The 143,579-nt window shown below is 48.2% G+C and overlaps 2 protein-coding genes across 8 annotated transcripts in view; both read right to left on the reverse strand.

The window, feature by feature from the left end:
• Positions 1–4,279: 4,279 nt before the first annotated feature.
• KCNQ4 (potassium voltage-gated channel subfamily Q member 4) lies at positions 4,280–107,710 on the reverse strand. Of its 5 annotated transcripts, XM_077337472.1 has the most exons (16): positions 107,008–107,710; positions 37,572–37,662; positions 33,498–33,624; positions 31,093–31,268; positions 29,981–30,106; positions 28,904–29,014; positions 28,635–28,730; positions 25,977–26,065; positions 21,809–21,964; positions 20,834–20,878; positions 17,623–17,679; positions 11,405–11,625; positions 10,720–10,822; positions 9,563–9,694; positions 7,925–8,060; positions 4,280–7,373 (listed from the first exon to the last, which is right to left on the reverse strand). In XM_077337472.1, the coding sequence occupies exons 1-16, from the start codon at positions 107,322–107,324 to the stop codon at positions 7,155–7,157; spliced, it is 2,202 nt and encodes a 733-aa protein (XP_077193587.1). In that variant the 5' UTR covers positions 107,325–107,710; the 3' UTR covers positions 4,280–7,154. The 5 variants fall into 5 exon arrangements, with proteins under 5 accessions (XP_077193587.1, XP_077193590.1, XP_077193588.1 ...); XM_077337475.1 differs by lacking the exon at positions 21,809–21,964; XM_077337473.1 differs by lacking the exon at positions 17,623–17,679.
• A 34,678-nt stretch (positions 107,711–142,388) lies between these two features.
• The window catches only part of NFYC (nuclear transcription factor Y subunit gamma), a 61,819-nt gene continuing 60,628 nt past the window's right edge, over positions 142,389–143,579 (reverse strand). For all 3 annotated transcript variants that reach the window (XM_077337478.1, XM_077337477.1, XM_077337480.1), the window contains exons 9-10: positions 143,546–143,579; positions 142,389–143,337 (exon numbers count right to left, since the gene is read on the reverse strand). The exon at positions 143,546–143,579 is cut by the window's right edge and continues 26 nt beyond it. In XM_077337478.1, the coding sequence (XP_077193593.1) occupies positions 143,218–143,337; positions 143,546–143,579 (154 nt within the window). In that variant the 3' untranslated portion in view covers positions 142,389–143,217. The remainder of the gene's footprint in view (positions 143,338–143,545) is intronic.

Here is a 143,579-nt window from a genome sequence, read left to right on the forward strand (position 1 = left end):
TAAAGCCTTGTGGGGGGCATTGGGTGACATGCAGTCCCTCAGATATGCTGGGCCCAGACCGTGTATTTTAAAAACTCATTTCTGCAAGACCAAAAACACATAGCCACAGAAGAGTCTGCCGGCTGCATCAATGCAAGATTCACTGTCTTAGCCTCACCTTCTCCCAATCACCCCTCACCTTCTCCCAATCACCACCTCTGCTAGGATTGTACCTTACATAGAAAATCAAGCTGGTCGTTTCTCATCTCCCACGTTTCGTTACATAAGTCTATAATGGTTGCTGGAAAGCAGATTTGGAAGGGGATCACCAAGAGAGGAGAGGAGCAGTTTCACCTGCCCTTCTTGGGGCATTTTTCTAGGCAAATCCCCCCTCCCCCAGCTGATATTTGTCCCACTGAGAAAATATGCAAGTATCCCCATGGTTCCTCGATATTTTCCCAATGGGACAAATCAGAGCAAATGGCTGCTTTTTACTGGGTGCCATGGCAAGAAGAACCCTCACCACGTGGTCAAGAAAATCCAGTGGCACCTTTGAGACCAACAAAGATTTATTCAAGGAGTGAGCATTCGAATGCAAGGCGCTACTGGACTCTGATTTTATTGCGCTACTTCAGACCAACACGGCTACTCACTTGAACACATGCTCAAGGTACTTCTATGCCAGACCAAGCTAGGACCCCTCCTCTGTAAAATGGTTTGCCTTTACTGAATCCTGATCCCAGATGTTACACATTGCTTGGTCCTAAGCAAAACCTTTTCCAATGCAAGAGTGAAACACCAGCATAGCATAGAGCTGAGCATCTTTTCCGAGGACGGGAGAGATCTGGATACAAATCCTTACCTGGCTGTCAGATAACAGTTCCTTTCTGCCTGAGCTACATTTCATATCTCCTGTTCTGGCCATGGGAGGGATGGAACCACGGGGGTCCTCTGCTGGTCAAGCAGATCATCCCCAACTGAACTGTGGCCCCTCCCCAGGGAACCCTTGAAGGGCTGCTGTGAGGACAAACATATCATGCTGAGATCCTTGGCAGAAGAGAGGCCAACTAATAAAATAAGACCTCTAGTTTCATTTAAACCTCTATGGACTCCGGGGAATGATAGAGGACAGGAAGGCCTGGAGGATCATTGTCCATGGGGTCATGATGGGTTGGACACAACTTCGCACCTAACAACAACAACAAAAGTTTCATTTAGAGGGGTGGACTGTGATCAAATGTCAGGGGACACCAGTCCTTCTCTCCAGTGTGAATCAGCATCTTCCCACCCCAGTTCATGATCCAACCTTCGGGTTTATAGGATGTCATGAAACATTCTAAAGCTCAGGTTGAAAACATGGGGAACTGGTTTCTCCTGTGGTTTAAAGTCCAAAGGTTCTCTCCCCATCTCTTTTCTCACGGGTAAAAAACACACGCGCGCACACCCTGCATCTTGTTAGAATTCTGCTTCAATCCTCTCTATCCAGTTTCTCTCTGAAACCCAACAAGCATTTTCCTCCTTCTCTCTTGAGGAGTCAGTATCTAATCCATTTCATTTTGAGCAAAGAGAAAGTCCAAGAGAGGAGGGGCAAGAAGGGAAGTGCTGCAAAATGTCAGAAATGCCCTCTGTCCAGAGGCAGGCACTGTCTTCCCTTCCGACACTATTCAGAGCAAAGGGTGAACTTTAAAAAGGTGCGTTGGTTTCTTTTCAAAGATAAATGAAAAAGAAACCCCCTTCTTTACAAACAAAAAAAGAATCAATAATTAAATCGAAAAGAATAATTTTTTTTTGGGGGGGGAGTAGTTGAAGTTGGAAAAGGACATGAGGGTAATGGGTCAATCTTCAGACTGTGCCCTGCTCCAATCAGCTTTGTGTGAATTAAAGAGAAGTGGAAATAATTGCTGAAGTGCTTTAGCTAGCCTGAGTCTATAGCACCACTTGGTGGAGAATGACAGAGAAACACAAAGGAAAGGCACCTAAATCCAGCTCCCACTTTGACAGCTCCACCATGGGGGCAAATAATACCACCTCCCAGGTTTCAGCTCAAGAAAATGGCACCAGGAGGTTGGTGGGTGGGCGGGTGGCAGGTTTTCCTCGGGTGGGTTCCCCCCTCCCTGAAATCCCAAGCCAAATCAGGCCTCAGAATTGCTTTAAGAAGCAGTTTCCCACCTCAGTTGTGCAGCATCTATGAAGCAGAGTCCAGTCTGGCCTTTCCAGACTGCACTTAAGTCATACCTAGTTTGTGCCCCCCAAGGCTGGATACAGATGTATCCAGATGTGCCCCCACGGTATGCTTTTCACCTTTTCCTGCTCCTGAGTGAAAAACAGGAAGATGGTTCTTGAGGAAGGTGTGCTGGGATTTCCTCCGTGATTTGACAGCCACGCAAGGCAGGGCGATGATTCACGTGGAAGCCATCCTGCAGCAAAGCATGTGTGATATCGGCCAAAGAGAACGGCTTCCGGCTGCTCGGCTGCATTGGAACTGACCCCATAGCTTTGATGTTCTCCAGGATCCCACCGGGTTTGCATAGCCTCTGGCCCAGAGTGCTTCTTAGAAAATCAACTACGCCACTAAGGGACTATTAAAACAATAAATTCCAGTGTGTTCTTTTATCTGATTCAGATGAAATCAAATTTTAGAAATTGTTTCGGTAGTTGCCCCTGCAGGAACACTAATGGTTGATCCAAGTGTGACTTTGCCCCCATGCTGAGGGCCTCAGGCCTTTTTCTGGCTCCCCTTGGCTTGATTCAGATTCTAGTTCCTTCTGCTTTTGTGGTTTGCAGTTTGAAGTTATTACTTGTTTGGGCCTGGTGGTCATGGGGTGAGCCCAAGAGCCTCAGGCCTGTTTTGTTGTTGTTTTCTTTGGTTTTATTCTGAGCTGGACAGCAGTCCTGTTGAGCTGGCATTTGCCACAGTTGCAACGGGCTCTGCTGCTGGACGCTAATAGGTTGGCACTGGGTTGTGCTGCTGGGCGCTAATAGGTTGGCACTGCTTCTGCTGTCTTTGGAGAAATCCCTGCTTCCCAGTTCCCACTTCAGAGATTCTCAGATCTTAGTCCTGTCGGATTCTGGCACTGCCACAATGACACTGGTTCTGCTGCTGGACTTGCAAAAATGCCCCCACCCATCCTTCACTCTACTGCAGAGAATCTCTGAGACAGTCTGCTGGGCTGGTATTGCCTTGATGTTTTCTCCCCATTGGAGACAATGATGGGGCAGCTTCTTTGGGTGCCCACAGCATTGGACCCCCTGGTTCTGCCATTTTGAAACTGGGGGGTTCTTTTGAGAAGAGGCTCCAGCAGCTATGCTGCAAATTTGGCATGTCTACCTCTCCCCGAATATACCCCAGGATTGATTTGCCAATGACTTTAATAGTCCTTATAGGGTTTAATGTACAGAAGAAATTTGGGATTCTCAAATATTACCAAAAATAAATACCATACCCATATTGGGAATATGAGGAAATACTGGTATTTTTCAGGTCCACTATACCCAAATTAAAAAAAACCTGGATTTCCGGGGCATGAGTTTTTGACAGTGAAAGCTCCCTCCGTCAGAGTATCTCAGCTCTTTTGCCTGATTGCTAGGGAATTAAACCAGCTTGGAATGTTCCGCGTGCAAAGCAGACGCTCTGCCACTGAGTCACAGCCTCACCAAGACCATTTACGCACTGGGAACTTCACTGCCCCAGCTCCTGTGCAACGGCAAAAATTGGGGGTAGATGAGGAGCACCAGGCCAAATGCTCCCCCATGTGGGTGCAGGTAGAGGTGGGGCAACCTGCCACAACTAAAACTTCAAGCTGCAGCCTGGCATGAAACCTCCAGTGCATAAACGGTCCAAGGGGGGCACTGCCACCAGTTAACAGCAGCAGCTTCCAATCTGGAGAGCCAAGTATGATTCCCTGCTCCTCCATCTTCAGCCAGCCGGGTGACCTTGGGCTAGTCAGAGTCTTGATCATGCTGTTCTCACACAGTTCTGTCACAGCTCTCAGCCCCACCTACCTCACAGGGTGTCTGTGGTGGGGAAAGGAAGGGAAGATGATGGTAAATCGCTCTGAGACTCCGTTGAGCAGTGAAAAGCAGGGTATGAAAAACAAACCTTCTTAGATCCAAAGCCAGGCCTTAGAGTAGATGCCAGTCCCCTTCGGTGCCACTGATGGAACTGAACTATTCCCCTGCCCACCTTGGGGAGAGAGGTGGTGGTGGCCAAAGCCGCAGCCCTGCCTTGGACCTTTACCCCACGGCGTACCCAGTCAGTTTCTCCAGCGAGAAGAGAAGTAACGAGGCAGGCAGGCAGCGGTCTACTGAAAACTTTAATGAAACCAATAAGTTAATAAGTTAGATCAAGTGAGGTAACTATTCATTGTCTCAGAACAAGGTTTGTTTGGAAATCCGCCAGAGTCCACCTCGTTTTGCTTGGCTGGTCAAAGCCATCTCCTGCCCCCTCCTCCCCCACACTCCCACCCCCCGTCCTGTGGAGATGTGACTGGGATGGAAGACGGGGTGTGCTCTCCAAAGACTCCGTGTTCAGTGCATTGTGGTGGTGGTGGGGAGAGTCGTGTGTGCAGGGAAAGTTCGGGGACTGCTGTAGCCATTTTCTTCAAGACACATGCATGAGCATGCACAGGGAGGGGTGCGCGCTGGGGCGAGAGCAGCTGGTGACATGCACCCTACGGAAGTGTGGGATGGAAGCAGGGTCCTTTCCCCCGAATCTGACTTGGGGTCCTTTCTTTGAGAGTAATCCCACCACCTCGATGTGTGCAGAGCTAGCTGCAAGAGGCTAGCGAGGGGAGCCCTCCCTGTTTTCCTCGAGAAGCAGTGGGGGTGAACGATTTGAGGGGGGGACACAGTGGGGGAGGAAAGGGTCCCGTTTGTTTCAAAACAAATGGCTATCCAATAGATGTGCAAGAAAAAGAACATAGGGGGCAGGCAGCTCGGTGGAGTCTGGCAAAGGGGGGGGGAGAAAAAAAATCTTTTGAGGTTGTAGGTTATTTTTAAAAAATCACATAAAGGAAATCAAAAGCCAGCAAGGATGGCAAACCCCCAAAACAGTGTCTTGCGGTTTCCCAATTCCTGCTACTGGGGGTGATGGAAAGGGGAAGGGACTGTGGCATTCTCACTGGGGAACATCGGGAGGCAGCAACAGAGCCACCAGGCCTATGGCTGGCACACGGTGACCAGAATGGATGGCAGAACTTCAGAGCATGGAATCCCTTGCCAGCCCCAGGTTACGCCACCTGTTCACCGGCTGTGCACCTTGAAGGTGCTACAGCTATGCCCAGGAGCTGCTGTGGCTGCCTCTTAGCTCCCTCCAGCACAGATACCACATTCCCTTCTGTGGCGCTCAGCAGCAGGACCCAGAATCCACTCTGGAGATCCACTGCCCATCCTCCAACCCCTGGCTCAAAGGACCCCACAGCTGAGATACAGGAGTAGGCCCTGAGCATGTTTCACTGGGGATCACAATGCACCTGTTTCCAACACGCTTGGTGCCCTTCGAACATGTTGGGTATGCCCTTAAAAAAAAAAGGAAAAGAAACCTTCAGATGACAGCCTGATGTGTGAACTCAAAAGCCTTTCCCGGGAAAGCACTCGAGGTCAAGTCTGCAGCAGAGACCCCTCCAATGGAGGATGAGAAACAGTGACAGGGGAATGGTTGAGGATGGATGCCGGGTCTCGGGAGGCAGAATCAGGAGGAGAAGAGCCGTGTTATGAAACAAGTTCCCCAAAGAGAAGGGCGGAAGGGCAGCAGGAAGCCCGCTAACAAAGAAGGGGGATCACGCAAGTGGTTGGAGGAGAGGGGAAATCTAAAAGCCAGGCAAGAGAGCACCCTAAAAGGTCACAATCAAGGCACCCACAACAGAACCAGACTCCACCTTACACTCCAGTGCTGATGGAAATAAGGCAGGCGCCACTGCTTGGCCTGGCTCTCCCCCTGCCCCAAGGCGAGACGTAGCACCCTGTTTGGATGGATGGCCATTTTTCTACTCCCAGCCAGAGGGAACTTGCTCCCCCGAACAAGCTTAGAGTGCCACGGAGACCCCCAAGGCCAAAAGGCGTTCCTGGTCCGTTGCTAGAATGGAAGGATTGGTTGCTTCGGGTTGCATATTCAAGTTTGTTGCATATCAATGTTGCCCCTGCCCTGCCCTGAAAAGCACATCCATTGTGCAGGAGGCTCTGCTGTGCTTACAATATATGGGCCAAAGAGCCATGCCCTCTACCTGGGAAGAGATTACTGAGGAGTTGCAAAGGTGCTTAAAGGTTGCAGGGAGTAGGGTCAGGCATTGCCAGTTATTTTCTGCTAGACACAAAGACGAAGAGACCACATTGAGTCCCAGTTGCAATGTCCCTGGAGAGAGAAAAAAAAGGGTTATCTAAGCTTTTGCATAGCTGTTAATAAAGAGTCTCCAACCTGGTTTCCTAGAAGGTAGAAATCCAAAGTCATGTGGTTAAGCAGGTGTCATCTGGTTAAAGCTGTCATATGTGGCTAGGCAGGTAGGACCACCTGTATCAATTGCTTGGAGAGAGAGTCATTGCTCACACTTTGGGGTCAAGACACCCCATAAACTCTGGGAGCTCTTTGATGAACTTCTAAAAAGCTCGACGCTTCCACCCTACCTGGAGATGCATGCCAAGTACAGGGATCAATGCTCATGGAAGGCTGAAGGGGAGCAAAAGGACTCCCCTTTGCAATTTGTTTCGGGCTAGCATGGCTTTTTCTCTGTAGAAAGTACTGCCCTCAAGGTCAGAGTATAGTTAGCATAATACTCCCTCCCGCCCAAAAAACCCAGTTTCTTGGCTGCAGCTGATGGGGGCCACCTTGAAGGATTCGATTTAAAAGCCATGACACCGCAATGACTCCACTGGAGGCAACATCCAGGCCATTCTTTGGGATGTCCAGTGCTTGTGGCTTCACCCACAACTGGAAGACTTCAAGTAAAACTGAGGCAATCATTGAGGCGTTGGGAGAAGTATCTTCATTCGAGTCCCACCATCACGGCGAGGATGAAAGAGGACTGGGTGTGCCAGAGGACATCACCTGTTATGAGGGGTCATCAGAGGTCTGCCTCCCTTTCTTTACTGTCCTGGAAGCAGACAGGTGCCCTTCTCTCTGCCTCCACCTCCACGCTATGGTGGGCGTGTGACTACTCAGTGCCCAGACCGGGTGCTGCACCTTAGTCCATATTGGCACTAGCAGACCGGGAGATGTTCAGGGTCTGAGCAGAGACGGAGATGTCCTCGTGGTCCACGGGGCTGTGGTAGTCAGATGTTATGTCGGGATCACCGGCAGGGATTGCCACGGACGCCAGGCTGAAGGAGTTTATGGAGCCTTTCCGCAAGCACTGTGAGTAAACGCCAAGTAGTAAATCCAGTTTATGCTCAATAGACTGCACCTGCGGGAAAAGAGAGCCCAGGATGGTCATCTGCCTCCTCCTCTCATATCTATACAGTGCATTGCTGTGTTGTTTGACAGCAGAAGAGCCAGATTCAAGTCCAATTGCACCTCTGCAAACCTTGTTGATGTCTGAGGGTAAGCTTTTGAGAGTTACAACTCCCTTTGTCAGATGCTCGAAAATCTTGTTGAACTCGAACCTTGCTCTTCTGTCGTCTCTCTTCCACTAGGGTGTGAAGAACATTGTGTTTTGTTTCGTCTGGGATTCCCTCAACAATCCATCCCTTCCTGCACTACATTTTGATCACTGTCTTGTGTGCTTTTATAGCATTTCGCTTTGGGTTTTAAATGGTTTCATCAAAGTATGTTGGGAGAAAGTTTTAACTTAGCTGCCTCGGAGGCCCAAATTGCCCACAAAGATGGCATAAAGGTTTTGTGAGTCAATAAATCGCCCCTGCGCCTACACTAAAACGTGGGGGTGGGGCAGAAGGAACCCGGATCCACTGTGGGGCAGAATACAAGTCCAGGCGGTGCAGCCCCCAATCAGCCTACCTGCTTCTCCACTTTGACGACCCGGCCCATCATGCTGAGCTCGTCCACCAGTTCGACCTCCAGGGATGCCTTCTCCCCTTTCTCGCGCGTCTTCTTGTCAATTGCAATGGCGCCCCGCCCCACGATTTGGTCCACACTACCAAGTAGGGAAAGAAAAACCAGACAGACAGACAACACAATCATGCAGGGGACTAAGTGCTGGGGAAGTTCACACGGCAGAAGGGATTCCTTTTGGGCAGCCCTGCGGGGCACCAAGAGCTTTCTGGAAATACCTATGGAGGCCTTGACCCCACAGGGGCTTCAGTCAAGGTCTCATTATATCAGCAGATGTGTGCAAGAACTGTGCCCGAACTGATTCCAGTGCTTGTAGATCAACTCCCAAGAAAATCAGGAGTAACTCAAGCATGCAGAAAATCCCCAAGCGTGTGCCCTTCAGAGGGAAGACACCAGCAGCAACGCAGTAGGCCCTACAGCAGGGGCTCTCAGCCCCACTGAGCCTACAGGCAACTTTTGAGTTCTGACACAAGGTGGTGGGAGCAGCCCCAGAATGGCTGCTGCAAGAGGTGAAGCCAACCACAAAATGGCAGGCAGGGAGGGCATGCATAATTTTGACTGTAATTCTTCAGTATCTCAGACAGAAGCTGTTTACAAGGATTTTTTTTTAAATGAACATACTTGTCGAGACAATATTTTTAGAGGAAATACTAATCTAGCAGTATCTGGCTGATCTCCAATGGCCAGTCAGAAGCTGAGAATGAAGTCCCACCTGACCCAACTCACTCTAAAAATACTTGGCAGGCCCCGTGTTGGAGACTCCTGGCCTATTGAGCTGGCAGAGGGATACAGAGAGAGTAACTTGTCCAAAATTGATTCAAGTGGGAAGCTGTGTTGGCCTGAAGTTTGCATGCACATGAAAGCTCATACCTTGAATAAAGCTTAGTTGGTCTTAAAGGTGCCACTGGACTCTAAATTTGTCCAAGATTGTACATAAAACCCATGGAAAGAGAAAACAGAGTTGCACTTACCTGCAACTGTTGTTCATCAATATCTTCTTTGCAGACAGACATTAGGACTGCGCTCCTGCAGGTTGGCTACAGGCCATTTTCTTTCTAGTGCAAAAGCTCCAAAGAGGAGGTGACCTGACCTTTTTCAGAGCTGACACGTGTGGGATTCTTGCCCCATGTGTAGCATGCTCCATCATCAGGTGCTCCCTTCCCTCAGTTCCTGTGAAGCCTCCATGAGCCCCCTTCCATGGCACAATAGGCCTTGTGAGAGCTTACAGCTGAGCAGAGGGGAGGGAATGTGTGCCTGCACAGAAGATGCTGATGAACATCATTACAGGTAGGTTCAACTCTGCTTTCATCTTCTCTAGTTTTTGAGCTAGAAAGAAAATGTTCTGAGGCCAGCCTACACAAGCACAGTCTCAATATGGGGCTGCACAAGATGACAGAAGATGAGCGGGGTGATTCTGGATCTCTCTGGTCCAGAGCCAAAGAAACACACTGCTGCTCCACAGTGGTAACTGTCCCCAGTACTGACACTGCAGATAGTGCTACGTACCTCACTTTGGGGACAAAACTGGCTCTCCCCTAAGGAGTCAAAAGAGAAGTGCTGGGAGGCACCAGGAGCTTGGCTCACCGTGTCTGGAGACTTTTGATCCTGCCAAGCATGTCCAAGTGGCCAGCAGAGTACTGCTCAATAACATCCTTGACATCGTAGGGTCGCAGTGTCTCCTTGAACTTCCTTTTGGCCACCAAGAACTTGAGGATCCTGCAAAAAAGAGACACACAAGGTGATGCTTCAGAGGCCAGAAAGCCTGGTGGAGATAATTTATCCCCCCCCCCACGTTATTAAAACTACTTCTCCAGCTTACAATACCGAGTGATGGATACAAACCTTATTGATTAAAAATATATATATTTAAAATAACACACAAAACAGACTCCAACCTCATGCAAATAACAACACATGGTTTCACAATATTCCTTATGGTCTATTTCCCTTAGAGACAAATTTAATCAGATATCCTCGCTAGAAACCATCATTTTAAATACGTTCTCCATTTTAAAAATACAAGGATTTCATACTTCTTCCAGTATCCCTATATTTCTATTGCTGCAATAAAATTAGTAAATAAGTCTCTTAGACGCTATTAAACCAAATATTTAAATCACGAGACTTATTTTCTTTCTAACAACTAGCAAAATTTGTCCTTGCAACTGTTATCATATGAAGAACTAGAGTGAGTTGATCTTTAAGGATTTCAGTTAAGCAATTCAGCAAAGCCATTTCTGGTTTTACAGATTGTCTCTATTTCCAAACTTGATATCGTTTTGATCACATTGCTTGAATATGTAAAGCCTCTAGTAGGTATGGTCAAAATCTGCTTTCTCTGTAGTGCAGAACCAACACCTGCTTTTCTCCCTAAAGGAAATAACTTAAAATGTGATGTTGATTCAGACCATTGAGTCTACTATTTCAACTGGTGATGGTTCTTAAACGGCTCAGACCAGGGGATATTTCTATTGACACTTAGAATCCTTGACACTTAAAGGATTCTAACTGGAGAACTGGAACCAAGGACTCTTCCCCCATGGAGCCATGACTACCACCTTTATGGGCTGAAGCTCACATGGTGTCCTTAAAAGCCAGCTCACAGGCAGCTATTTCAAGATGAGGAGCTAAGACCACACAGGTAACGCCACAAAATGGGGTGAATTCTTCTAAGTCAGGCAAAAATGGAGCCAGACCTGACAGCACTGGCTCCTTGGCACACAGTCACCCTTTGGGCTCACCTGACAGCCCTGATCAGGGTCTTCACAGCAGGCATAATGTCCTCAAAGGTCAAGTCACTCTGGTAGCCTTTCTCCTCACAGCTATCCTCTGCGGGGCCGTCGACTGTGGGCAGAAAGAGAGAAGATGAGAGTTTATACAGCTCCACTGCTTGCTGAGTTTTAGGCATGCCTCTCTGCCTGGTCCCAACCCCAACCAGTACACTCTTCCTGTTTATTTTTCTCCCATGGATCCCAGGATTTCTGTCAAGTGGTGTCGAGTCGTAACCAACCCCAGCAAGGGGCTTTCAAGGCAAGTGATAAGGACAGGTGGTTCGCTGTTGCCTTCTTCTGCAAAGATGTCTAGCAAAGATTTGACCAGATCAGGCTATGCCATGCTGCTTTCCCTCCCCAACATGGAAAATAATCACATTCATGCCCAATTCACCATGCTAGTAGTTCAATTAACATTCTTAGTGACTTCTAAGGCCGCTTTGAGGGCTGCAAATGGTTGGATAAAGTACCCGTTTTCTACTGCTCTACATTATGACCTATTCCAAACACAACATACTTCCAATGCAAACTGCATGCCTGATTGAGAATGGCACATTAAGAATGATCCTTTGCCGCCTCTTAGAAGATCCCAACCCCTGCCCCCTCCCGCTGCCAAAAACCCTCCACCTCAATTCCCTGGCTGACTCCAACTTACTCTCCACTGGGGTCCGGGGCTTCAGCCTCAATGATGCCCGGAACCTCGTCCTGTCATTGAAGCTCCAGCTCTTCTGCACCTTGGTGGGGCCCACAGCCTCATGGACGTTCTCGGTGCTGGGAGAACGGCGAAGGGGTGGGGCCAGATGCTGCTGCTTCCCCCGGCTGCCCTGCCTCTGGGAATTGTTCAGGCGGATGCGGTCCTTGATGCCCATTTTATTGCTGTGAAGGGTGTGGAAGTAGGGAGGGGAAAGGGTGCAAGTTAATGGTGGCAGGAAGCTCTTATGCTGGGGGTGAACAGGATCGCTCAAAGGGGGTGCCAGAGAGTCCACTTCATATTTATAGGACTCTGATCCATTACCAGTTCCAATGCAAGACTGAAGCTAGGTTGGCTGAGGGTACCCCAGCTGATCATGAGTCTTGCAACTCCAGGCATCCAGGTCGGTTAGGGAGAAAATCCCAGTGTTCCCCCATCCTACAATAGCCTCATCCCAGGATGCTAAAATGTAACTTCACAAGGTTCTGAAACTAGGATTTGAAGAAGTCTACAACTGTAGGAAGTCTACAATTGCAGAGAGTCTATAATTGTATGCTGTGGCCAGTTACACTCCCTGGGTCGTGTTTTCTTGGAAGCCATTCCCTGTGTAGAACAACTAACCATACAAGACCTTATCCGATGAAGAACATGAAACAGGGTGTCATTCCAGAAACTCTGCCCCCTGCTTTCTTACAAAATCTAACCAGGATAAAAGAAGAGACCTTTCCATGAGTTATCCTGTATGAACTTTATTTCATGTGTATTGCGTAACCAGGAGAGCCAATGACAGAAGGCTTGTCTGGTGGCCAGACAAGAGGTGGTTTGGAGGTGGCTTGCTGCTGCCTGCCACTGTGTCACGGCCCTAGTGTTCCTTGGAGGTCTCCCATCCAAACGCTAACTGAGGCTGACCCTGCTTAGGTTTCAACATCTGACGAGACTGGGCATACTTGGCCTATCCAGGTCACAACGTTGTTGTGAGCTGCCTTGAGAGCAACTCACAATCTCAGCTTTTGTCTACAGATAATTTTAAAAGCAAGGTTCTAGCCCCTGAGATGGCAATGACATTTGGAAAAAGTAATAAAGCAGCCTCCAGTCTCAGAAAATAAAAGCCAAGGGGATGGGTTCTGGTGAAGATTAACCTGGCCCTTCTGCTACGACAAACAGAAGAAATAATGCAAAACAGACCACATGCATATTCACAGATATGTGGCAAAATCCAGCTGCTGCCAAGTTGGGAGTAATCTACGTGCAGAATTTTGATACATACAAACACACAACGCCCTGACCACGATGAACCTGGTCCATGTTTTCTGATAACGGATGAATGAAATACAAGGGGAGGGGGGAATGGAAAAAATTAAGTCATGCCGAAAAACCTCAGGTGAGAGTCAGGCCCCCTAGCAGTCCTGATATACTTACGTTAAAAGGCTGCAAACAAAAGACACCAAAACAAAACGTTAGAACAAGCAACAGACAGAGACACTGAAAAACAAGACACCGCTGGACCAAGGATGCCTGGAAAGGAGATGTTTGGATGCTCTGGAAGTTCTGAAGGAGTCCGTGCATGGGAGTCAACTAAAATAAGAGATCCTTACTTAGTTGTCCGATGTTCTGGCTTTGGGGGCAAGAACATCTCCCCTGGGATGTTATGGAGACTGGCAACCCAAGCAAGGCCAAAGGTGGAAGGAAGAGGACGAGAACCTTTACTGCAGGCAACCCTTCTGCCCATCAGAGGTTCTGTACTTCTCTTGAAGCGTCTTTAGGAAAGCCGTCAAAGGGGCAGATTCTGTTAGAGGTGGAATGCTGAACACCTTAGAATGTGGAGTATGGTTTGGGTTACACCACTGGAGGCCAGAACGAGCAACAAAATCTTAAACCCGGGATTCCCAGCCAGGGTTCCAGGGAGCCTGGGGTTACGCAAGAGCTCCCCAGGAATTCCGGGGCCTTTCCCAGAAGTCCAGATGGCCTCTGACATCACTAGACGTCACTGGAGCCCAGCTCCCCTGTTGCTCTGCAGGCCTCTTCTCTTTCTTCACAATGGAAACAGTAAATGATCGATCGATCGGCTGGCTCCCCACATCTTACTTCCGTGCTCACTTCTCTGAATTGGCATGTCACCACTCCCAGGGTTCCTCCGAGTCTGAAAAATATTACCACTTGCAGTGTGGCAACTCATTCTTTCACTTATTTGCACCCTGCCATTTGACGTCATGAGACAGTCTCAAGCTGTCTGTTCATCCCAACAGCACCGTGATGGTAATGACTGGACCAGGCTTGCTCAACCAGGGCTTTGTGAAACCCTGGGGTTTCTTGACGGCCCTGGAAGGGTTTCCCAAATGCGTGGGAGTTAATTAATGTGTAAATATATATTTTAAATTTTGTTAAACATGTATTGAGTGAGATGACCGTATGTGGTCATGCCGACCCACCCCACTCCCTCCCAAAATGGCCATTGATGGGCCTGGAGGGGGTGGGAAGGGGAAGGGCCCTTCCCAACCATATTCTGCATGACCATGCCACTTCTGGGCCTTCTTGATGCCTGAAGAATATTCCAGGGGTTTCTCAATGGTAAAAAGGTCAGGAAAGGCTGGACAAGGTTATATTTTTCAGGAAATGGGGCTGTTTTATTCCTAGAAGGAACAAGCCCCCCTGCCTTGAATTATTTTGCAGATTCCATCAGTCACAGCTCCCACAGATGTAGAGGTTATATCAGTAGCTCCTTACTGGGTTGTTTCAACTCCAAAGTGTGGGGTAGAGTCAGGAGCCCCTCCTCCTCTGCCATGACAGTTCCAAACTGAAAAGAGCCCCCTCTTCTCTTTGAAAGGGAATTCCCTGCAGCTCCTGTGGGTTTGCAGGCAAGATGGGCTGGACTGGGGGAACCTAGGCCCAGCTTGCCAACAAATCTAACTTACAGTTCTGAGAGCACAGGGTGAAAACTGGTGATCCATTACATTCCCCTCCCCCACAAGGATCCAGGCTTGAAGGAACCACTTGCTGTGAGCAATCCAGACCCCGCTGAAGGCCCTGCTGACAGATGTTTGGAGGCCAGTCTGGGGCGGCCTACACTAGGGGAGCACCACATCCCAGCACTTGGTCAACCCAGGAGACCCAAGCCCAACAGGCAGCCATTTCAGCTTACGAGCTCCAAACAGACAAATGTGAAGGCAGAGAATCTGGCTCCCATGAAAAATCAGCTTTCGCCATTTTTGCAAAGATCAAGGCAAGTTTCTAGCCCTCGGGTGGTAGCTCTCTCTGGGAATGGACTCTGCAGCTTCTAAAGCGAATGTTTGACATTATTCAGACAGGTTCAGCAAGGGAATAGAAATCTGCTGCCAGAAGCTCCGAGAGGCAACCATCTTGTGTGGACCTCTTGGGTGAAGCTGGGCTGTGGAGACGCAATGCTTCAGGGTCTGCAATCTACTATAACCTAACAGACCTAAAGGCCCTGCATGACATACTCAAAATCAAAAACGGTTTTTACAAAAACTCGCTCTATGCGGGCCTGCCCTTGACTTTAATCCGGAAGTTACAGCTGGTACAAAATGCAGCTGCCAGGGTCCTCACTAGGACACCTTGGAGGGCACATATTCAGGCCGTGCTTCGCCATATGCACTGATTACCAGTATGCTTCTGGATCAAGTTCAAGGTATTGGGTCTTAATCTTTATGGCCATATGCGGCCTGGGTCCTATTTATCTGCGGGACTGCTTATCTGTTTATGCCCGCCACAAGGCTCTTCGTTCTGTGGGTATGAACCTACTGGTTGTCCCAGGCCCCCAGGACATCCACCTGGCCTCGACTAGGTCCAGGGCCTTTTCAGTCCTGGCCCCAACCTGGTAGAATGAGCTCCCGGAAGAGCTGAGGGCCCTGTCGGAATTGTCAGCTTTCTGCAGGGCCTGCAAGACGGAGCTCTTCAACCAGGCGTTTGGTTGAGCCCAGGGTAGACCCCCGGAGTTTCCATCTGCACCCCTGGAGCAATGCCCCTTGTGGATCTAGGGGTATTTTGTTCCTTTGCCTAAATCCATAGAAGAGAAGTTGTGAAGTGGTGGGACAATGATCACCAGGATCACAGGGCCATCCACTGACCCAAATAGCTTCTGCACCGAGCAGCAGCCTGCAGGTTAAGGAAATGGGAGATCTGGGTTGACAGGTTCACTTTGATCCACTGTCTCTATCTGTGACAGGAAGCTGCAGTGGTTGGGCCTCTGCGGCTGACATCTGTGCAATTCTGTGCTGCACATTTTTTGTGGACCAAGAATAGCCTCTCTCTCCAGCAAATGGTTATCATTTGTTTTGTAAGTGCATCAGAAAGAAGAAAGTACTATGGATGGGTGAATTGGTTCGGGGAAGCTGAAAAATATCTGAATCAATGCTGATTCGGTTACTTTTTGGACCTATCCAAGCCGCATTGCCAAGGCCTGTACTGTAAACCAGCTGAATCAGTAGTATCTGAATCGGGATTTGGCGATTCAGCCACAATTCAGCCAGTTCAAAGGAAGGATTGGGATGCGGGGGAGAGAAATCGCCAATAACCTTCCAAGCCCTGGACAGAGTTTGCAAACTACAGCCTTAATGGAAGTTCTGGGCACAAGGGTTTGCAGACCTGTTTCTTGGGTTGCCCTGATGGGTCTTCAAGCTCCTTGTCTGCCCCTGCTCCTCCCCCCCCCCCATGCATCTTGGCTGCTGCAAATAACTTCAGGGCCAGGCCTTGTGCAACATTTTCAGCATGCCAGAGTTTGCATGCGCCAACTGGGTTTGCCTGAGCATCAGAAACTTCTAATTCCACAGATTTTTCATGGCTGGGGCCATGAAATTGCTCTTGCATGGGATTCTTTGGAGGGCTTCCACATCACAAGGGTCTTACAGGGTGTTGGAGGTGTGCCATGTTAACCTGCAGGTAATGGATGTGGGTAATGAGCCTCTTGTGGCGCAGAGTGGTAAGGCAGCCGTCTGAAAGCTTTGCCCATGAGGCTGGGGGTTCAATCCCAGCAGCCGGCTCAAGGTTGACTCAGCCTTCCATCCTTCCGAGGTCGGTAAAATGAGTACCCAGCTTGCTGGGGGGTAAACGGTAATGACTGGGGAAGGCACTGGCAAACCACCCCGTATTGAGTCTGCCATGAAAACGCTAGAGGGCGTCACCCCAAGGGTCAGACATGACTCGGTGCTTGCACAGGGGATACCTTTACCTTTACCTTTAATGGATGTGGGAGGCAAATCAGGAAGGGGGGGAAAAACCCAGCCATGACGGCAGGAAGTCGGTTGGGATTTCCAGTCCTGTGGAAAGTGTCTCCATCTCCATGCTGATGTGACCACTTTCCCAGGGGGAATCACAAGGCGACTACTGGCCCTAAGAGTTATCCCAGACCCAGGTTGTCACTTAATGCCCACAGGCAGGAAGTTCTCCAGCACAGCTTTATGAGAATCAGAATGTGTTGAGAAAATCCAATCGTGTTCTTGTTTAAATTTAAATACTCCAATTTAGAGCTGTTTTTTCAAAAGAAAAAAAAAAGAAAAAAGGGAAAACCCCAAGCAGATACCACAAAACTTCATGGGGCTGAGAGAGCTCTGACAGAACTGTGACTGGCCCAAGATCACCTAGCTGGCTGCGGGTGGAAGAGCAGGGAATCAAACCCGTCTCTCCAGATTAGAGGCCACTGCTCTTAACCACGACACCACGCTAGCTCTCAATATAATATATATTTGATAATATTTGACCTGCTGATTATTTTTTTACTGTTGATATTTAGCCTTACATAAACTCAATAACTAGTGGTGGGATTGGGATATGTGCCTAGAAGAGTAAAGTAATGTGAAAAAGAAAGGGGCAGAAGGATTTTCTTTTTAAAAAATAGTTTGAGAAACACAGCTTGAAGTCTTCCATACTTATGGCTCCAACACGGGTCCCCGCGCTGACAGACAAATTGACTTAATAACTCTCCCCATAAAGCTCTATTGGAGATGAACCATCTGGTTAGAGGAGAACAAACTTATCTCGCCACCAATATGGACACTGTGGCAAGGTGAGTGCGGGGGTCCCATGCATGTCTCTGCCACGCATTTGGGCAGCATGCCCCCCTCCCCCCAGGTTTCGAAGGGGGAAAAAAGTAGGGCAACAATACAGTGAGAATAAACCAATTCCGTGCCAAAACATCTCCTAGGTAGCAGATCCAAAGCCTTTGGTACCTCTGTTTCCAGCCGGTGTGAATCCGAAAGAAATTCCGCTTACTACTAAAGATCTGGCTACAGAGATGGAAACAAACGAACAAAAACAGAAGGGGGAAATAGGAAGAAAAAAGAAGGGAAAAGTTAGTAAGGGGTAAGGAGGTGGGAATGTTCCAAGGATGGAGAAAGCCGTGCCGAGGCTGCCACCGTGTGCAGAAGAGGAGGACTCCCACGTCAGACCCGCACCTGAGCAGCACAAACTATCAGAGCAAGATGGACCTGTTTTAAAACATCAAACATGTCTTCAAGGTGGACCTGCACGCCATGAATGGTCGCACTGAACACGCTGTTGGTCTAGTTTCTCTCACCGCATGATCAAGGAATGCTTACAGGCACTTCCCCAGAATGTCTGCCAGAATACAGCCATGCAGGGAGACTCCCAGAATAACTGAGGGCCCCAGACCCCACACCCAAGTGAACAGTACAGCACACTCTATTCTGCTCTACACTCAAGCAGACACATATGGGCAAGCCCAGGCAGCCACCGATAAACGTAGTGTAGCCAGTGGGGTGCAGTAATGAATAGTTGTTGTTGTTAGGTGCGAAGTCGTGTCCGACCCATCGCGACCCCATGGACAATGATCCTCCAGGCCTTCCTGTTCTCTGCCATTCCCCGGAGTCTATTTAAGTTTAAGTTTGCACCGACTGCTTCAGGGACTCCATCCAGCCACCTCATTCTCTGTCGTCCTCTTCTTCTTTTTGCCCTCAATCGCTCCCAGCATTAGGCTCTTTTCCAGGGAGTCCCCTCTTTCTCATGAGGGGCAAAACTGAAGAGTATTGGACCAATATCTGGGAGACCTGGGTTCAAATCCCTAATCATACCTGGGCAACTCACTGGGTGAACTTCAGCCAGTAGCACTCACTCGTTCTAGCCTACGAGTTTAGGGTTGTTGTGAAAGTAAAATGGAGGAGAATGTTGTAAATTGCTTTGGGTCCCCCTTGGAGAGAAAGGCTGGGTATAAACGAAATGGGTATAAATGAACTGAGCAAATAATATAAACACGGTTAAAGCATTGGACAGCAATGAGGGAAAAGGAAGGCGGTAGGCCACGACCCCACCACCATCCCCGAAAGGGCCTGCTAACAGTGCTGTTCATGTGCCGGCATGGAGTAGTGGTTAGAGCAGGGGTGGCCAAACTGCAGCATTCCAGATGTCCATTCCCATAAGCCCACCCACACCCATTAATGCCCATTGTATTCCTGAATGTAACGGGCTTTGTCCCTAATCTTTAACCGCTCCTGCGGAGCGGATTAAATAAAAGGGTAAGGGCTGTTGGGGAGGAGTTAGGGCGGGCCCTGTCCGGGATAAAAACTCGGAGGGCCCAATCAGGAGAGGCGAAGGGGCTCCTGATTGGGCCCTCCGAGTGTCCATCCAGGGCTGAGCTGCCAATGGGGAGCAGCGCTTCGCCAGCATAAGGCCGAGGGAGCCTGCTGGGTGGCGGCGGGGGGGGGGGGAGGCAGCAGCCTTCTCCCGGTTCCAGGAACAGCCTCGCCGCATCACAGACGCAGCGGGGCTGCTCCTGCGCCCCGAACACAGACCACGGCCACTGCTGGGTGGGTGGACAGACGCCCCAGGTTGCTCCCCGCTGCCCGCCCCATCCCAGCCCCCAGGAAGCCTTCACCCTGCGGAGGCTTCCCAAAGAACTCTTGCCTAGCGCCCATTTTATTATTCTGTAAAATGGGCTTTATTTCTAGTACTCAATAATAATGGAAAATAGATCCCAAAAATAAATCACTCCATCCAAACATTCAGAATGGCTGTGACGTGTTCCTGGTACAGAGAAACTGAGGTGATACCAAAGCTACAAACCCCCATCTTGCCAGACATTTAGACTTGTGTAGACTAGGGATAGAGCTTTTCCTGTCTTGTAAATCAAAAGACCTCAACTAAAACACTGACTGCTAAATGATAGGGGGGGGGGAGAGAAGCTCCCTGATGAATTATAGTTTTCACCCCTGCCTTCTCGCTCTCTCATCTTTCAAGGCCTTAAGAAAAACCCAGAACAAAACAAACAAACAAATAAAAAACCCACAAAAAAACCCTAAGCAACGAAGGAGGAAGGAGTGTCATTGGGACAATCACTCTGAGGATCATGGAACTCCTGAAAGTTTTAAAACATATTTTTAAGCCTTAAGAAACATTCTTTGCAAAGGGAATCTGTTTACATTTTAAAACATGGATCCTTTTGAATAGAAATTCTCAAACTCTTTTTGACAACAGCCCTTTTTTTTTTTTTTTTTTTGAGCTCTCCTCAGGTCCCAGGGCTCCCTACAGTGGCCTGGCTGCTTGCACAATGAGCTGGGCTAAAAAAGGCCTAAGCTAAGAGTGAGCTAGCTATATGCAACATACCTTGTCTTATATATACACAGGACAGATTTCTAGCACATTCAACCATGTGCGTTCATTTTGTCCTTGAATACTTTAATTCGCAAACACACAAATGAACAGATTGCATGATTTTTTTTTCCTTTTCCTTGGCAAAGGTCAAACTTTCTATCTATTAATGATGTCATATGTGACAAAAAAGGCTATTGCACTGGTTCAATTACCACGGTCCCCAATAAACCCTTCATTTCATTTATTTAGTTTGTATACCGCCTTCCTGTGCAGGCTCAGGGTGGTATACATCAGTGGTAATAACAATCATAGACATCATTAGCATTAAACCATTAAAAACCATTAAAGCCCGTCTCCCATCAAAATTCCATTCAGCCATATCATCAGTGCAGTCGTGAATCGTTACACAGAATCATAACTGATGCTTTCAGTGGAGGTTTTCCATTGGGGGAGCAGCTGGATGTTGTTATAGCACTGGCCCCGGCCAGAAACCTGGTGGAAGAGCTCCATTTTGCAGGCCCTGCGGAACTACGCCAGCTTGTGGCCCCCTTCAAACATGCCAGGGCCCCCCACTGAGAATGGCTGCTTTTGAGTACACAAAGTAGATTTAGCTGGTTCTTGGGTGAGGCCATTGCCTTTCTTCATGCTCCCCTCCCCAACCGCCCCCAAATACAAGCTTCCCTTGGTTTGAGCACTTTCCCCACAGTCTTGTTTATACCTTTGCTGGAAAACCTACCGTCTTGGGGGTAGGAGTGTTTCTCCCTCTCTCTCTCTTTTTTTTGGGGGGGTGAAAGCAGATAATAGCAGAAACGGCAGCGTTAAGAGAAAGGTTACCTTAGGCGCAAACACTTGTGGGGCGGAGCTTCCTCTTCTTTCCAGCTTCCAGGAATGAATAAGGAAATGGTGATGGAAGGTGGAGACAGGAGGAGGAAGGGAGGGGGCAAAGAGGAGGAAAGAGAAAACAGAGGATGAAATGACTGGCGGAGCCTGCAAAGGAGACTTGATGGGAACAACTGGACAGAGGTAGCCATGCGGGCCATCTCACCAAAAAGGTCCTGTCAGTCCCACCTGCCCTGCCGAGTCTGCCAGGTATCTGACCTCCCAGAACAGATTGGACTCCTGTTTGTTACGATGGCATAGTGACACGCAACTGATCTGGCCCACACCAAAGTTGGAGCTTTGCAGTCCGGCTCAGCGCTCCGCTTCATCGGCCCAGAATGTCAAATCCTTCCTCTTTGTCAGGGATTTCAAGGTCTATACACCACTCCTTCCTGCTGGTGCCACTAAAGTCCCTTGTCTGTGATCTGACTGCTGCTTGTCTAGATCGCACAAGGAACACGTGATCGATTCAGAACAGAATTAGACACAAAGTGATTGGGGGGAAGAGAAAAAGTGGAAGCACCTCGTATTTTGGACACGCTTCGCAACCACAGAAAGGTAGAGAGCGACGTCAGCATCAAATAGCCTGTGTGCTACTGCTACCTCATGAGAGCTAGAAACTTGCCATGGAAGCATTGGTGTTGGGGACCCTGAAGACAGAGCTAGAAAACCAGTTTCCATTCTCAGTGCCAAACCTACACCTGGCGCACTGGTGGACAGGAACCACTCCCAGAGAGACCAAATCCCAAAGGTGCTTGCCGAAAAAGTCAATGACAACCACTAGAGGGGAGCAGAGGGCTGTGAGAGCAAACCACACCACACCACACTTAAAGGGACAGCAGGACGAGAGACAGAGAGAGGCAACACGGCAAAGAGAGAGGAAGCACACACCAAGGACACGACAATGTCAAGAGGCGGCTTCAACCCTACCTTTCCCCCGGGCAAAAAGGAGGATTGGCGGTTTTCGGGCCAGAGGTGAAGGAGTGATACGGCGGTGGAGCTCCGTCGGGGAATTTCCTCGCCTCGGAGTTCCTGAGCCCTCCGTTGCGAGCTCGGTGCATGTGCTCAAACATAAGAACCAGTTCTCTACGGGGTGGGTTCAAATAAAAACACGGAGAAATTAAAACTTTCAAAAAAGGGGTGGGAGGGGGAAAATGAAAGCAGAAACTCAAAACAACATAACAAGGGGGGAAAGGGACACACACAATACTTTGACATTCTGGCCAATAGGATTTCGAGAACTGGGACCATTGGGATATGGTGTTCCAGATGTTGGGAAACAGGTTAATCCAGGGATCCACAATGTATTTGAGTCTATGGGCCTCTTTGGAATTCTGATACAGGGTGGTGGGTGTGGCCACAAAATGGCTTCCGGAGGAGGAGGAGCCACATAAACAGAGAAAGCCAAAGTGCGGGGGAGAAGAGGAAACAAATGCTGTGGGGGCAGCTGCCACTGAAACAGTGTTACTTTAATTTGCATAGCCGATCTTCACTGGCAAGTCAGAAGCCCTGCTGGGCAAGAGCCCCACCCACTTTCTAAGAACACTCGGTGAGCACCAAGAAGTGTGCTGGTGGGTCCCTTGGCACCCCACTGGGGGCCCCTGAGTTAAGTCTATGGTGTGACTTGAGGGTTACCATCTACTCGGTTCTGAGTGCCAATGAAAAGACAGGGAGGTCAACCATTCCAATGGAGAGCTGACTGGTCCTAAATCTGCAACAATGAGAACCAGAGAAGCACAATTTCAGACCAGTTTCTCCTACTGCAATCTAGGAGCAACTTGCTTGAAATTCTCCCATGTTTGTTCAGAAACCAATCATAATAATAATAATAATTTTATATCCCACCCTTCCCTGGTTGGCTCAGAGCGGGTAACACTGGATTTGAAACAAGAATTTATGTAATTAATAAATTTAAATGTAAGGTGTAAATTGGAGGCATGATGCTGAAATCAACTGCAGATCAGGCTGCATAAAATCATCAGAAGACAATTCTGCTATGCTGCTATGTTCAGGCTCCGTCCAGCACAGCTAGACAGGAGGGGGGCTAGTGTGGTGTGTGGCAAATATAGTGTAGTGGTTAGAGCCAGTGGAGAGGATCCAGGTTTGAATCTTGTCCCAGAATGGATGACATTGGGTCATTGGCCTAATCTACCTTCCAGGGCTGTGGTAAGGATAAAACAGAGGCAAGGAGAAGGATGGAAGCTGCTTTGGGTAGCCACTGGGGAGAAAACTGGGGTACAAATGAAGTAAAACAAACAAAAATAAATACTGTAAGATCAGACAGTTTACATGTACGGAAAATGCACCAGTGGGGGATAGGCACATCTGTAACTATGTGCAAATTGGGTAACAGCTGAGGATCTTATTGAAAATGACACTACAGCTTTTTAAATAATGTGTAAACTAGGCTTAGCTCCAAGGATTATACAGCAAGTCCATAACAGTAAGGGACTTCCACTAGCATGGACTGTATAAGGGGTAAAAAGACCCTCCCCTACAGTGCTGAAAGCAGCCCCCAGCTCTACAGGAAATGAATCAATGAGGGCAAATGGCCCAGTTCTTCCTAGGTACTCCCCATTTTTGGCACAGCACCAGGTCTGAGGGGTCTGGGAAGCATCATGCCAGCTCAGCATCATAAGTCATCTAAGGACGTATACATGTTGCCTTAATCGTCCTTGAGTCTGCCTCAGTCCCTCACCTAGATGGGCACTGAAAATTCCATGCTTGTAACTTAACTGACCAGTTGGCAGGGGCCTGATTCAGGTCAGGACAATGGCTTAAGCCTCCTCCCCTCCCTCCCCATACGTCCTTCTTGAACCTGAAATGGCTCTGGGGAGATGCAATTTGCTTCACTGGACATTGTTCACAGGACAATTAGCAAATCCCTAGATCCTTTCCAGGTTGGTAAAATGGTGTCAGAGATAGGGAAGAGCTATTAGGCTCAGATAAGCCAAAACATACCTGAATTAATGCTAATTTTACTTTTTGACCTATCAGAGATGAACCACCCATTGCCTGCATTTAAGTGGTCCGAATCAGAGGTAGCCGAATTGTGACCTGATTATTTGACCATGAGGCAGCCGTTTAAATACACACACACTGTCTCAGGCACCACCTGAGGTGGTGGAGGAGACAGCGTGGCATGCTGAACAGCTGAAAATAAAAGCCATGCTCCCCTTGGCCCCCTTCCCTGGGTGAAATTACTTGTGTCTGTCTGTTCAACAGGACTAGGTTAGATCCTAGGGCAGGGGTAGTCAAACTGCAGCCCTCCAGATGTCCAGGGACTACAATTCCCAGGAGCCCCCTGCCAGCATTTGCTGAGCCTTCCTGGAAATGCCTACAGTTCTTCCAGTATTAAAATCCCTTTGAACCACCACTGCAGCATCCAGGCAAGAGGGGAACCCTAATTCTGTCCCCTTTGAAGCAATGTACGATTCAGCGCTACAGCCAGTGCATTGCAAACAGAAGTCCCAGATACACCCAGCTGCTCAGAGGGAGTGATACACAGATCATGAGCAGCCACGTGCATTCCTCTCGCACATCTGGCGTGAGAAGGCTTTGAGTGGCTCCCCCCGCTCCAGTCTCCACTGTCCACTGCAGCTTCCACCAATTGCTTGGACGGACATTTGCATTTCTGATCGGGGCGGGGTGGAGAGGAGATGCAATGGGGGACATAGATGGAATGACGATGTGTTATGGCAGCGTGGAAGGTCGAGGAGTCGGCACACAGAGACAGCCAATGTTCCTGATGGGCCAGACGAAATTGTGGGACAAACCCTCCTGCCCACAACCTCCCTGAATTTTCCTGGCCTGACGAGTAGGCCCACTTCAGCAGGCACAAAACTTTGTACTCTTGAGAACCCCACCATCATCACACTGTGTTCCTGAGGATACCCCTTTCCCTTCCTCTCAGACACAGGAATGGCTGCCATTCATTTGCTCTAGGGGGAAATTAAATACTTCTCTTTAGGGGGTGGTGTCAGTGTTGGGACTGGGAGAAGAAAGGGAAGGGGAAGTGCTCCTGTAGAATCACTGAGGTGGGGAAGCAGAGCAGCCAGGCAGGGCCTTTGGATTGACGTGCTAAAATAAACCTTTAAACAAAAACAAATATGAGGGGAGGGGGGCTCTCGGACTCCCTTTCCATCACAATGGCCTGCATCTGACTGGCAAGCATCTTCCCAAAAGAGAATGGTAATGAATGACCCTGTGTGGTGATATTTCCCTGTCCGAAGCCTATCACCTGGGCTCATTAGCATGAGCACCCCCACATTTCTCACCTCTTGAAGATCTACTGGATATCTAATGCTAACAGAAAAGTCAGCATCAAAGGACAGCCCCCACCCTACTGTCTTGATCCTAGCCCTGTGCGCAAGCTACAGCAAATACAAAACAGCATGATGTCTCATTGCTATGTGCACTACGTAATTCCCATGTTGCACTGAACAGCGTGGAGACCTGTGAAACAAGCCTCGCATTTATCCCAGCGCTGGTTCTCAGTTTCATCCATAAAGTGAGCATGTGTGGGCTCTTCCTTACAAGCCACTGGATGTGCACACGGTGCGTTGCGTGTAATATGCAAACAGGGCCGGTGTTCTCCAGAGATGGGTGGGAAGGAAGAAGTTATTCCTTAGATCAAACTTGTTGGGAACGGAGCACTGTCCCAGCATAAAGGAACCAGGACCCTCAAAAACAGACTTAGTCCAAGTGCTGCTGGGAACGTGGGCTTGTCTGGGCAAAAAGAAATCGGTCTCCTAGTGTGGCTTAGTGGTGAAGATGCCGGGCTGAGAATAAGGAGACACTGGCACAAACCCACACCTGGCAGGGAAGCAAACTGGATGAGTTTGGGCCAGCCATTTTAATCAGCCTCACAGGGTTGTTGTGAGGACAATGTGGTGGAAAGAAGAATGATGGGGAGCTTTCTAAAGGGAGGGCAGGGGGAAACGGCAGTCGTTCTTCTGGCCTTAGCAGCTGCCCTTCCCACAATGAGCAGTTCATTGTCTAGAACTCTGCCGCCCTGCTGCCAGCAATCCAAAGTTCTGCAGGGATGGCAGGAGCCATGGACACTCTCCCCTGGCCCACCGCACGACTTCGCTCCTACCTGAACGATGGGAGGATACTGTCATAATAGCACCAGGTGGCCGTCAGGTAGGCCCGGCTGATATCCGTCGAGTAAAGGCGCCACGCAGCCTGCGAGGTTGACATGGGGGGAGAGGAAGAGAAGAACAAGGGAGGGAAGAATTGTCTTTAGATGATCTTTTCCCTACAAGTTTGATCCTGTGTCCCCTAGACCAGTGGTCCCCAACCTTTTTTAGGCTGGGGACCGGCAGGGCATCAGGCCGCGCCCGCAGGGACCGCGCCCGCGCGGGCCACGCCCACGCTTCGGGCCGCGCCTGCGGGCCGCGCCCGGCCGCGCCCGCCTGCCGCACCCGCGGGCCGCGCCCGGCCGCGCCCGCCTGCCGCACCCGCGGGCCGCGCCCGGCCGCGCCCGCCGGCCGCACCCGCGAGCCGCGCCCGGCCGCGCCCACCGGCCGCACCCGCGAGCCGCGCCCGGCCGCGCCCGCAGATCGGGCCGCACCCGCGGGCCGCGCCCGCGGATCGGGCCGAGCCGGCGCGGCCTGCACGGGCGCGGCCCGGCCCTGTTTCCCTCTCCCCGCCTCCCGCAGTAAGTAGCTTCCCGGGCCGCAAGCTTGCGGCCTGGGAAGTTTTTTACTGCGGGGGGGGGGGGGCGGGGAGAGGGAGCCGCGGCCCGGCGCCATGGCCTTTGCGGCCCGGCACCGGGCCGCGGCCCGCAGGTTGGGGACCACTGCCCTAGACCAGTGGTCCCCAACCTTTTTATCACCGGGGACCACTCAACGCCGGGGACCACTCACCGGGGACCGCCTTTTACTGAGGCCCGGGGGAGGGGGTTGGTTACTCCTCTACTCTCAACCACTGTCCTAGCGCTCTCTGATCGCTATGGTAATGTTTAAACATCCCTTCAAAATAAGATACAGACATGCCACAACAATGAAGTGTGTTGTAAAGGGCTGGGGGGGGGTGAAGTAAAGGGCTGGGGGGGGGGAGAGAAGGCGTCCTTCGGGGCCCACCTCCAATTAGTCGAAGGACCACATGTGGTCCGCAGCCCACAGGTTGGGGATGGCTACCCTAGACCTTGCTCTGAAGCATTCCCAAGACCCAGTACCGATGAGGGAGGAATCTATTTCTGTCTGCGGACGTTCAAGAACACAGGGTTGAATGCATCCCCCGTGAAAGAAAACCCCTCTGCATGGACACATGACTTCTGCCAGGGAGAAGGGTAGTCTTGGGGAGGGGCTGTGGGGCTCACGGGCCTGGTTCCACCTGAACAGAATTATCTGAGAAAACGAACAAAGTGAACAAGGGAATCTTGGGAGCCTTTGTAATTATGCAGCCCGGCTTTTATGTATCCCATTAATTCCCACCCCCCCTCCCTGGTTCCTTTCCAAAGAGTTGTCAACCTCCTAACCCTGCCACTTTGGAGCTGATCCTCCCAAATCTATTCCGGCGTGGGCAAAGAAAGCCGTGGGGGGAAGCAATTATAGGGAGGAGAAAGAATAGGATGGCCATTCCCCTCACCACTTGGCTGCCTCCAAGAACAAGACCTGACAAATTTGGTGGGAGTTATCAGATGGGGAGGGCATAACAGTTACGCCGAGGGCAAAGCTGAGTCCCCGCGATTGCTTTGTGTGCGGAAACGAGGGCGCAGGCCCCTTTTGTTCCCCCTGCTGTCCATTCCCGGCCTTTCTGCTGAGGAGATGAAAGCCAACTGGGAGCTGCTTTCAGTCGCGGGAAAACGGGTGAGCTGCCAGGAGAAGATAGTGGGGTGAGGCGGGGGCCTGAGAGGTTCCTTTTGTCATGGAAGTCCTCTGAAATGGAGAGATAACGAGGGAGTCCAAGGTTCACTTTAGGACGACAACAGGAGAGAGCCAAATCGAGACACAATATGCCAGGGTCTCCCTTCCTAAACCGTGGGCCTTTGCTGTCTCTGTGCTGGCGGGCTACCTCCCAAGATGAGACCAACAAAAAAAAGCCAACACAGCTGATGCGTGCAGGAGTTTTCGGGGAGGGGAAGGGGGCCAAAAAGGAGGCCATGATTGGGGATGAGTTGTGGAGACAGTGGTTGGTCAGCACGCCCCCCCTCCCCCCAAGTGTGATGCTACAAAACTGTACAAAGCTACCGACCACCCCAGGTTGTCTGGTACTGCTGACCACTAACTCCTTGCAGGAAGGGAGAGGGAAACATCCCGCACCGGACAATCAACAGAGCAGGCAGGGAAAAGCCACACCTACTGAATCTCAACCTGCTTCATGACTCCACCAAAGCTACCTCTTATAACGACAGGAGCCTCCTTTGAAAATCTTGATCATTTAAGGCTATGTGGGGATGAAAATAAACTGACTCCTCAGATACAGCAATGCGGAGGGAGGGCAGACGTACGGAAGAACCATGCTCAGACCGATTCCAGTGCTTATGGATTGATTGCCAAGAAAACCAGGAGTAATTTGAGCATGTGGGAAAGCACCTAGATTCAGAGAAGGGCAAAGTGCTACGCAAGCATTGGATTTCCCACCCCCAGACCCCACCAAATTGATTCAGCCGCCCAGCAAATTTCAGCAAATTCTTACCGGACATGTCTTTGCAACCAAAGGGACTAGAAGCCCGGCTCGTCAGGGAAATTAAACCCTGTCTGCTTAAGGCCAGGGCTTTGTAGCCAGTTGTCTCTCCTGCCCAACCTACCTGGATCAAGTTGGCCGCTGGAGTCCGTCTCTTCTCGAAATGCTTCTGCCGGTGTTGCTCTTGGACTTTGAGAGCAAACCCTGAGCCCAGAATCCCCTGTGAGGCAAACAGAAATTGACCACACCTCTCGGTGACACCCCCACCCCAGATCCTGGTGCCCTAAAAATCTAGGGGAGGGGAGGCACAGTCAGGTAACCATTTGAGGGATTTCGCCAGTTACCTGGCATCCCTGGATGCACCCCCCCCACACACACACAGACGTTACTTACAGCAGGCAGCGCAAAGAAGGAAATGCCCAGCAATGCAAAGCAGGCTGCCAGCACCCGGCCCAGCCACGTGTGGGGGGTCTTGTCTCCGTAGCCGATAGTTGTGAGTGTGATCTGCAAGAACAGAGGAGAGAGGCCATCGGCTTTGCATCTTTCCATGGACTGTTCCCACTAGCGGCTTTTAGGATGCCTGCTGACCCTGGATGGACAGGGACTTCTAATTTGGCCAGGCGGCCGACGCAACCTTAAAGATTAATGAGATTTCATTGCAGCCTGAGAGTCGGAACTCTGCCCTGGATGGCCCAGGCTAGGCTGATCTCATCAGAGCTTGAAAAGCAGCCACCAAGGAAGTCTGTGGTTGCTACACAAGAGGTAGGCCAACCTGTTGATCTCTTGCTTGGAAAACGCCATGGAGTTCCTGTAAATAGGCTATGATTTGATGGGGCTTTCCTCTAATGCATGAGTCAGAGCTCACGTCCCTCAGATCATAGAAATGTACATTCATCAGGTTGGTCTAAATACTCAATTTATGGTGACCCCAAATGCCCTCCATGTGTAAAACAGAGGAGCGGACACCAGAATGGACAGATCTCTCTCCCAAATAGCTGACAGGCTCACTAGTTTGCTCCTGCACTCCTGCTTCCTTCCACTACCTCAAAATCCAACCCATTCCTGCTGCGCACCATTCTAGTCAAAAGGTGCTGTAGCTCAGTGGTAGAGCAGCTGCTTGGCTTGCACAAGGTCGCAGGTTCAATACCCGGCATTTCCAGTTAAGAGACGTGACAATGGATGATGTGAAAGACCTCCTGCCTGAGATCTTGGAGAGCCACTGTCAGTGACCAAAGGTCTGACACTGTATAAGGCAGTTTCATGAGTTCACACACTGCCTCTGCAGCTGGCGACTTTTGCCTGAACTTAACAATACCCCATCCTGACAACCGATCCGGCACTTCACTTGCTGAGAGAACCATTCCACCCCTACCTGTGTCACACACATGCCAATTTCCATTTTTTTTCCTGCCCCACAAGATGCCAAGACCTCCAAGACAAACGAGGGCAGAACCAAAGGAGTGAACTTACCGTCCCCCACCACAGAGAGTCTGCATAGGTAGCAAAATCAGTGTTAGAATCTTTCTCCGCCAGGTAGACAAGAAAAGAAGCAAATATCAGGACCAGGAATCCGATGTACCAGGCTGTAATCAGCTCCTACCAGCGACAGAGGCCAGAAAAGGAAACGTCAGTGTCAAAGCCTCACAAAGGATCCGGACTGGCACAGTGGTTTCCAAGGTAAAGACTTACCACAGCCACTTGGCAAAGACTCAACTGAGAGTCTTTTACGTTTTGGACTAGCAAATGTAGTGTGGCCGAGGATTTCATGCCATTAGTTGCATTAAACCTTTCCATTCAGTAGGAACAAAAACACCAGGAAAACTGACCCCTGGCCCCAAGCGTGTCCCCTGGGATGAGAGTTGGTGTGGAGACCCAGGTTCGAATCAACACTCTGCCCTAGAAGCTTGCAGAGTGATCTTGGGCCAATCACATGCTCTCATCCTAACCTACCTCACAAAGTTGTTGTGAGGTTTAATATTTATGTCCTTATTTACAAAATTTATACCCCACCTTTCTGCCGTAAGAAGGGCTACCAAGGGGACTAACAAATTAAGCCATTGCACACTTCTTTCGGATTCCCAGCCGGGGAGAAAAGTGGGGTACAAATGAAAAAAAATCGAATGAGAAGAAACTTCTGGCACAAGAAACCAGATACTGTTCAAGGTGCCACAAGGTTCTTGGTTGTATGAGTCATGGCTACCTAAAAGATAGATGTGTCAAAAGCTGGGGGGGGGGGGAGGGTGTGCAGCCAGTATTTTAGCTTGTTCAGCATTCAAGCTTCAGACTGCATCAGGATATCTGTCTTGCAAATGCCAATTCTGTGTCTTTCAGCAAAGAATTCCTGAACAAAAATAGCCTGGGTAACTCTCCAGATCTTTCCCCAGGCTCTGCACCTTGGTTTTCCACCTCCCCAAACACAGTCCTCTTCTTATTTTGTAGTTTGTGTTTTTCTTTTTTCTTATTGAGGTTGTATTTAGAAATGTTAAATAAAAGTTTTACAACTAAAGCACAGCCCTTTGCTTTTGGGGAGGCCTCTCTCAGAATCCCCTGCAATCCACCTGGCTCCTCAGCTGCTCACTCACCTTGCTGTGAGCGTAGACCACCGAGCCCAGAAGCTTCCAGGTGCCGCCGCGGCGGTCCATGCGGACCATGCGCAAGATCTGCAAGAAGCGCATGCTGCGCAGGGCCGAGGTAGCAAAGATGTTTCCCTGGGTGCCGGCAGCGATGACTGCCAGCGAAGCGATAAAGACGATGAAATCTGAAACAGAGGAGGAAACAGTGACTCCAGGATGCGCTGCTTCTCCCTGCGTTCAGCAAAGGGACAAACATCTCAAGGAGAGCCACCGAATTGGGGCTAAAGTCACCGACAAAGGGACAGTCCACTGCAATGCTTTGGGGCAGGAGCACAGAGCTGTCATCTGGGAAGAAGAATGCAAAACAACAAGGTAGAGGGGTTTTCCTGGCCCCAAAAATATATCTTCTGCTCTCTTTTATTTCTTAATTTGTTAATGTTCACCCTGATGGAGGGTTCTAGCGAGCTCAAAGGGCTGCAAAACACTTTTCGTCAGTTCTTTGGTTCTGATATCCCTGACCTGGTTGGCCCAGGCTAGCTCCTTGCCGGATCTCAGAAGCTAAGCAGGGTCAGCCCTGGTTAGTATTTAGATGGGAGACCACTTGCTACGCAGAGGAAGGCAATGGGAAACCACCTCTCTGTGTTTTCTTCTTATTCCCTATGGAGGCTGAAGCTGCACCCTGAAGGCATTTTCCACCACTCAACATGGATTTCATTTTTCATTTTGGATTCTGTATGGACAAAGTCACCCTGCACATGACAAACTGTAACATGGAGATTGGCCATCCATCCCAAGTCCTCCTTTCCCCAGTTTGCATCCCACAAAATCTCTCCTCTTCAAGACAGACACTTTGCAAGGGGCTTCTAAAACCCTGGCTCCTGAAGTGTGAACATCCACGGAAGCTTTGCCGGGTGCTCCTGCTTGCACATGCCCGCACATGCATGCGCGCATGCCCGCTCACCCTTACACCAAAGCCATGAACTGACTGGCTGAGCAACCGAGGTCCAACAACAGCCTGCCTGGTAAATTGGCTCTTGCATTTCTCACTAGTCATGATTAAGGGTCAGCACAGCTGCTCGCTTGTATTTTGGCTGACAAGTAAATTGGTGGGGCAGGGCTAATGGCGCACTGCCCGTTCAAACCTGGCCAAGTTCAAGACATGCCGCGCGGTTAAAAATTGGTTGCTGACCGTTGACATTGTCTCCATGACATTTCTAAGCCCCGTCTCTCCAAAGAAAGGTCTCGAGGCAAATTAGGATTCCCGGCTTTTCTCTAAGGAGTTTGGCAGTCAGCAAATTACATTTGGCCCACGGGAACAGTTCACCCAGCCCACAAGCTGCTCCACTTTCATACTGTGCATCAGCAAATTGGTTGCAGAGCTGATGAGTAGGCCAAGTTGTCTGCCTCATGGGGCCAAGTGCTCTACAGTCGGTGCGATACACAGCCGTCTCCAGGTCTCGGTCCATTTTGAGGGCCCTGGAGCTGGATACAGGCACTTCCCATTTCCAGAACTTGCCAATGCAGGAAACAGGACAAGCCCATGTCCACCTTGGACCCCTCAAAAGTACGTGGAGACCCAGAGGTGCTCCTCAGATCAAAGAGGTGCCCACCCCAGTGTAAGCTACTGAAAGCAGATAAAGGCCTTGGTTTGGTTTGGGAACATGTGACTGGTACAATATTTGCAGCACAGCAAAATCACAGAGGCATGTCCATGTGATAAAATCTCCCCCCCCTCCCCCATCCTTCTTTAGCTGCCCGAAATAAGAGTCTTTAACTAGGCACCGGATTTAAGAAACTGGGTCTCAATTCCCAGTCTGAGGTAACGCCACCAAAATATATCCATCTGTTGCCTTTTGTGCTGTAGGCCTGAGAGGAGGCAGACAGACAGAATACTTTTATTGGCATAATAATAGTAAAAAACAGAAGATAAAATGATATAGCCAAAATAGTACAATTAAGTGAAATGAAAAATCTCTCAATAACATATAAATATTACAAGACGGCCATCTTGTGATGTGCGGTCTGCAGTGGGCTCACAGAGGTTTGTTTTTAGCCGGTACAGGGTTCAGGTATGAACAATTCACCCTTTGTACTGTTAACAATACCTTGGCTACTTCTCCGGGTCACTTTCACCTAGTATTTTGTGCATTGTGTCCTTGTCTAGGCCTGAGAGGAATCAGACCAGCCAACTGGATATCTAAACTTCTTGGACCTTCAAAAGGATTCTACAATTGTTTCTGGCTTTTGTCATTCTCAAGCTGTTTAGGTTGCTGGGCCTTCAACCAAAACTGGCTCCTGTCTCTTTGTAGAGGCATCCCAAAGAAGACAGTTTTGCTGTTGTGTCCCTGGCTCTGTCTCACCACACCACCTTTTCCCACACCTGCTTTAGAGGAAAGTGGCCCTTTCTGTCGTACCTATGACACAGAAGGGTTTCCGGGCAAATCGTAAGCGTCCCTGCCATCCCCGGTAGCGGCAGCAGCAGCCCGCCGACCAGACCCGGATGATGTACTCCATTCCGAAAACCACAATCATGACGAATTCCTGCAGGCAAGGAGGATAGAGAGAAATCAGGCACTGTATTTTGAGCCAAACCCTCATCGAAGCATCAAATGGACGGGGGTCAAAGGAAGCCACAAAATCTTTGGCCTTTTTTCTTCCCTCTCTTGAGTTTCTGGGGTGAAGGGAGGGGACCACTCAGTGCAGTTGATTTACAGAAGGTTCAAGTGGGATGGCCATGAGAAAGTCAGAGTGCTTTTGTGGTTACAGTATTGAACTAGGATCTGGATTCGAATCCTCATTCCGCTTTGGAAGTTGGCTGGGTGACCCTGGGTCAGTCGTTCACTGTCATCCCAACCTACCTCACAGGGTCGTTGCTGGGAGGATGAGAGCAGAGGAGAGGAGAACAATGGCAGCCGTGCCCTGAGTCCCCAGTGCGGTATAAATTAAACAAATGAATACATATTCATACAATGAATGCCAAAAAGTACATTATTTACTGCCACGATTGGGCAGGTGGCTGCTAATAAAGGGGTGGTTCAAATTCAAGTACGAGGTGCCATCTGTTCATGACAGCTCAACAGAACCTCCATGTTCAGATAAAGGATACCCCAGACAGACGAGGACTGGTACTTTTGTAATCATCTTGCAGGTTTCCTGGAGACAGCCGCTGGTCACTTTTAGAAAGAGTGCCAGATCAGACAGACCTTTTGTCTGATCCAGTAAGCCAATTCTTTCTTATGCTTTCCTCAAATGATGCTACCAAGTTACAACTTGAGTCATGAGCGGAGAGACTTCTGTTCTTCTCCTTCCAAGGTCCCGGCAGTGCAATGACCAGGCCACCTAGACAAACCCCTGTGGACCCCTAAAGCAGAGCTCAGAAAGGGCAGGGGTGGTAATGGGACCTGTTTTCTAAATATAAATGTCCTCATTTCCAAACATTGATCTCTTTCCAACCAAAGGCCAGACCTCAGAGAGCAAAGAGGTCTCTTTGGACGAAGAGGCTGCTTTTTGTTGCTACTTTGAATTGACTTTTTAACAGACACAGGAGGAAGGGGGGCTGTTCATGAACCAGCGAGAGAGCTGTGACCCCATTGATCAGGACTGGCCATTTCGGACACCGCCCACGTCTTTTCAAACTGTGCCCCTGAGTTTGAGCCACCGGGTTGCATAGCTGGCCCCCGAGCACACAATGGAGTGTATCCTGGTAAACAAAAGTTTCCTCAGTTCTGGTAAAAACTGGAAGTGACATAGCAGTTTCTCCAGAATTTACAAAAACTCTACTAAAGCAGCCAAAGACGTCACTTCCACATCAGGCCCTGCCCCCAATTTCTCCCAACGGTTGCCTGGCAACCTTAGCCCAAGGTCAGGACTGAATCCAGAGAGTCAGCGGGCCAAGAGGCTGGGAAGATGGAGAAAGACCGCGTACATAACACAAGAAAGTCCACGTATTAACTTCAAATCATGAAGTAGGCCTTCAGCTGTGTGCTGGTCCCATGTCAAAAGTAGGATAAACAGATCTGAGACGCCCCCACGCCCCTAGTCCTTTTATAACTCACCACTGCATTGCCTCAGGTTCAGGGCAGGAAGCCCTTGGTTTTCTCGGTTTCTATTTCAGAAATCTGTTTCGGTACCTTAGTTTAGGACTCCTGAAGGAGGGGGGAGCCATGGCTGCAGCTCGACGACCTCTGCCAAAGTTTGATGGGAAAGTCAACGGAAACCCCGGCGGCCCCATCCTGAGACTCCATCCGAAACTGCCCCCGTGGGTCCCTCCTGCACCCTCCGAGCAGGAGTCAACGAGGGTGTACTTTGCCGCTGCGTCAGCTTTGTCCTGCCTTGCCACCTTCCCCCCCCCCCTCCGGTATTTTTTTTCTCACACAAACAAGCCCTTATTTTTGCTTACTCGAGGGAAAGTCACACGGCCCTTCTTAATTTAGTCTCCATCTCCGTCGGAAGAAATCTGGAGTCAGCCTTTTTCTGACAGTCTGAGGGGGGGGGAGTAGCTTTTTCTAAAGTTTTCCTTTCCCCTGGTTTCAGGCTCTCCCCTGCCCCACATGCCTTTTCCCTCTCTGTCATTCACAGTCTTTTTAAAAACACAAACAAGTTAATGACCAAGGTGGAGAAGCACCAGATAGCAGATTAACAAGTCGTAGAGCAGAACACTTGTTGGGTCTGACCAATGGCCCAGGACAAGCAGACCTGCTCACACGTTAGTGAACATAAATGCATCCAGGAGGTGTGCATGTACAGCAGCCTGTACGAAAACAGCTAACACACATTCACTTTACAAATGAAACCAGGGATCAGTACCTGGATATACATGGGGCTTAAACTACACGTTCAGCTGGATGTGCAGTGTACATAACATGAGAATGGCTCCACACAGAGATGAAGAAAAGTTGGTTCTTATATGTCGCTTTCTCTCTACCCGAAGGAGTCTCAAAGCAGCTTACAGTCGCCTTCCCTTTCCTCTCCCCACAGCAGACACCCTGTGAGGGAGAAGAGGCTGAGAGAGCTCTGATATTACTTCTTGGTCAGAACAGCTTTATCAGAGCTGTGGCGAGCCCAAGGTCACCCAACTGGTTGCATGTGGGGGGAGTGTGGAATTAAACCCAGCTCGCCAGATTAGAAGTCTGCACTCCTAAGCACAACACCAAGAAATATCAACACTCATTGTAACTTGTGGACAAGGCAGTGATAGCCTGGCTCTGGGTGCTTCTTCCCTACATTTAACTATTCTGGGATATGCGCTCCCTCTACATCTGGAGAGGCTGCTCCACCGCTAGTATTTTTTTGGCTTGTCGGTTTTCTCCTTTGAGCAGCTTGCAAATGACAGATTCTATTGAATCTGCTGGACATATTATTTTCTGCAGGAGGAGGGGGATTCTGATGATGAAAACAACATGAAAGAAAAAGAATAAGGCCAAACCAAGCAGCTGTGATTAAAACTTTTTAAAGAATGATTTTATAACTTCAGCTCCTCCATGTAGAGGAATGCTATCAGGATCCTTCATGTCAGGTGCAGGGTCAGGGCCAGGCAGTAGAATGACCCCTTTGGATCCACTGCAGAAGGTCCCAAGTTCTATCCACAGCATCTTTAGCAGAGACCCAGGAGAGCTGCTGCTAGTCAGAGTAGACAATACCAAGCTTGACAGATCTACACCATAAGGCAATATGAGGCAGCTTTTCACGTCCATGGGCAAGAACTGTAGCTCAGTGGCAGACCACTAGCTTTGCCTGCAGAAGGTCCCAGGGACAATCCCTGGCATCTCCAGTTTAGAAAAACATCAGGTTGGAGGTGGTGCAACAAGACCTCAGCCTGAGGCCCAGAGTGCTGCTGCCATTTAGCGGAGACAAGACCAACCCTGATAGACCAACAGTCTGAGTCTGTGTGATAGCTAGGAAGGGACTTGGTGGCAGGGCACATAGTCTGCATGTGTGAGGTCCAAGGTTCAATCCTTGGCATCTCCACCCAAGATCCTGGAGTGGGCTGCCAGTCATGTCTGTAGAAGGTAACCTCATGAGTTCAAGTCCCAAAGTGTGTTGGGTTGGTCCAGAGAACAACTGAAAAGCTGTATAGACACTTTTAGGATTCTGCTGAGACATTACCATGCCAGAAAAATCTGGCTACCTTGGCAGAAAGAGAGGGCAGGTTGAGTGAACAACTCATCTCAAGAGTTCTCTAGGTGAGCCACAAGCTAGCCATCCACAGGCAGGTGTGCCCTTACCTGTCCCCTCATTTGCTGAGGAGAAGGGCAGGGAGCTCCCAGGAGAAAAATGGCTCCCTCTCCTGCCCATCCCCAAACCCTCCCCCAAAATATGCACTTTGCCTCCTAGCGGGAGAAAAGTTTGCTAATTCACCAGAGAGGGGAGGGAGGCAGCGGGAGGGGAGTGGGTGGGAAGACTCACAGGAGGAAAGGACGGACTGGGGAAAGGGGCAGACAGCAGAGAGCCAGATGGATGAGAAGGAAGCCAAGGAGGCCCCCCCTTACCAGGATGAAGAGACATTGGTTGGCAAATTTTTGATGTTCTGGGATGGTTGAAAACACAGACAGGACCAGACAACTGAAGACCAGCAGAAATCTGGAACAACAAAGGGAAGGGAACATCGGGTTAGCAAATGCAGGCACCCTCAACGTCTGCCCTCAAACCAGAACCGCTGGGATGCATTCCTTCCTCCATTTGGCACCCCACTTCCTGTTTCCATTAAATCCAGGTGTGATGCAATCCTTGTTTTGTGCCGGATGTTTTTTATTTTGTGTGGCATTCTCATAGTGATCCCTCCTTCTGCCCTAGGTTTTAATCACCCGTTTTACATGTGTGTATGTTACTGTATTGTACTTATAGTTCAACTTTGTATTAAATGTGGTGTGTTTGTTTGGATCTTCATGGTTGTCTTTATTATGTATTCCTTTAATCGATTAGCTGCCTCGGTGACCCTGCTGAAGGCAGAGAGGTGGGGTGTAGATTTTTGCAAATAAATACACAATACATAAAGCAGGGTTGTATTGTTCAGCTTCCGAATTTCCGCCATTAAATTAAATCCGGTCTCAATTAAAGTGGATGGTAGGATTTTCTTCTCTGAAAAACCTTCGTCAAGAGGGGCCAGATGCTTTCTGTGATTTCCTCATGCTCAAAACATGAGGTAGACAGATACATTTTGAATTGTCCTGACGGTAGGCGCTGTGGTGCCCATCCTAAAATAGATCTCTAGAAGGCTGGCTTGTTTTGTGCACATGGAAGGTCAGATCCAGCAGTTTTCCCACTTTAGTAAAAATAAAGAGGAACGTCAGAAAGACATCTTGGTGGACTGTGCTCTCTCTCTCAATTAGCATGGGTGTCATGAGGATGATTTTCTGCCCGAGGCACCAAAATATTTCGGTTGGCCCTGCCAAAGAGCATATAGAATCTATACCTTGATGGAGCTGTAACATACCCGGCTCAGCTGCAGAAGGCATGTTATGGCTGTAGATGGCGGCAGAAAGCCAGGAAAACCTCCCAGCGTCATCAATTCATCACTGGAGGTGCGAAAAACTTCTACGCAAAACTTCGGAAGTATTTGTTCTTCATGCCCTAGGATGCCAATCCACTCCCCAGTTCCCGAAACAAGCTCAGCATGAAGCTAAAGCTGCAGCATCTCAGCAGAATGCTCCTTCTTCTGCATGATCCCCAGGTCAACAACTCCCCACAAGTGAATGCATATCTAGAATCCTAGAGCTGAACGAGGCTATTCAGGCCATCTATTCCACCCCCTGCTCAATGCAAGATCAGACTCAAGCATCCATGAGAAGTATCTATCCAGCCACTGCTAAAAGACCACCAGTGGGGGGGGGGCTTGCCACCTCTTTAGGCAGCTTATTTAGTCCACTGCTGAACTACTCTGACTGTGAATAATTTTTTCCTGATATCTAACCATTCTACACGTAGTTTAAAACCATTAATGTGAGTCCTATCCTCTGCTGCCAACAGCTGCCAACATCCTCCCTGCCCTCCTCCAAGGGACAACCTTTCAGATACTTAAAGACAGCAATCATGTCCCCTCTCCACCTCCTCTTCTCCAGGCTGAACTTTCCCAAGCCACACATCCTTCCCACATAGGGCATGGTCCCTAGGTCGCATATCATCCTCGTCGCTCTCCTCTGTACCCTCTCAATTTTATCCACATCCTTTTTGAAGTTCTGGCTGATCCCTTTAAAGCTAGGTTTCTCCTTGTGGGTAGCTTTTCTACTCACAGAAGTCCATTGTCAATTGTCTGGATTTCTTGTTTTTAAGTCCACCAAGATGGGGGAGAAAACCCAGAACCCTGCCACGAGTTACTGCCCCTCTACACCGATCAGGTAAACCACACTGGAACATTTGTTTTCTTCCACGGAATAGAGATCTCTCGCTCTTTGAAGCCCTGTGGAACGATGAATGATGAAAATCTGCCAGTGAACATCTTTGCCAGGTGAACAAATGGTTTTTGACAGCTGGGATCACCCACGAGCAGAACCTTAAAACTCTTTACCAAGCATGAGTGACGTGGTGAACAGCTCTGCAGCTAAACCACAGCTGTGCCGGTGGAGCTTCATTTCCTTCCACCCTGCAGCGGCTGTTGTATGTGCACGGCAGATGAAATGAATTCCTCCCAGGGCCTGCATGACCAGGGACAGGTAATTAAATGACATCCCTGTTGTTTTGCCATGAGGCCACGAGTTAACTTATGATGACACTCTTTGGTTTTCCAGGCAAGGTATGAACAAAGGTGGTTTGCTACTGCTTGCTCTTCCTAGCAACCCTTTTCTACCTGGCTGGTTTCCCATCCGAGCACTACCCAAGGCTGACCCCTCTTATCTTCCAAGAAGTGACATGATCAGGTTAGCCTGGGCCACCCGGGTCAAGGCGGGGGAAGATAACGATTCTCAGGCAGGGGAAGACTATGAGTCTCACGGGGTATGCAAAAACGTATATCTGCAAAAGGGCACCAATCCAATAGACCAATCATTAACATCAATAATACAGATTTGACCTCATTCTTGTCATGGCTCAGAATGCCAAGCAGGGTCAGCCCTGGTTATTATTTGGACTCTGTAAGGCTTTTGAGACAAGAGGCATTCAGAGGTGCTTTGCCGTTTTCTGCCTCTGTGTCGTGATCCTGGTATTCCCTGGTGGTCTCCCATCCAAACAATAACCGGGGCTGACCCAGCTGAGCCTCCGAAGCATAGCAAAATCTGTAGCCAATTGCTCAAATAGTGAGTAAACCAATCAGTCCATTCAACTCTTTTTTAAAAGTCGCTTACGTTCATCGAAGAAGGTGGTGGTGGTTTAAAGTGCCAACAAGTCACAACTGATTTCTGGCGACTCCGTAGGGCAGGGGTGGGCAAAGTGTGGCCCTCCAGATGTCCATGGACTACAATTCCTAAGAGCCCCTGCCATCTGGAGGGCCACAGTTTGCCCACCCCGGCCATAGGGGTTTTGAGACAAAGGATGTTCAGAGGTCTCTTGGCCATTGCTTGCATGTTCACTCTATACCTCTTGGATGCTTTGGTTATAACGCTCCTTTTCTATTAGTGGCTCCTTTAAATAACAATAAGAGTTTTAGTCACCATTTCCCTTTTGGATCTTCATGGGAGACACTGAGGCGGAGGCTGCTTGCTATTTAGCAAAATGTCTCTTTTGTGATCCATTAAGGATCTTTGTGGCTTGAGACACACGACAGAGTTTGTGAAGGATTCCCTTTTTATAAGGTTGGATAGAAGTAAGTATAGCTATTTCCCTCTATTACGCAGTTTGATTGATTTACAGCTTTACTTTGCATGCCAAACCTTTTTGTTTTTTCTCTACCTTACGGACTTTGCCTAAGTGCCTGCTTGCTGCACAGCCAGCCAGCGAAGCCTTGGTTTGTTCTTCTCCATAATTACAATCAACTTTGCATTTAAATAAAGGCCTAATTCAGGTATATGTTAATTAACAACAAATTATAAATTGCGATTACACGATTTTTCTAATACTATGGTGGTGGTCCATGTTGTCTTTGACTGGGTTTTGTTTTTTTCTTGTAGTTTTGTTTTTTCTTGTAGTTGTTTGCTCCTCTATATATTCTGATGATGAAGGAGCTGATGCAAAACAGGCTGAGCTCCTGGGTCCTGTGGGGAGTTATATACATGCATTGTGATTGATTGTGAGGGAGACATTATGTAACATTGTACTCTTGCGACTTTTTGAGATATTGTGTGTCAGAGAGATCATGAATTATTCTACAAATTTTTCCTGACTTTTCATAACATCATACAGTCCTTTGATAATATATAGGCTACTAAAGGCCAAGCCCGTTGCATTCAGGAATACAACGGGTGCTAGATTAGGGGGGTAGAGTGGAAGAACTCTGTGGACAGCCTTCCCTTCCCCCCCAGGATCTGGAACAGCTGCAGGCAACTGTTAGGGAACTCACTGCTCTCATGCAGTAGGGATCTGCAGCCTCCGAGCCTCAGAAGAAAGTGGAAGGAGGAGGGGTGGTCAGGAGTGGGGGATGGAAGGCAGGTGGCTGGCTGCTGGATAGACAGGCAAGCTGGTTGGAGGAGGAGGCACTCAGAGGTGGGGACAGCCTCCCTGAGTGAGTGTTGAGCGCTGAGTGGCACTTAAGACATGAGACACGCTCCTCCTCCAAGGCCTTACCAGAAATATTGAGTGGAATAGATACTATATTTAAGAATAGTTTTGTGGTGTTTGTATATCGTTATTAAAAACTATTTGCATACTTTTCCAATTTGTATCATTTTATGAATTTGAGGTGCTGTGTGGCATGTGTATTATCCTTGCCTCGGCCTCCAGCAGACAGCAATGACAGCTCTGAGGCTCTATGGGAACCAGTGAGTGGAATACCTGCAGTGTTTGAAAACACAGAAAGGAACTGGCCGAACAGGTTTCGGCTGCTCACAAAAAGCTGAACTGGCTGAAAAAATGGTGCCTCTCCGCTTGTGGCAGCGGGCACTCATCACCAGAGGGAATCAGCTTCTAGGAAATACCATTAGACAGAAAGAAAGCCCTCATCTGGCATTAAGACCCACACTATCTATAAGACATTGCTCCATTTTATGTTTAAACCACAAAAGATTGAAAGGTGCCATAGCTGAATTCTGTATCTAAGCAAAGAATTTTGTGCTGGCAGACTCCTTCAAAAACAAACGAACGAACCAAGTTTCTAGCCCTCATGGCTGCAGAGGTGGGACCGGGAACCTCCGCCCAGTAAAAGAGGAAGGACTGAACAGTGAGCAGGCTGGGTAGTATTTTTTGAGAACATAGCAAGGTTAACCCTGGCTGCCACCACAGCGAACAAAAGCACAACAAATTACGCAAATGCTGACTACTTCACTTAACGCGAGAGTACAGAGCACAACCTTCCTCAGCACAGAACAAGAACCATTTCGCATCTGCAGCCCTGATAGTCAAGTGTATATCGAGTCAGTATCCTTGTAAAGAGTCTGTACAGGGCTTCAGAGACTGTCCACCATCACGTACAAGAAAAATGAAATACAAGCCAAACAATTAAGCTTGGGCAGCAGAATTTGGCACCCTGAAAACCACAGCTTGCATATCCACCCACCCCAGTCCAAATCTCTAGCGGTGGAGGAACCCCTGAAATATTTTTCAGGCTTCGAGGAGCTCAGAAGTGGTGACAGGCCCCTTCAGAGAAGTGGGAGCAGGAAGAGAGATGCAAGATTCGGCCAGTCAATCGTCTATCATGTACGATTTCCATTGGGGAGAAAGAGAGGAGGCCTGTAGAGCGACTGGGGAAGTGGGCTCCGGTGATGTCTACTGAAGTCAGTGGCCATCCAAACCTCTAGGGAAGCCCCAGTAACTCCAAGGGAGTAAAGCCTGGTTGAGAATCCCTGCTCTAGCCCTTAGAGCTGCACATCCCAGCTTGCAAAGCCTATAGGCATCTCTCAAACCAGAGGGCAGCGAAGGAGAATACCCAATGGTCCCAGAACAGCACTTCAGCAGGGCAACGGCATGGCATTCCCTTCCCCTGGCACAGCAGCAGCAGCAGAAAAAGAAAACAATGCAAGCTAAGGAAACACATGCATATTCACATAATTAAAACTCTTATTTATTAGGAAGAGGCTTTTCCCCTCCTTCCTCGCAAAGATTCAGTGTGCGGTGGTGGTGGTGGTGGTGGTGGTGGGAGCAAAGATTGCATCAATGTAAATGGAGAAAAGAAGTTAAGCCCAACTTGGGGAAATCAAACTATTATATCATCGCTTTAGACCCTGCTATGCCATGCAACTGTACCCAGTTTGTTTTTATTGAAACATTTATCGCCTCCCTTTTCTCGTGGTTCAAAGTGGTTTAAAAATTACAATTAAAAACAGCACACCTCACGTCTTTCTCTATTTCTTCGCCTTAAAAGATGCCTGCCATTTAAGCCCCTTGCAAACAGGCTGGCCTGAAGATCTCCAGAGGGGAGAGCTTAAACTCTTCAGGGAGCACAATCCACACGTTAGGAGCCACCATGAAAAAGGCCCTGTCTCTGGTCTATGCCAGAGGGGCCCCCTGCCTTCTTCTGGGGCTTTGCAGGCCAAGGGGAAACCTAAGGGACCAATCGCCAACCCTATCCATGGCCTGCCTTCAACACGCTTTCCCTCTCGCCCAGAGAGCAGCCAGGGAAAATGCTGATGGCAAACAAGCAAAAAGGGAGTGAGAAGACAATGTTACAAGGGCTTTGCAGAATGATCGGAGTCGGGCCAGAATTCTAAATATTTAATTGCTAAAGAGAGAGAGCGGAGCTTTGTACCTGTTCTCTGGAGAACAGCGCAAGAGAGCACTCGCCCTGTGGGCTAGGTGTTCCGAGTTCCATTATTGCACTAATGACAGAGATGGCCCAAGACACTGCCAGAAGGGCTGCGGAAGGGGAAGGAGCAGGAGGCGGCTCATATACGGGGAGGTTGGGCTATATCGCTGGCTCTCCAGCTGAGCCACCCGAGCCGCACCGCAAGGTGTGTGCTGAGGGCCCACCAAAAAGGAGGAGCACAGCAGGAGAACGGCATCTCCACCTGAGCAGGCACCTCTATCTGGGTTCAAGCCAAGCCCCTGTGACCAGAACAGGTTCCAGATTTCAGTGGGACGTGGGCAAAATGTTCAAGGCCCCCCTCCTCCCCTCCTCTGCCCACCCCCAGGACCTCTGCTCAAACCTCCCTTCCTGCCTCCACCCACGTATTCCCCCCTCCCTCTGAGCCCTCCCCCTGCCCTCTCACAACCTCATCCTCAGAGTCACCTGCATGCCCTTCCCCAGATTGGCACTGGGTGGTTGGTGTAGTTGGGAGTACCGCTGCTGCCCCTACACAACCTTGCACAAGAGTCTAGGTGGGGTGGGGTTCAATACACCCCCCAAGAAAGCACTACGAAAGGTTGGTAGGGGGGTTCCCAAGTTGTGCAGCGTACAGTAATCCCAGGAATGCAAGAGCCCGCTAATTCCAGGGCCAGGAACCTGGTTTCAATGGCAAGCCTCATCCCTAAATAGACCAGGTTTGGAGTCTATTTGGGAGGTGGAGCAGAACACCCAAGCCTGACAGCAGCATTAATACCTTTTGATGAGGACCAACTGAATTGTCACAAGATAGTCAGCAAGTGTTCAAGTTCCTAGAACTGCGATATAATCATCATACATTTAGTACAGCACAAAAGAGATAACAGGGAGGGGGGGGAGAGGAGGAGAATGTTTTAGGGCACGAGGGAAAACTCGCAAGTCTGCAGTTTGTAGCAGTTTAAAAATGGGAGTCCAGAAGGTATTGCAGACTTAATTAGACCGTACAGTGCCCACGTTGGTTTCAAGATGCCTCAGAGGCTATAGGGACAGCCAAGGCAAGCAAAAATAATGACGACTTATCAGCCCAGCATTTCTGCCTCCCTCCAAGGCATGGGTGGGGGGCCTTTATGCTTTTCCTTTCCCCCATTTTATCCTCACAACAGCCCCGTACGGTAGATCAGGCATTTAGAGGTTACCCGGGAAGTTTCCACGGCCGAGTGGGGTATTTGCACCAAGGTCTCCTAGTCCACCAGGCTGACTTTGACACCCCAGCAGCCAACACCCAAGGGCTTTTCTCCCTTTGCAAACCTGAAAAAATATAAGTGTTAGGAAGGTAAGAAGAGCCCTGCTGGATCAGACCAGTGGTTCATCTAGTCCCACACAGTGGCCAACCAGTTCCTGTGGACGGCCAACAACAGGGCACAGAGAATGAGGCCTTCCCCTGATGTTGCCTCCTGGCTCTGGGATCCAGAGGGGGAGTGCCCCTGGATGTGGAGGCTCCCCTAAGTCACCGTGGCAAGCAGCCCGATAGCTCCATGAATTTCACTGATTAAAGCGATTTATTCCTGTGGCCATATCAGTACATTTATTTCTCCAGCTTTTATACCGCCCTTCTCAAACAAGTCGCCTCTGGCAGAGAATTTTAATCACTCTCGATGTAAAGAAGGACTTCCTTTTGTCCATCCTGAGATTACTGCCTGTCAACATTGTTAGATACCCTCAAGTTCTAGACTTTTGGGAGAAGGAGGGGAAAAATCTCTTTGAAAACTGTCTGCACCCCAAGCATAATTTCAAAAACCCTTATTGTGCCCCCGCCCCAGCTGTCTCTTTTCTAAACCGAAAAGTGCTATTCTCTAAGACAGTGGTCCCCAACCTTTTTATCACTGGGGACCGGCCAACGCTTGACAATTTTACTGAGGCCCGGGGGGGGGGTAGTCTTTTGCCGAGGGATGTCGCCGCCGCCTGAGCCCCTGCTCCGCTTGCTTTCCTGCCGGCGCCCCTGACTTCCTGCTGCCCACCGGGGGGGGGGGCGCTGCCAGCAGCAGCTGCCACGCCGAGGGGGAGCCCCAGCCATGGCAGCCGCCAGAGAACACCAAATTTGTCCAAAAAAGGGCTCCCTCTTACCCAGCTATACAGACATCTCTCTGACCACTTTGGAAAGAAAGGTTTTTCTTCCCACTAAACCAGTTCCACCTTCCAAAAGGAGCTTATTAAAAGAAAAGAGAAAGTTAAACTAAGCTGCTGCAAATCATTTCCTCCCTTTTTCGTACCCAGGTGTCCTTAAAACAGAGGGGCGGGGGGTGAAGTAGCTTTGGCACAATTAACGAAGAAAAGAATAAAAAGGAGGAGGGAAAACAAAGATTTCTGAAGACAAAGGAAATGGGGATGTGTGCAAAAAGTACTTTTCCCCCTGATCCAGCAATTCTAAATATGGAACGTAGAAAGGCCGGACCATGAGGGCTTGCATAACAGCGTACAAAAAGACCATCCATCTCCCAGGGCAGCTTGCTGGCCCCGAGACCCATGGCGAGGGTACATGGGTGTACGTGACAAGTCTGTAAAACTTGATTCCTCGAGAAAGGGAAAGTTGGGGGAGAAAGAGACTTTCTAGCTCACACAGGTCGATAAACTTGGTTCCCATCTACAGAATCGCACAGGTTAATGCAGAGGGAAGAGACAGGGGGAAGATTCCTCCGGATGGCAGCCCATTGCCCTCTCTGGCTGCAGAAAAACTTTGGGGGCAGTAAGCTAAAGACAAAAAAATTATTTATTTTATTTATTCCTCAAAGTCTCAGGCAGGGATCCTTCCCAGCCATGCGACCTCAGAAGACAACATAATTCGTTTTACCACAAAACCACTGAGCCTCTCTCACAAAACCACTGAGCATGAAGACACAGTTTGATTTCTTTTGACGCATCAGCATTTCTATTTGGAAGCCCTTTCATTACTTTTGACTTTCACTGTGCCCTTAGCTGGTCAACAGGCCGCGGACCTCTGACAAGACGGCCCTTGCAAATACCCTAAGACTAGACCTTTTGCAAGGTGCCCTATTCTCCAACTTCTACAATCCAGAGAGCTAGTTGTGTAGTGGTTAGGAATGCAAACTCCTAATCTGGCATGCCAGGTTCGATTCTGCGCTCCCCCACATGCAACCAGTTGGGTGACCTTGGGCTCGCCACGGCACTGATAAAAGTGTTCTGACCGAGCAGTGATATCAGGTCTCTCTCAGCCTCACCCACCCCACAGGGTGTCTGTTGTGGGGAGAGGAAAGGGAAGGCGACTGTAAGCCGCTTTGAGCCTCCTTCGGGTAGGAAAAGCGGCATATAAGAACCAACTCTTCTTCTTCTTCTAGACTGGCTGTGGAACCACGGTGGGCCCCACTCCACCTCCATCTTTGCAGAGCACCTAGGGAGAAACACCAGCCCATAAGGGCAATCCATCAGCCCAAGAAGGCAATCCTTTCCCAAGTTTGCCAGAAACAGAGTTCCAAAACTGCTTCCCCAACAAAAAAAAAAAGGCCTGTCAAGATGGATCAATCAGCTTGCTAAAGATAGAGAAAGGAGGGGGAGAGAGCCCCCCTCCATGGAGACCCCCCCCTCCCATTACAGTCATTGAGTTTCTCCTCTTTTGTTGCTGACTTGAAGGATTACAGTCGAATCAGCTGTAACAAGAGTCTTTGGGGCCTGAAACTAATCCCCAGAAACCAAAGCGGACTGCAACACTGCCCCCCCCCCCCTGTATAGTGGCTGCTTCGCTTCCCTTGGCTTGTCTGCATCGCCTCTCATGCCACCCGGTGCCAAAAAAGGGCAGCCTTCTCAGCTACTGGCCCACCAGTGACCAGGCTCGATTTGAGGTACTGACTGCAACATGGCTTTGGTTGCAACCATATCTGCAGAACTGCCTCTCCCCTTATGCGTTCACCTGGAGCTGGGCCTTCTGCAGGGGGCGCCCTGCAAATGGGCAAAGTCAACAAGTGTTCTTACTCAGACTTCCTTCCCTGGAGTCCCCAGTTTATGGAATCACCTGCTCAGGGAGGTCAGGAAGATTCCCACTCCCCCAGCTTTTTACAAATGGTGCAAAAGCTAAATGATTCAGGAAAAGTTTTTTTTACTCGGGTAACAGGGCTGTGCCAAACTGAAATGGTTTAGAAAGATGCTTTGGCAAAGGTGATGGGGACTGGGGACTATATCACCACGCATTGTCTGTTGTTGCACGTATGCTCCCACGGCGTCATTTCTGCGCTGTGTCGTGTTTAAGTGGTTTTGCTTCATTTAAGTTCTTTGCCTCTTCTCCAGCCTCTACAATCTAAACGCCATTTCACTGCTTGATTGGCTGTCCCTTGCCATGGATCATTTCTGACTTTCCTTATGTAATCTGCTTTGAGTTTCAGTGAGAAAGGTGGACTGTAAATAAATGTAAATAAATAGATCCCCAATGTGGCTGCAAGGCTTCTCTTCTTCTGCCCCTCTTGGCCAGCTCTTTTCAACCTTCTGACTGTGGAGGAGCCCCTGAAATCATTTTTCTGGCTCTGGAGAGCCCTGGAAGTTATGTCAGCTGGCCATGCCTCCCTGCCAAGTCTCCCGGAAGTGACATCTCCACCTGCATTATAAGGCAGGCTTGAAGAGGATGGGGTTGGGGGGTGGACAGGAAGCAGTTTAAGGTGGAAGTCGGTCTGCAGGCTCCTCACCCCTCCCTGGCACAGAAACCACAAGAGAACTCACTCATTCTGGAGAGTGGGCGAGAGGGAGCAATGGAAGCCCTAGTTTGTGGCTAAATCCATTAAAGCAGGAGGGGAAAGGCCGTGGATCCCTGGGGGTCCATGGACCCCTGCTTGGGAATCCCTGCTCTTGGCTCTTCCAAGCAGGCCCTGAGTAGGGCCCTTCAGCCCTCTTCAGCCTTTCCCAACCTGGGATCCAATGAGCTATACTTAAATCGAAACTACTTCATTGGTTAACTAATTATTTACTTTGCCAACAGGCAGTATGGCACACAGGCCAAGCCCCCTCTTATAAGCAGCAGGATGAACTTTGAAGTCTGACTGGAGTCAGATCAAAACAGTCTCGAGGCTTAGCTAAATTGGGCAGGGGAGCAGGAGGATGAGGCTGTTCCCCCATTCACAAGCCGATTCCATTTCAAAACAAATGATTCCAGTCAGAGCAGCCCTGCTGGGTCAGACCAGTGGTCCATCTAATCCAACATCCTGTCTCACGCAGTGGCCAACCAGTTGACTTGAAGTGGCATCACCTCAGGCATAAAAGCCAAGGTCCCCTCCCAGTGCTAGGAGATTTACTTATCTCTGAATAGAGAGATTCCCTTCGGTCATCAGTGGCTACTCGCCACTGATCTCATCCTCCTCCACAAATCTGTCCAAATCCCCCTTTTAAGACCATCTAATTCCATGGCCATCACTATGTTGATTGTTGGTGGTAGCTGAAGAGAAGGGAGAGAAGGACAGATGTTTTTTTGTATCCCACTTTTTACTACCTGACAGAGTCTCAAAGCCGCTTACAATCACTGCTCTGTGACTGGCCAAGGTTACCCAGCTGGCTGCATGTGGAGGACTGGGGAATCAAGCCCAGTTCTCCCGATTAGAGGTCACCACTCTTAACCACTTCACCAGCCTTTTTCAACGTTTTGACCATGGAGGAGCATCTGAAATAAAGGTTTCAGGCTTGGAGGAGCCCCAAAAGTGATGCCAGCTGGCCACGTCTCTCTTCCATGCCTTCCAGAAGTTACCTGTCACCAGAAGTGACATCACCACCTGTGTTAACAGAGTCAAGGAGGTCTCAGATGGGGAGGGGGGGGAGAGAGACAGGACCTGGTTTAAGGCAGGAGTAGCCGCGAAGGACTCTCCCGGGTGCAAAAACTACAGAACTCACTCGCATTTGGGCAGGGGAGCAATGGAAGCAGCCAGTTCCCTAGCTTGTGACCAAATCTGATTAAAGCAGGAGGGGAAATGGCATAGACCCCTGGGGGTCCTTGGACTCCCAGTTGGGAATTCCTGCACTATACAAAGATGGCTCTAATTACTCACTGATTTAAATATTTGCTTTGATGTGTCTTGAATCAACATCATTGGGTATGCCAAAAATTCTAGTTCATGGGGGGGAATCTCCTTCTGTCCCACCTCCTCTACCCCATGCATAATGTTAGAAACCTCTATCAAGTTATATAAATAACCCCTAGCAGGTAAAGACTGGGAGGGGTGGTATAGAAATGTAAGAATGAATGAATGAATGAATGAATGAATGAATGAATGAATGAATGAATGAATGAATGAATGAATGAATGAATGAAGCCCCCCCCCCGGACACCACCTTTTGTAAAACGGAAAAGCCCTGGAGTCTTGAACTTTCATCTTTTTCCTTCCAGACATGTCCTGCAGTGACTCCACAATGGCACAATATATGCTATAGCATTATAATGAGAAGGAGCCATCGATCCTTAAAACATTACAGCAATTGTGGATTATATGTAAAAGGCCTTCAAGAAGCCCTTTGGTGGCACTGACAGGGGGAAAAGCTCAGAAATTGATGCTGGGACCTTTGGAGGGCTAGACAGTGCACACCTTCCCATGCTAACTGCGCTCTTTCAAATGGGTAGCCATGTTTGTCTGAAGTAGCACAATAAAATCAGAGTCCAGTAGCACCTTTATTCAGGGCACTTGAAAGCTCACGCCCTGAATAAATCTTTGTTGGTCTTAAAGTTGCCACTGGACTCTGATTTTATTGTGCACCCTTTCAAAAACGTCAGATTAAGCAGGGTTGCGAAAGCACGCATTGAGGATGGGAAAAACCTAGAAAGAGGTAGATTAGAGCGCAACCTCAGGAAGGATTCCCAACCCTTGACAGGGAGCCCCCAGGAGACTACCCCAAACAGTCATCTTCCAGTACTGTGACAAAAGAAGTGACATCATTGTCTCACAGGGTACGCTAACATGCCCACACAGAACTCTATGGTAAACTGTAGCTAGAAGGGATTATATAGTCTGAAGGTCAAGGTTTCAGTTTCCAATTAGAGATGTGTGTGGGGGGGGGGCAGATGGTGCCAGCAGGGGTTCCTCCACTAGTAGCAGACAAGTGGCAACTCCACCTGCTCCTGAAAAAAGTGCTTCAGTTTGGAGGCTCAGGTGGAGCACAATCACCCTGCAGAAGCAGCTTTCGCCTTCCCAGTTTCCAGCTTGCCAGCAGAATGTGCAAGTGCTTCTGGGTAATGGGAAGGGGCGTAGGTATTTGGGGGAAGGAGGGAGAAGCAGCCACAGAGAAGATGTACCCATGCCAAGGAAACCTAGAAACAAGGCCGGCCGACAACAAAAACACTTGTTCCGCTGAGCGTGGCTGGGAGGAATCCCCTGAGGAACTCAACGGCCCAGGACTTCTGCCAACAATGGCAGCCCTGCGCTAAGTGCCCCCCTCCCGTACGGACCCATCCGGCGTTTTGGAGATTAGGATGGGGCATGCTTCAGACACTCCTCCATCACCGCCTGTCTGGCACGGCAACATCTGTTTTTAGGCTAAAAATATGCTAGAAAAACATTTTTGTCGTACCGCCTTATCAACCATTCACAATGGGACGCGCCAGCTCAACAAATTGGCAGCGGATTCAAGGCAGACGAAAGGCAGGGCTGCTTCACGCAGTGGGTTAGTTACAGGGGCTGCACTGGGCCTGTGCAGAAAGGTCTGCTCTGGTTACCCATCTGTTTCCAGTAAGGTTGTGTGGTGAGGTAATTTTTTTACAGGGTTCTAGGAAGAAGGCCTCCTGATTGGATTGTCATCAGCACCTGATGCCGGTTGGTCAGAAAGCTTTGAGAAAACGACTAGCTTGGATTCGGATGGACAAAAGGCCTTGACTATGACCTGTTTATTTGCAAGAGGACACTTGAGGGAACCCCTTCTATTTATGACTGTAAGACTGCGCCCATCCAATACTCATCTTGAATACGTTAGGAAGCTAGTTTCTCTTGGGCTTTGTGCTGCATGACTTCAGAGATATGTGCCGCAAAAAGATTAACTTATATTTTGAGAATTATTCTAATAAACTTCACATACATCTTACGAGGGTTGGTATTTGTTGTGTGCACACTAGCCCTGGGCTCCGGGGAATGGTTGAGGACAGGAAGACCTGGAGGATCATTGACCATGGGGTCGCGATGGGTCGGACACGACTTCGCACCTAACAACAACAACAAGCCCTCGGAACCCAAAGAGTCTAAGCCTGGGTTCCTTGACAGTGATTTATCTAGCGAGGCTATGTCAGCTATGAAAATGTTGGGCTGTGGGCTGCACAGCATCTTAGAATTTGTTTGCCAGTGTGTGTTCATTGGTGACAAGATTAGTGGTTGCTTGCACATGGTATCTGCAACTTCATGGGTGGCTCAGTGAAATCCAGATGCTGTTCTCTCTGCCATGGACTTCACTAGTCTGAGGGAGGGAAGCTCATTTCTGTCAGGATACTGGTTAAGAAACAGAACCTGGATGAGGAAGCAATGCGCATTCTTAACTATCTGAATTTGTACATAGAATACAGTGACACCAGAAACGCACAAGTTTGCCAGTAGGAACCAACTAATTCCTTTCAAAGAGGGATCATTGGCTAAGGTGACCATATCAACTCCTCTGTTGTCTCTGGTCAAGCAGTTTTCAAAATACTCTGACAAAACCCATTCACCCTGATGGTGGGCCCAAAGAGGCACGAGGTCTCTCCAAAGCCACTTTTCATCTTTTTTCAAAACAACTGCATAATAAGACCATTCACAAAGCACCTTAACTTCTGGGGAAAGAAAAAAAAAGAGCCCATAATTGCCCTCATCATTGCTTGGAGAGGCTTGGCTTAAGCTCCTGGAGAAAAATGCAGAAGAACCAGAGACTGTCTCTCCCCTCCTGAATTATTAAGCAGCCCCCTTCCTTCTTTCCCATTCAGCAATTCTGTGCTTAACTCCTTCCAAGCCTACAGGCAGGCAGGCAGGCAGAACAAGACAGGAGGGGGGACCATCACAGTGAGACTGAATCACGGGAAAGTGTGCGGAAGAGGGAAGGAAAAAGCCAGGCACTGTAAGAATACCAGAATCCAGAACATGAATCTGGCAGTCTGTGCATATGTGTGCATGCATGCACACCACTGTGACAAGCAGATGCAAAAAAAAAAAAAAAAAACCCTGGTGTAACAAGCTTCCAAGATATATAACTCAGACTTTAGCTCTGCTAGTGATACAAGATTATGAAGATTAAAAAACACACACACACACACACACACAAATACTGGGGAGGCATTAAAAACTATAGCATATAGTATTTAAACTTATGCCCCCCAAAGAATGTTAAGACCAGGCAGCTTATACCTGCTTAGGATCCCCGGTCCCAAGGAGGTAAAACTGGCCTCAACCCAGGCCAGGGCCTTTTCAGTCTGGGCCCCAGCCTGATGGAATGTTTTGCGGCACACAATTCCAGAGGGCCTGCAAAACTGAGCTGTTCCACCAGGCTTACGGTTGAGGCCAGGCAATGACATCACAAAATGCTTGCCTCCCCACTTGAAACATCCACCAACAGAGACTCATCCAAACCCTGAAAAAGGCATAGGGAATAAATATTAGGAGGCAGCTTTTAATGAAGGTAAAGGTAAAGGTATACCCTGTGCAAGCACTGAGTCATGTCTGACCCCTGGGGTGACAACCTCCAGCGTTTTCATGGCAGACTCAATACGGGGCGGTTTGCCAGTGCCTTCCCCAGTCATTACTGTTTACCCCCCAGCAAGCTGGATACTCATTTTACCGACCTCGGAAGGCTGAGTCAACCTTGAGCCGGCTGCTGGGATCGAACTCCCAGCCTCATGGTCAGAGCTTCAGATAGTATGTCGCTGCCTTACCACTCTGCGCCACAAGAGTCTCTTTTAATGAAGGATTGTTGTTTTATTGTTACTGTTATTTTATTATGCATGGTTTTTAAAATGTTGTCAACTGCCCTGAGCCAACAGGATGGGGTGATCTATAAAATAATATACAAATGGAATATTTATTGTAACTACTCACGGAGATGCTGCCAAAAATGGCAGGTGTGTGTCTAATTGACTCGCTGCCTCTGTAACTTACCATGAGCTGCTGTGTTTTCCTCCGCCCTGCCCACAAATAACGTGGTGTGACGGAGAAGAAATGCAGAAGGCTGGGCGAGTCTGTTGGTACGAGGCAATATGGGAAAGAGTGGGAGGCAGCTGGACACAACCCTCCTGTTTTTCATTGGCAGCTGTGCAGCTATCACAATGTTCAAGCAGAATATTTATGTTATTTATAGTCCAAATTGCTCCCTCAGACTCACGGCAGAGGACACCATTTAAATCAATGCAGACCGAAGGAATATAATGTTTAATAAGCAATGTAACGGGATTGCTGAAATTTGAAACAAAGCTATCTTCTGGGGGTGGGGGAAAGGCTAAGTATTCAGCATGACATGTTAATCAATGCAGAACATAGCAATACATACACAGACAGAATGAAAGCATGGCGGAAAGCAGAATTACATGCCTCCCCTCCCCACATTCTGAGGTCTGCCAGGGATCTTGTTGCTTCTCCCAGCAAATTTCCAACCCAGACTGGAAATGCTGTCCCTTTTCATCATGCTGGAGGGGCACAATAGACATCCCAGTGACATGAGGCAGAGTTGGGCTACCAAAAAGCTCTATTGGCTACCATCAAGTGTACAACTATTTTTTTTTAATGTATGTGCTGGGTAGCATGAACATATGAAAGTGGCATCCTATCAAATGAATCCCGTGACCCAACAAGGTCATTGTTGTCCATTTTGGCTGGCAGGGGTTCTAGTCTCCCTCCAACTAGTACCTGGTGGTGTGGGGACTGTACCTCAGACCTACGTGCCAAGCAAATTCTCTGCCACTGTGCCATGGGGCCTTCCCATGTGTTTTGTTCTCTCCACATCAGCTTGACTGTCTTTTGAACTGTCCCAGTTAAACAAAACCACCAACTCATCTTTCACATAATATATTCAAGGGCCCCAAAGATATGACCACATTTGGTACTGCCGCGTGGAGCAAAACGGTTCGTGGGCTTCCATTTCATCTTCACACTGTCCAGGACCTTTTTATTCCCCATCATGGACTTACTGTGATCCTCCACTCCCTACCACAGACTTATTGGGTGCCCTGTCTGAGCACTGGAAAGGGCCAAGGGGCACAGAAGGCTATAAAGCACATGACACAAAGATGAAAGCAGGAGGGATGGAGACCAGCCTACTCTGGAAGCCTGAAAGAACAGCTTGGGAGTGGTATATTCAGACTTAACTCAGACATAAGAAGGACAACAAGCCCAAGAAATAACTGGTGGAAAGAAGCTGGAGATCAGCATGCCAGGATCATAGAATCATAGAATCATAGAGTTGGAAGGGACCTCCTGGGTCATCTAGTCCACCCCCTGCACTATGCAGGAGACTCACAACCCTATCGCTCATCCACTCTAACCTACCACCCCCTTGAGCCTTCACAGAATCAGCCTCTCCATCAGATGCCTCTGTTTGAAAATTTCCAAAGATCCATACGAAGCCACAGTGGTGTAGTGGTTAGTGGGTCAGATTAGGAACTGGGAAATCCTTGTTCGAATCTCTGCCCTGTCATGGAAGTCTGCTGGTTGACTTTGGGCTTTGGGTGAGGATAAAATGGGGGATGATAAAATGTAAGCCACTTTGGGTCCCCACTTGGGAGACAGAGCAGGTAAAAATGTGGATGATAATGACGATACACTCACATCATGACTTCCTCCCGTCCTGGAAGCCAAGCCAAAGTACACACAGGCATTCTCAGGACGTCTTCTCTCCAGACACTGACCAGCGGCCTGTTTAGTTTCAGGAAAACTGGCAGCCATTTGGCCACCCCAATTCTCTGCAGGCAAATTCCTCCAACCAGGCATCATAGAGGAGTTTCAGCCCTCCTGACCTGAACCCCAGAGCACCAGGTGCCTCAAACTTCACCCCTCTGATATATTAACATCCTTTGGAACCACCAGATAGAGGCAGTTCAGGGTGAAGATAACTTTCAAGGAGCTTCCTTAAGCACAAGTTCTCCCTTTCCAGCACATCTTTTAGAGCTGGGGAAATGCACACGGCAATGAGAGGGTGTAGACAAGGAAATGCTCTTGGAAACATGGCATTCTTTTTCCTGAACTGCATGGAGAGACTATTTATTTATGCATATCAGAACCAGAAGACCTTTATTGGCATATAATTTATGTATATCTTACTTTTCTCCCCAGCTGGGACTAAAAGTAGCTTAGAACACAATTCTCCCCTCTTCCATTTCTCACAACAGCCCTGTGAGATAGTCCACATTGACAATTTGCAACAAATCTAGAGTCAACCTGCAAGCTTCCACTGTGGAAATGGGGATTCGAACCAGAGTTTCCTGGTAGGAGTGGGAACAAACTGAAAAATTCCAGTTCCATTCGGGGTGCTCCCAAATTGTACCCCTGAACCCAGATGGCCCAACCCCCAAAATGAACTGACCGTTTCACTTCTGCCCTCTTATAAGTGGGGCATGCAAGTCTCCCAGCTATCAGGCCTAAATGGCTGCAAGCCATTTCAGTGCACAAGATTGCTTGGGAGAGAAGCTATCTGGCATGCTGAAATGGCTTGTAGCTCTTTCAACCTTACAGCTGAGGGACGAGTGGGCTGTCAGGCTGAAGGTCTGCAAGCAATTTCAGATTGCTCCCACCCACCCCCCTTCCAAAGAAAGGGAAGTGATCTGGTGCACTGAGATGGCTTGCAGCCCTTTCAGCACTCTGGTTACTCCTCCCCTTCCAAAGGAAGGGCACTGAAATCACCAGCAGCCATTTCAGCTGACAACGGGGCACCCCCCCCCCATCCACTGTCAGCCTAAAACTTATGCCAGCTGAACCCACAAACTGAACCGGACAAAGTTCCATCCCTATTTCCCAGGATCCTAAACCAATACTCTAACCACTACAGCATACTGGCTCTAACTGAAGAGGCAATTTTTTGAAAACCTCCTTACATCGTGCCAGAATTTTGGTGCCACCTCCCTCTCAAACCGATTGGCGTTCAGAGAAATTGAAAAGCGCCCTTCACCCACCATGCTACTCAACTACAGGAACTCACAGCCACAAGAGGTGGTGGCAGCCACAGGGACAGCTTTTTGCAAAAGAATTTGATCAGGTTCATAGGGGACAGACAGCTAAGGGCAATGACAAACAAGTAGAACTTCAAGTACTGAGATAGCACAGCCCTGTAGGAGGGATAAACAGCAGAATGCTACTGCCTCTGTGGCCTGCTTGCCTGTCCACTGTTGGAAGCAGGACACTGGGGTTGGTCTGATTCAGCAAGGCAATTTGCAGTTTCTATGCTCCCACTGTCAAACAGCCAGAGCAACCTCTAGGGACTGATGTTTCCTGGAAGCACCAATACCTTGTGTGTCTGCCGGGGAGGAGGCGTTAAAAATCAGCCACCTCACCCCAAGCAAACTGCTATTTAGAGGTAGACTGCCTTTGGCCAGGGAGCTTCCATTTAGCCCCCCCTCCCCCAGGTTGAGAGCTGTAGACTGATAGCCATAGATCTGTTTTAATCTCCTTTTAAAGCCATCCAGAAGTAGTGGCCATGATTAGATCGTATAGCAGTGATCAGGACAAAATATCACCCCCCCCCAAAAAAAAAAAAGCAAATGAAAGAAAAGCCATAGCCAACTTTACCATTTATAGTCAAATCTAAAGAGGGGGAAAAACAATTTAATCTGCGACCAGAAATTTAATCAGATGAGCTCAGTGCTTCTCACTGTCAGCAAGGAAGAGGACAAAAATTTAAAAAAGTAGTCGGATTTCACAGGAAATTTAGGAAAGCGATTGAAGCAGAATGAGTTGGGGGGGGTGCTCTGCAGGGGTGCCCTGTTAGAACAGACAGTGGGTCATTTTAATCCAGCATCCTGTTTCCCACAGTGGCTAACCAAGGGCCTAGACCAGGGGTAGTCAAACTGCGGCCCTCCAGATGTCCATGGACCACAATTCCCAGAAGCCCCTGCCAGCGAATGCTGGCAGGGGCTTCTGGGAATTGTGGTCCATGGACATCTGGAGGGCCGCAGTTTGTCTACCCCTGGCCTAGACAAAACACACAAGCCTTTCGCTGCTTCTTTTCCCCAGTAACCTTTGTATACGGAGGTTCCATTTAGGCATCATGGCTAAACTCAGCTGGTTCCCTTTCAAAGCCACTTGGCGACATGTAGAAGCAGCGACTTCCAAAAGCAAATTATGCAGTGGGTGAAAGAGGACATCCCTGTGCCATGTGCTTCAGTGGGTGCCTGAGAGAGCTCTAGTTTTATGGGAGGAAAAGCTGGTGTGTCTATCCAGCTTCTCCACCCCACGTATAATTGTATAAGCCTCGTACTCCTGTCTCTCCTTTAGCCATCTTTCTAGGTTGCCCCTCTCCAGAAAATGCCTCGTGTTGGCTTACCGAAGCACCTTGACCCGAAAAGCCCTGAATTCTCAAACTGAAACAGCAAATTCCTTCATTAAAAAAGCCATGCAATTCTCTGGCCCATTTTCTGCCCTTTTCCCAATCTCACAAACTGCTTTTCGAAATGGGCAGGATGGACTGTCACAGAAGGACAACACAAAAAACATCTTGACAACTGGCTGCCTCCTCAGTTGTTGACTAACAGTATTCCTGCCCCAAAACCCTACCCCCATTTTTTGTGTGTACTGTAATAGTTTAATGCAACTTAGCTGCCAGGATAATCTTGATTTCTGAAAGACTCTACTGGGGAATCTACACGAGGAACAGATGGCAAAGGGTGGTAAAACTAATGGAAGAGTCAGGGTCTCTAACCAATCCCCCAAAATGCATTTTCCTTCCCAAGTGAACAGCTCCTTGGCTGTCCGGTGGGCTGCCCGAGACACTTCCTAGGGTGGGAAGGCAAAGCAGCCACTAGGCTAAGGGGGAAGAAGGCAGGGGAGGCTGCATGGCTGAGGAATCCAAGCCCCATTACTACAACAAACCTGGGTTCATCATTCAGAAATGTAGCTGTTGACCCAGAAATGCTGTTGTTTGGGTGTCCTGCCCAGATGTACCTGCAGCATTTTCAGGGGTTCACAGGACAACAGAAATGGAACACATCTTTTGACCCATGCAGACTTTCACAGGTCCTTTGCACAGCTCCAGGAAAGCAGCGGGGTGCCTGAAATGAAACACTTGATAAAAGGATGCCGGGAAACTGGTTGCTTGTATCTGAAGCTGTAAGTAGGAGCATCACAAGGGGAGCTAGAAAAGAAGGGCTTGGCACATCTGAAATGGAACCAAAGCAGCATGTGTAGGTCCAAAGCCAAGAGGTACCGAGAAAGCAGAGAAAGCAGCTATTCCGCTGCTACCTAATCAGGGCTAAGCTTTACAAGAAAGAGCTCTGTTTTAATTCACAGCTGTCACAAGGTCCGGAGAGACTGGAAGCCGCTTTGGATCTGAAAGCAGCAGAGAAACACTTAAAAAAATGTTTGCGTATGTGCCTACTATGCAAATGAGCCTCACTGGATTTCAAAAACTCACTGGAACATTAGCACACTGTCTGAGGAGCTTCTTTCGCTCTGGTTGCGTCACTGCTCTCCAGCATGCCGGTCCAAACCGCTGGTCAAGTCAGCCAGGAACGACAATATCGTGCACTCTGTAGTGCTATGTGTAAAGCTGGCCTTCTGTCAAGTCAGGATCACCGGTTCCCACCCCCAGGCGGCTCTCTGGAGTTCCAGGCATAGAAGTTCAGTAAATAAAACAAAGAAATAAATAAATGGGAGCGATAGGGATAGAAGATGAGAACTGCAACAGGCAAAGAACGCACTCTGACCTCAGTCCGGAATCCCACCTAACTTCATTGCATATATTCTCCTTACAAGCAGAAGACTGCTGCATTATTGGTCCCATATTGCAGATGCTGAACAACTGGGACCAGGGCTGGCTTCTGTGCACAGGTTCGTCAGCAGATTGAGAAAATGCTATTTGCCCTTTAAAGCAGGGATGACCAAACTGTGGCTCTCCAGATGTCCATGGACTATAATTACCATGAGCCCCTGAACATCTGGAGAGCCACAGGTTTGTCACTCCCACCTTAAGCGTTCATCCTCCCCACCCGCCCCCAGATCCAGGCATTCAGCACAGCTTTCTCGCACCCAGTACCAGATTGTCATACCGCCCTTAGTCAGAGGACAGGCTGGTTTGAGAATCTTACCCGAATAGAGTTTCGAAGGACCTGGAAGCAAAAAATCACACTGAGTTTTTGGGTGTTTCAATTTTTATCTACAAAGATGAAGGATATCACTGTTTCCTTTCTTTAAAGGCAGTTTTTTCAAGGCCTTGTATTTACCACAGAATGAAAAGACACAATTTTGGCTCTGCCTCGCTACGGAATGCTTCAAGTGGCAATTTGTAGATCTGTCCGTTCTTTACATGTAGCGTTCCATTTGCAAAGCACTTTGCAATTACTAAATTTCCGTCGCCCTGAGCTTTTTTATATCGCCGGGAGGACCGATGGACTTGCCTAGAAATGCAGATCATGCGGGAAGCGCAAAGAGCCGTTCCAATCTGCTCTCAAGGCAAACAGCCTGGCCTAGATACAAAGGAGACCTTTTACAAAGGCTAAGGAACACCTGATGGCTGTCTGCAGGAGCCTTAATTGTTTTAATATCTTCACTAAGGGATGCATGAATTGTTTATAGAAGCGATAACTCCTGAGGGACGAAATAGGGATGGGAAGAGATAAAATTCAGCACGCTGGGCGTGTCCTGCTTCAAAGACTCTCTCCCCATCCAGTCCCAAGGACAGAGGTTGCAATTACTGTAGAACTCAAAGGGAGGGGGATGTTTTGTAAATAATTCTGCCTCTAAATTAAGCTGTCCTCCCCCACCCCCAGCAATGGCAGAACTCTTTGCCCCATCCATGGAGGGAATGCTGCAGCCAGTGGTGCTTTTCTGAAGATGGGTATCCAGATGCAGTGGAGTTTCTCACATCCCTTGCTTGGGTTCTGCCTGCGGTGAAATGGAAAGCGGAGCTGGGATTTTGAGGAGTCCAGTAACATTCCCACTGTCATGATGGTCAGCTCATAGTCTGAGGAAGAGTGCTTGCACTCGAAAGCTCACGCCTTGAATAAATCTTTGTTGGTCTTAAAGGTGCCACTGGACTCTGATTTTGTTTTGTTGTGCTGCTTCAGACCAACACGGCTACCCACTTGAATCTATTCCTGGTAGGAGTTCTGCAGGACTGGGGGAGGGAGTTGCAAAAATGCGAATGTTCCAATATAATCTTCCATTCAATATTCCCAGGGATCGGTGTTGTTGGATTTATGGAGTGTGGGACTAAGACGTTTTACATTTCAGGCAGACAGCCTTGTTGGTCTGCGGCAGAAGAAGAGCAAGATTCCAAGTCCCACGGCTCCTTAAAAATCAGACAAAGATTTCCAGGGTTTTTGAGAGTCAGAGCTCCCTTTGCAGATACAAAGGTAGTTTGGACTCTCAAAAGCTTATACTTGGGAAATCTTGTTGGGCTCTAAGATGCTACAGGACTTGAAAGGTTTTTAAAGCACATCTGATATACCTATGAGAGCCAACAGTGTGGTGTGCTTAATGTACTTAGAATCACAGAGTTCGAAGGGATTATAGAGGCCATCTAATCCAACCCCCTGCTCAAGGCAGGATCAGCCTAAAGCATCTATGGCTGGGGAAGCACTGGGTTCAAATCCCCACCCAGCCATGAAGAGCACCATGAGCCAAGTCACTTGCAAATAAACCTACCTCACAGGGTTGTAGGGAAGGTGGGAAGACGGACACTCCTCTCCCTGAGTTCCTCAGGGGAATAGCAGGATTTTTTTTTTAAGTATGCTTCTTTAGTCCCTTCATTTATACTTTGTTTTTGTTTCCAATGAGGACCCACGGCAGTTTACATTGTTCTCTTTGCTTCCATTTTATCCTCACAACATAATACATGAATAAATCCACCCTGTGAGGTAGGCCACTGCGACCAGTCCAAATGACCCAGTAAGCTTCTGTGGCAGAGTGGGGATTTGAACCTGCATTTCTCAGAGCCTAGTTTGATGCTCGCTAGAACCATCACATTTAGCAAGAGGACTTCAGGGCACAAGAAGTGGTCCAGTGATCTGGGGCGATGCAGGGGAACAAGGCCATTTATGATTGCTCCAGCAGGCCACCGTCTCACGCCAGGTCAAGCCCAGCAGCACAGATGACTTCACTCTGAGCCCCCCAAATTATGGAGTTCTGCCCAGTTTTTCTGCTTCGCCCTCGTAATCCCTCAACAGGATTAGCAGCCCAAAGGAAAAGGTCACATGAAGTCCAGCATTTGAGAGGACCGGCCCATGAACTGGGTCACCTGCTAGGAATTAGCATTTAAAACCATCACTGGAAATTTGTGCACACCCACACCAGTGAGTTACTCTAAACCTCTTAGCAAAGTCACATGTGGCTTTGAGTAACCAGTGGGAACTTGGCCTTGAAACTGGAGGAGGAGGTGGAGACACCGGAGCTGGGATGGTGAGGGAGATGCCAAGCAGATAAGCCACAGAGTTCGAGAAGAGGGCTATTTTCACTCCCAAATGTGAAAACCCCTCTGCTCCTGCCAGTGAGGACTCCGAAGAGGAAGCTGGCTGGAGGGGATCAATACAGGAGCAACCAAGAATGCACTAGCTAACTAGAACTATTTCCAAGTAACACACAAAGTTGTGCAATGAGTCAAATCTGTACTGCAAAAAAAAAAAATATCCCTTTATGCAGGTAAGTGTCCTGAATATCACCCCCATACATCTATCATGTTTGTATTTGGCTCTTGTGTGCAGGAGCTCAGAGGGACATGTATGGTTCTCCCTGCCTCCATGTAACCCTGACAACCGTCTTGTAAGGTTGGCTAGATTGACCATATGTACCTCCCAGGTCTGAATTCGCTTCTAATCACTCACACCATCCCAGCACTTAGTAACGCTCAGCAATCATATGCTGAGTATTCAAAGCATTTTGTGTACATCATCTCCGCAGCCATTCTAATAACCCTTCAAGGTGGCGTCCTCCTTACGCTGGGGATGGAATGTGAAGGCAGACAGAATTGGGGGCAACTTGCAGTTCAGAAAGCAGCAACAGAAAAAAGAGATGTGTTCCACACATCTGTACATGCAGGTTGTTTCTGCACTTGAAACCCTGGAGGAGCAAAAGCCATTTTCATTTCCATGCCTCTTCCTTAAAAAGGGAAAATGATGGCGTGCAACACACAACTCTCCAACCGTAGTCTTCACGTGAACAGTTTTAGCCAGGTATCCAGAGGATCCCGAAACTGAAGACCATTCCATGCAATGTGAATGGAAGAACCTCAGAACCAAGATCCGGTCTAGCCCTTCTCCCTCAGCTGGATTCCTTAGCATTTAAAGCAGATTAGTTACTACAGCTGTCCTTGCACCTGGAATTAAAATCTGCTGTTGAACAACCTGATGAGACAGGATACAAGAATAAATATAAAAGATTAGCTAGGGAAGAGTTCTAAAGAGAACACTCTTCACAAACAGCTAGTGTGGTACAGAGGTTGGTCTAAGAGATCTGGGTTCATTTATGAAGGCCACGGTGATAAATGTCTCTTAGCCTAACCTACCTCACAGGGCTGTTGTGAGGATGGGATGAAGAGATTTTCTTGAAAAAATGCGAGATTAAAAAAACTAGATGGGATAAAACTAGATCTAAACCCTTGAAGAAGAAGAAGAAGAAGAAGAAGAAGAAGAAGAAGAAGAAGAAGAAGAAGAAGAAGAAGAAGAAGAAGAAGAAGAGTTGGTTCTTATATACCGCTTTTCCCTACCCGAAGGAGGCTCAAAGCGGCCTACAGTCGCCTTCCCTTTCATCTCCCCACAACAGACACCCTGTGAGGTGGGTGAGGCTGTAAAGATTCATTTATATGCCACTTTTCCACTTAAAATAGTCAAGGTGATTCACATATAAAATCACCTAATCCCAGATTGCAAGTCAAGATTTAACCAGAGCAAGACTTCAAATATAAAAGGATGTCTGGTATTTTAAAAATCTTTTAACTGGATCTGGAAGGCCAATGAAGAAAGGGTAGGCCTACCAGGTGCCTGAAAAGAGTGGGCAGACTCCTGATCCTTCTTTCTGATGTTCAACACTCATCTAATCAGGCAGAAGGTGGCCAGCAAAATAGTGGGGCAGCGAACTCCATCACTGCATGATGTCACTTCCAGCAAGACCCAGTTGCTCTGGCATCACACCAGGGTGACAATCTATCGTTCGCCCAGAAACTCTATGAAACCATAGAGTTTGGAGGTTGACTACTAGAGTGTCAACACAGTGCTGCCAGTACTTCTGGGTTGTATTGGAAGTGATATCACCACACAATGACACCCCCCTGAAATAAGCAATAAGCACAAACCCCACATAGCAACCCTGAACGGGCTTATCTATAAGTCCAAGGGTTGGGAGCTCCAGCAAGTTAGAAAGGGTAATAAACAGAGCGCATTCAGTATTCAATGGTATCAGTGTCAACATGCATTAATGTAAAAGACATTTTAAAAAGAAATCCTGCTTCAATGGTATTCCTCTGCACCAGCCAAGCCCAGCAAATTCTATCATACTTCCCCAGTATTTATTGGAAATCACTAATACCTGAGGTTGATACTCTTTTTAAAGGTATCTTGGGGAAGTCTTATTAAAGGTTTAGCTATGTTGGGAAATTTAAATGGACTCCGGGGAATGGTAGAAGACAGGAAGGCCTGGAGGATCATTGTCCATGGGGTCGCGATGGGTTGGACACAACTTCGCACCTAACAACAATGTTAGGAAAAGGTGATGGCAGAAATTCCAAGCAAGCACTGGAGACAGAATTCTGCTTGTTTACCAGAAATAATTCCAAGCTTGTTTAAAGATTAAGTAAAGGCTGTTTAAAAAATGTTGTTTGAAGATTAAGAACATGCTTCTTTTGATGGATTCTCTTTAAAGCCACTGGAACAACAGCTTGGGGGAGGGAGGGAATGGAGTTCATGAAACAGTCCAGGCCAACTGGAAGGGCTAGTTAAGTTTCAGGATGCTACATATAAGAACAAACAGTTTATGCTCTTATGCGCCAAGCAGGAGTAATGATATGACAGAGACAAAAATCTGGATTCCTTTTTGTGTCTTTTGGAATAATTTGAAGCAAATAATAATAATCCAAGGTCTTTATCTGTGTGATTTTGCAAGAAAATTTACATTTCTCCCCCCCCCCCATTAAGGTAAATATTAGCTCTGGCGGGGAAATAGACAATTTACAGAGATCCATGGAGAGCGAGCTTGAAAATAGCGGAGTCTCAGACCAGAATCTGTAAGAATTAGGTTCAAACCCCATGCGGTCATGAAAGCTTGTTGGGTGATCTTGAGCTATTTGCATACCTTCAAACCTACTATGTCAGTTACCTCTATACCAGTGGACCCCAACCTTTTTATCACTGGGGACCAGTCAATGCCTGACAATTTTACTGAAGCCTGGGGAAGGGTAGTCTTTTCCCAAGGGATGTCGCTGCCACCTGAACCCCTGATCCACTTGCTTTCCCGCCGCCCGCTGGGGAGCGCTGCCAGCAGTAGCTGCGCAGTGCCATGCAGTGCCACGGCGAGGGGGAGCCTCAGCCATGGCAGCTGCTGGAGAGCACCAAAGGTGAGCCAGCAGCAGAGTGGCAGGGCAGCCCGAGGCAGAGACTACACTGCATTTGTAGCGTGGTATTTTGTTGCTGTTGTTATAATAGTGAAGCTCACTGCCCCACCCTGTCGGTATTCAATCTTTTTGGCTTTATCCTGCCCTGGAATCTTTTGGGAAGGTGCATTTTTACCAACAAAACTATTTACAAGATTTTGTTTACAAAAGTGGAAATGGTAGTTGGAATTGAGGAATCAGTTTTCCTTATACAAAATCAGTTATTTTACGGCTCCTAGTTCTTAAATTACAGGCTTTTCAGATGTTCACAGTCTTCTTTCAGATGTTAAGGTTTCTTTAAACTGAGAGGTTTTATTACTGTGTTTATTCCCCAAACAGCTTTGTTTTTCTTTGTTCTTTTAATTTCTAGAGTTCCCCTGAACTGCCTCTGGTTTTTGGAAGGTGAACACACTTCTCTTGTACCACCACTTTCTTCCTTTTTGGATGAACCAATCTCTCATGACATTCTGAGATTACATAAATTCTCAACCTGAGGGTCAGGACAGGGGCTGTGGCGGGGGGGGGGGGCACCATTCACACAACAGCCTTGTGGGGCAGATCGAGATAGAACATTTGTCTGTTTGGAGCAGCGGAAAAGAGCAAGATCGGCATGGTGAGACAACAGGCAGAACTAAACTGAGAACCCCCAGAAAATCATAGACAATGGATCGTGGACAATGGATCTTCATGCCATTGGTCAGTTTTGGTTTGTACAATACATGGACAATACAATCATGGACAATGGATCTTCATGCCATTGGTCAGTTTTGGTTTAATTTCTGTGAAAGAACACATGTATAGTTTTATGGTTGGGGGTCACCACAACATGAGGAGCAGTATTAAAGGATCACGGCATTAGGAAGGTTGAGAACCAGTGACCTAGAGCAGGGGTAGTCAAACTGCGGCCCTCCAGATGTCCATGGACTACAATGCCCATGAGCCCCTGCCAGCGAATCTGGAGGGCCGCAATTTGACTATCCCTGACCTAGAGTTCCTCCTAAGAGGAGTTTATCAGCTAAGAATCAGACTAGTCCCAGACTGAACTGCCTTTCCTCCAGCCCACAACCACTGTGTAAACTCCCTCCCAGCTGTGGCTGGCCAATTACAGGGCTCAGAGCAGCCTTTAGCCTGGTTCTGTCTGCCTAGTGAGGATTTCTAACTCTTCACTGACTGTTGCTGTAGTTTCACAAGAGCCTTATTTTCGAAGTGCTGTCCGTTATACCTACCCTACCTCACAGGGAGAGAACAGAGAAGGGAAGAATGTGTGTAAGCCACTTTGAGTCCCCATTGGGGAGAAAAATTGCAGCAAATAATTCTAGCCCTTATGAGACTAACATTTTAAATTCTATATTTTAAATTGCAGGTTTTCAATTTCTTTTGGGAGTCATTTTAAGCAGCCGCCTTTTGTTTTAATCTTGCAGTGCTTTTCAGAGTTTCGTCTTGCATATCTTGGATAAGTGAAGGACCAGTGGCTCATTCACAGAGACTCCAGCATCAGAGAAAAGGAGCAGCCTGGGCCTTCTCCATGGTGGCACCACATCCACAGACAAGTCCCACCAAGACATTTGCTTTGTGCCAACCCCACTAGCATTCAGTTTGTCAGGAGAAGTTTTTTTTTTTAATTGCAATAGACCTTTGATTAACTTGGAAAGTGGGTTATTTAATTCTGACATCATTCTCTTTCCTTGGCCTACAATGCTGCCATCCACTGATTCCGGATCCTTGCCCTTATTGCAACAGAGGCTGATTAAGGCCACTTCCATGCAGTGGTTTGGCTCCAGGGCTGTGTCTAAACAGCTCCAGGTCTTTCTTGGAGCATCCACACATGTGATCACCCACTTCCCATGTGTTTTTGCTGCCTTGCTACAATTCTACCTAAACCTGGTTTGGTCTGAACTTTGGGGAAAGTTTGCAGCAGAAGCGCCTTGCCAGGAAAACAAACATTTTCCCGACCTGCACACAACAGCTTATTTTTCCTGACACCACTTTGCAGCATTCAGTTGTAGCAATATGTCAATTATTGATTCTTTAAAGCCTCTTTGACGGCACGTGGCTGAAGGGGGACTGTGAAGGTGAAGGTGGATGCTCTGGTGCCATTAATGTCTCTGCCTTAGAGGTGGCAACCAAAAACAAACAAACAAACAGGAAATCCCCACCGTACAGGTGCATCCTCATTTTTCTCTGTAGCTAATTAAAATTATTTACAGTTCTTATTACGCTTCTTTACTGCTTTACTGGACTAGAGAATAAGTGAGAGCAGCCTTGAACTGAAGAGGGGAAGCAGGACATCAATAAAGCAACCACTCAGGTGTGGGAACTGAGGCTGGGGAAAAACATCTTGCCCAAGATCACATGACAGACCACTGGCCTGAGAGTTAATGCCCTTATCCCACCACGTTGTGACAGCCAAGGAAAAGGCTGCAGAAAAACAAGAACTCACACCAAAGAACCTACAAGACAAACAGCATCTCAGAGCTTCAGGAAGTGAACCAAGTAACAAGAGAGGGCAATGGAAATGATGTGACCTAACCAATCCATCAGAGCCAAAACGTGGCATCCTTCTGTCCTGTGTCCACCTATTAGACCTCAATAGCAACAGTTTTATACACTTTGGGGGGGGGGGGGCGGAAATCACATGATCTGGAGTCTGTCAAAGAGGGAATGAAATGAAACAGGTCTGGATTGATGGTGAAGGGACCGAGGGAGAAACGGTCATGGGAGGCAGGGGAACACCACGAGTGAAAGCAATCCAGGACCCGTGCCATAGCAACAATTATGTTGTGGCAAGCTCACAGGCAGCCCCATCCCGTCCTCGAAGCAAGCTTACGGGAATGCAAGTTGACTTCCCCCTAAACCTTGCTTCTATTTCTGATACTCCCCGGTGTCTCAGAGAGTGGAAGTTCTTCTTTTGTACTAGTTCCACATGCATTTCCTTCCTACCAAACCCAACTACTGCTTCCCTAACAGCCAAGGCTTCAGTTGCTGGCACCTTACCCCTCATGAGCTAGGATGATGATGATGAAGAAGAAGAGTTGGTTCTTCTATGCCACTTTTCTCTACCAGGAGGAGTCTCAAAGCAACTTGCAATTGCCTTCCCTTTCCTCTCCCCACAACAGGCACCCTGTGAGGGAGGCGAGGCTGAGAGAGCCCTGATATTACTGAAGAAGAAGAAGAGTTGGTTCTTCTATGCCACTTTTCTCTACCAGGAGGGGTCTCAAAGCAGCTTACAGTCGCCTTCCCTTTCTTCTCCCCACCATAGATACCCTGTGAGGGAGGTGAGGCTGAGAGAGCCCTGATGTTATTTCTTGGTCAGAACAGCCTTATCAGTGCTGTGGCGTGCCTAAGGGCACCCAGCTGGCTGCATGTGTGGGAGGAGTGGGGAATCAAACTCGGCTTGCCAGATTAGAAGTTGGCTCTCCTAACCACCACACCAAGCTGGCTCTCTTGTTTGTGAACATTCCCTGCCCTCCTCTAAAAGGCGAAGCCAAAGGTAGCATTCATTCAAAGTTACGGTATGGATTGAGTAAAGAGAGTTATTCCTCCCAAAAACTAAAGCTACCTGCAGCCCGAGCAAAACACTGCACCTCTACACGAATTTGAACCCAGGCCACCTAGGAAAATAGAGCCCTTCTACAGAAATATATAAAGCTGGGATCACTCCAGAAATACACAAATAGGCTTTGTAGCCTGGGAAAGAATTACTGGAAAAGGTATATAAAGGTATATATAAAGGAAATAACAAGGGGTATGGGGAGAAGCTTTCAAATATAGGATGTTGGGGTCTGGGGAGGGGGGGTAGTGACAACAGAGAGAAATTAAAAAGTTATTTCCATTCTAGAAACTTTCTCCTGTGCCTTTTACACACAGTGCAAAAAAAAGGGGGGTGGGGTGGGGGGTGGGGGGTGGGGGGGCCACAAAGCCCATCCAAAGGATCCCAGCAACATCTCCTCCAGCTGGCAAGGCTGTGATCTCTTCCCTTTCCCCACCCAGTTTACAGCATTTTCCCCCCAAGACTTTGAATCATGCGAGTCACTTTCTTTGGATAAAGTCACTTTCTTTGGATACTCGTTCATGGCAGTTCATGGCAGCTCGGGATCTCTGAAGCACAGAAGGTGTTGGATGCTTGGAAACAAGACAGCTGTGACATATTTAGCTTGGCAGAAAGTGCTCTTTAAAAAGCCCTATCAACTCGGGAGTACCAATGCAGGGGGGGGGAAAGGAAAAACACAATGCAAGGAAAGAGAGCCAAAAGATGAGGCAGGACATTACATAAGAACCTTACAAACCTGCAGCAGCATGAAGAAATAGATCAAAAGCAGCCCATTGGACTCCTCCCTACCAATTACCCAGAGACACTCCCCCCTCCCAGCCTCTAGAGCAGGGGTAGTCAAACTGCGGCCCTCCAGATGTCCATGGACTACAATTCCCAGGAGCAAATGCTGGCAGGGGCTCCTGGGAATTGTATGGAGGGCCGCAGTTTGACTACCCCTGCTCTAGACTTTCCCCTCAGGCTGTTTCTGCCCCTACTCATTCTTGGGTTTCCAGGCATCTAGGTATCCAAACCCCCTTCCCAAAGAGCACCTTTGCCTGCCAGGAGCACTTTTCTCCAGCTTGGTGTATGGTTAAGAGTAGCAGTCTCTAATCTGGAGAGTCATGCTTGATTCCCCATCCCTCCCCACACAGCCAGCTGGGTGACCTTGGGCCAGTTGCAGTCTTGTTAGAACTGTTCTCAGCAGAGCAGTTTTGTCAAAGCTCTCTCAGCCTCACCTACCTCAAAGGATATATGTTGTGGGGAGGGGGAGGGACAGCAATTGTAAGCTACTTTGAGACTCCTGCAGGTAGTGAAAAGCAGGGTATAAAAACCAACTCTTTTCTTCCTCCTCCTCCTCCATCCCCCCCCCCAACGCTACCCACTGGAAAAGGTTCTTGGCCTGCTATACATTGTGTGAATTTATTCTGGAATACCCCACTCCTGTAATAGTTTCTGAAGCAAGTTATTTTAGCGATACACATTTTCTTTCCCTTAAAATTGTTTTTAAAACACAAACACCAAACAATGGAACAGGTATCTCAGTTGCTTTGTTTATATAAGAGTCACAATGAAAAACATATTTTGGCAACGCTGACTAGCAGATTTATAGGGCAGAATTAGGAGAATTGCATTGTTCTGCAAGACTCTTCTAAAAAGGACCTTTGGCACAGCTCACGGCACAGACATTTCTTGTTTCGACGGCACTGTTTTTCAAGTTTCCATACTCCCGTTTTTGCATTTCTTATGTCATGCCTCTCGGAGTGTTTCCATCGCACGGTTTTCCAGCTTTGTAATCTGAGCTTCCTACACTGTTTATCATATATCTAGTGTTCTTTCTATGGAGTTGTTAAATCCTGCGATCCCCACTTCAGTCTCAGCAACAAAGATGCACTATAAATGAAGCAAATAGATATGTCTTCTTGGACTGTACCACTGCAAATTGCAAGGGGAGGAAGTGCAGGTGTGAATGCTTTCCCCACAGGAAATCTCCCTGAGCACCTGCAACAATGCTGTCAAAGACTATTATTGGGGGTCAGGATCCTGGGTTTTCAGGAAGAACAGAGAAATTCCTCAGGGGGGTTACTGTTTATTGTACTTAAAACACTTATTAGCTGCTTTCTTCCTTGTAGGGCTCAAAGCAGCTTACAATACTTTTCGTAAAAACCTTATAAAAACACAATAAAGCAACCGTTATACACCCCACAAAAATCACAGCGCAGAAACTCCAACTAGGACTGCCAATAATAAAAGCTAAATCAATAAAAATGCAGTCTTCAACTTCCTCCTGAAAATCAACGAGGGGCCTAGGTGTACCTCTCTGGAGAGGTTGTTCCACACGTGTGGGGCTGTCACAGAAATGGGCAGTCTCTTACGTGCCCAGTCAACAAGCTTCTTTGATTGCGGGGCAGTCAGGAGGACCTCTTCCTAGGATTTCAAAATCCCTGGCAGGAACATATGGGAGAAGATGGTCCTTCAGACATCCCAATCCCACGCCATGTAGGGCTTTGAAGGACAAAGAAACCTCCTTGTTTTAAGAGAGACTGGTAGGCAGTGTAATTGTTGTAGTATTTGGGGACATGGGCTCCCAACAGCTGGCCGGACCAACATGGCACCTACAGCATTCTTCACTAGCTGTGGCTTCCAAACTCTCTTTAAGGGTAGCCCCAACGACAGAGCACTGCAATAGTCCTGTCCAGATTTAAATATGGATCACTTTAGATCAGACTTACCCAGCAATGGATGCAGCTGACATACCAGCCGGAGCTGCACAAGCATACTCTGAGCCACCCACCGCAGCCAGCTGGTTTTCCCAGGTGACCGCTGTGTCGAGCAGTAGCCCCAAGCCGAGAGCCTGGTTTTTAAGGGGAATATAGCCTCATCCAAGAGAGGGATGTCCTTGGTCTGCCTTTCTGCTCACCCAGAGAATCTCGGTCTCTTTGGGATTACCAGCCGGAGCTGCACAAGCACACTCTGAGCCACCCACCGCAGCCAGCTGGTTTTCCCAGGTGACCGCTGTGTCGAGCAGTAGCCCCAAGCCGAGAGCCTGGTTTTTAAGGGGAATATAGCCTCATCCAAGAGAGGGAAGTCCTTGGTCTGCCTTTCTGCTCACCCAGAGAATCTCGGTCTCTTTGGGATTAAGTTTCAGTTTGTTCACCTTCATCCGGTTTGTTACTGACTCCGAGCACCAGTTCTTATCATCCATGGCAACCTCAAGGTTAGGTGGAAAAGAAAGGTAGAGCTGAGTATCCTTTGCATAGCAGCCCAAACCTCCTGGCGACCTCTCCCAGCAGCTTCATGTAGATGTTAAATAGCTTGAGGGATAAGATGGAAACCTGCAGCACCTCACGAGGGCAGAACAGGAAGCCCCAAACACTAGCCAGACCAACCCCTCTCCCCCAACTAGCCACAATTTGGCCGCCCCTGGTAGAGCCTTCCCCACCACCAAGTTTATCTAAAGCAAAATTCAGGAGGCAAACACAGAAGTCTGCCTAGGATGAAAATCCAGCTCAGATCCCTAGAATTGCAACCTGGGCTATAAGGCCTACTAGGTGAATATGTCCACTGCTACCATCGTTCCCCTGCTGTGTACAGCCACAGGAGAGTAATGGACATAACTTAAAGAGCGCACTGCATTCAGGCAAGGATGAACCTCCACAGGCCGGACTAGAGCTCTGCATCAGCCAAGCACATGCCCTGCGCCCAGGCCCCAGACTCCTCTGCCAGACCCAGAGATCCCTCAAGCAGAGTTGATGGGGCAGAGTGGACCCTCAATGGGGCAGCCCCCAGATTGCAATGAAGCCCCTCTCCCAGTGGAAGCTTCTGCAAGGCCTGGGGTTCTGTCGGTGTTTGGACTCATGGACCAAGCAGCTGCCTCCCTCCTTTCAATTCTCAGGCCAAAACCCTAGGTGTGTGCGTGGGGGGGTGTCCCAGCTGGCTCGTGCAAGGGCTTGAAGGAGCGCCTGCCTCTTGTATAAACAGCACATCTTATAAATCCACCCATCCCTCGCTCCGCCGACCTTTATGGAAAGTGAGAGAAGGCGGCCGATGGGCTCAGGAGGATATAAATACCCCAGCTGTGGAGCAGGGTTTGTTTTCCCTGGTCTCCATGGCGAGGGCCCGCGGGCCGTTGTTTATCCTGCTCTGTGTTAAACTCCAGGCCTCCCCCCCACAGTCCCGTCCCGCCTGTCAGGGCACCGAGTGTTGGCCAGGACCGAAGGGGACCCATGCCCACCAGCCAGCTGGAATGATCCGCTCACTGGGAACCTCTGCCTTCTAACTAAAGTCACCTGACAGCCAGAATTCTCTAAGATATACACCTTTCTTAGTAACTATGGTCTAGTCAGAAAGGGACAGGAATGCCAATGATGTTACATTTTGTAAAAACGTTCCTTACTTCTTGTGACTATCGAGGAAAAGGCATTAAAGCTGTAGTTTATGGGTCTACAGCCAGAGGTTTGGAAATCGCTCTAAGGCAGGGATTCCAAAAAAAGGGTTCCCAGAGATCCCTGGGGTTCCTCGGGAGTTCTCCAGGGGTTATGCCACCTTTCCCAAAATTTCAGATGGCTGCTGACATCACTAGAGGTCCCTGGAGCCCACTCCCCCATTGCTCTACAGGTCTAGTCTCTTTCTCCGCAACGGAAACGGTAAATGATGGATCAATCAATTGATGAGTGGGCTGGTTCCCATATCTTACTTCTGCACCTGCTTCTCTGGAGGGGTAGGTCATGACTTCTGGTGTTCTTTGAAACCTGAACATTTCAGGGGCTCCTTCATGGCCAAAAAGGTGAAAAGGGGGATGGGCAAAAGACTGCTCTAAGGGGATGAGCAAGTCTTCAAAAACAAACAAACAAAAAACCCAACACATCACCAATGATTAAATTGATTAAACACATGATTAAATTTAGCCAAATTTTTAATCTATCAGCCTTGGCCAAAGCTATGAAACAAGGGGAGCTGTAGCCTACCCCCAGCTGAGCATGCAAACAGAATCCTGTATGTGTAATTTCCCCCCATAATACTCCAAAATGGGCTACAGAGGGTCCCGCCTCTGGTGCTAACCTTTCCACGAAACTCCCAAGTCCTATCATCTCCCTGTGTTTGACGTCCTCCTGAGGCAAGGTAGGATACTCTGCTCCACTAGCAGTCCGAAGAGCCATGACCCTCTCCACAAGATCCATCTGAGAAGTTCTAGAACAAACTTTGAGTCCAACGCTACCTTTAAGACCAACCAAGTTTTACTCAAGGGATAAGCTTTTGCACGCAAGCATACTCTTTTAGATACCCAAGAAGCCCTTTCTTTGCAGCTTGTTGTATTATGGCTGTTATGCCCGTAAGTGGCTCTTGAGTCTTCCCAGGGCTGTAGGGACAGCTTGAAGCTGTCGGAGCAACAGGTGCATGACAACAGACGGATTGATGAGTTCCATCCCCCGTGATGGATGCACGAGGTTTCCAGGAGAGATCTACTGTAAGCAATGAGCAAGCGAGTTTTGGCAGGGGACTCTCTGGACTAGAGCAGAAGGGCGTTTGCGCCCAAACAGGCCATGCACACTCTTTCTCTATGAGTGGCTGCCCATCCATCAGCTTAGAGTTGGCTTCTTGGAGAAAAAAACATCAATTTAAAACCCCTTTGAGAGCAGCTGGCTGAAGGGATGCTTTCATTTGCCTTATATCTACTGTGTTCCTTTCTCCCCACAAAGTGGCTTACATCTTTCTCCTAGGCCAAGCTGAGGATGTGTGACTGGCCCAAGAGCCCCTAGCAGAGTTTCTATGGCAGAGGAAGATTCAAACCCAGGTCCCCTGGGTCCTAGTCTGACACTCAAACCAAAGCCCTGCACTGACTCTCCAAGTACAATACGCCTCTCTCACCTGAGACAGGTATCAAAGGTCCAAAAGTGAAAAACAGCAGTGTCTCAAAAGGCAGAAGGAAATCTAGCCATGCTTGCCTGCTACCAATTTTTTTTAAGTGCACCACAATTAAAGTATTATGAAACCATCACACCAGGAGAACAAAGGTGAAAGGAGGAAATGTTGTTACATTGGAGACAGGTGACCCCTGCGAAGCTTCTGGACTGTATAAAAGGCCACACGATCATATCATTGTCTAGCTCCAAAACTGCAAAAGGTAAATCCACACCGAACCTTTAAACAAAGTTGAAAAGAAATGTGTGCAAATAATTTTTTTTTAGTGGCACAACTGAATGACACATGTGAGAAGAAGAAAAAGGTGAACCAGGAGGTGAAGTTCCCACCAAGGCTACAATTCAGCCACAGTCTACCAGCTGACACTGAGGGATCAGGACAAGGCCTGGAAACAAATCCAAGCATGCACATGATGTGCTAAAACCATACCTGTGACCTTCGGCCGCCCCTTCGTCAGCAAGAGCAAACCCTGAGCATTCTGTCTACCCATCATCCAACAGATACTTCCTAGCAGACACCAGGATGAAAAAGGTCTGGAGAAACTCAATAATGGCCACCGGCTCTGTCATGTTCAGGTGTGAATATTTCACAGTGAGCATTTCTATCCGATGCTCCTGTTTCCACCTCGGTCCCATCCATCAAGGAGCCAGGCTCACACGGCAAAGAGAATTTTACCAGAAAGGCACACACAATTAGGTTATGCTCAGGCAAAAAGCGAGGCTTCGAAAGCGGGGCAGAAGAGCACCACTCATTCAGTGGAAGACCACTTCATCCATCATCATGTCTCTCTTCTTAACTCCAAGGGCTGAACTGTCAAGAGCCAGCAGGACTTGAATGGGGAACCTTCCACCCTCCACGGCAGCTGCCGCTATAAGGGGAACCCATTCCCTGTTGCTGGAACGGGCAATGAAAGCAGTTATGAGTTTTCAGAGCTTTGATGCTACACTGGAGCCAAATTCAGAATTCCTGATCATGTGAGCAAGACATCTCTTGCGCTACAAAACTCTTTCTGCTTCCAAATAAGAAGGCAGTTCAGAAGCTAATGGGTTTTTCTCTCCATTCACATGTACTATGCAGGATCACTTACTTAAGTGCCCAGAAAACAGTGTGGTGTTGGCATACGAGTAGCATTTAGGTTCGGCACAAGATTCTGGCAAAATAATCCCAATTGGAGGGGGGGGCAGGACCAAGGCAGTTTGTCTGCCATCCAAGCATCAAAAAGCCACAAAATTCAGCATCCTGAGAGCTGGAAGTCATTTAAACAAAGCAAGTTTCAAATCAATTTGATTACAAATTTGATTACAACATTATTTCAATAATATGGCTTCGGGGAAATTTTGTAAGAAAGAACAATATCTGCTAATTTCCCCCTTCTCTGTGTTTTTAGCAAGATGCTCAATGCAGGCCAAACAATCGATCTATGATCCTTCTCCCCCCCCCCCCCCCAATCTTTTCCTCATCATAATCTGGTGAGGTAGATCAAGCCGAGTAATACTTGACTGGGCCCAGCATGGTTTTGAACCCATATTTCCCCAGCACTCTAAATCAGGGATTCCCAACCAGGGTTCCCCCAAACTAGAGAACCAGTCACCTGGCCCCAAACAATTCTCTCTTGATTTCTGCTCTTGGGAGGGGGTGGAGCCTGAACTTCCACCTTAAACCGCCTTGTGTCTTCCCTCCCCCAGTCCTCCTCAAGCCTGACTGTTAACCCATGACAGGTCACTTTCAAGGGCGTGGCAGGGAGGCATGGCCAATTGACATAACTTCCAGGACTCCTCAAAGCTTGAGGAAGTATTTCAGGGGTTCCTCCACCGTCAAAAGGTTAAAAAGGGCTGCTCTAAATACTACACTGCATTAAAGACATGCCTTCTGAAATCTCACCGGGGGGGGGGGAGAGATGAATTCAGGGGTGTCCAGGGGGGCATTTCAATGTTTTAGGTCATGCAATGCACCAGCCACCTGTAGCTGGCAAAACCAGAACATGGCAAACAGAACGGTACGCTCAACAAACTACGCCAGTTATGAAATCGATAAAATTTAGTCTCTGCTTTTAATTTGCTCCCAGCCTTAAAACACCTTCACCCCAAATATTCACAAAGGTGATTTTTAAAGTTGGGTACAGAGCAGCATCCTTCAGGATCCCACATCTACCCAAAGCCGATCCCAGCAGGTTCCCCCAAAGGAGGGGTGAGAACAGTGTCTTCCAAGATATATGCCACAGACAGGGCTAGATGCATGGGAGGACTTGGTCTCCACCACCACCACACTCAAAAATAAGGATAAACGTTTAATTTTTATTTCCTTGACATTTGAAGTGAAGGATGTAAAAGTATAATTCGGTTCCCCCAAATTTCATGCCCAGGAATGCTTGGTGTCCTGGGCTAGTTCACCCATGTGGTTGGGCCAACCATGGACAAAGGTCATAAAAACAACCCTGCTGGATCAGACCACTGGTCTGATCTAGTCCTGCATCCTGACTTACCCAGAAGACAAGCAGCCAATCATAAGGCACAGAGGCCAAGGCATTCCCACATGTTGTCTCAATGTGGAGGCTCCCATCTAATCCCCATGGGCAGAAGCCCGATAGGCCTGTCCTCCATGAATCTGTCTAATCCAACCCCTTAGAATCATAGAATCACAGAGTTGGAAGGGACCTCATGGGCCATCTAGTCCAACCTCCTGCACTATGCAGGACACTCACATCCCAATCGCTCATCCACTGTAACCTGCCACCCCTTTGCCTTCACAGAATCAGCCTCTCCATCAGATGGCTATCTAGCCTCTGTTTAAAAATTTCCAAAGATGGAAAACCCACCACCTCCCAAGGAAGCCTGTTCCACTGAAATTAGGGGTGGCCAAACTAGCTCTCCAGATGTTCACAGACTACAATTCCCAGCATGGCCAACTGGCAGGGAATTGTAGCTCACAAAGATCTAGAGAGTTACAGTTTGACGACCCCACCTTAAACACTGTCTGTGCCCATGGCCTGTGATGCCTTGGGAATGTTGTCCTGAGCATTGAGCTGATCACCGTACAAAGCTGTCTTAAACCAAGTCTTCTTCAGGAGAAAAAAGAAGAGCTGGTTTTTGCATCCTGCTTTTCACTACACGAAGGAGCCTCAAAGCGGTTTACAATCACCCATACTTCCTGTTCTTACAACAGGCACCCTGTGAGGTAGATGAGGCTGAGACAGCTCTGACAGAACTACTCTGTGAGAACAGCTCTAAGAGAACTGTGACTAGCCTGAGGTTACCCAGCTGGCTGCATGTGGAGGAACGGGGAATCAAATCCTGTTCTCCAGAGTAGTGGCTGCCGCTCTTAACCAGCATCACGCTGGCTCTCTTTAGAGCTCTGTTCTCTCCACCAAGGCCTTGGGAAGAGAGGGGTCTTTCCCAGCGCTGGTCCCCAGAACCCTTTTACTGCTGACCTTGTACCTGCAAAGCATGGGCTCCACCATGCAGCTACATTTCCCTCCCCCAGTCTTCACCCACCTCCCACCTCCCCTCCCCTCCCCTCCCCTCTCCCTGCCGCCTTGTATTGAGTTACCAGAACAGGACAATTGCATTTGGGAGACATCTCCCCAACGTGTGCAGGAGAACAAGAGTTTTTATAGCTGTTTCCAGAAGGGATTTCAGGCACCATTTGTCATCTCCCCCCGCAGCACTGCAGCCAGGTGGTTCTTCATAATTAAGCACTGTGCTATTCTTATAACACGCGCCAGTCCACCACAACGCCGCTCCACACCTTGATGCCCTTCTCCTCAGACACTCGCCGACACTTCCCCGTAGATGCTGCAGGAAGGTAGAAAGCTGCTCCATTTCGGAGGCATTTCTGCTGACGGGGCTCGCTGTTATTTTAGCTTCCCGCGGATGTGTGTGCAGATGCTCCAGGGCCTGCTCACCCCCTGCTGTGTGTTCCCTGCATGAGGTTAGACCAGCTGCAACTGCCAGACAGCAGACTGCTCCTTTCCTGCTTGCAGACACCCCCCTGCTAGCCCCCCCCCCCACACACACACACGCACACACACGACATTTCAATGTGGGTCTGGCAGCCCCCATTCATAAGAGCATTCATTCTTACTTGGGGGAAAGAGAGCTAAGAGCAGTTGAGTTGCGATAACAAAACTTAACACGGCCAGAAGCAGAACGACGTCTCACAGCTTCACCTGTGAACCTGGGTTTGCACGTTACGAGCTGCGGTTCCAAACCCAGGCAGGGCCTTCTTGGCTGAACAGTGGGAGACAACTCGCATCAGCAACCGCGGTTAGGTGGGGAGGTAACTCTACACCCAGTCAAAACAAAAACCGGTGTCTGTTACGCTGGTTTGAGATCTTGAATGCAAAGCAAATGTCAGCCCCCCCCCCCCAAACAGGAAAAAAAACAGAAGCTACCTGAATGAAAAGGGCAAGCGACCACAAACTGGTGTTGTGTACAAGGGGGGGGGGGAGTAATGGATTTGGAAGAACCACAGGAAATAGCGTCTGTCAGCAGAAAGTGCCCTCCCCGCCAGCAGACGCAAGGGGGATCTGAATTTCTGCTGGAGGGAAGGAGCATAATTCACCCTCCCGGCTTGCCAAGCAGCTCCCAACAAAATGAGGCCAGCCAAATGCTATGAACAATTGAGGAAGCCATTCGGGGAATGGTGGACACAGGGGAGGTTGTGCTCGGGATACCGTGGAATACCGCAAAAGATGCCATTTTTCAATAGCAGGAAGCCAAAGGACTGAACGCCAGTCAAGAGCTGGGTTCTAATTGTTGGAAAGGACAATTTCTGGTGTACAAAGAAAACGACCCCTGCAGGGGGCAGCAAGAAGGCAATTTGATAGGATAGTTTTGAGCACCTTTTCTCCTGTGAAGTGTCATTCTTTTTCTCCTGATTGCTACTCAGGGCAATTTCCCCCTTCTTCCAGGAACTGCCACACCCAGTCTTAATCTCTTTCGGCTAAAGATGTAGTTAGGAACCTCTCTCCCCCTCTCCTCTTTCTTATCAAGTATGCTAGTCCCTAAATAAACCTTTATCCACTCTTGAATCAGGTTGGGCACAGTTGCTGTGTTCCACCGCTAGTGTCTCCTCTGATATCACAGCATCTTTAAAAGATTCTGACCAGCTAGGCCTCACATGATGCAGTCCGTTGCGGATGGCAAAAACCCATAAGCCAATTATACTGGCGTGGTGTTTTGCACCGCATCATTGCTTCCTTGTATCAACAGTTTCCAGACATCGCAACTACCGGTGGAACAGGAAGAAGAGCCAAGCAAATCCTTAGAGATTGCAAAGCCAGAGGTTGGAGATCAATGCCTCTCTGTCACACTCTAGCATCATTTCTTATATTTTATCCCTGCTGTGTGCTTTTATCTTGCCCTGACAGTACTATACAGCTGTCCTGCCCTCCTCTTCGCTTGGCAAAAACTGTGCAAAGTAGGCAGAGAAAGCCTGGCTCACCCAGTAAGTTTGGTGACAAGCTGGGATCTGAAATGGGGTTTCCCAGTCCAGCAGTCCAAAGAGCCCAGCTTGGTCCTGAGCTCATCACAGATTGGAAGCAGGATCAGCACTAGGATGCAAGACCACCAAGTAAGACTGAGGTTGCTACACAGAATAAGACACCATCTCCACTCTTCTCTTGCCTTTAAAACCCCACAACGGGTTGCTATGAATCAGTTGTGGCCTGCAAGCACAGTCAATCAGTCAGTCTTTCTGTCTTTCTGTCTTTCTGTGCTTAGTCCCGGTCGAAGACTTAACCACTGCACTATCACACACTATCATAAAGTTAGACAATTATATTTCCTTGACTGGACACATGAAAGCTACCTCCAGGGTAGCCATTCAGTCGACTCCGACTCTTGGCAATCCTAAGGCTCAACTGTTGCCATGATTTTCAATCTTACACTGCTTCTTTTGGTGTAGTGGTTAGGAGTGCGGACTTCTAATCTGGCATGCCGGGTTTGATTCTGCGCTCCCCCACATGCAACCAACTGGGTGACCTTGGGCTCGCCACGGCACTGATAAAGCTGTTCTGACCGAGCAGTGATATCAGGGCTCTCTCAGCCTCACCTCCCTCACAGGGTGTCTGTTGTGGGGAGAGGAAAGGGAAGGCGAATGTGACTCCTTCGGGTAGAGAAAAGCGGCATATAAGAACCAGCTCTCCTCCTTCATCTTCTTCTATAATGTTCTGGCTGGTGTCCATTTCAATCATAGCTAGCCGCCACACTCTTTGTCAGCTTGGTTTCCTTTTACCACTGACCAATCCTAGCATATTTGCACTCTCCATTGAACTGGATCGCATGACATGACCAAAATAATTGAGCCGGAGCTTTGTGATATATCAGGCTTGTGACTTTTGATGTCCATGGAATCCACAGAAGCCCTCTCCAACACCGAAGTTCAAAAAAATCCATTCTCTTCTTGGTGAGAGTATCATGTCCTTTTCACCACAATTTTCTCAACCGCTTTGGTATCACACACATGTGCAAACACACATAGAGGATTCCACTTTCACTAATGCAGAATAATTCTCACTCCCAGGTCTTTACTTACAACATTAACTCACACATATTATAACCAATTAACCCAGTGAAAATCCACTGCTTTACACTCCGACATACAATTTCTTACCAATTAGCTCACGACAAATGATCTGCACTCAAATGCAAAGATGCTCACAGCAAGACTTCACTACTATAGCCCATCACTTCGGCCTATGAATGATAGTACCGGATCATGAATCTCTGGGTCTGTCTGTTTGCAGGCAAAGTGAACAGATCGATCGGTGGCACACCTAGCCTATTTGTGATCCACTGAAACTCTTTAGTTGCCACTCTGCTTCTGACAGGATTGTTCTGCTTAGCCAATCTGCTGTCATGTTTCTTTTTCCTTTTATGTGTTCCGCCCTTATGCGTCTGAGGTGCATCTCTGCCCGCTTCAAGACTCTCCAGGCTTCCTTGTGAAGGTTCACCGAATCAGGATCCCCCTTGATCGTTTATGTACACTTTGACGGCCATGTTGTCCGTCCATATTAACACACCCTTCCGATGAAGGCGCTACATGAACTGCATTAGAGCCGAGAAGACCGCTCTCATCTCCAGGACGTATATTGGCAGTCTGCTTTCCGTCTGGGACCAAGTCCCCTGCCTGGAGTGGCCCTCTGCTGACGCTCCCCAGCCCGTCAGATTGGCATCTGTGAAAGCCTGTATCACTTCCAGCATCTCAAACGACTTTCCTTGATTCAGATTTATCCTTTTCGTCCACCACTGTAAACTTAGCTTTACTACTGCTGGCACTTTTACCTTTCTAACTTCTTTGTTCATGATCTCTCCCTGAAAAGGTCTGAGAAATTTCTATAAGGACCTGGAATCTAACCTGCTCCACACTACCATGTTCAGGGTAGAAATCATGAAGCCCACTAGAGCACTAGTTCAATAAGCAACAACGTCTTGCTGTGTATGACCATTGCCGCTGCTGTGGTGATCTTTCCAGCTTTTTCTGTGTCTTGAACAACTTTGCTTTCTGCATGTCTATTAACAAACCTACGTGTTTCATTGTGTATGTTGGAACTAATGAACTCTTTTTTACTTTTATCACAAAGCCAAACTCTTGGAATATTTTCATTGTTAGTTCTGTGTCTTTCCAAGATCTGTCTAGAGAGGGTGCTCTTATTAACAAATTGTCTAAAAATGCATACAGGTGTACCCCCACCTCTCTTAGGACCGCTACTGGGACCACGACCAGTCTTGTAAATGTTCTTGGGGTAGTTGAGAGACCAAATGGTAGAGCCTTATATTGAAAATGCTCTTCTTGTACACAGATCCTCAGGTATTTCCTGTGTCTTTCCGCTACTGGTACATGTAGATGTGCTTCCTTTAGATCTAAGGACATTAGAAGATCTCCTTTTTGAATTATTTCTGTTATTGAACGCAAGGTTTCCATTCTGAATCATCTTGTACTTCAAGTCTACCCTCCAATCCCCGTTTTGGTATTAGGAATAGTATTGAGTATACTCCCTGCTTTCTTTCTGTCTGTCTGTGGAACTTTCTATGACTTGAATTTTGCTCTACTGCTAATTTTGTCACTAGTCAATGGTATCTTCTCTTTTGAACTTGGATTTGGAGATTTTATATATCTGTCTGGTGGGAGGCATCAGAACTCTATCGCATAACCTTTTCCCATTATCTCCTGTGACCATTTCTCTACCGCTATTCCTGTCCACCGATCTCGGGAAAAGGCTAATCTGCCTCCCACTGGCGCATCCAAGTAAGTCATTGCTTTGACTGTTTCTGTTCCGTCTTGTTTGTCTCTTTTGTTAAAGTTATAGTTCTGTCTTCTACCACTATATCCTCCTCAAAAGCACTACCTGTTTTGCTGCCAAAAGGTCTCTTGCCTTCTTGGCAAAACCTAGGAAGAGTGTTCTGAGTTCGAAACGTAAAAGATGAACCAGATTGAAATCTCCTGTCAGACTTTTTCAAGGTCCTAGACATCACTTTCTTTTTATCTCGTTTCCACTAACACCCACCCTAAAGCCTCTCCAAACAATTTCTCACCATAGAATGAGTATACTGTCACAATCGATTTGGCCTTCAGATCCACTTGCCATGCTCTCAGCCATAGAGTCCTCGTTGCCATGGCTCTAGCTATGAAAAGCGTCTAGAGATTTGTCAGCTAAGAATGTACTGCTTTTAGTACCTTTTGTACACCTTCTGCTAACTTTCTATCCTTGGGAATTAATTGTGCCACTTTGCACATCCAGACTATGCATACCCTTGCTACAACTGAGCTAATTGGGGATGCTTTTGTCACCATTGCTATAGCCTCAAAAGTCTTTAAGGCAAATTTTGCCTTTCTAACTTGGTGGTCTTTCACAGACCACCTCAACTTCTTCTGACAACTACCCATATGTTTTCAAGGCAATAATAGGCACATCAATTACTGGTGTTTGAAAAAAACTCTTCAGCATACTTAGGCATAGCATACAATTTTTCAGCTGATTGCAGAAATTGTTTGCTATGGGTTTTACCCATTCAGCTCTATATAACCTTTCAAAATGCTGAGGTAAAGGAAACAACTTAGGAACCAAATATTTTGGAGGGAAAAATTCTGAGTTAACTTTAGTAATTTTTTATTTTAGCTTGGGATTGACTTCCTCTTCTACTGCACACTGTTTAATAACTAATGCTGCCATACATCTACCCAATAAATATTGGTAATTATTTGGACTGAAATAATGCTTATTCTGATCTGGAAGTTCCATTTCTTCCACAATTTCTTCATCAGACAAAAATTCTGTATCCCCTTTAGAGAACCCCTTCCCTTTCTTAACATCTAGTCAGGTGAAGCCTGAGCTCACTATTTTGTGTCGCTTTGGACAATGTTGGTAAAATTTTCTACAAAAGCACATGTATAGCTTTCAAAAAGGCCTTGAGAAGTTTTGGGATGGTCAGCTTTTAAGCTTAAGGAGTTTTCAAAGCCAGAGCTATTTGTACGTGGTTTGCCATTGCTTGCCTCCAAGTTGGCCCTGCTTAACTTCTAAAATCTAACTAGATCTAACTAGATCAGGCCACCCAGGGGCTATATTGGTCAGGGCTAGGCTGACAGTAGGCTGACATTCCAACCTTCTATGGAATGAACCGGGATTTGAACCTGCATTTCCTAATAATCCGATATTAATCACTGCACCTTCAAGGCCATATGCAGTTTGGGCCCAGTGTACCTGAGGGATCGCTTCTCTGCTTATACCCCCCAAAGAGCCTTACGCTCTAGCAATTCCAACTTCCTGGTGATCCCTGGCCCCAGGGAAGCTCGCTTGGCCTCAACCAGGGCCAGAGCTTTCTCCATCCTGGCCCCCACCTGGTGGAATGAGCTCCCAGAGGAGATCAGGGCCCTGACGGAACTTGACCAGTTCCACAGGGCCTGCAAAAGGGAGCTCCTCCACCAGGCATTTGGTTGAGGTCGACAAACCACCACTTCCCAAGGGCCCTCCCCCTGAGCCTCCTTCCTATGGCACCCACCATAATTCCGCCCAACCCACTGGGCTATCAATACGAGTTACTTCAATGTTTAATTTTTCTACTGTTCCATGTTGCTTGTTGTTTCACTTCATTCATTACTGTTAATCGAAGTTACCTGTATTGTTTCTGTTCTGTTTTAATGTGAACTACCCTGAGCCTTTGGGGAGGCGGTATACAAACAAACAAATAAATAAATAATGGAATATTTGATTTTTTTATTGGCATCATAATACAGGTACATACATACATACATACATACATACATACATACATACATACATACATACATACATACATACATACATACATACATACATACATACATACATACATACATACATACATACATACATACATACATACATAGTAAAAAGTAAAAAATTGTTCACTGTCTGCATTTCTTTTCTGGCCAGTGAAATAAAGTTAGGTCCAGTGGTACTTCTAAGATCAAACTTGTTCTACTATTTAAAATCAACATGGCTATGAACCTGAATCTATTTTCTGCCTATTATTATTATTACTATTAATATTACTGAAAATAATTTTGTCATATAGAGAAGGGGGCCTGACCTGGATAGTCTCAACCAGCCTGATCTCCTCCAATCTCAAAAACTAAGCAAGACCAACGGGGAGGCAAACCACCTCAGAACATCTCTTGTCTTGAGAACCCTACGGAGTTATCACAATTCAGCTGCAACTTGGCAGCAAAAAGAAATAAAGAAGAGGGTGTCAAAAATTATTCACGCCAGTCTCCAAATGGGTTAGGTACACCACTGCTTTGAAGTTTGTTTGAGCAGACACTGCCTGGAAATTTATCCATTCCCCAACCCTCACAAACCACCTGAAAGTTGACCTGCCACTAACTTCAGTTCACTAACTGGCCAAAACATGTCAGGAACTTTAGTTCATGAACTGGCTCGCGCCCACCTCTATTTCACTGCACTTGCAATCTGAGCCCTCCAAAGAGCTCTGCTGTATTATTAATTTAATTTTACACTTTTATCCCGCCCTTCCCTGGTGACTGGGGGCTGATCGCAACAAGATTCAATACAATATTAAAATATGGATCAATTGAACAAAAATACAATCAAATGATAACATCTTAAATTTACATGTAATAACTAACTGGCAAACATTCATCACTGTGCAAGAATTTGTTTTAAAAAGAAAAGCTTAATTTTAGATGCTTCTTAGAGGACTACCTTAAGACCCTTGAATTTAACAGGGACTGGATGAACTCGTATTATAAAAAGTATACGTGGAAGGACTTCTATAGGCTTCTTTCTCCTCAACCCAAGACCATGTGGAGACTTTACTGGCCAAGGGATCTGCCCCCCTCTGCTTCCAATAAATACTCTGGGACAAAAGCTATCAGGGATTCCTCCTGTATAGCTCCAGGTCATTTCAATAGGATCTGAATAGGTGACTTGCCAACAGGCCTGGAGAAAAAGCCTGAAGTGTCAAACCAGTAGCGGAAGCTTTTCACAGGATGGAGATAAATGGTATCACCTGGGAAAGAACATCGCTATAAAAATCTATTAAAGAGAGAGGGAATTTTCTTTTCTCCAGGTAGGTGGCAACCCCCACATGAGTCAAGCCTGCCCAAAATCTGTCCTCCAAGGAGCCCACCTTGCAGAACCTAACCATTCCTCCCCTCCCACCAATCCAAAAGAGAGAGAAAGATGCTGAGTCTGCCATTTTTTTGCATTGCGGGGCTGAATTAATATCTCCACCCTGCGGGAGTGCAGGCAACCCTCGCTGACGTTTTCATTAGGCAGCATAACAGATGCCCCAATCAAGCCTAGTGGTTCCCTGGCGGCCTCCAATTTGCCTGCTCCCTCCCACCCCACCCTGAACTTGGGAGTCCAAAAGGTGAGCTTTTAACAAGAGGTCTTCCAAACAAGCATGCATCAAAGCCCCGCTAACAAGGGAACCATTACCACAAACCAACTGTTTAACTGGAACATTCAATTGCAAAGAAATGGGGGGGGTGGAACTGGGGAAAAGAAACTGCAAATCTCATTTGTAATTTGCTTCTGGTCAAACAGCTCTTTTTTTAATGAAATCCTCCTTTGCGATAGAGGAAATTCTGCTGAGTCAACAGGTTGCCCCTCCCCACCACCACCACCAGCGGCTTTGAATGCCATTAATACAGGAGACGACAAGAGAGACCTTTTCGAGATGGCAAACGGGAAAATCCACAAGTGGGTGAAAGAGAGCTGTGGCACACTTTGGAGAAGAAGAGTTGGATTTTATATGCCGCTTTTCTCGACCAGAAGGCATCTCAAAGCGGCTTCTAATCTCCTTCCCTCTCCCCACAACAGGCACCCTGTGAAGGAGATGAGGCTGACAGAAAGTTGGTTCTCATATGCCGCTTTTCTCTACCCAAAGGAGCCTCAAAGCGGCTTACATTCCCCTTCCCTTTCCTGTCCCCACAACAGACACCCTGTGAGGGAGGTGAGGCTGAGAGAGCCCTGATATTACTGAAGAAGAAGAAGAGTTGATTCTTATATGCCGCTTTTCTCTACCAGAAGGAGTCTCAAAGCGGCTTACATTCGCCTTCCCTTTCCTCTCCCCACAACAGACACCCTGTGTGGGAGGTGAGGCTGAGAGAGCCCTGATATTACTGAAGAAGAAGAAGAAGAAGAAGAGTTGATTCTTATATGCCGCTTTTCTCTACCAGAAGGAGTCTCAAAGTGGCTTACAGTTGCCTTCCCTTTCCTCTCCCCACAACAGACACCCTGTGAGGGAGGCGAGGCTGAGAGAGCTCTGATATCACTGCTCGGTCAGAACAGCTCTCTGTGGCTGGCTGCATGTGGAAGAGCAGAGAGTCAAATCCGGCTCGCCAGATTAGAAGCCGCCCCTCTAAACCACTACACCATGCCGGCTCCCTTTGCACACAGCAGGACCCTGGTTTAATCCCTGGCAGGTGCTTTATTGGGGGGGGGGGCACACTGTCTGCCTGAGACCTTGATGAGCAGCTGTGGGCCACAGAAGCTAATACTAAATGGAATGGACTCAGGGTCTGGTTCAATATGCTTCATAGGGCCCAAACTGCTAATGGTGGACCAAAAACTTAAGAGCATGGAAGCTCAGCCAGAACAGACAATGCTTCATCCAGTCCTGCATCCCATTTTGCATGGTAGCCCTGGACGTCCAGTGAACAGGGCATAGAGGCCAAAAACCTCCAATGAGTTTTGCATGTTCGCTGCCTCTGGAGACGGAGGCTCCCACAGTCGCCACAGTTAGCTGCCTTCTATGAATCTGTCTCCCCGCTCCCCATTTAAAGCCGTACAAAGTATTTTAAATAAATAAGAACAAACAGCTTGAAAATCACAGTGCTCCAGCAGAGCTCTCCTACAGAATGCAACTAGAGTGGGCTAGGAGATTCCATGTGACATGCGCCAAACCCTAACTGACCCACCACGGGGCAAGATCTAAACTAAACTGGCTTTATCCCAACATAACAAGCAGTGAGTGATACACACTAAAACCCGTTTAAGCCTTGTAGTCTAGTGAAAGGGGGGAAGCCAGCTTTTGCAGAGTGGGCAGTCCCCGCTTAGCTGCTGCACTCTCCTTGCAGGCAGCCCAAAGAACTCCCCTTTGCTCACCTTTAGCTTTTCCGACCTCTCGGCTTCAATAGTATCAATATTGCAAACAGTCCGCAGGGAGGAAACCCCAAAGCAACTTATCTAAGACAGAGATGAAGAAGAACGGCAGTAACAGGAGGAGGAGGAGGGAGGGGGTCGGCTAGCTTTATCGATTCCCAAATGGCAACAGTATTTATAGAAAGGGGGCCGCCCTGGAAAAGAGAACAGAGCTGAACAGTGGGTCAGGACTGTCACCTTTCTCGTTTGGCAGAAAGAGGCAGAAAAAGAGCTCGCTTGTTCCTTTTATCTACTACTCTCTCAAGGAGCGGGAGAAGAGGGCCCAATTTGACAAGAACAAAAACTGGCTGAGGAATCCTCAACGTTCTTATGATGAAAGCCAAGCAACATTCAAGGCTGCAGTTACAAGCGTGGATCTCCCAACTTAGTTTTGGTAATAAAGAAGAGTAGGGAGGTCATGGGCTGGGACAATGGGGTGGGGTACAATTTTCACATCATAGGACATCCAATCATGGGATCTGAATACCAAATTCCTTCACAGCAGCTCTGAACAGAAGGTAATAGCCAAGCCAAATATCAGTGCCACTTGCTTGGTTAGAGCCAAAAGGGTTTCTTTTTTTTTTTGGGGGGGGAGGGGAGGGCAGACACTTATAAAAATGACCTCTCCAAATTTGGTTGCACTTGTTCATGAAGCCAGATTGTCTCGAGACCTGGTTCACACATACAGGAGAATGAGGAGGAAATGAGATAGCGTAATACTGTGGAGGTCCATTGGTGTGCCACAGACAGGAGTGATTTAAGGATTCATGGGACCCGTAGCACCAGAACCAGTTTAAGGGTTCACAGGGTCCTAGCAGAGCACATTGGCAGAGGGAGCAGTAAGACAGTGGAAAGGGGTGTCACTCCAAATGTCCTTAAAGAGGGGAAAGGGGGTAGGAAGAGAGGCTACGGCCCTGAACCATGGGGGAAAGGCACTGCACAAGGCCTCTGGAAGCACAAGGCCTGTAGCCCATGATACATGGATAAACTGGCCCTGGTCACAGACTACAGGTGACGGTGCCCAGAAGAAAGCCGTGCAAACTGAAAATTAGCATAGAAGCATCACTTTGCTAGAGGAACTGGCTTTCTTTTTCAAGGAGTCTTCAACACAAGGAATCATACCAAAACTATGATCCTCTAATCTTCCCCCAAAGCAGCACAAATCCACTTTATTACAGGTCTCCACCACCTCACACGCCCACATGAATGAGAATAGAGGATATCACTCAATTAAAAACCAATTAAAAAAGGGCTTGACCTGATGCTCAAAGACACCCAGCAATAGCATCTCCAGAGTTCCTTTTCCCAACACAGCAAGCAGAAAAATCCACTGTGGGAACCAGAAGGCACCAGGGCCTGGCATTTATGTGCCTGCATATATATACATACATGTATATGGATCCATGTTCACGAGTTAACCTTTTTCACCCAAGTAGGAAAGTCAGGCTGCCAGGAAGAAAGGACTGAACCCCAGAGAATGCTAGCAAATCACACTAATGGCATTTTAACCAAGCATGCTTCTGTAACCACCTCCTAGCTGAGAAAGGTAGGGACAAGGTAGCGATTCACCAGGGATGGTGAACATACCTGAGGGCCAAAGCATTATTTAGGTCAGGGGTAGTCAACCTGTGGTCCTCCAGATGTTCATGGACTACAATTCCCATGAGCTCCTCCAGCATTCTGGAGGACCACAGGTTGACTACCCCTGATTTAGGTGGTGTAAATGGGAAAAAAAGGCAGCAGTGCTACTTGTTCAAATGTGCATTAAGCCCTCTGTGGGACATGCTCCAGCATTAATGCTGCACCCATGAAAATCATGGCAAGCCTGACCATTAATGCATGCTAATAACATTTGCAGCCCAACTTTATTCATCCTGTTTTTGTTTCAGAATCACAGGATACACAATATTCAATCTGGCCAACTCCCACTGTGCTTCTTTGCATCCGAAATGTTATTTGCTAGCTAACTTTAAGACAAAGCTCCTACAACACATGCCTCTGACTTTTAAGCGTGACCACCTGCTTCTGTACCCCTTTAAGACCCACAGAAGATCCATCAGGCCTGCACCTTGAAGGAGGCGGCCTTGGGGCCCTGCCCCAGCAACAAGCCACAACTTGGACAGGTGATCTTGCATCCAAAGAAGCACTGTCTGATCCCTTCTCATTGTCAATGGTCCCTGTTCATGTGTACTCTGTGTGCATTATGCGTTGTCAAGTCACTTGCAACCCTATGAATTAATCGCCTCCAAAATTAATCACACCCAGCTCTACCTCCTGATGGACGGACAGACAGACTCTTCCCTGGATACATTTGCCAGTAGTTTGGAAGCAGTGGCTGGATGGCTCACACAGAGTCGTCTGAAACTAAACCCCTTCAAGACGGAGGTCCTGTGGCTGGATAGAAGGAGGCAGGAACAGGCAGTGCACCTCCCATGCCTGGACGGGGTGTAAACACCTGCATCATCCGCCAGGAATTTGGAGATGATCTTTGATGCCTCCCTTTCCACGGAGGCTCAGATCACAAATGTAGCCCGAACAGCATTTTTCCATCTGCACCAAGCACGGCTACCTGTCCTCGGAACACCTGGCCACAGTGACCCATGCAACAGTCAGTTCTTCTCTCAATTTGATCAAGTCCTGCAAATAGAAAGGCATGTTTTTTCTATACTGCATCAATCCTTCTCAATTCAGATCTTCTTCTCCAACAGCCTTCAACGTCTCCTAGCATTATTGTCTTCTCATAACGTGACCGCCTCGGTTTAGTCATTTTAGTTTCTAGGCAAAATTTTATTCATTTATTTCAAACATTTATTGGGTGGCTTTCTTCCTTAGACGGCTCAAGTTGGCTTCTTCTGTTTTCATTCTGCCATCAAGTCACCACTGACCGCCGGACATTCAAGCAAGAGATATTCAGAACTGATGAGCTGCCTGCACTTCCCAACCCTGGTATTCCTTGGTGGTCTCCCGACCCCCCTACTTAGAGTTCAAGAGCTGATGAGGTCAAGCTATCCCGACCAAAACCTTAAACTTGATCCGGAAGCAAACCAGGCCAAGTCAGTTTTGAACTTATAAAAATTTGTTTAAAAATATCAGAAGCAGCCATCTTCGGCTCAATGGGAAGTGGAGGAGTGCTGTGTTGGTCTAGTTCAGGGGTAGTCGAACTGCAACCCTCCAGATGTCCATGGACTACAATTCCCAGAAGCCCCTGCCAGCATTCTGGGGATTGTAGTCCATGGACATCTGGAAGGCCGCAGTTCGACTACCCCTGAGCTAGCAATTCGGCATCTAATGTTCTTCCCCTACAGTGGGTCACACACACACACACGACACCGAAACTTTGCTCCAAGGGTTTTCTTTTTATAACATAAAAGCTGCTGCTGCTTCTCTTACTCCCCTCTCCATTTAGGAGAAAAACAGGGCATAACCTATTCAGTTTGGTAAACTAGGCGTGCAAATTATTAAATGTTGAAAGGGTTCATTGGCAACTGTTTACCATTAATATACTGGGAGTGCTTAAATGGTAAGATCAACAGTACATGGGGGGGAGGTCTGTCCCCCCCTTCAATATCGCAGGCTGTTTCTAATTAATGTTGAAACAATAAAAATGAACAGATTCATTAGTTGCTCTACAAATCAAGTTTATATCCCTCCAGCTATCTAACATTTAACACCCTTACCTTTCATATTGGCTGGCATGGAGACTGAGTTTTCTGAAACATTTTTGACATTTTGCGTCTCTGTGCACATGCAAACCAACTTTTTTTCTGGCTGTGTTTTTTAAAAATTTAAATTAAACAAAATTATTTTTAAAAGAGACAACACTTGACATGACCAAATTAGTTCTCAAATAACAATCCTTCCTTACACACAAGATGGAGGAACCCAGAAAAGAAAATAGTTTTAAAAAAACCTTCAAAAATTGAGCAGAATCGATTGATATGCATCACCTTGGTTATAAGAACTTCTATCCATTTCTAACTTTCCAAGAGATGAGTAAATAAATTACCAAAAGTTTGATCCAAATTACTCCTTCGTGCATCACTAAAAGTCTAGTATGTTCCAGCTTAATTCTAAGTGCTATGATTTCACTTAATACTGTACCCATTATGTTCCAGAATCGTTTTGTAACAGGGAAAGTCCATCATATTACGTGGTAGTACAAGCCTTTCTCCTGACCAATATTGATCAGAGACATCATCAAATGTTTTTCCTAATTCAGCAGGGGAATAATGCTACCTAAGCATTATTTTCAAGCCACTTTCTCTTATGTTGATGTTGGTCAGTGTGGCTATCTTCATAGATTTTCCCCCTCCTGTCTTTGGTGATCTCTTGCATTAAAACACATTCCTATCTCTGCCTACATGTTGGCTTTTGAAAATCTAATTCTGGAAGCCCCTCATAAGACTTATGCTAATAATCTTTTGGACTAAACAGAATACCTCCTGCACGTCTCCCAAACGTGCAATGGCTGGGAAATTATGTCTACTCTTTGAACTGAATTACAGATGCAGCTTTCGATCTGCTGGTGCTGGAATTCTCCAGTAAAGGGTTGCAAACTTTTGTGGTTTTCAACCCACTTCACAGGTCCCTAGAAAGCAAGTCATTAGGGCAGGAGGAAGGCAGGATGCTCACAAGGGCTTCTTGCTAGGATAGCTGCACAGCAAAAATGATTCCTGGTGAGAAATTGTTTTGTGCTTTAAAGAGTCCCAGTCACATCCCGCCCACATAGTTAAGCCCTGGCTGGGCTTTCTCTTTTGGCTGCACCAATATTTGCTAACAAGCAACTCAACCGCTTCCCAAATCCTTGCAACCAACCAGACTCCCCATCTCTCCGTTGTCCTGGGGAAGCAAATTGTCTTGTGACTGAGCAGCAGAGAAGCCGCACCTGGGCAGGATGGGAGCCACCTGTCAGCCTTGCTTTCAAAGCACTTGGACACAAGGTTACCTCACAAGTGGGTGAAAGAGAGTCGTGACATACTTTGAAGAAGAGTAGGATTTTATATGCCGCCTCTACCAGAAGCAATCTCAAAGTGGCTTATAATTGCCTTCCCTTGCCTCTCCCCACAACAGACACCCTGTGAGGGAGGTGACCAGAGGACGGCAGAAGCAATCAGCACAGCACACTACATTTTGCATTTTTGAATTTCACTCCAGAAATCCACCCTGGCTACAATAACCCAGTTAACAGAAAAGAAGGGGAGGGAGGAGCCGGGATCCTGTGGACCGCTGGGAACCATAACACCAGCTCTTTGATTTATAACCTTCCTACTTTCTCTAAAGCTCGCTGTAACACTAAGCCCCTTTGCTCTGAGCCTATCTAATTAAGTGGGAAAACAGGAGCCGTCACCAATTTTGCATGGCAGCTGCTTCTCCTGGCCCCTCCCCAAGTCTCAGAAATGAATACTTCTTCAGCACTGGGTGACCCACCAGTCCCAGTTTGACTGGACGTAATTACCCTTTCTGCTGAACTCGGGAAAACGTCGCCACCCAGCACTATTAACTCATAGATCATTAATGCTTTTGTGCACTTAACAAAACCGTTTAGTGATGTGTGGACGGCCTGGGCGTGCTAACCCAGGCGCTCTTCATTCCCAGACTCCCCGGCACATGCATGCGCTTGCTCTGAGGCAGCTCCTCTTAACACGCTGTCTCGTGTACAGCACCGTCTCCCTTCTTCTACGACAGAGAATGCAACGGGTGTCAATGAAATCAACAAAATCCAGAGGCTGGTTGTATTTATCTATTTTATTGCATTTGTATACCGCCCTCCCCTAAGGCTCAGGGCAGGTTTGCAAGGGAGATGCAAGGGAGGCAGAGGGCAGAGAGAAGGCCCCTGCATCGATGACCTGGTTTTAGGAATACGTAGTTTGTTGCAAAGTGTGTGTTTGTCATCTCAACAAAAGGCTGTTTCTTCCACACCACAAAAGGACGAGGGCAGTGACTAGGTAAGAGCTCACAAGTGCCTGCTTGGCCGAAAGGCCATTTGGCCCAGGGAGTACCAGATGCACACTTTAAGCCTTTTTGTAATTTTAAATTCAATTCTTTATTTTAAAAGAATTGGCTAGCATCCAGGGAAACCATGATATTCTATGGAGGGAGGGGGGGAGGACATGAGAGATCTGGCTGTTGGTCCATTCCTGTCTGAATTCTGTTTGTAGTGTGAGCTTTCTCGGTTGCCTGTCCCACAGCAACTACGCCTACTGCCTCTGAATATGTGGGTTTTTTTGGGCTATTATGGCTGACAGCCGCTCAGTTTCTCCTCAGTAAATTAGTCCACAAAGCACAAAGTTCTCAGAGCCCAGCAGGTCAAAATAGTTTCAGCAGCCATTCTCAATGGGGTCCTGGCATATTTGGAGGGGGCCACAGACTCGAAAATGTGGGAAGGAGAGCCCAAAGGGTTTATGGGGGACCTGGTAACTGATTCAATAAAATTCTCTTTTTTTCACATATGATGTCATTAATTGCTAGAAAGTCTGACCTGTGTCAAGGGAAAGGAAAATAAATTATGTAATCCATTCCTTTGTGTGTGCTTCAATTGAGACATTCCAGGGAGAAAATGAACACACATGCTTCTCTTGGTTGAATGTGCTAGAAATCTGTCTCGTGTATTTATAAGACAAGGTACGTTGAGTATAGTTAGTTCACTCTTAGCTTGGGCCTTTTTTAGCCTGGCTCATTGCACAAGTGTCCAGCCTACTCCAGGGGGCCCTAGGACCTGAGAAGAGCTCCTAAAACAGCCGTGGCCCAAAAAAGGTTGTGGGTGGCCGCTTTAGAGCTCATGAGAAAAAAATAGCCACCGTCTCTGTTCCCTGGCTGACATCTGTGGAAGAACCTACTCTCCATGGAGCCACCTAAGCAACCAGCTGTGTGGCACTAAGTTCCTGTGAATTAAGTATATGCTATTCACAAAAGTACTCTTTTTTTGGGGGGGGGGGTCTGCCATGAATCTACCAATGAACGACAGATTAATTGGGTGACCTGCAAGTTCAACTTTAATGGCAGAAAGGGGTGGGTTCTCCATTCACTTTTCCCACACCCTTCATGATTGTATGAATTTCTCTCCTCTTGGGGCCAAGCCTAAGAAGAGGCTGGGAGATGCTCGGTTGGCTCTCCGGGGCGTTTTTCCCTTGTGCCATCTTCTCGGCTTGTGGCAGGAGCTGCTTGGCCTATTAAGCTGCCGCCAGAGCAGGAAGAGGCCGTGGGGCTTCTCAGCTTGTGGCCAGCCACCAGCAGGAACTTAAAAGGGCAAGCTCACCCCTGGGTTACTGGAATGCTTTGCCCACACAGAGGTAAAAACCAGCAGAGGCCATCAGAGGCCAGGAAGGCAGCGGCAAGGGAGGAGAAGGAAGTAAACTCCTGCTCCCACTATGACCCCGATCCAAACCAAGATGGTCTTGCAGATGCTGCATATAAAGGAAAAACTTCCTGGGCATCCTATCATAGACAATCCAGAAGGATGCTGCATCAGACCCTGAACTGTCTTTTGCAACCAATTAAAAGAAGTTAAAACTTAGATCTCAAATAGAATAAATCATAAGATCTCTTGTATCATTTTCTTACGTGTTTGGAGTTTCAGCAGGAGAATTTGTCCAGGTATTTTAATCAATTCTTTAAAAATGTGGTTAGGGAAAAGTAGAGCACTGGGGAATACATTTTTCCCCCTTAATATGTAAACTGGGGGGGGGGCACCTTGGGGCGGAAGAAATTACTTCTTCAAACACCTCATGGTCAACTTGCGGAACTTGTTGCCACAGGCTGTCATTGTGGGGGCTAAAGGATCTGAAGAATTCATAGGGAATAGCTATTAGCCATGATGGAGGAAAGGACAATCCAAGAATCAAGGAGTTAGAAGGGATCTGCAGGGTCACCTAGTCCAGCCCCCAGCACAATGCAGGAAACTCACAACTGCCATCCTACAGTGACCCCTACATACACACACACACACAGAAGAAAACCAGAATCTCTGGCCAGTATAGCTTGGAGGAAATGCACCTCCTGACCCCAAAGTGGCGATCAGCATTTCCCTGGGCATGCAAGAAAGATCCACAAGAGCCAAGCACTGACACAACCCTTCCTGCCCACCCACTCACAATCAACCTAATGGCAGGATACCTCTTAGTACCAGCTACAGGGTGGTGGGGAAGGCAACCCCCCCCCAACTCCACAAGAGCCTTTGGCATTTGTACTACTGCTTGTAAGCTATTTGGGGCACTTGGCTGGCCACTACGGAAACGGGAAGCTGAACGTTCGTGAGGAGCCATTTGGCCTGATCTTACAGAGTAATTCTCATAGCCTTCAGAAGAGGGGAGAGACGGACACAACTTTGGTAACCAAGAACAGACAAGCGGGTTCCGAAGACAGACAGCCTTCTACAGAATGCTAAGCAGCCTGGTCAACATTGAAGGTACGCTTCTGAATACAAGCAAAGCCATGGATTTTAATCTATGCAAAGAATTGGGGTGGGGAACAGAGGAGGACAATAGGTGTTTTCAGGTCACTGGGCTCCAAATATCCTCAGGCTACAAAGCAGCCAAGCCTCTTGCATCACAGCTGACAAGCAAACATGATCAACGCAACCCTTTGAAGAGTTTGAAGTATTTGTTGCATCCTTCACACTCCCAAAAACTCTGATAGTATTACTACTCAATGGTGAGAGAATAGCAATGGTGAGAGAATAGCTAAGGTCACTGACGGAGTTCATGGTACAGGTAAGATTTATTATTATTATTATTATTATATTTATATACTGTCCTCCCCAACCCTGCTACTTCCCAGTTCATAACTTAGTCCCTTCCCAGCTATGACCCCCCCCCCCTCATATTTGGACATGGCCAAAGATGAAATCTTACTTTGACATCAGGAAAATGCAAAACTGTGACTGAAGTAGTAGAACGCTTTGATTTACAAAGCCCTTGCATTTGTACAGGCAAACCAAAGCAGCTGTAAACAAGCGTGCCCATATTGAAGCACCGTTTGCATGGGAGGGGTACAATGAGGAAAGAAGAGCAAAAACAAATCAAGGGGAATAACCACAGATTCAGGTGCGTAAAACGACCACAGGTGTGGACTTGTCAGAAAGCAAGGGAGTATTGGATTATGATTCATAATAGGTAAAGGTAAAGGTATCCCCTGTGCAAGCACCGGGTCATGTCTGACCCTTGGGGTGACGCCCTCCAGCGTTTTCTTGGCAGACTCAATACGGGGTGGTTTGCCAGTGCCTTCCCCAGTCATTACCGTTTACCCCCCAGCAAGCTGGGTACTCATTTCACCGACCTCGGAAGGATGGAAGGCTGAGTCAACCTTGAGCCAGCTGCTGGGATTGAACTCCCAGCCCCATGGGCAAAGCTTTCACACAGCTGCCTTACCACTCTGCACCACAAGAGGCTCTTATGATTCATAATAATGAGATGCAAAAGATACTGAAACTTCAATTTGTTAATCCAAAATGTATGTTATTAAATAGAGTACCGAGTAACATCAGAATGTATAGTGAACTTTTAGGTATATGGTAACAGCTCCAAGGAGTCTGTATGCATCAAGATGGAAAAAAGGAAATTCCACCAGATCTTACGGACTGGTCAAACAAGATGGCTGAATATGAGATAATGGCAAACATACCTGATGCACAACCGATTAACATCAGACTTCAGAAGAACATGGAGTCCTATTCTAGATTATATAGATTAGTAAAATGTGATGGAATGAAATATATGGCAATTTTATGGCAATTGTAATATTATGGGTCTCCCCCCACTTTTCTCTTTCTTTCTAAAAGCTGTTTTCTAGAAAAAGAATTGTTTTTTCTCCTGTACTTCTGCTTCGTATTGCAAAATAGCAGTTTGGTATTTTTATATGCAATGTATTCTTTCTAAAATAAAACATCTAATTTATATTAAAAAAAATAACCACGGATTCAGGTGGGTAGCCATGTTGGTCTGAAGCGGCCAACCAAGGTTTGAGTCCAGTGGCACCTTTAAGGCCAACCAAGTTTTGTTCAAGCTGTAAACTTTCATGTGCATGCACACTTCGTCAGATACAGTGGAACGGAATATCCTGAGCCATTACATATAGGTGGGCTGTTTTAGAGTGAGGGTGCAAAAAAGATGATAGCTGAGATTATGTGATAACTTCTGAGTGGATTAAGGCAGTAATCCAGATCTGTGAATTGCCGTAAATAAGCATACAAATGCAAGAGATAACGGCCAGGAGAAGAAATTTCAGTCCAGTGTCAGCCCAAAGGTCAACAAATTTCAACATCAGCAGGAACTGGCAGACTAGTTTATGTTCAGATGGACACTCCTTCAGATTGGAACCCATTTCCTAAAATGTTACATATAGGTAAGTGGCGGTTAGTTGCCAGGAAGGGCTACTTAGAACAAAGATGCATAAGTAACCAAGCAATAAATGCACCTAAGGTTACCTTATACCTTGAATAAAACTTTGTTGGGTCTTAAAGATGCCACTGGACTTCAAATAACCACAGGAGCCAGGATGGCAGAGTAGTTAAGAGCAGCGACCTCTAATCAGGAGAACCTCTAATCAGGAGAGCTGGGTTTGATGCCCACTCCTCCTCCACATGCAACCAGCTGGGTGACCTTGGGTTAGTCTCAGTCAGAGCTGTTCTCACAGAGCAGCTCTGTCAGAGCTCTCTCAGCCCCACCTACCTCACAGGGTATCTGTTGTGGGGAGAGGAAGAGAAGGCGATTGTAAACAGCTTTGAGACTCTTTCAAGTAGTAAGAGTCTTGCAAATAGAAAGGCTCAGTTTTTTATATTGCATCAGTTCATCTCATGTTCGGGTAGTCTTCTTTTCCAGCAGCCTTTAGCTTCTCCTAGCATTATTGGCTATTCATATTATGACCAAAGTACAATAGCCCCAGTTTACTCATTTAAGCCTCTAGTCAGAACTTTATTTATTTATTTAAAACATTTATTGGATGCCTTTCTTCTTTAGAGAGCTCAAGTTCGCTTTTTTGGTTTTTGTTCTACTGCCGATTCACAGCTGACTGTAGGGTTTTCAAGGAAGAGACATTCAGAGCCAGTGTCTGTTGCGGGGAGAGGAAGGGAAAGATGATTGTAAGGTGCTTTGGCCAGTGAAAAGTGGGGTATAAAACCAACTCCTCTTCTCCTTCTTAAGCAGACAGGTTTCAAAACCAAGTCAGTTCCCTGTTTGATCTCATAACTTAACCATTATGGGAAAACTCTGGTGGATTTCCATGCCCTAGTGCAGGGGTAGTCAAACTGCGGCCCTCCAGATGTCCGTGGACTACAATTACCAGGAGCCCCTGCCAGCATTTGCTGGCAGGGGCTCCTGGGAATTGTAGTCCACGGACATCTGGAGGGCCGCAGTTTGACTACCCCTGCCCTAATGATTTACAATTCTCCCAAAAACACTGAAAAATCCAAGTGCCAGTGAGTTCCACAGTCCATACGCAAACTCAGCCATAACGTTCCTTGAACGTCTGTCCAAAAAACGCCATTTTTAATTTTGCCCCTCATTTTCTTTCTCTTATCCCACAAGAAGAGAGGAAGAGTTACTTCCCTCTGCCCTCATGTATTCGTTCTGTTCATGATAAAGCCAAAAAAGCACAGGACAGTCCAGAGGAGTCTCTCTGCTTCCACAATTCCCACACAAGGAATGTGATCGTCCCACACAATTGAGATCTTTACTGAACACTTTGACCTGCAGCATCTTTGTTAAATAGCAGCTGCAAGCACCCGTCCTGGAGAGTAAAGCCCCATGCAATGCAGAGCAACTTTCTTCTCAGCAATACGGGTCGGATCCGTTGCAGTTGCACCTATGCAGATCAAACCCGCAGCTGAAAGAAACTCTCAGAAGTCGTTTCGGAGCGAGAAAGTGATTAACATTTTTGCTTCCTCCAATGCAAGTTAAACTAAACAGAAGCTCTCCGAAATCCACTGCTTATATTTAACACTAATAGCATTTCCTAAAGTGGACTTCCCCTCCTGCAATTGCTTCCGCAGTTTATTCTGCTTTATTTTTGTTTTGTTTTAATATGCCAAGAGAAACTTTTACGCAGAGGGAACGGAGGCCCAAGAATGGCTGTGGTTTTGCCTGTGGCTCTTTTACAGCCCAGGGAAGGCGAAGCTCTTGTCAAATCAACTTATTGAAACAGTCAAACAACTTTTCAGATTCAAAGCAGACAGTGGGGCCTCTCCCTTGGAAACAACTCATGGATTTTTTTTGACCGAACCTGCATTGGACAGGGGGTTAGACTAGATGGCCCGTCTGGTCCCTTTTGACACTAGGATTCTATCCGGAAGCCAGCAGCTGGAACGGGCCTCACCTGAGATCTCTGGGCAAATGAAATGTGTATCTCAGAGAGAACTTATTTTTATAGGGAAAGAAAAAAAAATAAGGGTAGTGTAAAACCATACAGGAAACAAACCAGAAAGTGCCACAGTTCTGAGAATCCATCTTCCAAAAGACCAAAATGAAGCTGCAAAGATCTTTAAAAATATATTTTTTGCAAGCACTGGTAAATTATTGTATCATAGCAAAAAGGGGAGGAGGGGCATACTTTGGAAATGGCAACATTTTCAGCCAAGTTTCTACAAAAAAAAATGTATGTTTAAATAGTAGCATATGATCAAGCATGATTCTGCGACATGCAATTCCAAATAGTGTAGGATAGGGAAAGAGCATACGAATTTGTACTTCAAATAAGAAACAAAGAATCGCCTTTTTCAATCAGATCAGCAAACCTATGGCTCTATTCTAACAACGGCCTGCCAGACATTTCTGGACACTGACAAGCAAAACATTGGCAGAGGCTTCCTTTTGCTTTTGTGGCACAGTACCTAACATTTAGAGATATACTGCCTTTGTACATGGAGGTTCCATCTAGTTACCATGGCTAACTGCTGCTGATAGAACTGTCTTCCATTAATTTGTCTCACGCATGCATGCAAACTTCTTTTTTTTTTTTGCATCTTACTGCACTGAGACTGGAATTCTATCACACTGACTTGTAAGTCTGAACCATTTATCGGAATGGGACTTATTTCTGAGTAGAGTTGCATAGAATTGAACGGGGTCTTCTGTAAGATACATGAAAGTTCCATTAAAAAAAAGGATTCTCTGGTCTGAGCAATATATACAGGATCGATACATGTGACTTTACGGTCTAATACTCTGAATGACAATTCTCAATTTGCTTTTTCCAGTATTCCCAGTTTCAGGAATATCTACCGTGTCCTGCCAAATTACCTCTTTTATAAGCTGAAAAAAGTTTCTTTCTTCATGCTGAGCCACCTCCTCTGCTTTGTAAACTTTTCCTGCAACCACCTTTAGGGTCTCAGGTGTGAAACGAAATCACGAGAACTGAGTTTGTAGAATGTAAGTCTTTCTGGAATGTGGGAGAAAAGCAACAGAGAACCCTTTGGAACAGTAAGAACTAAAGAAAAATTTTCTAGACCCTGGGAAATCGGTGGGGAACAGTCCTAAGAACTTAAAAGAGGTGCAGGAGAAAGATTTTGCGATCCCACAGGCTCCAGTAAGGTATCATGCCGAACTGCAATTAAGAAAGTTTATGACATAATCTCTAAACTGACTAAGTCAGGTGTCCGCTTGCAAACTCGAATCTGCAACCAAGGTCAGGTAGGCCCACAAGCCACATTTTGTGCTGAGTGAGACTTGGTGCTTTGTCCGATTCGACAAATCCTCGGTAACACACATTAACATTTCTTCCGGAAATTTAACACCACAGCGCCAAGCAGATGGGAAACAAATGCTGACCAGCAGCTCTGAACTATGGCTTACTTGAGGTTTCAAAACTTAAACCAAATCTTAGGCTGTATTGAAGTTACAGTAAACTGCAGTTTGCTGCATAGAACTGAACCAACAACGGTTTACCATAGATGCTTCCAACGCCTTTAAGATGCCAGAAAAAAGCTACAGCTACTAAAAAGGTTGCCTCTCGAGGAATATAAATATGGACTGGGATCCTGTAAGTCCCTTCCACTAAGACAGGGGTTTTTCCTCTCACAAAGGTAACATTCCCTGATTTGGTATCATGGAAAGATTCCTTCCACCTTCACAGGCAGAATTGGAGCAATTCACCCCATGAGTTACTAACCAATCTAAACCTAGATACCCGTCGCTTTTGACGAAGAGTTTACTTTTCATTTACAGTTGAATTCGGGTTGGGTATAGGGAATTGGTGAAACACGCTGCATGATATAACGTAAGGTTATTATTAATTCAGTTTATTTTAAATATTGGTATCAAGAAGTCATCGAATTCACAATACAAAGATTGTCCAAAGGCCCTCAAGTAAACTGTCTTTGTACAGATGACTCAGAGGTGAGGGATGGCCTCACTGTCATTTCTCACATGTCTCCAAAGGGGAGGGGAGGGGAGGGGAACATGGGGAAAGGCTCAATTTATCCTGAACAACAACCCTGTGAAGAAGGCTGAGCAGAACTAGCTCAAGGGCACACAGAATGGCCATGTTCAATTCAACGGTAGCACGCCCACCCTCAAAATATGAAGAATTACACCAGCCCTTTTCAAAGAGGGATGATGGCAAAGGAGAGATAGAAACAGCCAAGTGGAACAAGGGAGAACTGAAGAATCCACCTGCCAAAGTTAATGACGGTGTAAAAACGCTATAGTTTGGAAACCGGGGGGGGGGGGGGGGTTTGAAAGACCAGGCCTGGGAGGAACGCAGGGCTAAGAGGGTCTCTGCTGATCACCCACCAAGGCGACAGAGAAAAGCTGGCTCTTTTCTTGCGAGCTCTTCCAGTTAGCTCTTCCCAGCAGAGAGGAGGTGATAGATAGAGACCCAGAAAGTGACTAAGGTGAGGGAGGGAAAAAGACTCAGGGGGGGAAAGGCAACTTAGGATCATGCAAAGGAGTTCTTTTGCAAGGTGAGGTGGTGATGAGAGCTGGTGGAAAGAGAGCCAGGATGGAGAGAACGTTGCAAGCCAGCTGTTGCAAGAAAAGGCTCTTTTGCTCACAGCAGCTCTCCCAGGACTGGCTCTCAGCTCAGCTCTTCTAGCAGGACACTTGGTTCATCTATGGAACAGACCGAAGAATCCACTGACAGAAACTGGGAGAGTTTCCGTAAGAGGCTGAATGGAGTAACCGAGTGCCAGGAAAATGCATCAGAGGTGGGGGAGGGACAGGGTGGAGGTAACTGCTCAGCACATTGGAACCTGACTCCGGAAGACAGCCCCAAAGCTCTGTCCCTGCAGATCCCCTGCCTCTGGGCATACCACTGCTGCTTTTGCAGAAAGAACATATACTTCACCAAGGCTCCTGTCCTGTTGGGGTAGCCAGCCCTGCCCTCCACCCCAGAAACACAGGAGTCCCAAAAATCTGATGCTCAAGTTACGCTGCCTCTGAAACATGGAAGCTCCATACAGCCATTGCTGCAAATGGCCCTAAATAGACCAAGCCTCTCTGAAAAGTGTCAGGTTCAGAAGCCACATCCTCTGATACAATGACAGAGCTTGGAGCCATCATTTCGGTCATCGTCACCTTCTGCTTGATGACCCCTTCCCATGTTTTCAGGGTGGATGTAGTTTCCCTGCATCGTAAGAAGGCCCAGTCTAAACTCAAAGGAGATACCCTTCCAACACACAAGCCACAAGGTCTCTTGGTCTACTATAACATGGGTAGTCAACCTGTGGTCCTCCAGATGTTCATGGACTACAATTCCCATGAGCCCCTGCCAGCATTCGCTGGCAGGGGCTCATGGGAATTGTAGTCCATGAACATCTCGAGGACCACAGGTTGACTACCCCTGTACTATAGCTTTTTTCAACCTTTTGACTGCATAGGAATCCCTGAAATATTTTTCAGGCTTCGGGGAACTCCAGAAGTGGTGATATGCCCCTTCAGAGAAGTGGGTGTGTAAGTAATATGTGGGAGCTGGCCAATCACCCAACCCAGTAGTTACCTTTTCCATTGTGTTGAAAGAGACTAGGCCTGTAGAGCGACCAGGGAAGTGAGCTCCAGTGATGTCTAGTGGTGTCGGTGGCCATCTGAACTTCTGGGAAAGGCCACGTAACCCCTGGGGAGCTCTCATGTAACCCCAGAGTTTCCCGGAACCCTGGTTGCAAATCCCTGCTCTACTATCTGGAAGCCAGTTAATTCAAACATTCCCTCAGAGAAAGCAATCTGAGGGCAGGGCAAGCAAGGGAGATTGTGGCCAGATCCCACAGTTGGTGCCAGAGTTCCTGAGAAGCGAGCACATCGGTCAGGATGCCTTCCAACTGCATCTTCCAAATTCCAGATTATCACAACTATAACGCCAGAGCAATAGTCAATCTGAGTGGCTCATAATTTGAGCACGAGTTCAGGAATCTATTCTGACTACAGACAAGTCTTCTGGCACAAGCGTTCAGCATTCAGGAATCGCTCTGGTTCTAACTCATGAATGCGTACGCTGGAATAAAGTTGTGAGCGCTTCAGTGTGGTTCGGCCGCCTCGGTGATCAGCTTCGAGGTGGCCGAACCGCACCAAAGCGGTTCATCCCTAGATAAACCTTGGGAACCTTTAGGGTGCCATGGGACCTGCCTTATTCGAGTGCAACAGACTTTCTGGAATTAGGGCAGGGAAGATTCCTCATTCCACCCACAACCCACAGAGACAGAATGGACCAAATCCTATAAACTCCATGTTTACATGGGAGTATGCCTGCAGTTAGTCCGGGGTAACATTCACCCCAAATCTTGGGAGAGATAATGGGGAGACAAGCAGGAAAAGACAGGATCCACAACGGCTTCTCCACCCTGCATCTGCTAAAGCCTGGCTGGGAGTGACCAGGACATGATACGGAAAACAGAAAATAGCCACCACGGAGGCCAGAGAATAAAAGCGACAACATGGGCAAAACGAGACATCTTGCCCAATCTTCAGGAAAGGAACCTGCAGGTTTCCAAACTATACAGGACTCTTTGTTATACAACTACTGCTTCTTGGAGAGGAGGCAGGTTACATATGTAAAATGTCCCAGGTTCAATCTGGACAGACATGTGCATCCCTAGAGCAGCTCTCATTCTGCACACATTGGATAATGCACTTTCAGTGCGTTTATGCAGCTAGATTTTCCTGTGCAGATCACTGAAGTCTACTTTGGGAAGACATTATCCAACATAGGTGAAATCGAGGAAATGGCGATGCATGCATGCATGCAAATGGATCACTTTGGGAAGAACTTCCATCATTCACACTTTCATTTCTCACATGCCTCCCAAGGAGCTTAGGGTGGGGAACTGCCTCATTATACCCTGCGAGTCAAGGGTGCAAAAATAACCCAAGGCCGCCTGGGACCCTCCATGGCTGAGGAGTGATATGAATTCGAGTCAGCTCAACCCAAGGGTTTGCCCCAAATATAGGGCTCTGCCACCAACTACATCCCCACCTGCCAGTGGAAGGAAACTGGAGGAGGGGCCAGCCCCTGGAGAGGGGCTCCTAGATAAGATGGAGAAGGCAGCATCAGAGAAGGAAGCAGAGATGAACAGAATGCATCCCAGGATGGAGAAAGGGACTGGCATCCTTCTATCAACCAGAAGCCAAATCACTGAAAGGGAGTTGGGGGAAAAACTTTTGGGGGCTGCTCTGTCCCCTTCAGCACCCCTTCCTGTGCTCAATAAGGGGGGGGGTAAAGGCACACTCTTTGCACCCACCCAACCCCACTGTAAGCTTTGTTATCCACAAACGCAAACACTCAAAGGCTCACACCCTGAATAAATCTTTGTTGGTCTTAAAGGTGCTACTGGACTCGGATTTTATTGTGCTATTTCAGACCAACACGGCTACCCAGTTGAATTCACCCACTGTAGTCCGTGTGTGTGTGTGTTTGGCATTTCCCAGCGGTGCCCAAGACCTACATAAGCCTACCTCCCCATCCCTCCAGGTCGTCAACAAGGCTTCCCGGACCGCATGCTCAAACCGGGCACGCCAGCCTTTAAACGCCTCTTCGCAAGCAGCCCCCGTGCTCCCCTCCGGCCCAGCCTCCCCGAGGGCGGGGGATTTCACTTTTCCTTAAACGAGAGAGCGATGCACTTGGCCGGCCGTTGCACCGCTGCAAAGAAATCGTGGATGCAAAACCCACGGGAAGAATCCGGACCCTCAATCCAGCCCTCGTCCCATTTACTCGCAAGTCAGCCCCACGGGGTTTCTTGGGACGTCGAAGTTCAGCCCGCGGAGGGGAGACGCCGCGCTTTCCCTTTCGGGAGAGAAAGTGGCAGCCCCTTTTCCTCCACGCCTGCGTCGAGCAGGGCGGGAAGGGGGGGGGGGGCTGGGGAAGGGTCTCGGGGAAGGGGAAGGGGAAGGGGAGGGGGGGCAGGAGTCGCAGAGGGGCCGCGCTACTCACATGAAGGCGTGGTAGATGAACGCCCAGCCGCGCGGTCTCTCCAGCACGTTGTAGAGGCAGTTCTGCAGGCGCCGGTAGCGCTTGTGCGACGCCGACCGGGCCCCGGAGCCCCCCGGCGGCACGGGCAGGGGCGTCCCGAGCAGCCCCAGGCGCCTGGGACTGCCCCCGGGCCCGGCGGGAGCCTCGCTCTTGTCCGTCTGCACGGCCGTGAGGGCGACGAACTCCAGCCCGCCCTGCGCCTCCCCGCTGCCGCCGCCGCTGCCGGGCATGGTCGAGGGAGAGAGCCGCGAGCGGTCCCCGCCGGGCGCCCCGGCCATGGCGGGCCAGAGTCGGCGGCTGGGCGAAGGCGCGCTCACGGCATGGAGCGGGGCCGGCGGCGGAGGCGCTCAGGCCGGCATGGGGGAGGCCCCGCGGCTGTCGAGGCGGGCGGTCCGAGGAGCGAGCCTGGCCCTGCCGGAGCGCCTTCAGCCCATGCGGGCGGGCGGAGGGAGGGAGGCTGGCGCCCTCCGGCCCTTTCGGCCAAGTTTAGAAGAGTTGCGCGGCGCCGCGGCGCTCCCCTTTGGCGAGCCGGACGCGGGCGAAGGCCAGCCGGGCTGCCCAGAGAAGCGGCGGCGGCGGCGACAGCTGCGGGCACTGCGGGCTCTGGGTCGTGCGTTCCTCGCGGCCCCTCTCCATCCTGCCGGGTTCCCCACCTGCCTTTTGCTGGCCGGGCTCACATGGGCGGCCCGCGCCCTCGCCCGCCCCCCTCTTCCCCCTCTCCCCGCCCCTCCGCCGCCCGCCCGGCCTTTGCAAGAGCCTCGCAGGACGCCCGAGCGCCACGCCCCAGCCGGGAGCCTCTTTGCAAAGAGCCGTCGCCGGTCCCGAGCAAAGCCGCAAAGCTTGCAAAGGGCTCGCCGCGCAGCTTCCTTTCTGCGCACCTGCCCGGGAAGCCCGCCGAGGCTTTTTGAAACGGGGCTTTCCCCGCGGAGCAAAACATAGAAGCCGCGCGGCTTCTACTTTATCACACACACACACGCCCCGAACTTTGCAGCCCGGCCTGCCCTGGTACCTTTTCACAGCATAAACCTTGAGAGAGAGAGATTTCTCGCAGTCGACCTATCGGAGTCTGCGGATCAAGGCGGTGGCAAGAGGCACAAGTACTTTAGCTCGCCGAACAGTTGGCAACCTTTGGAGGGTGGAGGGAGTCGCCGTCGCTTACATGGGAAGACTGACCCGGAAAGTTTTTCTTGGATTCCCTGGCAGAAAACTGTGGGGATGAAGTTTGAAAGCCAGTTGGGGGGGCGGGGTAGGATTCCCTGCACCCCCAAATGCAGCCAGCAAGGTGATGTCGGGCCATTCACAGTTCTTGCAGAGCCTACCTCGCAGGGTGTCTGTGGGGGGGGGGGGGAGAGGAAGGGAAGGCGATTGGAAGTTGCTTCGAGACTCCTTCAGGTAGTGAAAAGCGGGGTATAAAAACCAGCTCTTATTAGAGGCGTCCTTGGTGAATTATTTGAAACTGCTCTAGGCCCCTTATTGAAAAAACACAGAGGGCTGGTCAATTTCACCAAACAGAAGAGAAGAAAAATGAAGTCCTGGCTTGACAATAAAGGGAAACTTAATCCATTTGTTTAATGTCTCTTAATTGGTAGGTTTACAAAGAAAATGTAGCCAAGACGGGTTCCGGATATTTTCACAAGCCCATTTGCAAATACAGTATTTTCCCTCTGCGGCTGAAATCTTTTACAATATTGTACTGCTCTACATCAAAAGTTCTTTATCTTATAAATTGGCCTTAGGCTCCAAGCTTCACAGCAAGCACCTGGAGATTTGGGGGGCAGGACATGGGGAGGGGAGGGCCCTCCGCTTGGTATAATGCCCTAGAGCAGGGGTAGTCAACCTGTGGTCCTCCAGATGTTCATGGACTACAATTCCCATGAGCCCCTGCCAGCATTTGCTGGCAGGGGCTCATGGGAATTGTCCATGGACATTTGGAGGACCACAGGTTTGACTACCCCTGCCCTAGAGTCCAGCCTCCAAAGCAGGCACTTTTTCTCCATGGGAATCCATCTGGATCCTCTGGGGAGCAGCTGCAATATCAGGAAACCACCATATATTACCTGAATTCCATGGGACTTACTAGTGGTCAATTTAGTTTTGCACTTTACATTATCAGGAGCACTCTATCTGTGGTTCAGAAGATTCCAGCAGCTGCACAAACAAGGGCACTTCCTCTTTTAGGAAATGAGGGGGGAAAGTACCTCATAGGTAGGCAAGAAAAACTGGGGAAGGAAGGAGCTCAGTGCTAGAAAATGTGCATAAGATCTCAAATTCAGGCTAAGTTTTCCCGGATAAAGGGATCTGAAGTAGCCAGGTTAGGGAAAGCAGCAGAGAGGGCTTTACCTCCTAAAGCAGTGGTTCTCAACCTGGGGGTCGGGACCCCTTTGGGTGTTGACTGACCTTTTCACAGGGGTCGCGGCAAGGTGAGCAGCTTGGCTGGGGTAGATTGAGATAGAGCGTCCGCCTGTCTGGAGCAGCGGGAAAGAGTGAGATTGGCATGGTGGGACAAGAGGCAGAACTGAACTAAGAAACCCCTGAAAAAAAAAACAATTTATATACAATCCTGGATCTTCACGCCATTGGTCAGTTTTGGTTTAATTTCTGTGAAAGAACACTTGCATAATTGCAATGTTGTGGGGGTCACCGCAACAGGAGGAACTGCATTAAAGGGTCGTGGCATTAGGAAGGTTGAGGTGCCATTTAGAGCAAAAGCTAAGAAGGAACAAGGGACGTGGGGTGGTAGTACAGTACAGCCCAGTCTCAGCAGATCTGGAAAGCTAAGCGGGTTAAGTACTTGGCTGGAAAGGAAGAGTTGGTGGAGGAAGAGAGTGACCAACCACCTCTGCTTATTTACCTTGGCAGCCCATTGGTGAGGTCGCCATAGGTCTGCATCAAAGGACGGACGGTCTGATTCCATCGAAGGCAACTTCCCATAGGTCTCCATAGCTCTGGCCTGGCTGTTGCCTGCTCTTGGGCGCCACTAGTGCAGCTGGCCAAAAGGAAGTACTGCAACGGCTGCCTCAATGATTTGTCAGCCAACATAAGCGTGCAATAGGAGACTTTTAGGTCAAGGGATGGAACCTCGCATCATCTCCCAAGGCAGGGGTGGCCAAATTGTGGCTCTCCAGATTTTGGGGGCTCATAGTGATTGTAGTCTATGGAAATCTGGAGAGCCACAGTTTGGCCACCCCAGCCCTATGGCACATTGGCAGAGCCCCTGCTTTGTGCACACAAGGTCCCTCCCATGGATCTCCAGGATGGAACAATGCTTGCTTGAGATATTGGAGAGCTGCGGCCAGTTGGATAACACAAGGCATGATGAACTAAGTGGTGGGGGGAGTAGCTGTGACTCAGTGGAGGAGCCTTGGCTTGGCATACAGAGGATCTCGGGTTCAAAGGGCCAGGCAGTAAGTAGGTGATGTGAAAGGGCTCAACTTGTGACCCCAGAGCAGGGATTCTCAACGAGGGGTCCGTGGCCTTTGCCATCCTGCCTGAATGGGCTTGAACATAAGCTAGGGAACAAAGGATGCCTTTGCTTCCTGTGCTCCCTCTTTCTCTCGAGCATGAGTGTGTTCTCTCATGGTTTCTCCTCTTTGCAGGGGGCTGAGCCTGCACACCTACCCCCAGCTTAAACTGCCTGTCTCTCCCCCCGCCCTTAGTCCTCCTTGAGCCTGCCCGTTAACATGGGTGGTGATGTCACTTCTGGTGACATACCCCTTCCAGGGGGTGTGGCAAGGAGGCGTGGCCAATTGACATCACTTCCACGGCTTCTTGGGGACTGAAAAAACATTTCAGGAACTCCTCCAGGGTCAAAAGGTTGAAAAAGACCACTCTGGAGCAGGGGTAGTCAACCTGTGGTCCTCCAAATGTTCATGGACTACAATTCCCATGAGCCCCTGCCAGCAAACGCTGGCAGGGGCTCATGAGAATTGTAGTCCATGAACATCTGGAGGACCACGGGTTGACTACCCCTGCTCTAGAGAACAGCTGACCTTGATAGAATTATGGTCTGATTCAGTCTCTGGCTTGTGACGGGACATTCCTGTGGCCATAAATGAAAGAATTTAAAATATTATACATTATTTGCAATCACTGGATGATACTAATTTATTTGCTTCATTTGTCCTCATGTTTCATGTTGAGGCTCAAGCAGATTTCACAGTTTATTACAATACCCTATAGAAAGTACATATATGGTGGACAATGAAGCATCATAAAATTGGAGTCCAAAATTAGAGAAGGGAGCACTAGCCCTGTACCGTGCATATGGTAATGCAGGATTATAGGACTGGAGAACAACGTAGTAAAACAGTTTATTACATGCAGCGAATGACGATATAAAACGGGATTACGAGAACACTGCAATCAAAAGATGCAATGAACAATTGCATATTTGTGATAGCCAAGACACTCTTAAGGCTGAAAAGTTTCAAAAAGGATGAATATCTGCTTCAGAGGAGCCCCTCTTCATGTTTCTTCATGTTTCTGCCTGAGTCACTCACCTGTGAAGATCTCACCACTGGTCCTGGCCCCTATTTGGTGGAATGAGCTCCTGGAGGAGATCCAGGCCCCGACGGAACTAGTTCGGTTCCGCAGGACCTGCAAAACGGACCTCTTCCACCAAATCTTTGGTTGGGGCCAGTGATCCTATCTAACACACACACACACACCCCGACAAAAAACACCTGCATGGAAACATTCTAAGCTGGGAAAGACCTATTGACAGAGAGTATGCTAGAAACAATGACTATTATTATTATTATTATTATTATTATTATTATTATTATTATTATTATTATTATTATTATTATTATTTCTTCAAATTTGTATCCCGCCACTCCCCAATGGGCTCGTGGCGGGTAACATGGTCTTAAAACCCCATTAAAATACCCCCATTAAAAGACTTAAAAACCCATAACATGGCGGATGATCTCCCAACCTGCTTCCCCATCCCAACTAGAGGCATGATGTCCAGAGGCCCTAATTGGTGTTACTGCTAGTTATAGATGCTGTTTTTAAGTGGTTTTAAAATGTTATTAACTGTTCTTGATTATATATTGTTTACTGCTGTGAGCTGGCTTGCTGGGAGGGCGGTATATAAATTGAATAAATGATAATAAATATAGCAATAATGCAATAAATATAGAGCACTGACTCTCGCAGAAATGCTATGGTCAGCCTTTCCGCAGTTTTGCTGTCTCTCTGCACCCGGAATGATTCAATGGTTTACTCTCACTTCACTCCATGTGGAGATGCGACAGGATTATCTACCCCTGACAGAAACTGATAGGGGAGGAGATGGAGACAGTGACTCAGCCAGAGAGACAACGGGCAATCTTCCGTGTGGGTACTTTGGGCTCCGGTTTCCCGTTTTATCTGCTGTCTTGTTTGCCAATTACTGTTTTACAAGGGACACCAAATTAAAAAAAGCTGAAAGGAAATTTGCTGGTTCAAAATGGTAAAAGATACAGATCTAAATCTTAATTATTTTTAAAGCACTGAGACCTTCAGCTAAATTATTGATAGGAAGAATCAGAAATGTTAATATATAATGCCATAACAATATAAATCCATGACCTGGCTAAATGGATAGACTCTGGAGCTGCATCCAGGTAGAGCTTCAAGAAGTCTCAGCCTCTGTAAATAACAGTCCTGTTTCCAGCATCACTTTTAGGTTAAGCTGTTCCCATTGGGATGAAACCTGAAGGGGTCTCAAAGGGATGCAGCATATTAATAAGGCATTTTTTTTTGGGGGGGGGGGAGAATTGTTTTCAATTTGAAAAGCACTAAGATTTTCAAGGGGTTGAAAAAAAATACAAATCTGCAGAGAAAGGCAATGGCAAACTACAGCTTCCCACTTGCCTTGGAAGCCCCTTGCAGGGTTGCTCTAAGTTGGTTGTAAATTGTCAGCGTTTCTGTTTGTCAGTGAAAAACCAGCTATCAGAGGCTTAGCAAGGGCAGCAGGCCGGGCAAGAGGCATTCCTGTAGCTTTTGTTAGCTCTGGGCCTGTAGCCCATCCCGTGGAAGACATTAAGCCGGTGGTTACTACTAGCAGCGAAAGGGGAAAAAATGGAGATGTGACTCTTGACAGCAGTTTTGACTGGACAGCAAAAGTCAGCAGGGTTTAGTTTTTCCTTGCAGAACAGCCAGAGCCTTCTACTGCAGCAGGGAGGACGTGGTATTTCCGCAGCTCGACTTTTAAAGGTCCACCGCTGTTCTTTGCTCATCCCACATTTCACCACATTCTCAGCCTGCACAGGGGTCAGTCTGAAAATAACACACTTACCTACATCTGCTCCCGTTTTACTAGGAACAGGCTCTTTTTTTCCTCTGGAGAATCATAGTCCCTATTTCATGCTTCAGGAAGGTGTTTGCGAGGCCTATTGGAAATTGGGGAGGGGGGGATTAAAAATCAGCTCTCACATCACATGGCTGTTCTAGTTTCATTCCCCACCCACAGGTTTTTATGCCACCTTTTCCGACCAAATAGGTGATAACTATTAAAACAGCATTTAATTTAAAATAAAATATAAAATAATAAAAACATACAAACCCACAGCATCAGAAACAGGTAGCAGGACCCAGGAAGATTTTATTAATTTCCTTGCCGTTTTAACTGGCCTTCATCCAAAGGACTCAAAGCAGGGAATCACGCAGTTCTCCCACACCCCACAACAACAACTTTGCGAGGTAGCTCACTCTACAAGATGCCCATTGATTCCAAGTTAGCCAATGATCAGCTCATGGGCTGAGCAGGGTCAAAGCTTGGTAGCCTGGGTGAGGCTCCAGCCCTGGGTGAGGCTCCACTCTCCTGGAGGCATTTTGCGATGTGAGCATTTGCAGGAGAACATGGCGCAAGCCCAAAACACTGCACATGTAACACGCTGGCAATCTAAACAGACCAGCTGCCATTTTTGATGCCAGGGAGGTGGGTCTACTTAGACAAACATTGAATGACAGGTGTGTGGGTTTTTTAAAGTATGACTATTCATTTGTTGGTTTATACCCCTTGTGGTCCCATTCTCTCCCCCCTCAGGGAGATTTTGGGAGTGGAACCTGGAGAGGGTGGGATTTGAGGAGGGGAGGAACTGTGGCCCTGCAGATGTCCATGGACTACAATTCCCAGGATCCCCTGCCAGCATTTGAATTGTAGTCCACGGACATCTGCAGGGCCACAGTTTGACTACCCCTGGTAGTACATCCCGTCCACCCTCCATGGCAGCCATTTCCTCCAGGGGAACTTGTCTTTCTTAGTTGCCTGGGGAGCAATTGTATGAGTGGGAGATCAACAGGTATCTCCTCCAGGTTGCCAAACCCAAAGTGACTCACAGAAAATCCTCCCCCCCCCCCCAAAAAAATCAATGTCAACCAATCCTTATCCATTGTTGTTCCTCTATATATTTATGAAATAGCCTAGGGGGTGGGACGTGTCCGGCTGTCCAAGTTGGAATAGTGGCAATTACGATGCGGCCAGCTTTGCTCTGATTGGCCCTGCCCCTGCAGCTCCCGCCCTCCATCCCTGGACTCTAGCCTCTTTGCTCTCATGCTCTCAGACCCCTCAGTGCCTGGAGCCAGCAGCAGGTAAGGGGAGAAGGCCCTGGGCAAAGGGTCGTGGTGGAGGGCTTGCTAAAGAGGGCCTCTTGGCCTGCTAACCAGGGCCTGCTGACGAGGACCTCCCGGCCTGCTGACTGCCTGCTAAGGAGGCCTGCTGACTGACTGCTAAGGAGCTCTGTGGGCCCTGCTAATGAACTGCCCAGCCCTCACCCGCCCCACTTGATCTGGCTGTGTTGCGGCCCAAAAACCCCTTAAGCTGCCTGGCTGGGGGCCAGGGGAGGGGGTCCTTTCAAGGCCCGTTCTTAGGAACGGGCTTTGCAGCTAGTAATACAATAAAAAAGCAAGCAAGCATCCTGATAGATTCCTAATGCAAGTCCCTGGTTGTCCGCATCAAGCCAAGAGCCCTTTGGATCCAGCTCAAGGGCTCATACCTCTCCCTCCACCCAGGCTTTGAATTCCAGCAGGAAAAGGAGAACATTAGCCCAGATATATTTGGCTGCTGCTCATTTACTGCCAGCCACCTCTACGTTTTTCCTCCCCTCCTCCTCCAGCCAGAGTAATTTCTATGATTTGCAATTGATCTGATTGTCTTGTGGCCACCACCAACACATGGCCTTTCCCAACCACTTCACTGCTTCTTCCCCAGCCCTAGCACTTCCACTAAACCAAAAGACTGCCCACCCTGAACCATACATAGGTAAAGGTATCCCTGTGCAAGCACCGGGTCATGTCTGACCCTTGGGGTGATGCCCTCCAGCATTTTCATGGCAGACTCAATACGGGGTGGTTTGCCAGTGCCTTCCCCAGTCATTACCATTTACCCCCCAGCAAGCTGGGTACTCATTTTACTGACCTCGGAAGGATGGAAGGCTGAGTCAACCTTGAGCCAGCTGCTGGGATCGAACTCCCAACCTCATGGGCAAAGCTTTCAGACTGCATGTCTTACCACTCTGTGCCACAAGAGGCTCATGAACTATACATAAGGGAACCCTAACCCTGTTGAGAACTTAACCATATGGAAATCCCTATTGCTTTACCTAATTTTCACAAGTAAAATAATTTAGAAAAAAATTATATATTCCATGGTGCTGCAGGTTGCACAGGAGGCCCAGAGATGCTGGTTCAAGGGGGTTGGGTGCCCAAGGCAAATTATGACTGGCTCCTTCCACCCATTCTACAGAAAAGTGATAAATCATCCCTTTGATCCTCTATTAGGAGGAAAGGACACTCCCCACACCACCCCCAGGTTCTTATCAAGATAGATACAGCTATGCTAGATAGGTGTAGAGTTTCCAGTTGCACAATGGGAAAGACGTTAGAGATTTGGGGCATAGAGTCTGAGGAGGGCAGGGTTTGAGAAGGGGAAGGCCTTCAATGGGGTGTAATTCCATACAGTCCATCTTCCAAAGCAGCCATTCTCTCCAGGTGAGCTGGTCTCAGTCCCCTCAAGATCAGCTGTAATAGTGGGAAATCTCTAGCCACTAGCTGGAGGCCCTCCAATGCTTTAAAAGCACAAGTACAACACTGTAATACTCCCAAAGTGTGTAATTGTAGGAATGCCGCTGGAAATCCCAATTAGGAACTGGTGAAGCCTGCTTTTTGCTTGAGACTGCTTCCTCAGCAGACCCTAACAATTGTAACATAGATGCCAAAATACGGAGTAACCTCAATCATGTTGACATAGGCAGTGGTTCCCAACCCCCGGTCCCGGTCCCTGGATCAGTTGGTACAGGGCCGCGGCTCCTCCTTGTCCTCCTCCCGGGCTGCTGCCTCGGGGGCTGCCCTGCCACTCTGCCACCGGCTCACCTTTGGTGCTCTCCAGCAGCCACCATGGCTGGGGCTCCCCCTCGGCATGGCACTGTGCAGCTGCTGCTGGCAGCACCACCCAGCGGGCAGCGGGAAGTCAGGGGCGCTGGCGGGAAAGCAAGTGGAGCAGGGGCTCAGGTGGTGGTGACGTCCCTTGGCAAAAGACTACCCCCCCCCCCCCGGGCCTCAGTAAAATTGTCAAGTGTTGACCGGACCCCGGTGATAAAAAGATTGGGGACCACTGGACATAGGTATTCAGTATTAACAGGAAACATGTAAAAATGAAGCTTACCCAACCAAAAGAGTTTACTGCCCAAGTGGCAAGAGGCCTCTAGGTAACATGTTCTAGCAAATATCTTCACGAGTCTACAAAAAGAGATCAGCACAAGGGATGACATTTGCTATACTGACGGTTTGAAATGCACAATGTGAAATGAAAACACAGAATCTGAAACTGCACACAATATACCTCCAGTTAGGTATGTTTTAGGAGTTGTGACTGCACCGTAATAAGTGAGTATATTTTCTCATTCACAGTTCTTTCAGAGCTCTCTCAGCCTCACCTGCTTCACAGGGTGTCTGTTGTGTGGCTACAAGAATAAATATTTATTTATTTATAATTGTCTACCTTCCCGTAAGACTCAGGGTGGATAGTACCAATCAATAAATATAATCATAGATGATATTAAACATTAAAATAATAGTTTACATTCAAAAGCCACGCTGGGACTCCTTCAGGTATGAAAAAGTGGGGTATAAAAATGCAGCTCTACTTCTTAATTATAAAGCAGGGCTCTGTCCACTCTTCACATGTTTATTGACACCCCTCCTACTACAGTAGCCTAGGCCAGGGGTAGTCAACCTGTGGTCCTCCAGATGTTCATGGACTACAATTCCCATGAGCCCCTGCCAGCGTTTGCTGGCAGGGGCTCATGGGAATTGTAGTCCATGAACATCTGGAGGACCACAGGTTGACTACCCCTGGCCTAGGCAATATCCAGCCAGCCTTTCTGAGCTTGAGACACCTCTGGAATTCTGACACCACATGGTGGCGTTGCCACTAAATGGCTCCCATGGGAACCGGAGCCAGCTACAAAGTGGCTGCTGCAGCTAATCTCCAGTCACACTATGAAAATTCCTTGCACTGTGGTGGCAGCTACAGCCAAAAAAAAATCTACACAGCCAATCGAATCTCCAGTGGCCAAGAGCACCCCTGGCTTCACCCACTTTCTAAAAATATTGAGCAAGCACCAAGAAATGTGTCAAGAGGGCACTGAGACTCCTAGTCTAGGGGATGAGGGATCTAACAACCTCTTTTGAGTGAAGGGAGCATAAGTACCTGTTGTTCCTGTGGCACATCCTGGGTTCAAGTTCTGACACAGCTGAGAACATGGAGAGCAGCTTACCACTTCATAGAATCATAGAATCATATAATAGAGTTGGAACGAACCTCCTGGGTCATCTAGTCCAAGCCCCTGCACTATGCAGGACACTCACATCCCTATCGCTCATCCACTGTAACCTGCCACCCCCTTGAGCCTTCACCGAATCAGCCTCTCCGTCAGATGGCTATCCAGCCTCTGTTTGAAAATTTCCAAAGATGGAGAACCCACAACCTCCCGAGGAGAGCTGTTCCAATGAGAAACCACTTAGAGTAGATAGCTTAGGGCCAGGCTGCCTGCTTTGGTAAAAAGGATGTTCCATGGGGAAGCTGCCTCAGAGAGACCAGTTTTGGCTTTGACTCAGATCAACATCCTGGTTCCCCCCCTCCCCCCAGCCTTAGCCTCTAGAACCGCTTGTTCAGTTACAGATGGATCCCCAGAGAAGTTGGGTCTACTTTCAAAACGGACTGCATTTCCTCCAAACGCACCCCGGGGATCCCTCTTGCTCCGAGCCAAGAGGAACAGGGATGAAAATTAAAGGCCTGCATTAGTGAATTATTCAGCGTGTGGTTGAGGGGCTTGGCACAGGTGTCCGACTCTAATGAGTGTCGTTGCATTTGGGAGGCACTTAGAAACGCAGCCTATAAAAACATCAATAAGTAATACTTCTGTCACCTACGTCTTCCTCCCCGCAGAGGAGTTTTTTAATTGGCCCCTGCTAGAGGGAGAAACGGGAGTGAATCTCCTGGTATCCAGGAAACAGAGATGGGTGGCAGGGAGTGGCATGCCAGGATCACTCTATTACATCGGCCAGCAGACAAACAGTTAAACCTAAGTGCTCTGGCAAATTCCTGAGCCTCTTTCAGCATCCTCCGGTCTCTTGGATGACCATCCCTGCACTGAATGCAATGTGTTTACGCTTGCAAGGGAGCAAATTGGGCTTGCCAACCTCCAGGCGAGGCCTGGAGATCTCCCAGTTTGCAATTGACTTCCAGACTACAGAGATCAGTTTTCTTGGGCAGGTTGGGGAGTGGCTGCTTTGAAGGGTGGGCTATACGGCATTGTGCTCTCCCTCCCCCAAATCAGCAGGTATTTCCCAGCCCTTAGCTAGCCACTTGAAGAGTTCTCTGAAAGGTTCTGTGGCCAAGCTGCAATTCCACAAGAGCATTAAAAAAGCAGCTAAGGTGATACTGGAGGCTGAAGTCATAATGAGCACATCTGGGACTGCCTTACGTTCAAAGAGGGCTGTGGTCCATGTCTCCAGGGTCTCAGGCAAAGGTCTCTCGCATCACCCAGTTTCTCCTTTAACTGGAGATGCTGGGGATTGAACCTGGGATGGCCTCTCCATGAGAAGCAGAGGCTCTTCCACTGAGCCACAGTCCCTCCCAGGGTGTCTGTTGTGGGGAGAGAAAAGGGAAGGTGACTGTAAGCCGCTTTGAGTCTCCTTCGGGTAGAGAAAAGTGGCATATAAGAACCAACTCTTCCTTCTTCTTCCTCCTCTTCCTCCTCTTCCTCTTCCCCTCCTCCTCCTCCTCCTCCTCCTCCTCTTCCTCTTCCTCTTCCTCTGCTTATTCTGCTTCTTCTGCTTCTTCTGCTTCTGCTTCGGCACAGAAATGATTCAGGTCAAATTTGAAAGGGCCAAATTGTTGTTGCTGTTTTCACATGCCTAACAGGACTCAAGGCAGATTAAGTCAATCCAAGCAAGGGGATGTGATGTCCAGTAAGCAATACGAATCTAGCAGAAACCTAGCAGAAATCCGAACGCAGGGCCAAAACAAAGCATAAGCATTAACGTGACACATTAAATGATGCAGGAAGCTACAAGTCTCTAGCCCTTATGACTCCAAAGAAAAGCTTGGATAAGGACTGGTGGAAATTCAGAGGCCAGAGGGGGTTGTGGGAAAGTTTTGGCGCCCTGTAGACTTCTGTGCCCTTTCCCGAGCTGCACAAGTACAAGATCTGGCACAGGCTACATAAAGTCAAGCCTTTGGGAGTCTCGGAACTGAACGTCTCTTTAAAGTGAGGTACGGGGCTGGTTCTCTGGGGGTCTGGTCACTGAGAGAGCTGTAGCCACTCATCAAATAACTGGGGACGGACAGCTCCTGGTGATGCTCAGAGACTTCTTCCTGGCACGGGCCACGCTGCAAAAGGCCAGTCTGGTGATAAAGCAGGACAGCTGCTCTATCTTTCCATCTCCCGGTCGCTGCCTCTTTTGAACCTGGAAACTTCCTCGGATCAATTTCATAGCCGAGAATGTATTTTGTTAGGTTATGTCTCTGGTCAAAAGCCAAAGAGTCTAAATCAATATGGCACCAGAGTATCCATCAGATCTGTCACGGGTTTCGGGAAGCCTGTTCTCTTTTGCTCTTTCACCCTCGCCTGCCGCTGCTGCTGTTGCTGCTGCTTCTGCCACAACCTCGTCTGGTTGGGTGGGGCTCAGGAGCTCTTTGTCCTCCTCCTCCTCCTGATGAAACTTTTAAAAGGCTTTCCAAGGCCTGATCTAATAAGTACAGGGAGTCCTGATCGCCTGGAGCACTCTGCCCTCCTGGGACTCTGGCTACAGTTCCTGGCATGACTCTGAGGACAACAGTTGAGTCCGCAGGGTTTCCTGAAAGACCTGAGACATGCATGTAGCTCAGCCGGGGGTGGGGAAAACATGTACCCTATGGGGAAGTAGGATTCGCATTCATGACCCACAAGACAAAAACTTGAGACTTGATTATATGTGCAAGGTAGGAAGCAGATCTCAAAGTGGACGGGGTCAGATGCAGGTTGCCTAGGTTGGGGTCCCAGTTCCTGGATTCTGGTTCTGAGGGTTGGAGCCGGTGCAGGAGGAAGAAAGTCTTCAGGAAGGAAGGAGGCCTCTAGGATTTCTCCCAGGCCTGGCCAGTCAGGAGCATTTGTGCTGCCCGCCAGGAGCAGCTCCACCCTTCCTGCATCCCTCAGTTCTCCTCTGTGCCTGATGTTTCAAAGTGCCCTCTCCACTAGGCCAGGCTCCAGCCAGGAAGTCCTGATTCCAGTCCTGAAGCGAGGTGTTCCTGTAGCAAACTGGGGTGCCAAATCCACAAATTGCCTCAGCTTTCGGGAAAGGAGGTCCAAAGATAGCTCAACAAGTGAACGGCTAGTCCTTGTATCCTGGTGACATGGCCCGAAGCTTCAAGAAGTGACAAAGGTTTTTTAAAACGCTATTGAGAAAGCTAGACTCCCCCCTCCTTCATTCTTGATTCGGTTTTATGTACAATTGGCACTCTGCACCATGTTTTGGGACACAAGGCAGGACGAGGAGGGTGGGATAAATCTCCACCATGGCAATCCTTGTGCCGATCTTGATCAAGGAGCTCTTTCGAAAGTCAGTGGGACACAAAGCACGGCAACCTCACACTCTTCATGCAAGTCCGAACACACAGATCCCAAGTGCTTAGAGCTGTCCCCTCCATAGACTGCCAAGCATCTCCTGACTTGTGCTGGGGGGTCGTGCAAGAGGAGAAGCCGTCTCCAGGGCAATCGTCCAGGCGATTGTGTTGCTACGAACTCTCGCCTGGACTTCGAAGTCTCCCCACCTGGGTCCCTGCCACTTAAACAATAGAGAAAGCCATGCCAGGGGGAAAAATCGATATCTTAATATTTGCATTCATTAAGATCATGTTCCTAAATGCATACCGAGAGCAAAAAAACATTCAGTCTCCTGAAAGATCGGTTTCCGCCATGTCGTTTTAAAGCCTCCTTTAAATCCTTCTCGGTCTGGCAGCCTTGCATCTCCCACTCAGTTTGCCAGCAAATGGGCTACCAAGTGGATTAATTTTCAAAGGTGAGAGCCTCTTGCAAGATGTGCAGGACTATACTAGAAGCCCCGGTTCAGCACAGCATATCTTAATTTGCAAACCAGGCGTGAATTTGCAAGTTTGTCCTCCTGTGCAGGGTGCTGCAACTGATGGATTCAGAGCCAAACGGGGTTTAAAATCTTTAAAAAGGGAATCAAATATTTTAATTCAAGCATATTGGAAGGCTACTCTGATCTGGTTCGCTGGATGGGAGAGCTGAAAGAATCACCAGGGTTGTGACACAGAGGCAAGCGATGACAAACCAACCCTAAAGGTCTCTTGGTGTGAAAACCCCAAGGGGTCACCATATGCCAGATCCACAGATGTGCATATAGAGAAGAGGTAAGTGGGATGCTAGAATAACCAGGCTTTGAGAGGAATGGCAGGCAAAGATCCTTTTATGGAACTAAAAGGCTTCTTAGAGATGCTACACAGAAAGGGAAAGGATGCAGGAGGCAGCTGCCAGGACTCCAAGTACAAACCATAGATGTATGCCAGGGCATCCATACCATTGCAGACTGATGTAGCTGGAGGAGGGTGAAGATGAGGCTTTGGCACTTAGTAATTCTGTTTCCTTTGGGTCTTGGGCTAGGAAGTCACTCCCTAAGGGAACTGGCACAGGGATCAGCAGACTGGAAAGCAAATCTTCCTATACAAAAAGCCCCCATAGCATGCAAATTCAGTACAATGCAATAAAGCATAGCACATTTTATGGGCATTCCCAGCATGTGGCCTACAGCAGAAGACATGCCTCCCCACTCAGCTGCTGCCTTTAGACGGCTTGTTTCCTCATTCCTGTGACTCCTTGGCGTCTATTGTCTTTCTCGTGGATCTCTGTAACTCCACCCGCGATAGCTCGAGAACCTTCTGTGACAATTGAGCAGGCTAGCCAATCACTGTGATGGCCCAGGGCCTGGTGGCCTCTTCTCCATTACCTTCACACAATGTAGTGGGGATCATATTAAACACCAAGTCCAGTTATTGTTAGAGTAATTAGCACAGCCATAGTGCACAACCTGATTAAGGAGTAGATAAAGGTTTACTTAGGAACTAATATACTTGATTGAAAAGAGGAGAGCTGGTGGAAATAGGTTCCTAACTACATCTCTAGCTGAGAGAGGGTAAGATTTTCTTCCCAAAAGAAAAAGGAAATTACCCTAAGAGAATCAAGCTGGAGACAAGGAATTTAACAGGAGAGCAAAGGTGCTGTCCTCACTATCCTAACTGTCTTTTTGTTGCCCCCCTGCAAGGTCTTTATTGGGGTCTTTTTCAGGTTTGGGTATTTTGGACCCAGAAAATATTGGTATTTCCTAATATTCCCATACCAGTGCTGGGATACAGAAAATATTTGGGAAAGCTGAATTTATCAGCTCCAAAGCATTTAAAGAGACTGAGATCCATTTAAATGCCTCTACTGCATAACTTGAGTTTGAAACCCCCCTGCAGAGCCCATGGGCTGGCAGCCATGTCAGTGGTCCTTTTCATTCCCTCCCTTTGGAAGGAGGGGAAGCGAAAGGGAGGGTTTAAAAAGTTGCCACCATTTAAACTGAAATGCTGATAGCCTAACTGTTCAAGCTGCTAGGTTTAAATGGCAGGCAGCCATTTCAAGGATCCATTTCATTACTCTCCCTTCAAAATGCCGAGGGCCATGTCAGAACTTCTTCAGGTTTGCAGGGCCTGCAAGATGTTTCACCAGATATTGGGTTGAGGCCATGAATTGGAAGATCTATCCCTCCTCCATTGCTTTTGGGTACCCTTGTCTGCATTACATCTTTTCTGGGCACATAAGGCAGCAATTTTGCACCTTGGTAGGAGAAGGGGCTTGGGGGGAAGTTGGGGAGGGTAGTTGGTTTTTTATAAAAAAAAAAATTTATGCTGATTGTTAGCCTGTCTAGTAGCGATGGCATAGAAATTAATTGAATAAATAATAAAATGGAGGGAAGCAAAAATAATTGATGGAAATGTTTGCAGCCATTTCAGCAGTCCCTTTCACTTCCCTCTGTTTGCAAGGAGGGGGGATGCAGAAGAGAAGGTTTAAATGGCTGCCAACCATTTTAGCTTAACAGCTGACGGGCAGACCTGTCGAAGAGCTGTTCTGACCGAGCAATAATATCAGGGCTCTTTTAGCCTCACCTCCCTCACAGGATGTCACTTGCGGGGAGAGGAAAGGGAAGGCAAATGTAAGCCGCTTTGAGACTCCTTCAGGTAGAGAAAAGCGGCATATAAGAACCACCACCACCACCACCACCACTACTACTACTACTTCTGCTTCTTCTCCTCCTCAATTCAGGCAAACACATGCCTAATCCCATCTAATAGTCTTTTTGCTGACTCCCCTAAGTTCTTTGTGCACCATATGTTGTCTTTTCCAACGCCCCTTTCTCAAGGTCTAGTGTACAAAATCCACAAAAGTCATCTTCGTACATAGACTTTCAAAACTCTTCCTGAGAAAGTGGCCTTGGTGAATGTGTCTGCCATCATTTCATCCGCAGGTGAGTACAGCACCTCAACAATCCCTTCTTCTCAAATGTTTCTTGCTTCGCCTCCATGTCTTTAGTCCTTAAGTTGATTTCCTCTGCCTACGCAAGTTTTATGTACCCTCAGTTGTCTTTGAAGAGCTGTACTGGTTTGGTTTCCTCTAGCCCCAAACCTTGCATTAATTGCAGTATCCATTTCAGTCGTCGGTGTCCTTCTGCCAGGGATATACACTCAGCTTCAGCTGAGGCAACAGCTACAGTTTCTTGCTTCCTGCTTCTCCAGGTGACTGCTCCACCTCCATGGAAGAATAAATGCCTACTGGTTGGCTTTCCGTCTGTAGCATCACCTGCCCAGTCTGCATCCATGTATCCCACGGTCGGGGTTGTCCCTTGTTGGTAACGTTTATTTCCGATGTGCTGTGCCATGCAGGTACCTTGCAAGCCTTTTGAATTGGCAACCCTTCTGCTTGGCAGTCACGTCTTTCTGTATAACATGCCCACAGCTGCTGTGTTATCAGGATGCATCAGTGTTCTTCCTGGGTGAATAACATGATGCTTTATGGAGCTGTTCTGTAAAATGGATACAAGTGTGATGGAGTTTATTTTGATGCTGTCTTACCACCAGCCCTCCTCCAGGGGTTCTGATCTCTAGGTGGGGCCTGAGGTGACAAAGACCCGCCCTCCACGAGGAAATGGCACCATTGGAGGGAAATCCCTATGGTATACCATAGATAAGGTTGCCAAGCCCAGTGTAGTGGTTAAGAGCGGCATCCTCTAATCTGGAGAACCAGGTCTGATTCCCCCATCCCTCCTCCACGTGCAGTCAAATGTGTGGCCTTGGGCCAGTTGCAGTTCTCTCTGAGCTCTCTCTGCCTCACCTACCTCACAAGATGCCTGCTGTGGGGAGAGGAAGGGAAAGGTGCTTGTCAGCCGCTTTTGAGGCTTAGTTGGGTAGTGATAAGCAGGGTATAAAAACCAACTCTTCTTCTCCAAATGACAGCCACTGGAGTGGTGCTTTTGTGAGTGGTGTCTATGACATTCTATTCTAATGAGCCCTTCCCCTACCCAAATTCCACCTCTACGCCCAAATCTCCAGTATTTTCCCCAGCTGGAGTTGGCAAGCCTGCCTCCTCCCCCCTGCCACTTCCAGAGCCCTGGGCAAAGGTCAGGCTAGACCTCCGAAAGAAGCCGCTCAAGAGTTTGGCTCCGGCTTCTCTTCCGCCTTCCCCAATGAGGCTCCAGGGGCAGCCAGGCCGTTTAGTGCTAACGTTGGGTATTCCTCGGCCTGCTGCTCTGGGAACCAAGCATTTATGAAAGTTCTTTACTGCACAGATTTTGCTCTTTTTTAACTGCTGTGCCAGCGAGAGATTGGACTGCTGATCACCCGTTAAAGCTCCAATGGCCTCTCGGGGGAAAATCCTATCACTTAAGCGTTTTGCTGCCTTCCCCTCTCCCCACCCCATCCCCGCTTTCCATTTGGCTCGGCACAACCTTTTTAAAATTGAGATGCGGGGGGGGGGGGGGGAACATTTGTTTTTAGCATCATCACCAGAGGAATCACCAGAGGAATTTAGCTGCAGCATGGCAGCGAAATCGCATTTCTTGCCCACTGCTTAAACACAAGAAGAGCAGACAAATTACTTTGGCGCCTCTTGCGCAGGAGGGGAGCTCTCCACAGGAAAGGGCTTGTGCTGTGGGCCAATGTCACGGCTCCCATTCATGCATGTGGGCCAGGCCAGTCTGGAGCAGAGAAGCCCAGATTCAGGAACACACACGTTCTCCCACCTCGGAGCGGAGCGTCAGAGGAACAGTCTCAAGGCAATGAAGGCAATTCTGTCCTCTGGCCCATTTATTTTCAACCGAGGCCTGTCTTTCCCCTTGTTCCATACAAGCAATGGGGTGGAGGCAAGGCAGGTTTGTGGGACTTTGCCGCTCCAAGCAATTTACGCTCCTCCGCCCGGCAGGTCCAGCCAGGGACTCCCACGGGGGATCCATGAATTGTGCCGTGTGAACGCGTTTGACTGTGGCAATTGGAAATGAGCTGCTTCCTGAGTCTGGTTCAGCACGAATGAGTCAAACTCCTGCCAGACAAATTGGCATTAGATTCCCCACTCATACACACAAAGTGCGTGCGTGTGCAGAAACACCACAGGTCCAAACGGACGGGCAGCCATTAACATCCCTACGGACAAATTAGATGAGCACAGAATGGTGAGGAGAACAACAAAGTTATAGCATGTATTTCTGACATTATTTGATTTGTGACTTAGCCGTATACATAAAGATCCGCCAGCCAAGCCGCGCAGGGACACACCCACACCATGGCGGGAAAGTTGACCCGTACCGGGCTGTGGGAGAATGGACAGGGACGGGATGCAGTTTATGCTGCTGTGCGGGAAAGAGCTCAAGACGGATTCCAATATTATTCAAAGACATTAAAAAAAAACACATGAAAACCTAGCAGCCGGTTGGCTGACCACTGGGTCTTCCCTTGCAGGGAAATCGATGGCTGCGTGCTTTGCTTTGTGGCTGAGTTCATGTTAACAGCCAAGTGGAAACAGGCCTGGCACACGCCAGGTGGGTGCTCAGGAACCACTCCCAGGATTCTCTGCAGCACCCAGAATTCCTCAGCAGAGAGGCCGACGTGGAACTAGTTCCTCCTCAACGGAAGACAATGAGTGAAGTGGCAGCCCTCTACTCACTGATTCCCTTCCTTTATACACCACCTTTCTCCCCAGTGGAGTCCCCAAGCAGCTTGTATCCTTCTCCTCTCTTCTGTTTTACCCTCACAACAATCCTGTGAGGTAGATCTTTCATCTGATACTTGGCAGGCTTCCATAGCAGAACAGGGATTTGAACCGGGGCCCACAGATTCAGTACGGCACTTTAAGCACTGCCCCATGCTGACTTTCTACTTCAAACTCATATTGCTGCCCTACCAATCTAACTTTGCCCTACCAATCTAACTTTCCAAAGAATTCTGGCTATTAAAGTCTGGCAAATAGGTTCTCTGAGAGACTTAGGACCCCCATGACCCTGAAATGTCTGTCTCTGGAGCTCCCTAGAAAACAGGAAGGTCTTTTGAAGCAATAGAAGTATGTGGTGTACATAACCAAGGCAGTATAAATCCCCTCCCCCAAAAATCTGCATCTCGACTGACAATTGGAAGGAAGTATCCCACAAGGCATCAGTGGCCAGATAGGATCTAGGCTGTAGGCCAGGGGTGGCCAAAACTGTGGTTCTCCCGATGTCCATGGACTACAATTACCATGAGTCCCTGTCAGCATTAGCAGGGGCTCATGGTAACTGTAGTCCATTGGGCATCTGGAGAGACAGCTTGGTTAGACCTCGCTTGGAGTACTGTGTTCAGTTTTGGGCACCACAGCTGAAGAAAGATGTGCAGAAACTGGAACGTGTCAAGAGGAGGGCTACAAAGATGGTGAGGTGTTTGGAGATTAATTCATATGAGGAAATCTGAAGGAGCTTGGTCTGTTTAGCGTGGAGAGAGATGACTAAGAGGTGATATGATAACCATCTTCAAATACTTGAAGGTCTGTCATACAGAAGATGGAGCGGTTAATTTCTGTCAGACCAGAACCAATGGGTAGAAATTAATTCAAAAGAATTTCCGGCTAAGCATCCAGAAGAAGTTCCTCAGTGGAACAGGATTCCTTGGGAGGTGGTGAGTTCTCCTTCTTTGGAAGTTTTTAAAGCAGAGGTTAGATAGTCATCTGACAGAAAGGCTGATTTTATGAACTTAGGCAGATTGTGAGTGGGTGGGCAGGTAGTTGTGAGTTCTTGCATTGTGCAGGGGGTTGGACCCTGGCGTTCCCTTCCAACTCTATGATTCTATAAGCCTTCCCATGGAGACTGCTTTGTTCTTGCAATGGCTTTTCATTTCACGTAGCCCAGGTCACGATACTGAGAACCCCCTGAAACATTCTTCCTGCTTAGAGAAGCCCAGGAAGTAGCGTGATTGTGCAGAATATGGCTGGGAAGCACAGCTGCGTACACGCCCACCTGGAGCCCCTCCCCTTCCCACCTTCTCCAGATCCATCATTGCCCATTTTGGGGGTTTGGGTAGGGTGGGTCGACATGAACATATTTGGTCATTGCACGTGATTAATATTTAAGAAATTGAAAAGTAATTAACCCCCACCCATTTGGGAAACCTTTTCAGGGCCGGTAAGAAACCTCAGTGTTTCATGAAACCCTGGTTGAGGAAGCCTGCTGTATCATTGAAGAGAGCTTCTCCCCATTGCTTTAGGATGCTTAGGGCTGATCCTGCGTAGAGCAGGGGGTTGGACTAGATGGCCTGTATGGCCCCTTCCTACTCTATGATTCTATGATTCATGTCCTCAGCGCCAAGACGCCCCAAGAGCCACGGGTGCTCTTAAAGAGCATGGCTGCTGGGGGAAGGGGGGGGTCGTACTTGGGCATAACACATCCCTTCCCACCCTTGCCCAATGAGCTGTTCAATGGCTATCATTTTTTTCCACAGAATTTCACCCCGAGGAAAAACTGGAGCGGAATATGAAAGGTCTCCCTGCAGCGAAGAATCTGCAGGCATTTCTGGAAACGGCAAAATCATTTCCACTTTTGAGGTGATGGCTATACTTCTTTAATTGTCACCGAGGCTGAGGGAGCAGGGCATTAGGAACCAGGCCTGCTCAGGTCAACGTTGAAGGAAGTCCAAAAAGGATTGCCTTAAGATTTGCAACACTTCTCAGAGTAGATCACCACCTCTCTTTCTGTTTGTTAGGGTGTCAAGCTAAGATGGGAAAACAATACTTTTTTGAACTACAGGGTAGGAGGAGGGGAAATAGTGACACTCTCAGACCTCTGTTAAAAAGACCCCCTTCCTTTGTTTTCTCCTGGAGATACCAAACACCCCTGCTGGATCTTTGCCATGGCATCAGCAAGGCACCCGCTGTGAACCACGCTGAGTCAAATGCAACTTTTTGCAGTCACAGCCTTGCTCATCAGTCCCCTGTAACGTATCTTTTTATCCAGGGGCTTCCTTCAAGCTTCGGGCAGCGGAATATTTGACCTTCCTCCATTTGCTCTTCACCACAACCTTGTGATGTAGGCTGGTCTAGATGAAGTCTCCAGCAAACCTCCAGGGCAGAGAGGGGATTTGAACCGGGGTTTCTCAGGATCTAGTCCGATGTTAACCACAGTGTTACTTGAAGAGATGTGCATGTGCATGAAGGCTTATACCCAGAATTAAACTTTTGTCCGTCTTCAAGGTGCCCCCTGGACTCAAACTTTGTCCAGCTGCTTCAGACCAACATGGCTCTCTCCCTGAAACGAACAGCTGAGTTATCCTTGAGGAAAAAATTGGTGCCCTTATTCCAAAGGGAAACCCAGTTCATTCTCTTGGCAGAGTTTGCGACCCTCCAAAATCATGCACACCCTCACTCAGCCGGCCCAGACCGCTAGGAAAAAACCAAAGCACCACAGGTAAGCAATTGGCAAAATAGAAGGAAACACCTGTGTAAAAGGCTCCTAATAAAATGCAAACTCTCCAAGTCTTGTATGTTGTTCCTCTTGAAGTCTGGCCAAAATGGCTTCTGGGTGTAGTCTGCACGATCTTTGTACCCTCCCAGTTCGAATGAATCCCTGCAGTCTACACTGAATTTAATTTCCACTTTGATTTTGGGTGCTTTAAATTTTCCCTCTGCAACATGCATTATTGATCTGGAGTGACCCTACCTTTCTCCCATGATATCCAGAAGTGCATATAAGCCTCGATATTTGATGAACCGGGATCATGAAGTGTGCAGCTTCCTGCTTTTTGCGAATTAACTCCCTTCTGTGCCTGGCAGCAAAGCAGTCTTCCCTGATTGGCCAGGGCGTAAGTTCAAAGACTTCCTGGTTCCCGGTTGCAAGGCTTGCCTTAAAGTGACTGCGTTCCAGAAGCCCTAACTTCTCTCCGCAGAGATTTGCTTCTTGTTATTTCACTCTTCTCTGCCATCTCCAATTCTCTCCCCACCTCCACCCCTTCTAAGAAAAGAGACACCTGCTGTGCTTGGCTCCCCTCTCTGCTCTGAGCTTCCCCAATCAAGTGCAGAACACTTTCTGTTTCAATTGGGGGGGGGGGATAGAGGAAGACCCGAGTTCAAATTGATCTGAATTCAGCAGGATCCACAATGGGGAAAAAAAAAACAGTGTTGCCCTTACCTGTAACTGTTGTTCATCAAATAGACTTCTGTGCAGGCAATCATGGGATTGCAGTTATGCAGGCCTCTCATGGAGAGGAGCTAGCACACTATAGATCTACTGGAAAAAAAACTCCCAGGAGTGCGGTCCTTCCCAATCAGGGAGATGAGCATGACTTTCCCGCCTAAGATCAACGGATCTGGGAGGGGCCAGCACTCCTCCCTCAGTTCTTTTCTTGCCACTTTGTTACCGAGCTCTAAAGATTTACCTCAGAAAAAAGTGTCTGGTTCATAGTTGGCAGTTTCGTGTTGTGGTTGATAGTTAAGTCTTAGTAGTTGGTTATTGTTTAAAAATATTTTTTTTAAAAAAGATAATGGCACTTTTTAAAAAGTGCGTGGACTGTGGGGCTATGATGGCTCAAAACGACGGCCATTCGAGTTGCCTGTTATGTTTAGAAGAGGGGCATGTCACAAATTGTATCCTGCTTGCTGCAAAATGACTCCTGAAACCAGAGATGGTTGAGCTGCACTGTTAAAAGCAGCAATTTATGAGAAAGTCCTGTCAAGGAGAGCTGGTGTACTTACTCCTCCCTCAGACTGCCCTCCAAAGTCCAACACTGGCTCCCTCGAGGCACTCTGCACATGCTCAGAGAGGCTCTGCCCGAGGCACCAACATTTTTAAAGTGCAAAACAGCAATTGTATCGCCCTCTACTTGCCTTGCTGAAAGCATGCCCTTCCCTCTGACCTTGGAGGCATAAATTAGAGGAGACCAGACCAACCAGCTGCAAAACTGGCAGCAAGGTCTGGTGTGTGTGTGTGTGTTTGTGTGTGTGTGCTTGTGTGTGAGTGAAATGCAGCCACCAAGTCCAGGGTGTCTCTTGCAACCTCTTGGCTTCCTTTCTGACAAGCCTTTTTTTTGCTTAGCTAATCGTGAGAGAGGAAGGGAGACGAGAAGAACACTCCTTCATTGATCCTTGAGGGCTCCTTGCAATGGATATTCGCAGGGGTGGGGGCGGCAGCTGGAGCTGGGGAGAGAGATGAAAACTCTTGACGCAAATATATGTAAGTGCAGGCACACACCCCTCCGCAAAGACGGCAAAGCTAGAAGTCACGCTTGCTCTGGGGAAAGGGGCCCAAGGGACGGTAGGCCGTGCACCTCAGGCAGGTTCTCGTGAGCAGAGCATCACAACGACCCTCCCCGCCCCCATAACAGTCATTGTGTTATTTGTTCCACACATCTGCATCCCACCCTTTCTCCAGGGACCTCCAAGACATATAACAAGCCAAAGGGCATTCCATTTCTTTCCTTCACAACACCCTTGTAGGGGAGGCCCGGCAAAGTGAGGACGACGAGCCACAGCCACGCACCTTCAAGCCTAACCACAACACGGCATCATCAAGCAGCCCTCCCCTTACACAAAGCCAGGTGCACAAAGCCCTCCAGGGTCCCATATGGCTGGCAGCTCTTCTCTGCCTCCCCTGGGCAGGAATTCCTCCCCTCCGCTCGTCCTCCCTGATCAAAACATTTCATCACACCGCAAAAACCTCCGAAAGCATGCGTAATCACCCAGCAGATCTGCAGGTCGTGCTGCCTTGTAAAACGGCTGCCCCTTAAAGATACTGAGCACTACTTTGTGGGAATTAAGTTGCCACAAACCTCTCCTGCTTTTTCTTTTAAAAACACCCCCCCACACACACACCCTCCTGCTGTCAGAATCCAGCCAGGAGAGTAGCTTACTAGGCACAACCAGGAGGGGTAAAAGGGGCCTCTATCCTTGGGCCACGAGGAGGCACCAGAATTGGAATTAGCAGGGGCAACAGAGAATCAGGGCCAAGATACAGGTTATATTTGGGCTTGTCAATCTCCAGGTGGTGGCTGGAGGTTTCCTTGGATTACAACTGATCTCCAGGCAGCAGAGAGATCTGTTCATCTGGGGAAAACCATTGCTTTGGAAGGTGGGCATTATGGCATTGTGCCCTATTGCAGCCCCTCCCCTTCCCATACCTCCCTAATCTCCAGGTGTTCCCCAACCCACAACTGGCAACCCTTCCATCACTGGGTTCCCCAGAGCCAGTTTGGTGTAGTGGTGAGGAGTTCGGACCTTTAATCTGGCAAGCCGGGTTTGATTCCCCGCTCCTCCACATGCAATAAGCTGGGTGACCTTGGTCTTGCCACAGCACTGATAAAGCTGTTCTGACTGAGCAGTGATATCAGGGCTCCCTCAGCCACTTCTCCCTCACAGGGTGTCTGTTGTGGGGAGACGAAAGGCCACTTTGAGCCTCCTTCGGGTAGAGAAAAGCGGCATATAAGAACTCACTCTTTTTCTTCTTCAATGTGCAGCATGTCTTGAAAAGAAAAAGAGCTGGTTTTTATACCCCGCTTTTCACTGCCCGAAGGAGTCTGAAAGCGGCTTACAATCGTTTTCTCTTCCTTCACCCCCAACAGACACCCTGTGAGGCTAAGAGAGCTCTGACAGAACTACTCTGCAAGAACAGCTCTAACAGGACTGGGACTCGTCCAAGACCACCCAGCTGGCTGCACGTGAAAGAATGGGGAATCAAACCCGGCTCCCGACTACAGGCCGCCGCTCTTAGGCACTACACCCAAGCTGGCTCTCTGTTGGAAGTCGATGTAGGAGGCCTGTGTGCAATAGGATGAAGGCTGTGGCAGGGTTGGGTCGGGATAAGCCCTTCCCCCCTGCACTGTTTCATAATCAAAGTCACCTGACGTCTACCTGCCCTGGGGACCTAGATAAATGGAAAGTGCTGTCAAATTGCGGCTGACTTACAGGAGCCCCCCAGGGGTTTCCGAGACCAGACATTCCGAGGGGGGTTGCCATGACCTGTCTCTGTGTTGGGACTCAGGCGTCTGTGGTAGGCTGCTTACCTCCCAAGATCTGAATCGACTGGGGTAGCCTGGGCCATCCAGGTCACGAACTGACCTAGATCACCTTTTCCTTTTCCTCCTGCCAGGGCAAATAGCAGATGGCACAAGATCACTTCCGTCCTTTTAGGCCACACATAGAATTGGTAGCTCTAGGTTGAGAAGTACCCAGAGATATTGGTGTTCTAGCGGGGCTTGGGGATGGAAGGGACTTCAAGGGGTATAAAGCCATAGCGTCCACCTTCCAAAGGGGCCATCTTCTCTTGGCAAACTGATCCCCAAAACTGGGATAAGGAGATGGACACCAGAGGCCCACATCACCTTGTCCCTTGCCTAGTCTGTCTAAGGCCAATGGATTCTGATGCACCCTGACTTAGGAGAAAGCCAGGGGGAACCCAGTGCAATCCACCTTTCAGCCAACAGGCCAGTGTTGAGGCTGCAAAGGGAGGGAGTGGCCTCTCCTGGGATCCACGCAAACCTCACTCTGCCCTCCCAACACAAATAGGCACCCGAGAGTTGAGAGAGAGACGCAGCAAGCCGGATTGCCACGAGAGCCCCTGCCCAAAGAACCAGCAGGGGTGGTGGTGGTAGTGGTGAAGTGTCAGGTATCTCAGGGGAGAGAATTTGGGGGTAGAGGAGGGAGGGAGGGTGGAGGGTGTGAAGGCGGGTGAATGGTGGAGGAGTGAATGGGAGGGCAGGAAAGCTTGCACCTCCTGAGAGCAGAGTGACAGCTGGTGATGGAGGGCGCCCAGGTACACCGCGTCCTGCCACTCACCTCCCAAAGTAACACAATTCAAATTTACCACTGAGCAGAGACGGTCTGGTGCCTTTCTGCAGATGTTGAATGTCCTCTCCTGGAGGGCCATGGTGTGTGCCTTTGTTCTTCTGCCCCGAGGGGAGTCACCTTGACACTCAGCTCTACCTGGAAAACCTTTTCCTCCCAGACCCTGTCTTCTGCCATCTGACAAATCCTGGCTTTTCCTTTTCTCCCATTCCAGGACAATAAAGTCTCCAGCTCCTCTGCAGATACTCTGAGAAGCAGCATGTATCTGAAGCTTTTGGGGGAGAGATGCACTGGATTTATATGTTGCCAGCTCCAGGTCGGGTAATTCCTGGAGCCTGGGGAGGGCAGTGGGCTATAACGTCACAGATCACATTTAGCAACTGCCGTTTTCTCCAGGGGAAGCGATCTCTGGGGATCAATGGTAGATTCAAGCTATCTCCAGCCTGAACATGGAGATGGGCAACCCTGGCCTTGATTTTTTCCTTTTCTTTTAGAAACAGCCACGAAGAGGAACCTGAACCGTCCTTGAGCATCGCAGCCTGTTCCCTGGGAGGCCCTTGCAGGCTCCGAGCCCCCACCTATTTTTAGCCACCTCCACTTCCTGGGCACTTGAGGTTTGGTTTCAATGTGGCACTGACTTTCCTGGGGGACTCGGTGCTCGCACATGGCTCAGGGAAGCTGGCCTGCTTCCTGCGCTAAGCAGCGGACAGGTCCCCCGCTGCAACTAGACGGCCGGGCGCATGCAGATTCCCAGGGGGGTGTTTTGTTTTACCTGAGCCAGCGTGACAGTGAAACCAGGCTTCCAGCTCACACCTTTGCGCTGTGCCCTGAGCCAAATTCTTCCCTCTGAAAAGGAAAGAAAAATAAAGGGAGCAAAAGCCTCATAGTGATGGGGACCTGGACCTTTCTGTAATATAAAGGATCACCAGTTAATGGGGGGGGGGGGGGGAGAGGGGAGAGACAAACAGTCTATTCTCCTCCCAGCTTTGGTGAACATGTTGCCAGAAAAGCACAAACATTCCTTCCCGTTAAGGATCTTACAGTGTGATTTATCTCTAAATTTGCTGAAACTGCTAGACACCCCCTCCTAAAGTAGTAATACTCTTGCATCCTGCCCCCCCCACCCTATTCAGTTTCTCCATTTTATTATTTCGTACCTTTACTGTTCTTATCACCCTCCCCACAAATCAGGCCTATTTTGTTTGAGGAGGAAGAAGAGGAGGAAAAGGAGAAAAAAAGAAGAGCAGGGTTTTTTTTAATACCCTGCTCTTCACTATTTAAAGAAGTCTCAAAGTGGCTTACAATCACCTTTCCCTTCCTCTCCCCACAACAGAGGGACTGTGAAGTAGGTGGGCTGAGAGAGCTCTAAAATCATAAATTTAATTAATATAATAATAATAATATCAATTACAATCAAGGCTAGAGACAAACATACACACAACTATTTCATTGTAAAATGGGGGGGGGGGTCGCTATGCAAGAACAGCTCTAAGAGAACTGTGACTGGCCCAAGGTCACACATCTTGCTACATGTGGAGGAGTGGGGAATCAAATACAGCTCTCTAGGTTAGATGCTACTGCTCTTAACCACACCTCTAAACTGGCTCCCCCTCCTTCTTAACCCCAGGAAGAGAGATTCAATTGCCACAAAACTCTGGCAGACATTCCATAAGCTTCTCTAAGCCTCCAAACCAGGCCTAGCTGGAGAAAGGAAAAAAATTGCAGAAACAAAGAGATTGCAAAATTGCAAATAAATAAAATAGGGATCCAAGTCATGTTTGAATTTGCACAACCCGGGCTGAAAAACAGCTTGGATCCATCAGAGCATTTTTTGCCGTCCAAAGGATCTCTGCCTGCGGAATATGACTTTCTTGCATCCCCGTTCCTGTTGCAGGCAGCTACAAATACCCTCCTGGAATTTTGCTCCTGAGGGATTAGGGGTACCTCCCCACCCCCAACAGGATTTCAGGGCCAAGTCAAGCCACGGTAGGAGTGGAGAGGTCAGAAACCAGGTTCCCCAGGTAGGAATCTTTCTGTCCATGGCAGTGTGCCCGTGGAGTCAAATCCCAATTTGTCAGTTGCTGTGATTTCACAGGACATTCACAAATGCTGTAACTGCTCCAAGGGAAAATGTCAGCAAGAGCCCCCGGCCTGCAAGATTTAAGAGGAATCCCACCAATGTCTTCTACCGAAACAAGAGAATACTGACAGGTGGAAAATGCAACCCTCCATTTTACATTGAAATAGTTGTGTGCATGTGTCTGTCCCCAGCCTTGAGTGTAAACGCGATAAATGCAGGCTGCCCTTCTCAGACTAAAAGAAAATAAATTGGATCCCATTAACAAATAAGAGAAAGACAAAGGCAGTGTTTTCCTGAAATTTGCCCCCATTCATTGGTTTCCACCTAATGGTTTAATGGTTTTAGAACCCTGGCTGAAGGATCAGATTTAGGCACATTAAGTGGCTGACTGAGGAGTGGATGGTATAGCCCAGGGATGGTCAGACTGTGGCTCTCCAGATGTCCATAGACCACAATTCCCATGAGCCTCTGCCAGCACCATTTGGCCACCCACCCAATTCCAACAAGAGAACCCCTGCACTGGACTCTAGCCACCACCAACAGGCCAACCACAGTAGAGGAACCTTGGCCAGCAAACAGTTGTATGGCAGGGGCTTCTCTTCTTTTTTGGACTTCTGTGATCCAAGATGGGTGGGAGAGGCAGGGCTCTTAAAACCTCTCAGGGCCCCACCGAACTACGTTTCCCAGGATTCTCTGAGGGGGTGGCAAGCCATGAGACTTTTCCTTTAGGTTTGCCAACCAAGATTCCTTCCCCTGTTTTATGTAAGTGCTGTAGGGAAGAAATGCCACTGCAATCAAGAGGAGTAAGAAAGCAAACCGCACTTTTGCCCTTTTTTATTTGCCATAGCCCAGCTACACAGCAAGAGGATGTGGACCAAAGCAGCTACATGTTAAAAAACAAACTTGAAATGAAGGCAAAGGAGAAACCTCAGAAAAAGGGGCACATCGAAGTTTCTGAATCACAGGAGCAGGAGACCAACAGGAGACGTGGAGGTGGGTGTTGTGCCCCCTCTAGTGGGCAAGAGACAGACAAGAGTGCTGGGACCAGGGTTTTTTTTTACACTTTGCAACTTAAAATGACTTACAATGGCCCGGCACAAAAATGTACAAGATCCTCGCTATCTGAGGATAGAGGTTTTTGACATGGAGCAAGCAAAATGTCTTCTCTTGAACAGATTTAAACACGACACCCAATGGGCTTTGAATTAGACTGTCAGTCTAAGCTCTGGGAAACCCTGGTTGGCTCTCCCCACTGCCAGGGGTAACCTTGGATCAGACACTCTCTCAGCCCCACCCATCCCATAGGGCTGTCGTAAAGAGAAAAGGGGAGAGCCCACGTATACTAACCTGAGATTCTTGGAAGAAATGTGGGATAAGATTAGGGTTGGTGCAACATATTTACACAACACACGTAGAATTGCACTATAGTACGATAGTCAGGGGACAAAATTTGACTTTTGTAGGCACAGCTAAAAGGATTTTACACAGAATAGTCATTCCCACACATTGCAGCTGGGCACCAAAGTAGGCTGCAGGACCAAGCCCGATGAGGAAAGGCTGAAGGACTTGGGAATGTTCAGCCCGAGGAAGAGGAGATTGAGAGGGGACATGATGGCTCTCTTTAAATATGTGAAAGGCTGTCACTTGGGGGAGGGCAGGGAGCGGTTCTGTCAGCAGCAGAGGATAGGACACACGATCATGGCTTTAAACTACTTGCAGAATGGTACTGGCTAGATACCAGGAAAAAAATTTCGCAGTCAAGACTAGTTCTACAGTGAAATTGACTGCCTAAGGGGGTGGTGAGATCTCCCTCCATGGCGTTCTTTAACTGGTGGCTGGACAGATCCTTATCCTGGATGCCGATCGATCGTTGAAGCAAGTGACCGAGCACCCCTTCCTTTCTCAAAATGGCCCTTTCTGGTCCTGGAATTTCTTTTAGCTGCATTGGTTCTCTCTGCAGAGAAGTGAACTGCACCCGGCTTCCTCACACAGCTGAATGATGAAGAAGCATGGCTTGTGCGACTTTCCCTTAAGGTGCTTTGGACCACCCTCTGCATTTTGTAAAAAACCCTTTCTGACAAGTAGAAAAACAGCAGGAAGAAGGCTGGGCTAGGACTTCTCTCTGATATCCCCCCCCCCAATCAATCCTTTAAATGAGGTAACATCCCAAAACGGCGACTCTGAAGCCAGACAATCTTCGCCGCAGGTGTCCGTCAGAGGCATGATTGAAACTCACAAAACTGACAAAGGATTTAGGAGACGAGAGTGAGTGAGTCCACATGCTTTAAGATGCCACTTCATTGAACAAGCAGGGAAGAAAACCGTGTGGCTCACTCAATCTTACCGTTGACAAAATAATTCCCACCTAGATGTTAACATCAAAGACAAAGAGAAGCTCTTGACTTCAGAGTCTTTTAATATCGTCAAAACAAGGCTAGACTCCCAGGTAATGTCTCGTTTTGTTGTGAAACTGCTTCAGCTCTGTAATACGGACTGCATGTGACAAAAAAATAAATAATTCAAGCCGAGCACCAGGTCCCTCTGGAACAGAACAGAGGTTGTTTAAGAAGCATGTAAGAATAACTGGGTAGCCCCAGCTAGGCATTCCTCGGAAGCTAAGTGGGGTCAGGGTTAATATTAGGAGGGGAGACCACCAAGGAAGTCTGGGGTTGCCATGTGGAGGCTGGGAATGGCAAAGCCACCTCTGTTCATCTCTTGCCTTGGAAACTCCATGGGGTCACTGCAAGTCAGCTGCAATCTTACGGCACTTTCCATAACTGGGTACGTTTGAGCCGAAACGGATCCACAGCTTAGATTTTTTTAAGTGCTGAGGGCCAGCTTGGTGTAGTAGTTAAGAGTGGCGGCTTCTGATCAGGCAAGCGGGATTCGATCCCCCACTACTACTCCACATGCAGCCAACGGGGTGACCTTGGGCTAGTCACAGTCCTGATAGGGCTGTTCTGACTGAGCTGTCAGAGCTCTCTCAGCCTCACCTACCTCACAAGGTGTCTTTTATGAGAGGAAGGCAAGGCAAATGTAAGCCATGCTCATAATCCTTTGGGCAATGTAAAGTGGGGTATAACTCTTCCTCTTTAAAAAAAAAACCCTGTATTTCATATGTTGTTTCAGTTAATGGAACCCTTTTTTCTCTTTTGCAGTCAAAAGGTACTACCTTCTAGTGCACTTTAAGGTAAAGATAAAGATACCCCTGTGCAAGCACCAGGTCATGTCTGACCCTTGGGGTGATGCCCTCTAGCGTTTTCATGGCAGACTCAATACAGGGCGGTTTGCCATTCCCTTCCCCAGTCATTACCGTTTTACCCGCCAGCAAACTGGGTACTCATTTTACCGACCTCGGAAGGATGGAAGGCTGAGTCAACCTTGAGCCGGCTGCTGGGATAGAACTCCCAGCCTCATAGGCAGAGCTTCAGACTGCATGTCTGCTGCCTTACCACTCTGCGCCACAAGAGGCTCTTGTAGTGCACTTTACATGGCAGTAAACAAACCACTCTGAACACAGTGGGACTTACTCCCGAATAAACACGCATTTATGTCTGAAAATCTGTACTTTGTGCAAGGGCATTGGCAGTGTGGTGTGGCCTCGTAGCCATACCCTCAGCCATGCTGCTTCCCTATGACGCCATCCTGGCCAACACACGAAGACATCAGCAGGTCCCGCCCCGAGTGGAGGCTACTTATGGCAGCCAAATACTCCCCTCTTTGGCCTTTGATGTGCAATTGTCCCCAGCACCAGCAGAGCTTCACCCGAGGGCCTCGGCTGGCCATTGTCACTGGCCATTGTACGGTGAGGTGCAGAAGGACCTGGCTGATGGGCCCGGGAGACCCTGCACGTGGAGGTTGACAGGGAAGGGAACCAACTTGGATTCTTAGGTCACACCAGAGCGTATTGTGCTCATGCAGGGTTGGAGCCTGGCTAATTTATCATGGCTGGCGAATTCACTCGATACCGCACTTCAGGTGGCGTGCAAGAAGTCAACTTGGAGGACAAAGCAAGCCAACGAGTCTCTGGAGAGGTGGCATAATTTTTTTGTCTAAAGAAACAGGAATGTAAAGCCCATGGAAACAGTGGACGGAATGTGAAGCACAGAATACACTGCACAGGCGGCGTGCTGTAGACATCAGAGCATTGGAGTGGGACCAGAAAGTACTGGGCTCAAAAGTTGGGACACTTGGGGGGCCATGTTTGGCCACGCGCCATCTCTTCAGACCTCAGGGTACAGGGAGAACCAAATTATTGCACGGATGGAGACTGCAAGGGTGACCTTCCACAGCCCTGAGAAATGCCATCAAGAATTCTTCCCTATTAAGTTGCTCTGATGGAGCTGTGATGAAAGAGGGTTTCCCTGCCCCCCAACTTTCATTTGTGTTTGCCTGCAGAAACCATCCTGTGTACTTCTCTACACAGAGAAACAACTTGGTGTAGTGGTTAAGAGTTGCTGCTTCTAATCTGGTGAGTGAGGTTTGATTCTCTGCTCCTCCACATGCAGTCAGCTGGGTGACCTTGAAGAGGAGTTTGTTCTTATATGCCGCTTTTCTCAAAGCAGCTTACAATTTATGTGAATAGGACAAGAGAAGAATCAATTAGTTTGAACTCTGATGTTGGAGAAGGCTTCTGTGGGTTCCATGGACAGCAAAAGCTACAAACAAGGAAATACTGCAGCGCAGTATCACTGGAAGACAAAATCAAAAGCTCTGGCTTACTTCGGCCAAATCATGCGATCCAACTCAATGGAGAAAGCAATTTTGTTAGCATTGCTCAGTGGAAAACGGAAACCAGGCCGACAAAGGACGCAGTGTTAGATACAATCAAAATGGTCACCGGCCAGAACATAAAGCAACTCAAAGAAGCGGTGAAAGATCAGAAACTGTGGCAGCAGCTGTGCCCCAAGATCGCCAAGTGTCAGACTCAACTGAATGGCTAACATCACCATCATCTGAATAGGCAAACACTGCTAAACGCATAATCTACTCCTGACTTTTATTTAGTCCCACCCATCAAAAAAGTTTAAATTTATTTACTTTTTGTTAAACTTTGCAACACCTCTTGTGTGCAGTAGTTGACTGAGGCAGAATGACATCTTAATGGCTGTGAGGGATACGATATGATTCTACCTCAGCACCTAGTAGGCTGGTGCTGCTTTCCCCTAATAACACCAAGGCACAGGAGGGACAAAGACAATACAGCCCTGAAGGGAGAAGATTCTTGAAGCTCAACAGCAGGAAGTAAGAGAAATGGGGTTTTCTTTTAAAGGATGAAGCTGATGTCAGTCACCATCCCTCTCCTCCCAAAGGGATTTGGTTGGGTATTTGGGCCCTCTCCTGGCTGGGACAGATGCCTTCCCTTTTTAGCAGTGCTTCCTACTGATGTAGATAGAAAAACAAAAGGGGGGGGGAAACACACATAGGCAAGCAACAGGAGTTGCAGAGACAATGGGCTCAGCTGTGGCACAGAGGGCATGCCTGACAGACTCTCCCATAATGCACCACTGCCACCTCCCCAACTAAACAGACAACAGAGAGAAACTCCACCAAGGCCCAGCAGCAGGGAGCTCAGAGGCACAGTGAAGAACAGCCTGGTGGCCCACATCAAACAAGTGCTGTTCTAAGCAGAGTTCCACCCTTCTAAGTATGTTGACTTCAATAGATTTAGAAGAGTGGAACTCTGCTTAGGATGGCACCATTTCTACCTCTGGGCTTGAGCTGAAAGACACTTGACAAGATGAGTCTGAGCACTGGATCAGGGACAGCTGAAGGTAGACTGAATGGTGTCTCTCTAATACCAGCTCTCTAACACCAGCTAGCTTGGTATAGTGGTTAGGAGTGTAGACTTCTAATCTGGCGAGCCAGGTTCGATTCTGCACTCCCCCACATGCAGCCAGCTGGGTGACCATGGGCTCGCCACAGCACTGATAAAACTGTTCTGACTGGGCAGTGATATCAGCGCTCTCTCAGCCTCACCTCCCTCACAGGGTGTCTGTTGTGAGGAAAGGAAAGGGAAGGTGAATGTAAGCTGCTTTGAGATTCCTTCGGGTTCAGAAAAGCGGCATATAAGAACCAACTCCTCTTCTTCTTCAGTAATATCAGGGCTCTCTCAGCCTCACCTCCCTCATAGAGTGTCTGCTGTGAGGAGAGGAAAGAGACAGCGAATGTAAGCCACTTTGAGCCTCCTTCGGGTAGAGAAAAGCGGCATATAAGAACCACCTCTTCTTCTACTGCACTGCAGGGCTGGCGATCTCTTCACGCTATTAAGCTTTGCGCGTGAGTATGTGATTTAAGCCTTCTGCCTCAGGCACCGAAATGTCTCGGCCCATCTCTGGTGGTTGGCTGTGTTTTGAGCCGGGGCAGCCAATGAGACAAGACGCAGGTAGCTGGACTATCATGTAAAAAAAAAAAAAGTTTATTGCATTTCATGCAGCTTTTAAATACATGCATTGACTTTATACAGTTAACCAATGACTCGTGTTTGTGTGTCCGAATTCTCTCAAGTGATTCCAAAATAGTGTCAAGCCTCCTTTAAAGCCTTTAGAAAACAGATTTAAACAGGAATGGCTACGGGAAACGGCTTGTTTGTCCTTCTTGAAGCTGCAAATACCAATACTTAGGCATAGGAATTGCTTTACAAAAAAATGCGAACCCTCTTTTTTCTCTCTTCTTGCTCACACAGACACACACACACACACACACACACTGATGCAGTCATACTGAATTACAAAGGTAGGATGTGTTTGTTTAATGCTAAGTCGGGACAACAAGACAAGACAGCAGTTCACTGGTCAAGAGGAGGACAAAGAAAAGATGGCGGGTCGTTGAATTAACAGGAAGTAGAATCACCAGAATGCTTGCCAAATCCCTTTTTGTTTTGTATTTTTAAAAAAGTGGGTACCAGGTAGAATTACAGAGCAATGTATTATTAGCAGTTTCTTTAAAAAAAACAAACAAGAAAAGGAGGAAGAAAAAATATTGCATTATTGTCCATCCAGAGGATCTCTTGCCCTCCCAACAGACTGAAGCTGTTCGTATCAATCGGTTACAGATCACAGCCCTTGATGGCTTTGGATGAAAGGAGGAGATATATAATTGGGGAGGAGCTCTGTGGGGTGGGGGAGCAGGGGGGGGGGAACAGGGCTGAGAAGTGTCTTCGGACCAGGCTGGCAGCGAGGCAGCTCAGTGGGCGCCAAGTTCTGTCCCACCAGTTGGGCCGGCTCAGTCTCCTGTGACCTGGGGGGTCTGTCCATCTGTCGTCGGATTGGTGGATTGGATAAACATGGGCTGGGTGATGTCCTGGCCGGCAGGCATGGTCACTTGCTGGATCTGGTACAGTTGCTGGAAGACAATAATGCAAGGAGATCACTTAGGTTTTCTCCCTTGGATGGATCCAATCCACCCAGTGAATGGCTCCTTCAAAACAGAGATGAAGGCAAATGTGGGAAAGTGTGGCAGGTGGGCGCACTCACCCCCCCCCCCCCCCCGTTCTGCCATTATGAGACTCATCTCTTTGAAGAGCAGCTGAAGCAGATCCTGGAACGCCTACCTGTCCGTCAGTAAACTGGCTGAATTGCTGCTGT

The sequence above is a fragment of the Paroedura picta genome, chromosome 5, assembly GCF_049243985.1.
Source record: "Paroedura picta isolate Pp20150507F chromosome 5, Ppicta_v3.0, whole genome shotgun sequence".
Taxonomy (NCBI): domain Eukaryota; kingdom Metazoa; phylum Chordata; class Lepidosauria; order Squamata; family Gekkonidae; genus Paroedura; species Paroedura picta.

What these genes read in the sequence shown, in the direction of transcription:
- KCNQ4 (XM_077337472.1), bottom strand. Translation starts at nt 107,324, where the DNA reads ATGGCCGGGGCGCCCGGCGGGGACCGCTCGCGGCTCTCTCCCTCGACC. An exon ending in GAAACCCTTCTGTGTCATAG is followed by an intron (nt 31,269 to 33,497) that starts GTACGACAGAAA and finishes CCTCTGTTTCAG; the next exon opens with ATTTCATCGTCTTTATCGCT. An exon ending in TCGTCAAAGTGGAGAAGCAG is followed by an intron (nt 7,374 to 7,924) that starts GTAGGCTGATTG and finishes CTTTTCCCGCAG; the next exon opens with GTGCAGTCTATTGAGCATAA.